The 144179-nt window shown below is 34.4% G+C and overlaps 5 protein-coding genes across 5 annotated transcripts; 1 reads left to right on the top strand and 4 right to left on the bottom strand.

Moving 5' to 3' along the window:
• Positions 1-3368: 3368 nt before the first annotated feature.
• On the bottom strand, positions 3369-33973 carry LOC123541332 (uncharacterized). Its single transcript, XM_053526838.1, has 19 exons — positions 33831-33973; positions 31441-31584; positions 29748-29859; positions 29096-29181; positions 28302-28393; positions 27571-27682; positions 26643-26749; positions 25530-25659; positions 24800-24920; positions 23889-23974; positions 20562-20740; positions 19438-19497; positions 18873-19034; positions 16938-17066; positions 14910-15024; positions 14028-14171; positions 13135-13307; positions 5075-5166; positions 3369-3666 (listed from the first exon to the last, which is right to left on the bottom strand). Exons 2-19 carry the CDS (start codon positions 31556-31558, stop codon positions 3471-3473), a joined length of 2214 nt encoding a protein of 737 aa, XP_053382813.1. The 5' UTR covers positions 31559-31584; positions 33831-33973; the 3' UTR covers positions 3369-3470.
• Positions 33974-36120: 2147 nt separating this feature from the next.
• Positions 36121-44813, bottom strand: LOC123541523 (monocarboxylate transporter 12-like). Its single transcript, XM_045327077.2, has 6 exons — positions 44118-44813; positions 41274-41390; positions 39387-39530; positions 38544-38802; positions 37129-37829; positions 36121-36822 (listed from the first exon to the last, which is right to left on the bottom strand). The coding sequence occupies exons 1-6, from the start codon at positions 44623-44625 to the stop codon at positions 36683-36685; spliced, it is 1869 nt and encodes a 622-aa protein (XP_045183012.2). The 5' UTR covers positions 44626-44813; the 3' UTR covers positions 36121-36682.
• A 3262-nt stretch (positions 44814-48075) lies between these two features.
• LOC123540316 (uncharacterized) lies at positions 48076-57427 on the bottom strand. Its single transcript, XM_045325234.2, has 4 exons — positions 56823-57427; positions 55946-56073; positions 51371-51526; positions 48076-50263 (listed from the first exon to the last, which is right to left on the bottom strand). Exons 1-4 carry the CDS (start codon positions 56957-56959, stop codon positions 50007-50009), a joined length of 678 nt encoding a protein of 225 aa, XP_045181169.2. The 5' UTR covers positions 56960-57427; the 3' UTR covers positions 48076-50006.
• Positions 57428-61900: 4473 nt separating this feature from the next.
• On the top strand, positions 61901-67517 carry LOC128549659 (troponin C-like). The gene is made up of 6 exons (XM_053526839.1): positions 61901-62000; positions 63063-63102; positions 63879-64004; positions 64688-64812; positions 66186-66300; positions 66986-67517. Exons 1-6 carry the CDS (start codon positions 61998-62000, stop codon positions 67111-67113), a joined length of 537 nt encoding a protein of 178 aa, XP_053382814.1. The 5' UTR covers positions 61901-61997; the 3' UTR covers positions 67114-67517.
• A 4468-nt stretch (positions 67518-71985) lies between these two features.
• On the bottom strand, positions 71986-91427 carry LOC123556693 (golgin subfamily A member 6-like protein 26). The gene is made up of 7 exons (XM_053526841.1): positions 91352-91427; positions 79381-81678; positions 78841-79039; positions 78375-78455; positions 76086-76175; positions 75556-75660; positions 71986-74679 (listed from the first exon to the last, which is right to left on the bottom strand). Exons 2-7 carry the CDS (start codon positions 81615-81617, stop codon positions 74488-74490), a joined length of 2904 nt encoding a protein of 967 aa, XP_053382816.1. The 5' UTR covers positions 81618-81678; positions 91352-91427; the 3' UTR covers positions 71986-74487.
• Between the last annotated feature and the right edge of the window lie 52752 nt (positions 91428-144179).

Here is a 144179-nt window from a genome sequence, read left to right on the forward strand (position 1 = left end):
GAAATGCTACATAAATATTGTATAATACAAAGTAAACACTCGCAAACAGCTGATCGTTCGTAAAAATTAAAACTGACAATGCGAGTGTAGCTTCAGCGAAAATGTTCTTTAATTAGTGGGGTGTACTGAGATAAATGGTCACCGCAAGGTTTTGGTCTAAATCAGCATCTGTATCTCATTACATTAAAACCCAATTTCATAAAAACCAAATTTTTACATAATAACAGCAGGGCTTGAAAAATTACCCAAACAGTGTATTTGAAATATAAGGAAGTTTGTATAATCACTACTGTAAGATTTCAGACTACCACTAAAACAATACGTAAGCTTGTAAAATGACTATAGTAGGAAATCAATCGACCATTTAAATGTGAAGTACGCTTTACACTGTATGATTTCTGTCGACCAATAAAACATTACTAAAGTTAGCTTGTAAAATTACTATAGTACGATATCAACAGATCACTAAAACATGAAGCAATCTTCTATAGAAGAATTTCAACAGAGCACTAAAACATGAGGTAAATCTTCAGCAGAGCACTAAAACATGAAGTAGTCTTCTGTAGATGGATTTCAACAGAGCACTTAAACATGAAGTAAATCTTCTATAGAAGGATTTCAACAGAGTACTTAAACATGAAGTAAATCTTCTATAGAAGGATTTCAACAAAGCACTAAAACATGAAGTAATCTTCTGTAGAAGGATTTCAACAGAGCACTAAAACATGACGTAAGTCTTCTACAGAAAGATTTCAACAGAGCACTAAAACACGAAGTAATTTTAAACAGAGCACTTAAACAAGCGGTAATGTATAGAAGGATTTCAAAAAAGCACTAAACATGACGTAAGTCTTCTATAGAAGGATTTCAACAGAACACTTAAACATGAAGTAATCTTCTATAGAAGGATAATCTTCTATAGAAGGATTTCAACAGAACACTAAAACATGAAGTAATTTTCTATAGAAGGATTTCAACAATCCACTGAAACATGAAGTAATCTTCTATAGAAGGATTTTAACAGACCACTTAAACATGAATTAATCTTCTATAGAAAGATTTCAACAGACCATTAAAACATGAAGTAATCTATAAAAGAATTTCAACAGACCACTAAAACATGAAGTAATCTTCTACAGAAGGATTCCAAAAGGATTCCAACAGACCGCTAAAACATGAAGTAATCTTCTACAGAAGGATTCCAACAGACCATTAAAACATGAAGTAATCTTCTACAGAAGGATTCCAACAGACCACTAAAACATGAAGTAATCTTCTACAGAAGGATTCCAACAGACCACTAAAACATGAAGTAATCTTCTACAGAAGGATTTCAACAGAGCACTAAAACACGAAGTAATTTTAAACAGAGCACTTATACAAGAAGTAATGTATAGAAGGATTTCAACAAAGCACTAAAACATGACGTAAGTCTTCTATAGAAGGATTTCAACATAACACTTAAACATGAAGTAATCTTCAACAGAAGGATCTTAAACATGAAGTAATCTTCTACAGAAGGATTTCAACAGACCACTAAAACATGAAGTAATCTTCTACAGAAGGATTTCAAAAGAGCACTAAAACATGAAGTAATTTTCTATAGAAGGATTTCAACAGAGCACTAATACATAGGTAAATCTTGTACAATTAAAGTAGGATTTCAGCCGACCACAAAAACACGAAGTTATAAATTGTAGAATTACTCCATTAGGATATCAAAGGACCACTAAAACATGAAGTAATCTTGTATATTTACTACAGTAGGATTTCTGTTCATCAATGAAACATGAAATAAGGCTGCATTATTAATACAGTAGGATTTCAATATACATTTACCATTGCTCTTAACTGGAAGTCTTACAAGTGCTATAATTAACAAACTAACCAGGAAAGTGCCGATTAAAGCAATATTTGACGTATAATTGTTCTCTTACAGCCTACTGAATTTGAAGACATTGTGGGAGAGAGTTCATAATCAAAAAGAGCCATGTTGGACCAAAATTATGAAGGAAGATAATGCTGCAAGGACAGATGCACACAGCACTTCCTCTGAATGTTATCTACCACTGCCTTTATACTTGAACAGTTTCTTTCTATTCAGATATGTCCTGGACAAGAATAAAAAAAAATATAAATGAACAAAATTAAAAACTGAGGCAACATATTGTTACGATTCTTTGACAATGCGCTCTATCCCTGAGTGAAATATGAACCATTCTTCAGTATCCTTCATGTACAATTAAAAGATACATGTTTAGTTTGGTAACAGAAATCATAAACAAAGAAGATGTTTTGTTTTTAAAAGAATTTTCTCTATCCTTTTACAGTTTTAATAAATTTCATTTACATGTATGCTCAAGACTTTACAATTAAATTCAACATTTAATAAAGCGAGAAAATTCAAAAACCTAGAGTTGCTGTTCTTGTACACATCACTTTCTAACTTTCTAACAACGTCTCCTGTGTCAAATAATCGAAGACTTGCTTGATGCATGCTGCTACATGTGTTCGAGTAATCAAAGACTTATTTGATGCATGCTGCTACATGTGTTCGATAATCGAAGATATATTTAATACATACCGCTATATGTGTTCAATAATCGAAGACATATTAAATACATATAGCCACATGTGTCCGATAATCGAAGACATATTTAATACATACCGATATACGTGTTCGATAATCGAAGACATATTTGAAAGACACTAATAAAATATGCATTCGATAATCTAAGATAAGTCTTCGATTATTGGACACACATTTAGAAGTTTGTACCAAACATGTCAGCGATTATTGAACGCATATATACAGTAATTTATCAAATATATCTTCTTCGATTATTGGGCATATAGATATATTTAAAAACGAAGTCTGTGCGATAATCAAATACATTTTGTTTTTATCATCGAACTAACGTAACATGAAAAATAAGTATTTGTATGCGATAATCGAACAGAAATATAAAACAACTAAACGCATATGTGCCCGATTATCAAACATAATATAAAAATCGAACATAGACAAAAGTCTACTGCCATAACAGAATGCCTTTGATAGTTTTGGCTTTATACTTTGGAAGTAAATTCGACAAATGGACATAATTCACAATGTAATCTAGGTAGTTTTATGGGTTTTCTTCAAAGCACTTTTACTTATTGCCTTTAAAAAAAAAAGGGAGATTATTAAAACATTAAGACAAACTGCACTTCCTCTCTGTCTTCTGTATTTTCATGACGATTTAACAAAGTCCGTTGAATAATTTCGGAGTTATGGCCAGACAAGAAAGTGTCCGGAAACAAGCAAACGGACAGAGTGATTACAATAAGGGATTCCTCTAAAGGAATTTAAAGATACAGAAGCGTAAGAAATTTAAACTTTTATTTCAGCTGAATGTATATAATTAATAGTTATATAATCAAAGTCGATCAATGGACTGTGCTTTAGGAATTAAACTTTGATTCCATAACTAACTGAAAGTTATCTCCCGCGGTGTAACATCCATTTGTTGCTGAACGGCTTGTCCTGACACGGCGTGTGGCGTAAGGTTAGAAGGCACGGCCTGGCTGGACTGTAGAGATATCTGACCCGCAAGGAGACCCGCCTTAACACACTGAGATGTTTCCTGTCCCTGCAGTAACTGAGCAATAAATGCTGCAATCATGCTGAAAACAAAACAGTTCAATTGATCCATTTCTACAGGCAAAAATCTCCAAACCCGTATTATTATACTATTTATTTAGTCTTGGTAAAACAATCAATATCTTGTCAAAGACCCAATTCTAAGAACGCAGCTTTCCTAAAAAGAACCAATAGAGGACTGTTTTGTTAATGACTGCCATTTAAACTAAGATATGTATATAGAGATTCAGTAGGCGGACAACTATGAAAAAGCAAAGAAATAAAGGAACACAGTTGGGGACGACCAGCGACAATAAACAACTGGAGAGTATTAACCAACGGCTAATGATGGGCACCAAACCCACTCTTAACCATAGTCATGTTCCAAAGGTCAGTGCAGTTAAAAGATACCAGATAAAACACCGCTCTGTCTTGGCGATTTGTTTCTAAACTTACCAGTCTCTGGCACAATTCACACTGACATTTATTTTTACACTAACTTACCATTCCTTCCACCAGGTACACTAACAATCTGACTTGGATATTAGTTTCTAACCTCTTACAACTTACCACTTCCCGACACCAGATACATTAACAATCTGATTTGACGGTTTGTTTCTAAACTCTTATACCCCAGTCACACATACGGCGCGGATAGCTACGTCTAGCCACGGATAGAAAAGTAGTAATCCGTATCGATCCGTACCTTAAAGTTGTAATCCGTAGCGATCCGTACGGCTCAGGTACGGATCGATACGGATTACTACGTTTCTATCCGTGGCTAGACGTAGCTATCCGCGCCGTATGTGTGACTGGGGTATTAAACAGTCGCTTACACCAGGTACACTGACCTGAAGAATGGTCCGTTTGTTTCTAAACTCAGCTTACCAGTCCCCGGCACCAGATACACTGGAAATCTGACTTGGCGGTGTGTTTCTTATCTCTTAACTTACCAATCCCCGGCACCAGATACACTGACAATCTGACTTGCCAGTTTGTTTCTAAACTCTCTACTTACCAGTCCCCGGCACCAGATACTCTGATAACTGGAAACAAACTCTAAGCTTACCAGTCCCCGGCACCAGATACACTGATAATCTGACTTGGCGGTTTGTTTCTAAACTCTCAACTTACCAGCCCCGGCACCAGATACACTGACAATCTGACTTGGCGGTTTGTTTCTAAACTCTCAACTTACCAGTCCACGAAACCACTGACAATCTGACTTGGCGGTTTGTTTCTAAACTCCCAACTTACCAGTCCCCGGCACCAGATACACTGACAATCTGACTTGGCGGTTTGTTTCTAAACTCTCAACTTACCAGTCCCCGGCACCAGATACACTGACAATCTGACTTGGCGGTTTGTTTCTTAACTCTCAACTTACCAGTCCCTGGCACCAGATACACTGACAATCTGACTTGGCGGTTTGTTTCTAAACTCTCAACTTACCAGTCCCCGGCACCAGATACACTGACAATCTGACTTGGCGGTTTGTTTCCTGCTGTAGCTGGATAATGATCCATTACAACACCTCCTTTCATCTAAATATAGAATATTACGTCATTCAAAGTCCAGACAAAACTTCACTTCTGCATGTGTCATGAGCATAGCGACAACAATCCTGTAGTCTCTACATAATACAAACATCTCAATGAAACATCTCTGTGAATTGTGATGTACTTTTAAATTAATTTTTCAGTTGTATAAAAGTTAAAAAACAACAATTATTAAATATGTTCGTAATGTAGAAGGACGTTGACTAATACTTTAGGCCAATATTTAATCTTTGTAATATTTTAAAAGCGAGGGGCGTTTTCTTTAATAAACTAAGAATTGGATCTTTCAGAATTGAAAGTGTGAGCAGACTGTTAGTAACACCACAAAACAAATTATCAAAATACTTTGATATACAATATAATGAATGTACGTTGAAAATGTACGTTAGTAACAGGATGCTAAGAGTACGTGTTGTTATCACGTTACCACGAGATACTAACTTGGATCGTGACTGTAATGAGTTAAGGTGGAATGCGCCCCAAATTTTTTTGCCGAATTTCGTCCTGAAATTTATACTGTATAAAATTCAAGATATATGCGATTGAGCTCCGGTTTTACTTTGTCGCCATATTGTTCGTGTTTTTTGCTATTGTGTCACAAACATGGCCCCTGACGTCACTTTTCGTGCAACGCCCAGTTCCGGGTGCTTTCGGTATTTTTCCTTTCCCGCGCTCTGAATGTCATATCAATGAAAAATACAAAATATTTGTCATTTTGCATTCAGAAAATGCTACTTAATGGTATAAAATTCAGCGAATTAAGATTTACGCCTAGGACGTCAGAGACGATATTGTGACGTCAGAACGGAAAAACTCACATCAAGTTTTGTTACAAATTTCGCCTTAAAATCCAGTTTATAAGAAATCGACTCGATAAAAAAACGTAAAATTTTGGTATGTTGTTTCGCAGTGTATGTACGTTTAGTAGACACATAAATACTTAGGGGTCACCGACTTTAATTTTTCAATATTTGACGATATTTTACCCCTACCCCATTAAGACATGACTCGTTTAATCGTCATTTTTTTTAACAAAATAATCTAAAGAATATGCGAAGCTGCATGTATTAACGGTAAATTCGGAATGAATTGATGAAATGAATTGACATGAAAGTATTGAGAGACATATGGTGAGATTTGCTAAGAAACATGTAATAACATTCAAGTCGGACCTGAAATATCTTAACGAGATATTTGATAAAGGGTGTAAATTATGTAAATGACATTTCGCATCTAAGGATATTATCGAAAAAGACTTTTGATCGTTGGTTAATCAACAAGTATTATGTGTGTTGATTAATTGAAATGACTTATAATTATTTAGATTTAAGTGTTCAGATTGTGAACACGAAACTACAGTTTCTACATCTATATCCCGGGCATCCGGAGAAACAGAAACGGCTTTTACCTTTTCCGTACTTCTTAAATCTGAAAGCTGCAACTGGTGAGGGTTTTATGAAATATTTTCGAGCATTCATTATTAAGAGCTTGTAACTGCACTTGATCAGAAGGTTCCCGCCAAGAAATAAATTATTTGCATCGGACCAGCATTTGTGCTTGATTGTCATAAAAAGACACCGTCTCAAGAATAAATTCTCTGCGTCTGACCAGCTGCAATACTTTATAGTCATTTGAAGATCTTTTTTTTAAGAATAAAGTATGTTTGCTGGACTAGCTACTCTGCCTTACTATGACCTCATTGTCTTTGTCTCTTTGTCTCTCTCGTGCGGAAGGTCGGGTCGTTTACCAAGGATATAAAAAATGATACCAGTTGCTCAGCATTATGCGTATAGAACAGACTCTTCTCTCAACTCGTAATCTCGTGGAGATTGGTGTCTAAATTGGTAGAATTTGTTTCATGATTTACAATAAATTAATCCGTTAATCCGTGTAAAAAATAGTAATTTCATATCAGATATAGGATCTGGTATACTGTTTTCGTGCTGATAATACATGTGAAATGGAGCAACAGTCCGACATGCGTCGACGAATATTTCTGGTAAATTCAGGCAAACCCTCATATCATAAAATTACGTAAGAACGAAAATTCTAAATGTTTAAAACATGTTTAAGTACCTATTTTCACGAAATTAAATCATCAACTGACCGCATACTAGCTTTTTTACAAAGCAAAGTTAGCATTTTGCCTTAGACTGAGAAGATTAGTAACATCTATTCTTTAAGCTTTGAATATGCAATTTGAAAACATCAATAGGAATAACAAATGGATGATAAAAGTGGATATATTGTCCATAAGTATTGACCTGGCCCTCAATAGAGAAATAACTACTGCGTAAGTATTCTTTATAGGATTTAAAAAATATCGCATTTGCAAGTAGCTGCGGGGACAAAACGATTAGCCATCAATCTCGGAGTTGTGGGTTGAAGTCCTCAGTCTAACATCTTTTTTTTTTCAAATTTTATCTCCAAATTTTACAGGACGGAAATTTAATGCACTTATCTATTTCTTTTTTATCGTTCATTTATTAAAAGGAATATACTACTAGTATTCAAGATATTTTGTAGTAAGTGTCGAGTAAAATCTTTAAAGGTATCTAAGATAAAAAGACAAATTACTCCCGAAAATAGAAACTACAAGAGAAATCAATTAGAATTCGTGAAAATCGTCGCAAAAATATTGTAAGAATAAAAGCAAATACGGTGACACTTCATTATATTGAATTTAAAAAATGGTCTGCAGTAATTTCGTACCCGTGGTAACCTGCGTGGAAGTCAGACGGTTAACTATAAAGGTTATTTGTGTAATTTTAGATCTTTTCAGGATACAATATTGCGTAAAGGAACGAAAACGTCCGAAAATATTAGCGAAGATTGATGAGTGTCGGGTCAAATATTTCCGGACAATTGTACAAGATATACACTTTGTCAAAGGTGTTTTCTTTCACTAGTACATGGGATCTGAAGTTGAGATCGAATATATCGTGAAAATTTCTTATAATAAATACATCTCGTTTTTAACACGAACGTCAGTTGTGTAAGTTGAAACACATTCTTTTTTACTCTAACGTCATATAGCCACAAACCATGTGGGGGTGAGGGTAAAGTTATGCTATATTGCAAAAAATTAAAGTCGGTGACCCCTAAGTATTTAAGTGTCTACTAGACGTATACACATTGCGAAACAACATACCAAAATTATACGTTTTTTTATCGAGCCGATGTTTTATAAACTGAATTTTAAGGCAAAATTTATAGCAAAACTTGATGTAATTTTTTCCGTTCTGACGTCACAAAATCGTCACTGACGTCCTAAGCGTCAATTTCATTTCACTGAATTTTATACCATTGAGCAGTATTTTCTGTTTGCAAAATGAGCATTATTTTGTATTTTTCAATTATACGACATTCAGAGCGCGGGAAAGGAAGAATGCCGAAAACACTCGGAACTCGGCGTCGCACGAAAAGTGACGTCAGGGGCCATGTTTGTGACACAATAGCAAAAAACACGAACCATATGGCGAAAAAGTAAAACCGGAACTCAATCGCATATATCCTGAATTTTGTACAGTATAAATTTCATGACAATATTCGGCAAAAAAATTTGGGGCGCATTCCACCTTAAGTTCCAACGAGTTAACAGTAATCTCGTGGCCAATATATAAAATCTGCACATGGCATCACGGAACTTCAGTAAAATAGATAGGATAGGTTAGTCCGAAAACGCAATATTATTAAAGCATGATAAAATAAGATTATAATGAAAAATTTCATCTAGTCAATATATACATAACTACTCTAATACAGTAAACGAAACCTCTAACACTTACTCAATATTTTTGGCATCGATTCATGATTTTACGGCAAAGCTATCATATTTCTTACACATCTAGACAATTATCTTTTCAACAACAACAATTTCAGAAACCTTGAATAGTAAAAAAGGATAATTTCATTCATATTTTTCGACCTATAGATCTACAGATTTATAAAAAGTGACGAAAATAAAATTGAATGTTTAAGTATTTAAGGTTAAAACGTTAATTTGTTAAGAGTACTCCAGACGTGATACTAATGCCTATATACAAGCATAAAGCAAAACATTCAGCTCATTCTACTCGTACCATAAAATATGAATGTGCACATGCCCAACCGGAAGCAGATGTTGAGAATACATAAGAATTTAAGAAAATATTTACGACGAACTAAATGTTTGTATATTCATTCGTCTACACAATAACATGAACATGTCTAAGATTTGACGCTAAATTGTCATATAATGCCAAAATAATGAATAAATTACCACAGAAACGATATACTCATTATTGCATTAGATGATTTCATAGGAATTAATTTTAATCTACCCTGTAACACACACTTAATGTATTAAGAAGCATTCTGCTATAAGAAGCATATGCACACATACAATATGTATGTACATAATTCAACGAAAAACAAACAAAGACCATAATGGTATAAAAGTGACAATGTTTATGTCAGTGTCCTTGTCAAATAAATGCTTTACACAAATATGTGATACATGTATTTTCATTGTACAAAAAGGGCAAACACTAATATTTGTAACATGTATTTAAATATTTACTACCATAAGATAAATATGTTCTTAATCATATGCCACATATTCAAATCAAAATATTATGTTCCCCAGCAACGAAACAATATACTGAAATTTGTAACTGCATTTCACAACTTTTGTATGAATGTTTCTTAAAACATTCATTACAACTATACGATCACGTGTGTTGTGTGCAAGACATAAACCCATAGCTCAACGGTTTAATGTCAGGGACTTTTGTATGCAAAGAAGGATGTTAAAAAACCCATATCAAAACGATGTGTCACATACAAGACTCAGAGCATATTAAATGATGAAATGTTTAATGCAGGTTTCTTCTCGGTCCTTACTTGCAACAAAAAGATGACATGTCTATTGTAAAAATTAAACCCCAACCTCAAAGGTCAATGTCTGATTAATAGTTAAGAATTAATGTTCTATTATCAAAAGTGCCATCATTCAAGGACTCCTAACCTCACATAGCGGGAGCGTCCATAGATGTGTGTCCTATGGACATATTTCTAATTTTAAGATAGTGGACCCGTGATGGCAATTCGTTATATATTCTCCGTATGCGATATCGGTATACTCCGTATGCAATATCAGTATCAATTTTCTCTGTAGGCGATATTAGTATTCTCCGTATGATATATCGGTATTCTCTGTATGCGATATCGGTATTCTCCGTATGTGATATTGGTATTCTCCGTGTGCGATATCAGTATTCTTCATATGATATACTGGTATTATCCGTATGCAATATCGGTATTCTCCGTATGCAATATCAGTATCAATATTCTCCGTAGGCGATATTAGTATTCTACGTCTGATATATCGGTATTCTCTGTATGTGATATCAGTATTCTCCGTATGCGATATCAGTATTTTCCGTATGATATATCGGTATTCTCCGTATGCAATATCAGTATCAATTTTCTCTGTAGGCGATATTAGTATTCTCCGTATGATATATCGGTATTCTCTGTATGCGATATCGGTAATCTCCATATGTGATATTGGTATTCTCCGTGTGCGATATCAGTATTCTTCATATGATATATTGGTATTCTCCGTATGCAATATCGGTATTCTCCGTATGCAATATCAGTATCAATATTCTCCGTAGGCGATATCGGTATTCTCCGTATGCAATATCAGTATTCTCCTTAGGCGATATTAGTATTCTCCGTATGATATATCGGTATTCTCCGTATGCGATATCAGTATTTTCCGTATGATATATCGGTATTCTCCGTATGCAATATATGTATTCTCCGTATGTGATATCTGTATTCTCCGTATGATATATCAGTATTCTCCGTATGCGATATCGGTATTCTCCGTATGCAATATCAGTATTCTCCTTAGGCGATATTAGTATTCTCCATATGATATATCGGTATTCTCTGTATGCGATATCGGTATGCTCCGTATGTGATATCAGATTTCTCCGTATGTGATATCGGCATTCTCCGTATGCGATATCTGTATTGTCCATATGCGATATCTGTATTCTCCGTATGATATATCAGTATTCTCCGTATGCACTATCAGTATTCTCCGTATGATATATCGGTATTCTCCATATGCGATATCGGTATTATCCGGTTGTTATATCGGTATTCTCCGTATGCGATATCAGTACTCTCCATAAGATATATCGGTATTCTCTGTATGCGATATTGGTATTCTCCGTATGATATATCGGTATTCTCCATATGCGATATCGGTATTATCCGGTTGTTATATCGGTATTCTCCGTATGCGATTTCAGTACTCTCCATAAGATATATCGGTATTCTCTGTATGCGATATCGGTATTCTCCGTATGATATATCGGTATTCTCCATTTGCGATATCGGTATTATCCGTTTTTTATATCAGTATTCTCCGTATGATAGATCAGTATTCTCCTTATGCGATATCTGTATTCTCCATATGCGATATCGGTATTCTCCGGTTGTTATGAACAATCTTTTTCTGTTACAGGCGAAATCGCATATGGAGGCTACGTAATCGCATCGTCATTACCAGTCCATTATCTTAAATAAAAGTCCAACCTTTGGAAGGCTTATATTACATGGCGTTAAAGAATAATTAATATTTAACAGTGTATTTGTGTTGTTTTTTTTAAAAAGAAGAAAACACACACAAGTGCATGTAAATCCCATGCAAAGAAAATGTTAGCAGATTTCAACTTGGTTGTGTGTTTACAGAAATAAAAACAACAACAAAAAGAAACAGCCGCCGAGTTGCTCTGAATATCGTATGTAAAATTCGCAGACGATCTGACCAAATGAACGCACCGAAAGACGAAAACAGCTCGAGTGTCAAGCTATCACAATACACGCCCCTCAAAGCGAGTTACTTTTGACGTTTGAAAATACCCTACTTACAGAATTTTGACTAAATCATGGGCCATAACTCCATAACGGTTAAGACTATCCGGTTAGTAGCTTGGTCAAGATACGAACTGCTGAAGTTATTAAGCGACCACTGTCCATTTTCACAATTTCAAGTAATCAAAGGATCATAAATTAAGAATGACTGGAGAATCCAGTTGGCTGTCAAACTTGGCCGACATATTAAGCCCATAAACCCCGTGATTGAGTTTGGTGAACATTGGAATTAACTACTTGTATTTGGAAGCGGACAAGAATTCAGTGGTCTTGGCCGAGATACATGTATTATGCTTATGAATAATTCAATCAAGTTTGATGACTATTTTACAAAAAGAACAAAAATATTTGGGGCATCGCACACTGCCCGCCCCCGGCGGATGATCCCAAGCGTATTAAAAGTGTATTCACCAATATACTCTGAAACATTTATGAGTGCAATAACATCGATACTGAGTAAAGATACATGTATATACATTTAATGCAGACCGAAAGCAAGCTCAATTGGTTACACAGTAATTCAAGTGCTGACTTTGTACCATGTTAAAACTACATTTATGTATTCTAAATAAGTATATGCTATACCATGTCAAAGTTATAATTACAAGGCAACGTGCAGCCAACTCACCTTACATCTGATGCATATGAACAAAAACATATATTAATTACATTCCAAATAAAAATATTTGTTAACAGCATTTTGTAAAAAAAAACTGCAATATTCATAATTCCATAGAATTATTGTGAAGCAGGGGCCTTCACAGCCCAGTTGAGAAGTCGGCTGACATCAAATTACTTGCTTTACACCACTGTGGGTTTGAAACCTCCCTTTGAGTTTAGATAAATTCAGTGCCTGTATTGATTGTTTCCAGTTGAATCAGGTAGAAATGTTTCCTATTGACTATTCAAGAGTAATATTCCCCTTGATCTTGTATCTAACTCGCAGCCCCTCGATAAATAGGCTTCTGAACAGTCTGAGGTTAAATGCAGGTAGAACTAAGCAATTTAAATGTACCTCACCTGAACAGGATCTCCTTTCAGAGGAAGTTTGTCATTCCTGTCTCCACGTCGACATAAAACCACTCCATGCTTTCCAAGTGTAACTAATATGACAGAAACGTGTGTGGAGACAGTTTGCAGAAGTGTGGTACATTCGTGTATAGCTGTGTCAAGGTCAAGATCGTCTACAACACCTTTGAAAAAATGGTGATGGGAGCTTAAACCAGTTGGTTTTGATGAATAAGGTTGATGTAGTAAAGATGTGGAAAAATATAGAGGATATTTGTTTGTTTTGAGTGAATATGGAATATATCTCACTGAGAAGTGAGAAAATGTGAAAATTTTCTCACTTCAAGGTGAGATATATTCCATATTCACGAAAAATAAACAAATTTTCTTTTTATTTTATGCTCAGTTACGTTGAGAAATGCATTTTGCAACTGTTTTAATCTCAGCGCGGGAAACAGACGCGCGTAAACAGACGTGACGTCAGACGTGATGTGACGTTATAAAGACGCATGCAACAAAGTTCCATTTTGTTTTATATTTTGCTGCATAACGGTATGAAATTCTCTTTAAGTAAAATAATTTGAATCGAGAAATATGCTATAAAGAACAAAACGCGACTATAATTTTCATCCTGTTTTAAGCAAATAATTTAAAATTCATACACAATGTATGAGGGGCGGAGCTCATATCTCTCACAGTGTGAAAATATAGATTTCATATTTTCACAGTGTGAGCGTTGAGATATGAAAATATTTAACTGATAGAATACAGTATTTCATTAGTTAGCATAAAATAAAACATCTTCTTTGTTAAATCATCGATTACAAATATGTGCAAAAAATGTCATGCATAAGGATGCTATGAATAATCGTTTATAACCTTTAAACAATAATGTTCATTCTAACCTGTTATATGCATTTCCTGTGAGGATAGATATGATGCCATCATTTTCAGTTCATTAAAGTTTGGAGATGCGTAAGTAACAGGCTGTTCTTGAGAAATCAGGAATGGCTTTGTAGCTTTATGAACGTCAGCCGGATCGAATAATACTGCAAAAAACAAATACACCCGTGAATAAAAACAATTCAAAGCATCAATAAAGTTTGAGCAGCTTTGGGGAACAGTTGAAACACAAAAATATAACTTAAAATACAAAATTCTAACGTGTAAAGTCATTCCATGTTCAATAGTGTGTGGACGCAATGGTCGAGGGGGTTAAGACGCCTTTCCTCTGGAGATGATGACCCTGGGTTCGATTCCTGGCTTCTTTCTTTAGAGTGTATTATTTGACAAGGTACTTTATCGAGATTGCCTCAGTCGATCCTGCTGTAAATGGATGGTTTTAACTGTTCCTAAAATCGGGTCGCTCAAAAGCACTACATAGCTTATATGTTTTTCCCCCACAAAATGGCGGTAGATGAAAAATACCTGCACCTTTACTTTTTACCTGTTAAGTATTTACACATAGGTTATCACATTAGGAATTCTGAAACAGCTGTTCCTCTCGTAACGACTATCTTCTACTTAGGCCTGTACCCATATTCATAAACATTTTAATTCTGAAACATAGTCTTAAGAAAGGTATCAAATCAGTTTGCTATATTTTTTTCTATAGCTTATTTATGCTTCTGAACTTTTGCTGCGTCATTACAAGCTACAGAATAAAGACTCATAAAAAGTTTCCTTGCAATCTATGCATATCTACCAGAATATTTACTATTTAAAATTCTAAGTTTCAGGCTTCTTTAAACTTTGAAGAATACGGGCCCAGTACCCCTAAATCCTACCTGGTATTCCACTGCGAGCACACAACAAGCACACATATTCAATGGCCTCTACTGATAGATTTCCATCTATACACACTAAAGATGATGTACTTAAGTTCTCCTCGAAGTTGGAGATCTGTAAAATTGTAAAGTATGTTACACCTTCTGTCTGAATAGTTATAGATTTACTCAATACACTATAATACATTACACTACATAGAACTGTGAAATAATTTCAGAAGATGTATATGCACGCGTGGCCAATTCAGGTCCAACAGCTTTACTAATGCAAAATCATATGGTGGGCACGTGCATTCCGGGTTTATCTGACCAAGGCAATTATGTCATTTTTAACAACACAGCGATATTGCAGTGGCAATACAGAAGTCCCCTACCGGTAAAAAACTATTTAACTTGATCTTCAATAATAACCTTGACTTTTGACCGACAACCATGAATCATGTGCGCATCACATAGTCTAATCATGGTGGACATTCCTGTGTAGTAATGAAAAATCCTTCAATGCAATTAAAAGTCATGGAGCAGAACAAAATTTTACTTGACCTTAAACAGTGACCTTGACTTTTAACTGACAAGCATTGATCATGCGTTGACACATTGTCTCATCATGGGGAACGTTTGTGTGTACCACAAGGACAATCCATGCATGCATGTAAAAGGTATGGAGTAGAAACAATTTTACTTGACCTTCAATAGTGACCTTGACCTTTAACCTTCAAGCATAAGTCATGTACGTGCATAGTCTACATATTGTTCTCTATTCACATGCATGTACCAAGCTTTTTAACCTAGCTTGAATACTTTTTGAGTAATTGCAGGATCCAGCGGACGGACAGACGGACGTTCTTACGAACGAACCTTTATTGGGTATTTCCTTTGTTATGAACTTCCCAACAAGTGATAAAAATTACCCAATAAGCAGTATGTAATGAATAGAATTTACCGTTACCTATTTAGTATTATCCTCAGTAGCCAACAAATGTTCACTCGTTTGCTCGGGCAGACGGACGGGCGGATGGCATTCCCATAGTCCCCTCTGGTTTTCAGCCAGTAGGAGACTAAAAATATTGGTAAAATATTGGTTTCATCTTGTTAGTTATCGTGGAGAAATGACAATACTGGTCAGAAGTCATTCGTGTTGCGTTTAACATCACATAAACACAATTATAGGTCATATGACGACATTTCAGCTTTTGTGGTTGAGGAAGCACCTGTATGTGTCAGTAAGTTCGCTACATATCACAGGCAAACATTTAAAATCTCTATGGATCATTTTATCTATATAGGAACAAAGGTGCCATAGTCACAAAATACGCCCGTCGAGAGCTTGTTAAGTTGTTATTCTTGTATATGACTTCTGACCTGTAAGTGTGATCTTAACCTTAAACCTAGGGATCTGGTTCTTGATCAATACACTCCTTCTCATGACGTTGAACAAGTTACATTCCACCATGCATGAAAATGAAATGCTCCAGACAAAATTGCTATTCTTGTACCTGACCTTTGACTTTTAAGTGTGACCTTGACCTTAGACAAAGGGACCTGGTTTTTGCCCATAACACTCCGTCTCATGATGGTTAACAATTGTACCAAGTTACATCAAAATCCCTACATGCATGAAGAAGAAATGCTCCGGAAAAAGTCATTCTTGAATTTAACCTCTGACCTCTTAGTCTGACCTTGACCTTAGACCTAGGGACCTGGTTCTTGTGCAAGACACTCCGTCTCATAGTGGCGACATTTGTGCCACGTTACATCAAAACCCCTCCTTGCATGAAGAAGAAATGTTCCGGAGAAAGTCATTCTTGTATCTGACCTTGGCCTATACGTGTGACCTTGACTTTAGACCTAGGGACCTGGTTCCTGCGCTTAACACTCCGTCTCATGATGGTGATTATTTGTGCTAAGTTACATGAAAATCCCTTCATGCATGAAGAAGAAATGCTCCGCAAAAAAGGGCGTTCCCATAATACGTCCCGTCTTTCAGACGGGCGTATAAAATTTACTAACATGCCAAAGCAAACTTACATATTGTGGAGTAATTTGTTGATGTATGTCCATATCGCCTATTCCAAACATCAGTTCACCATTTTGTTTCAACATGGCACAATAAGTTGCTGTGCTCTGGTCATCTAATCTCGCCACAGCGTCTAGATTCTGTAATACAAAATAAGGCACAGGACATGAAGGCAAAACACGCATAGTAACAAAAGGAAAATATCATTAATACAATTAATTATAAGAGCTGTCCGTAAGACAGCGCGCTCCGCTATTCGGCGATTTGACAGTAAAAAGAATTTATGTCTCAATAAGAGACCTCTACTTTGTTTGTATGCTGGACAATGTTTACGTGAAGTTAAAGTAAGATATAAGCAATAGTAACAAAAATATGACAGAAAAACAAAGGTTGCCGAAAAACTTCAACCAAGAATGGACATGCTGACGCCGAGGGGAGTAGTATAGCACCCCTATTCTAGTGGAGCTTAAAACGAGAAACGAAATGCTCCACTTATATACATACCTTTATTTACAACCTTAAGCAACGGACGGACATTTTAGTAGAACCATCGATCTTCCATACGCCAGCTAGATAGCTTCCTCACATGAGAGAAATTTACACCCTAAGAGACGTTTCGAACCTACAGTGGTGAGGGGCAAGTGACTGAATGTCAGCGGCTTTCCAATTAGGCCACAGAGGTCCTGCATTTAATTTTAGAACTACATGTATCACTATCACTATTCCCAAATAGCCCTTTATGAGGTAAAAATTGAGCTAAAAGAAACAACAGGAAAAATATGTAAATGTGAAAATCTTCTAAAAGCTTTAGAAGATAAGGAGCGGGCACGAAGTTAAGCTATTTCACCTTTGAACTCCAAGCCTGATCTTGATCTTAGATCTAGTGACATGGGTTGTGAATTCTGCATGCCGTCTTGATAAGATTGATAACTGATGCAAGTTCTATAATATTCCCGGTGGTTACGAAGACATGGAGAGAACACAACTGACAAAGTAAAGTAAAGAAATGACGGACCATCGGACAGACATATGCAACTCCAATATAGCCCCACATACTATGTTTCTGCGGGTATAATTATATGTTATAATAAATATCTATGTCCCTAGAATATCAAATGATATTGTGACGAAAATCTAACCAATGCAAATCAAATGTGGAAAGCTTGTCCGCTTAGCTTAAGTCGAAAATTCGATACCTGGGCGAGGCGTATGTTCTCCTTAATAATTTGATAAAATACAATGTACTTGAAATTATTCGCCCTCTAAATCTGATCCATATGGAAAAATGGGCAGATACGTAGTTATGATACTGGATCCAGAAACATTGGATAGATAAACTGCTGTCGTTAAATAACTTAAAAACTGTAAGAAAACGGCGCTAAATCCGTAACAAACAATACAGACATGAGGAACGTGGTGTAGGACTTTATAACAGCTTCCATCTTAATCCTCTAACAAGATCTTTTGACTCACATGTTGAATTTATGTATAATATCAGAAGGCTATGACCCGGTGAAGAAGATTTATCAGTAGACACCGAAACCCGCCGCCGAAATGGTAAAGTTCAACGGCGTTCATTTTGAAGTGAGGGTGGGGTATTTTAAACATGTAATGCTTGGAGGTGGTGGATGGGCAAGTAAGAAACCAAACTGTGAAAGACAAAAATGTGGTTGGTAGGCTGAGCTGAGGAGAGTGTTTGGAGGCAGATGGACAGACACATAGATGTACGATTTCTATATTCCATCTTCGACCTGACAGCAGGAAATAACAAAGCGAAGTATATCTAAGACAGACAAAAGAAAAAGATCGTATTCTTACTTCATAATAAAAATGTACAAAAACGGAAGATAACTTTATCAAAATGACATGGGGAGTTATGAACCTTATTGTTTCATACTGGCAAAGACAAGTATGAAGTATCATTGACTCTATTATCTTTGTCCTACCATATGTTTACAATGCGCTTCAAATGCTGTTCTATGGGAATCATTCCCTATAGCTGAGATGAACAGTGTATCAACATCAAGTCTCGACAGTCCGTCGGCAATATTCCTCCCTACACCGCCAAAGGATTGCTTCACCGTGCCCGGGTATGTTCCTCCATTCATCTTTAATGTATGTAAAGAAGAAACATCAAACATCAAACATTTTAAAACAGACAAGTAAGAAACATTTATAACTGATTGAAAATTGTAAATGAATATACAGAATTTTAACTTTTATACAAGATAATATTCACACAGCTTCTGTTCTTTTTTACTTCACAAGACCGATCGAAATATCTTTCATCGGGTGAACATAACATAAATTAATGAGATCACATGATACGATTTCTCGAGCGGCACAGCTACGAGCGAAAATATAATATCTCAAAATTACTACTACTCTGTAAACGAAGTTATGATCATTTCTATTCATTTTAATTTTTTAACTATTTAAAAAGTATTACAATTATATACAATGTAACAGTGAAAAGCAAAATAGATAAAAGTGCTAAACGTTCTTTTGTACCTTGAAATCCGCCGTTGACATTCTGGCAGTGAAATCAACAATTGATCCCCCAACAACACACTGAAATGCAATTCAACAACATACAATATACGTAATAACATTTAAGTTTCAGGATGTGACACAACCTTTAAGATATTGCAGTTCAATAATTAATTTATATCAACATCTGAAAACTCCAATGTCAAATCTTTGAAAAGGAATATAGTAATATTAAATTAACTTGACATGGACAACCAAGATGGCGTCACGAAATTAGGGCTGGTCACATTATTTACTCCTATAGACAATATGCTGCTACAGAGGTCTAAAGATGCATTTTAATCATTTAAAACACATATATACAATTGTAAAAATGCATTTAATTTATAAAAATATAAAATCAAATATTCTGAAACTCACCATGAAAACAAGTCAATTTTTGTGCACATTTGCGGTAAAGTTATGTATCTAAACTGAAAATAATTTATTTCCTCATATCTTTGAATATGTCTTTCATGTGCTCCACCTATGAACAAAAGAACTTATCCGCTGAGTTTTATGCTTTTATGATTTTATAAATTAAATGCATTTTTACAACTGTTTATGTGTGTATTAAATGATTAAAAGGCATCTTTAAACCTCTGTAGCAGCATATCGTCTATACGAGTAAATAATGTGACCAACCTCAATTTCATGACGCCATCTTGGTTGTTCATGTCAAGTTACCTTAAACAAACACTGAAGTTATGTTGTCGTGTGAAAACATGCTGCCAATGGAAAGCGTGCGTTACAGACCATTTGATGTCGCAACAGCCGCCGTTACTTGACGCAGAGAAGATGCCCATTTACTGATCTGATATTTAGATGGTAGCTACAGAACTACAATTTATTCCTTAAATAGTGAGAAAAGACTACTTAAGTACCTCTGAATGATATTTCAAGCACGGGCGGGCATCTGCGTAGAATTACCTACTTCCTAGGAAAAGTCAGCTGATTAATATGTCACATACATTGAAATATATTTTACTACAGTTACATTTGACTAGTTCTTAATTTCCTCCAATAAAATGTTATAGAGTATTATAAAGTTAGGAATAAAGTTTGAAAATATCAATATATTCGATCAAAATCACAAAAAAACTTACCACATTTTTGATCCCTGGTGATGAAGAACTTTGTTTCGTTCGTCCAACCGTTGTACTTTGAGATCCAGATCTGCTTTTATTTGCTGAGTTGTTGGTATTTTTGTCTAGATTCTGGACGTTCTTCAGTTCGACTGCTATCTTAGCACCTACAGTTGTGTTGTTCTTGATCAACTCAATATCTGTTACACTTAAGGACAATATTTTCTTGTTTTGTTTGTTTGATACATGTTGTACATCACTTTTAGCAGTTTTGTTTTTGCATGCAAGCACGTTTAATTAGCCTACCCAGTGTACTTGGATTATGTACCGGAATAAAACATGTATATTCTGTGCAAGTAAGTTACAATATCTTTACATAAATCAGAGGTGAACGAAGAATGATTTCAGACTTCAGTCTGTCCAGTAGTTTAGCGCACAACCTCTGCAAACAATTGGTTAACCGAAGTCACCCTTTCATCAACAAATATACCAGACCATTACTGCAAGGGTAGATGTACTAAAAAGGGGTAAGTAATAGCATTTTCAAAGATAAAAATAAGATGTCCAGCTAAAAAGAATCGTGAAACTATGCTATAGAGGAGAGTGAAAATATCTTTATAACGGGAAGAAAGAAATCACCCTCCTGTCTTTTCCAGGTACAAGAGGTACCAGTAGAGTTACTGATGCACCAAGAAAAGTAAGTGGCCACGATAACAAATACCATTATCATATACCTCGCTATGAAAATAACTAACGTGTACAAGACAGATGCTAATAACCGGAATCGTGTATTAGACTACCGCGGATATGTGTAGTCACTTGTGAGTCAGTTTACTAATTGCCGACTTCGTTCAAATTAAGAATTAAATGCTATTTTGTGCGTTTAGACAGGTATCAACCTCTATTTGGACCGCTTGCAACGCGCAAGCAATTTCAGGGTAATTTGCAGTAAGTCCCATTGTCGTTTATACACGCCTAAACGCACAAAAGTAGCATTCATTCCTAAATTTTTGCCTTGGTTTGCTACAAAAATAAAAGGTTTTCTTTTCAACGTCTAAAAAGAATAGCCAAAAGAGGCCCACCTACGTTAGATTGCAATTTTTTTCCCGACAAAATACAGTTCCCGAGTTTTATTTAAAACATTCTTAAGTCTAGGAAAATCAGATAGTCTCTCCTATATGCCTTGCTTTTTGCGGTCCGTCTTGATACAAATAAACATTTAAACGGAGCGTAACATTTTCCGAGACTGGTCTTGGATGCAGAAAGGAAAATCAGGTCCGAGGGTAAATGTTTTTGGTGATAATGAGGCTCTGCAAATTTACCGTCAAATCTGTTAGCCGAGAGTCGAATACCGGTATTACAATATGCATCTACAACCGTCGGGTTTTTTTTTGCATACAGTATTTCACAAATATCAAAAATTACAGAATGCAAAACGAAATAATTTCTTCGTAACATCTTTTATAGTAGTGTTTTAAAACAAAAAGCGGGTTATTAAAGTCCAAAACGCAGAAACAGAAATGACGTTACGACCTTTCAAAGACACACAGCAACTTAACATGAGACCCAGCTTACATAGTTATGGAACGCCTAGACTGTCTTATGTTTAGAATGACTGATATGCCTGGTAAGATGTCGTTCTGTTGAGTCCGAGATACAATATGTTGGGTGGAAATCCTAGTATGTCCAGGTATTAAAGTGTTATGTTGTGTGCTGATTATATTTTCTTCAGTCAAGTCAATATATTGTTGGGTGCTACAGTAGTTATGTTCAGTTCTTGAAAGAAACAGGCATGTGATAACAGATTATTTTCAGTTAAATAATGCATTGTGGGGTGTTACAGTTATTATGTTCAGTTATGATAATACTCTGTTTTTGCTAAACTCATGTTCAACAATGAGAATAAACAGTTTAGTGGTACTATCATTATGTTTAGCTGAGGCAGTGTATTATTGAGTAGTACTTTCATTTTTTTCAGTTGCAATGAAACGCTCTTGGGTGTTATACTAATTATGGTCAGTCGTGAAAAAGAACTGTTGAATGGTACTATCATTATGTTGTGTGCTGATTATATTTTAGTCAATCAAATCAATGTGTTGCTCGGTGTTCAGTTCTTAAAATATACAGGCATGTGGTAACAAAATTATGTTCAGTCAAATGATCTGTTGTGGAGTGTTACAGTTATTATGTTCAATTATAATAATAAGCTGTTTGGTGCTCTACTCATTAACTTAACATAAGGACCTTCGCACTAATCAGTACATCACCTGAACTGAAAATAATGACGGTTTCAGACAACATTTAGCGTTCTCGGTTGAACATAATGGCTACAGTACACAACAGCATATTAAGATATCTTAAAATAACGATAGTACTAATTAACAGTTCTTTTTTACGACTGAACATAATTGATATAACACCCAACAGCATATCATTGCAGCTGAAGATAATGGAAGTGTCACTCAATAATACACTGCCTCAGCTAAACATAATGATAGTACCATTCAACTGTTTATTCTCATAGTTGAACATAATGAGTAGAGCACAAAACAGCTTATTATTATAACTGTACATAATAATTGTAACATCCCACAACACATCATTTTAACAGAACATAATTTTGTTTCCACATGCCTGTTTCTTTTAAGAACTGAATATAATGGCCTTTACACAAAACAACACATTGACTTGACTGAAGGAAATATATTCAGCACACAACATAATGATAGTACCATTCAACAGTACGTTCTTTTTCAAAACTGAACATAATTGATATAACACCCAAGAACATGTCAATGCAGCTGAAAGTAATGTGAGTACTACTCAATAATACACTGTCTCAGCTAAACATAATGATAGTACCACTCAACTGTTTATTCTCATTGTTGAACATAATGAGTTTAGCACCAAACAGCATATAATTATAACTGTACATAATAATTGTAACACCCCACAGTGCATCTTATTAACTGAAAATGATTTTGTTACCACATGCCTGTTTCTTTCAAGAACTGAACAGAATGACTATAGCACCCAACAATACATTAACTTGACTGAAGAAAATATATTCAATACACAACATTACACTTCAATATTAACTGGACACATTGTGATTTCCACCCTCAATATTGTACCTCGGAGTTTAACCAGGCATATCAGTCAATCTCAACATAAGACAGTCTAGGCGTTCCATACATAGTGGCTTCCAGATAAGTGTCGCCAGTATGGGTAAAGTCACCAGAAAAATAAGGTCTGGTGGCCAAATTAAATCTGTGTATTCTAAAATAATAGAAGCTATTAATATTCCTATTTGTACATGTACAATAATTCACGACAGCGGAAGGATACTAGCTTTCAACGACTTCCCTTGAGTTAAATCATTTACTCTTTGTAGGATATACGGAGTTATCTCTTTTCCCTGAATATTTTTCTTTCTGAAATAAAACAACATTAGCAAAAGTATGTGACAGTACCGCAGACGTTACGATAATATCTACGAGACTTATATTAAGCATAAAATTTCAAACTTAACTTTCACGAAAACATATAATAAGATAACTGATCACTTATGACAAGTTTTCAGTACTTCATACTTTGGAGCTTACGAAGCAAGTTGTTTCAATTCGCCGCCCGCCCGCCAAGGGCGTTCCCATAATACGTCCCGTCTTTCAGACGGGCGTATAAAATAGTTATGTATCCATACGCACATTACAAAAGCAAAACTTTAACAGAAGGCAGTCTATAAAGCATATGAAATCCAATATTGATATTTCATATAAGATCGGTAGGTTATTAACTTTTTATATAGCAATATGCCCGAGTTCTGCAGCGGAAATATTGCGCGACTTCAAGAGCGCATTATTATTCCGCGAAAGAACGAGCGCATATTTCTTGGCTAAAATATAATGATCTTTTTAGTACATACGCATCTAAACTTCTCTTCTTAATATTAATTTGTTTTTTAGCCTGATTAAAATTGAGAATATGGTCGTCACTGAACAATGATTCAATTTTCAAACTGAAATATTTCAAAAAAGGATTAAAGTTCGATCAATTTCTTCTATTTTATATATAATTTTAAATGCACTGTCTACGCGGTGGTTCTACAAACATGAGTCATTCAGATTAAAAATTTATTGCCTAATTAAATCACTGTGTTCTTACATCATATTTACAATTCTAACACAGCTCGATTTATTTCCCTATGAACAAAGAAGACTAAAACTGTGTACGTATTATTATGCAATTAAAAGACTTACGAAGCTTCTTTGACAACAGACTGTATTACAGTTTCTATTTCTTGTCCAATGTTGTCGAACTCTTCAGGTATAGGAACAGCAACCAAAGAGCCAGTCTGCAAACCCATGCGTTCTCGTGCGTCTTAAAATAAAAGTAACCGTTTACCGTTACAATCTGAACTGTGAAATAAATTAAGCTTTTCTTCCAGTATTTTATAAAAATGACCTTAACACAAACTTTAATGGCTTTTTAGAATGGGATCATACATCTAACAACTTTTCTTAAACCTGCACGTATCTAAAGTTGTCTTTGTCAAATATTTACATATTCGAACGAACATGTGACTGCGCATTCAGTTTTATCAAAGCGTAACAATGACAACAATCGCAAGTAAATTTATTAGCTCCATATCGTACGCGATAGTCGTAAGACTGTTTCATCGCAGGGAGTTCACTATTTGTCAAATAGCGCCTATTTGCTAGCGCCCAAATGCACTGGCACCAAACCAGGAAGAAAATAACTCCGTACATGTTATGCCCTGGGGTCCCCTAGGAATACTATAAGAACCATGGTCATGAATGGGAAAATGCGCTAAACCATTAAGGTGAAAATGCGCGAATGAAACGGGTTAGCGCATTTTCCCGTTCGTGACCGTGGTTCTTATAGTATGATTATCATTAGATATACAAAGGGGTAAAGACAGATCGTTTTTGGTCGAGGTACACCACAACTAATGTCTAATTAACTTACAGATCATTTCAGCGGCTTGGCGAGCTGTTTCACAAGTATATGGAGCCTTATAGCCACTTTTCCGTGTAAAGAAAGCCGGAAATTCCTTTGTAGTTCTACCAAAGGCTGACACGTTCACCCCCTCTGTTTCCTTCAAAGATAATTTACTTCCATTAGAGTTTAGAAAAAGACTGAGGATATTTTATTACTCTCGGATCCACTTCCCGTTGGAAAAAAATGCTGGTGTATCGTAGTGTTTAAAGAAATCTCTTTTGATCAAACACTGTAACAGTTAACACTGGCTTATCTTCAAATCCCGGTTATCTCGAAAGCTGTTTAAGTAACGTCTCTGAAACACGCGCACAAAATATCATTTTACGTCGAATATCAGATATACAAAGTTTCAATTGTATTCAATATCTATTTAGAAATAATAAGTTCCCAAACGTGGTTTATTGTAGAATAACCCGAGTTTTGAGTTATTATGCGTAAGAAAATATAACGAAGGCCGTAGGCCTGAGTGATATATTGGTTCGCATAAGAAAGAAAAACTCGGGTTATTCTACGATTAATCACACTTGGGAACTTATTTCGATTCTAACACGACATACTGGTATCAACTGTGTTAGAAAAAATGGTAACTACTTTTTACGACCGTGCTACGCACCTGGATCGGATGACGTCATTGCACGCGAGTGGTTTATAGCAGAATAACCCGAGACAGCTTTTGCTTTACATGTATGTAGGTTACTTGCTGGTCGTGTTAGAATATATATTTTACTAGCCACCTTATATACCATGGCATACAACAACCAATGCTCAGTGTTTATTTTTCCGCTTATGGCCACCTAGGATGAGAGTTGTAATTACAGAAGATTAAAATTCACTTTACCTAGAAAAAACCATAGACAAGACTCATTTTTAACCTGGATCAAATTCACTTTACCTAGAAGAAACTACAGACAAAATATACAGTTCACTTTTTACCTAGAAGTAACACTGTTTTAATCAATGTGGCAAAGAAATCAGTTATTCGCATGGTCATTTATTTTGTCCAAAATATTGTATATAACCTTTCCATCGGGTTTACTTTTAAAAAAAAACGCACTAAAACGCCTTTGTGATGCTACTTACCAAGTATTCAAGCGTCCGTCCAATATCTAAAATAGATTTGATTCCTGCTGAAATAACAGTTACTGGAGTCCTAGCCAGTTCTGTCAAGTCTGCACTGATATCCATACCTTGCCGAAAAAATAAAGATAAACCAACACAGTTCAAAATGTTTTGTTAGTGCGTGATATCTTACATCGCGAGTATACTATGACACTGTAGATTAAGCATTTTATGAGTCAAATTTATTTCGCAGATTGGTAGACAACAGCCTTATTCGCGATGTTAAGAATTCGCGGCCCCTAGTTGTTTATACTTAAAAAAGATAAAGATGCTTGTTAATATTTACAAACTTTTAATTCGTGTTTCTCTCCGATCGCAAATATTAGCAAATTTTACCCAGTCTACAGTAGATTGAGCAAAAGACGGTAGTGATGAAATCACAAATTTAATTTCTACTGATTCAGACACATAAACTTTGAATAAATCCATTTACTCACAGCACTAGATATTTCTGCTATATCGCATAGCCTTCATGCGCCGAGTACCAGATCTAAGTGCAGTCAGCTGATGAAAGCTATGCGATATAGCCGAAATGTCCAGGTTAGAAAAAAAAAACAATTGCTCTCAGTAAATAGATTTATTAAAAATATTGACAATCCAGAGCAAGAGAAAAACCTTCATAATTACACCGGATTAATTCACAGGAAACAGATTTTAACATTTAACATTGAATACGATTTCTTTTTCTCCAAATAACAGTTATCTCAAACAACCATTCAGAACTGTCTAATATCTGTTACAATTTCAAAGCACACAAGCGTTATTTGCAGTAATGAAATTCCCAATTTTATTTCTAAAATCTGTTTATACATCTTAATAGACTACTTTTATAGTTACATACAAATCGAAACTATTGTAACAACTTATAAACGAAGAATGAGACCCTTACTTGACTCTGCCCCACGGTGTACCCCACCAATCCCTCCTGTGACAAATATCTGGATCCCTGCCATGTGAGCAGCCACCATGGTCCCTGATACTGTTGTCCCTCCATGTAAACCCTTAAGCAGAACTTAATGGTAAGCATGCTAGCTACAGTAAAACAGTCATACAATCTACCGCATTTCTACCGTTTCCTCTATTGATCTAACATTTTAGCTGATAGTATACTACTGAATCACCGACAAAATATAACACTTTTATATATTTTCATCTGATCAGAAAAACTGAATAAGAACTTTCTTACGTCAATGTATCTATCTACTATTTGCATTCAGGTAACGCTGAGTTAGTAGAAAGAGGTAATACAAGGTTTATGGTACATATGCACATACATTTAATTATTTGACGAGAAGACGATTTGTTTACATACAAATGCTTTCTGAGCTGGCTGGCTTGAACAGTCGTACTCGTTATGTTGTGCGTATATGCATGTATTTTCGGGGTATCTCAATGCCACATTATAATAAATTTCAGTATATATGACGCAGGTAAGTGACGACATATGCTTTAGACAATGTCATTGCTATGCCATCAAGTTCTTTCAGGTTAGCTACCCCGGTAAGCACTGTACCTGTGGGTACAATACAATCAAACAAGCTGGTGCGAGTTCGATTTCTGGAATTAGGAAATATTTAAACATTCACATATGAACTTGCTGTATACATATATATCCTTTACCTGCGAAATAACAAAGGGCAAATCTCGTCTGGAGGTTTTTACTGCTGTAGTGTTCGGGTCAGCGAGAAATTCTAGCTGTTGCTTGCTCAAACCTAGATAAAAACATGCTTTCTATGCGAACAAAACTGCCAAAGTCTGGAAATATCTCGTAATTTAAGCCCAAAGCGAAACAAAGACGTGTAATATCATACATCATATAGTGTCTAAATACCGTTGTAATATTACCAACAACCCAAACTGCTTATAGAATCGAGTATGAACAAAAGTAAGTTACATTGGAATAATATCAGTACAAGAAAAATGTAGGATTACTTCAGAGCGTACCACTAAATGCCGAATGCCGTCATTCGTTATCGCTATTGTATAATTAGATATTGCGACTAGAACATATACTGTAAATACGGATAAAACACATACAATACAATTACAAATTCCTTCCAGAACATATAAATATGGATTCTGCTATCTTAGATCTACTATTTTTACAGATAAAGAGTGTGGCCTGAACATATCTGAACGTATAAAAGAAGGATTCCGCCTAGAATTATAATACTGAATCTGTCAGTTATAGATAAACATTGTGACTTAAACATAATAATATACATATGATTTCTTTCCAGGATATATCAATACAGATTCTTCTGTTTATTAATACTATTTTATACAAAACCATAGTTACAAAAACGTAGTATGGAGGGTTCAGCCGTTGTTTTGTTCTATAATAATAATATCGTACGAGAAACAATATAGTACATGCTTTGTGTTAAATGTAAAACTCAATGACGAGTACTTACCAATATGGATTCTGCCGTTGAGTATTCCTATGGTTGCCGGAACTGCCCCACCGTCCCTGACTATATTCTCTACTTCAGTAGCAGTACTTCAGATAGGGCAAATAAACCATTTAATTTACAACTAACACTGTCACTGACTATATTATAAGACATTTTAGTTCTTTATTTAATCTGTTTTACAGGTTGTCGGTACCAACATTGTAAACAGATTCAAAACCAGCAAATTTTGTCAACGGAACTTGCGATGCCATAAGAAAAGTTCGAACTGACAACTGGACGAGAGTGACTACATGCATTTCTTTTACACTCAACAAAACTTGAAACGCTTCCTTCCACAACTTGTCAATATCTTTCATATTACTAACAGTTCATTTATGAAAATTTTCACACTTCCAGAGCCTGAAACATGTTTTCAACAAAACCTCAAAATTTCAATTTCAATAATTTTAACTGCAGGCTGGCAAGCTATTCAGTAAGTGTACAAAATAACTTACATACTAATAGCTTATTTTTGTTTATTCACGATTTGTTTATATTTCAAATTATTACACAGCAAAATACTGGTCAGTTTCAAAAAAGGAAAAATGTGTGGAGAAGCGGTAAATACAGAAGTGTTACAAAATTGTGAGAAAATCGAAGACAATATACTTACCTTATATTGTCTGGATATGGCATCCCGTGAGTGATTATTGTCGTCTCCAGGGCAACCAATGGTCTTCCAGCATGCAGTGCGGATTCTACTTCCTCTGAGAGTTTGAGAACACCTAAAATCAACAACGGTAACATAACGTATGAAATCTGAGAGTACTTGTTTTTGTTGGGTTTAACGTCGCACCGACACAATTATAGGTCATATGGCGACTTTCCAGCTTTGATAGTGGAGGAAGACCCCAGGTGCCCCTCCGTGCATTATTTCATCACAAGCGGGCACCTGCGTAGAACCACCGACCTTCCGTAAGCCAGCTGGATGGCTTCCTCACATGAAGAACAGTATCTTTTTAAGGTAATGTAGGTGTTAATATCAAGTTTCTATATTTCAAAGATGATTTTTATCCCCCGACAAAGGCGAAGGGATATAATTTTGGCGTTGTCTGTCTGTCTTTCCGTCCGTCCGTCCGGAGCCATATCTAGGAAGTGACAAGTAACACCAGAGTTATGGCCCTTAGTAGTTTCTAGTGTTAACTATATAGGGTATTATAAATATGGCAAGTTTTGCTTCATAACTTATGACATATTTCACCTAGAACTATGAAACTTAAACTGAATTTAGATCACCATAAGGTGGTAGTGCACTCACACAATTTTGTCAGGATCTCTTTAGTAAATTCAGAATTATTGCCCTTTAATTGTTTAAAAATCCACACATTTATACATAACAATTAAACTTCATTCATTTTTTTTCCGTGAAAATTTATTACCAACACGTGAAGTTGTGTACCCACACTGGTCACACACCCTCCCCCTCCCTACCCACGCCACAGCCCCAAACAATTTTTCTTATTATTTTTATTTTTATATCTTAAACCTTCCATGAATATTTATCAACATGCAAAGTTGTACCTTTCCCCCACCTCGCTCCTCCACCCAGTCACCCCCATCACCCCGATCATGCACTCCCCAAACAATTTTTTATCATTTTATATTTATTTTCCATCACTATTTATTACCAACATGTGAAGTTTTGTACCGTTACCCGGTCACCCCCACCCCCAAACCACCCCTAATAAAATCATTCCTTTTTTTTATTTTTCAAACCTTCCATGAATATTTATCAACATGTGAAGTTGTCACCCCCACGGCACCACCCACGTTCCAGATTTCTTACTTGATTGTGCCCTCTTAAGGACAGTTCAAATGTAATGAAATTATTTGCTTCTAAGTAACATCCTCAACTTTTTGTCGGATATATTTCTTTGCCATTCCTCACCACAAACCCATTCGGCGGGGGATACCAATTCATCGAATGTACATAGATTCTCTAAAAGACTGAAATGACAGCATGTCATCATTTATGTTATTTAGTTATAACAATTATACAACACCTAAATGTGTACTGTAGAAGTGTGTTAAGGAACAAATGGCAGAAACCTGTAGTTTATTCTAGTAGTTGGAGGTTCGAATCCTGCAGAAACTTCAACTGGACCTCAGTGAAATCAAAACTTACTGCGATGCGAGAGTAGGTCAGCTAAATTCAGGAGGCAGGAATCAACTTTTGGCTAGGTAAGATGTGCCAACTTCCTCCAAAATTGATGTAAATCAAATAAATAAACTAAGTACTTTAAAATGCTGATACATGTATAACAGCATTGATTCCGAATACTTTCTTCGATTTTGGAGAGGCTTACCATTCGGTTCAGTGTTGAACAGCCTGGTAAGCTGTTTTGAGTAGTGACTACTTAATGACCTGCGCTTTCGGTGAAATGGATCAACTTTGAAACATCTTTTTAAAATATGTATCCTCATCTTCAGTGGCAGCGTCTCGTATGCAGCTGAAATATTAAGAAAAATTCTAAACAGGCATACCTCAAGATGTCATTTTTTTCTAAACAGGAAGGAACATGTATACAATTTTAAAACGAACAATTCAAGATCGGAGTCAGTATTGTTGGAGTAAGCGTTACCAACGCTAAAGGTCAGATCTTGCTACCGAATAATTGCTTCGGATTGGTTGAAAAATGTGTAGGGAGACCCATAGGATTCAATGAGGCACTAGCTGATTGGATGAAAAATTAATTTTTACAGGCATTATCAAACAATACAACGATTTCTGTGATATTTGGAATCATTTGCAAGAGCCTTGGGGAAATGGATAATATTGAAATTGTCACCTGAGAATAGTAGGTGTCCGATGGCATTCATCCTCTACAGGTTATTAAAGAAAAGAAAAAATGTAAAAGAAATTGTTGATTTAACATTATCTACCTAACTGCCATACCATTTATACGAATGTAATTGTAACATACGTGATTTAAATGCGATATATTTAAAGTTATTTCAGTCAGGTGACATATAGGTCCATTGGGACGGGTACTTTAATTTTGTTTTGTCATGTTATGAAATAATATTTGCTGTTTTACGTACAAGTCACTATAATAAAATACTTACTTACTTACTTACTTACGTATTCGATTTGTTTTGTCAGAATTGGATACTAGAACAGCTGAATTTGTACCTGGATGGAACGACTATTATTCACGTAATGCCGTATCTCCATTTTTAAATAACACATTGTCGTAATTTCTAAATTAACAAAGGCAGTGCTGATTTCAGTCACGTGACAGATGAAACGTTGCCATGTTTGGCAAAATTAAGCTATTTTTTCTGTTGAATTTGTATTGAATGACGATTCAATTTTCCTACAAAAGCTACAAAAATGTTGTAATTCAAAATAATAAAAGCAAGAATGAAGATTTCATAATGTTTTTAATTATCCATTGCAGCGGATAAAATATCAAACAATACTCAAAGCGCCGTTGTCATACCCTAATTTTTAATTTTCAAAACAAATTATAGCAAATTGAAACTCTCACTTCACCTTTCCCGAAAGTAAAATTTGGTTGTTACCCACCAAATGTCCAATGGTGTGACTCACTCTTTCGAAAAATATATAAGCGTTTGGCAATAACTTTTGTTTTTACTGAAGCGAACGTGCTAAAATCGTTATTTCCTTTAAATACATTATGACTGATGAAAGAGTATATGATTTCTTCGTAGACAGGCCAACCATATTTATATAAAATTAAACTTATATTGATCCAAGTGCTATGAAGTTTACAAGGGAAACAATTATAATTTAGGAATTTGCAAAAAGTCAACATGCTGGTTTAATCAACGAGCTGACATCCTTTTCCCACGACAATGCGCTTCTGTATTTATGGTCTAATAATCTTGATTAGGGCCTCCGTGGCTGAGTGTTTAAAGTCGCTGGTTCCGAATCACTTGTCCCTCACCTTTAAATTTGAACCCTGCTTGGGTTGTCATATGAGGAAGACTTTCAGATGGCTTGCGGACGGTCGGCGAGTTCAATTAGGTGCCCGACCGTACCGTAAATAATGCCTTAAGGATGCACCTTGGGTCTTCGCAGAAAAGTCGCCACAAGACCTTGAAATGTGCCGTTGTAACTTTAAATGTATTGACAAATGAAAGTGAATAACTATACACACACTGATAAGATTAAATACAGCCAACATTGGTTCAACATTTTGATATGATAAAGGTGACCTAAATTTTCTTTATCTCTTAAGTGTGTAATAAATTCATGTTGAGATTTGAAACTGTCAAGTTTGAATACGAGATGTGTAATGAACACTACATATGCCATTATATGATTTGTCGAAATATGTAGCATCATTTTATATGTGAGGAGAACTCAAATCATAAATTTTATCTGAATGAAAGATATGAGTAAGGGAAACCCTGCCGCGTCACTGACACTCACTGGCTATCACAGCTAAAACAATAAGTGACGGTTCATACCTTAATCTGAATACAGCAGTACTGAAGATTCTATACAATATATCATCATTTATACCAGGCCGAACAAAGAAAATTATTTCGAATTGTGAATGGAATAGAAAGCAAACTGATAAGTCAGCCTAGACCTATCATAGGCTATGGTCTAATGCGATTTTAGATAAACATACGGCGATGATTCAATATTTATCATAAAAATATCTTCCCCATATATGTATTTACAGACGATCTATCAATTGCAATATCGTTACAAAATACTTACGGTTGCTCTAAAATTAAATCCACAAAATTTTACCGTAAACATGCGTGTTTACGTCTGTACAAATGGCGTTCAGCAAAATAAGGACAGTAACTCAGTCCTGATATAAGCGTCTGCGTGTAGATAAAAGCGTGTTTTGAACGACAGTTTCAGTAGTTTCGTAAGGATCTTGTGTATCATTTGCTAAAACAAATTGTATTGCCATTCGGATATACAGGTTATGATTATCTTTCGCGGCAGTAAAGAATCGTTGTGATATTTTCTGGTTCTTTGAAACCATGCAGAACATTCTAATTTATTGTAAAAGAATTCCGCTTGCTTAAAGTGCTAGGGTATGTGAGGGGTGATGCATATTTCGTAACTTCTCACAGACAGACTCAATCAAACCGAGCATACTAATATGTTGCTTGGTTGTGTTCGATGCTTTCGAAGAATCTTTTCACAGATTTTATTGATACAGCACTCTAGTTACTCACGATAACATTTCCACATATTCTGCCGACTCTGCAAGGATTTACAGTCTCATGAGTGTTGTATTTTTGAAGCAACCCGTCTGTAATATTTTCCATTACAGCTTCTTTTTGTTGTGGACCTACTTTGCTAATGCGTGGCTCTGAGGCTGTGTTTTTTTTTGTTTTTTTTTTTTGGTGCAATGTGCTTCCGAGAAATCTACCCTTACCTTTTTATCTTTTGTAGGCCTACTCACACAAGGACACCATCGGACATGAACAAAATGAGCGAAGATCTCACACAAGTTTCTTTTCGGCAATTTGCGATATGCACCGTAATCAAGACTAGGATTTGTCCACCACGGACTGTCTGTTGCAGCTTGATAGAAGAAGGACCTACAAGTTACTAGATTACTGCTTCTTATCATACCAACGAGAACCTGACGCGACATAAAAAGCACGCCACCAATATTCCATTTTAGTTAGCTTTGACGGAGTTTATAGTCGAGTAGACCAAGCAAGATGTTGCCTATATAGATCTACGACCATTTGCTTCGCAATTATTTCTTCAAACGCATATATGTGTGCATTGTCAAAGAACAAAATGATATTAGGATAAAAGAACAATGATTTCGAGCATGCACTTTTCATGGAGCTGTGGTCCGTATGTACCAAATTGTAGGCATTGGCGACTGTTTAATGGATCTGACACCAACAACCGTCAGTGTGGTGAGAAGTTGGATGATATGTTTATAGACGGTTAAAACATACAGTCATACAGTTAATGTTTGACTTTTCTCAACTTACATTGAGAAGTTAATAACTATCTCTTCTACTTTGATACAAATAAATTGCAGATGACATGTGTCTTGATTTTTTATTGAATATGACAGAATGAATTTTGCTCGCTTCTTAGACAGAGTCAAACATAACGTCCAGTCCTGCTTTGAGGATGAAATCACGGCAGAAATTACCTTCGTTACTAATACTGTTCAAACAAACTTCGCTAGTCTACCTGTGCCATGACGACATAACTCAAGAAATTTTAGGACTTTTAAGGGATAGTATTTTCTAGCACATAAACGGTAGGTATCAGCAATCTTGTGACGTGCACTGTTTGAGAGATCAACGAATAATTACGTTTCATCTTTGGGGTCAGCTGTTAGTCCCTTTAATGATACATACAGTCGAACCACAGTTTACAATATCAATGTGTAGTAAATATATACCTCTAAAGACAGATGTGTATTTCTCTATTTTAGTAAATCAAGTTAGAAAATCAGCCTGTATAAAGCAATAACCGTCGTATTGAAAACACCTTTCAGATTTCCAAGTGGTGTCAGCTAACTGCATAATGAAGGAGAACTATAGTTCAACATCAAACATACAGATGTTTTGTAGCGACTAACAAGAAAATGTTTTTGGTTGCAGACGTTTTAAGGGTGTGTACCCTTAATGACATAATTACGTCCGCATTGATCTACTTTACGTCCAAAGAATGCCAAATTGCCTCACGAGAATCCGTAACCACATGGAAATTGCCGAGTGTCATTACGTGCCAGTAACTTAAACACGATTGCAACAATAAGCTTTTCACGTAATCAATTACCTGTTAAAACGAATAAGAACAACTGACTAGAATACGTACATTTGTATCATGCGCAACAATTGTCCAGTGCTATATTGATTGTATGATGTCCGCGATTATGCTTCACTTTTGCCGGCATTGCAAAAGTTCGAACACACCTTGACAGTTTCTAGCTGCTACGGTAAAACAAAGCTGTATTCAGATTCACCTTTACCTGTACTAAATCGTATGGCTTTAGCAGATCAGACAAAATATATTGGCATCATAGTTAGTAATAGTAAAATAATTGTTAACATAGTCAGTGGTACCATAACAGTTTGACAAACTTTGGAGAAAACAAGCATATTTGTGTATTATGTCTTATTAGGGCAAATCACGTGACATCGTCACAAATTAAGTTATAAAGCCACTTTCAAGCAGGTAGACACAATCTACCCACTCGGGCATATTTAAATGGCACTAGAACGTAAAGAACGTATTCGGAAGAAAATAATCAATATTACATGTATATAATTGTACCAAAGGTCGATTGTTTGTCTAAGTTTCCACTGACAAACCTCAGTGTATGCCGTCCTTTTCGTGCTATACTTACAAAAGTACGAAATTGTTGCACACATTAATTGATAAATATGTGTCACCCTAATTTGTTCCACGTGGAACTCTCAAATGATTATGTTTCTTTGTCACAACTCATTAGTAAGTATTTTATTTTTTCGAAAACATATGGTAATTCTTGAAAACACTTGTATATACTCCGCATAGAAAAAAAACTGTATCCAGTACTGGTTGTTGTATCTGCTGTTTCCTATTTGCACTTGTCAATCTTTTGGCGAAGGTTTCCTCTTGTCAATATAATTCCTAATATTTCCACTGGCCAGAATAATAGCACCAAGAAGTACACAGCTGCCCCCGAAATAAAATGGGTAGTCGTACTTTCCATAGGTGTCTTTCAAAAAACCTACAAGCCAAAATTATCGTAGGTTTACAAGGTTCATGTACATAAGTAACATCGTAACTTCTACTATTGGTGTTTCATTTTATATCTGAATCGGTTTTGATACATTTATCCTGACATCGAGTTTAGAGCACCAGTTTATTTTCATACCAACTTCGCTGATAAAACAATAAACAAAAATAACTCGCCTCATTATCTAATGACGTTTCAACGCCTCTGAGAACATTGAAAGTTATTTTTAATGAAAAACTAAAAATTTCTTAACATCTGTAAATATTTGCTATAGGTTTGAAAGTGTTTATATCTTACCAGAAACCGGCGGACCAGCCAATGTTCCAGTTCCCTGGACAGCAAGTAGAATTGCAAAAGAACTTGACAGCTTGTCAACACCTAAAATATCGACTAAAATGACGTTCCTCTGTGCAGCCTTGGTTCCCATGACGACGCCATGTAACACACAGACTGCTGTAAAATGTTTAAAACTCTGTAGAGATGGAAACGAAAAAAGTGCTACACATTGAATGAACGACATAACATTATAAATGTAAGGTCTTAAGTCACGAACAGCTTTAAGGTCAAGGACGAAACCTGCAATTACCCTAGAAACGGTGTCACTTCCGGCAATAATTGACAGCAGATAAGCCGCCTGTATATCTGAAATTCCGCGTGATTTTGCGAGAGCTGGAAGAAACAGTCCAGTGCTTGGAAGAGTGTTGATGAACGTAGCAATACATAGTGTTACAAAACGTATGTCTTTTAATACAGAAAAAGATATCAATTTCTTTTTAGTCTTTGATTTTTTATTTTTATCATCTTCCTTTTCCACTTTATCATTCGATGAGCCGTTTGGAATTCTTTGTTGGTCAATCATTGTAATTTCTTCGTCGTCTTCTTTATACAAATGAACACTTCCGGTGGAAGATACATAGAAATCATCCTTGTTCGCTGATTCATCATTTATGTTTATTGTTTCAGAATCCTTCCTTTTCTTGACTTCACTCTGTCGAGTTCTGAAATATAACAAAACCACATTATTCTTGTCATGAAAACCATGCTATGTTTGCATCATTTTACCTGGTAAATGAAAAGAGAAACAGACAAAAATATTAAATTTCTACATCACTTTTCAGCTCTAGAAGTTAAGTAATAGCTTAAGGGATTTTCAAGACTACTTTATTTATATTCATTGGACAGACAGAAGAAGCAAAGATTTTATTAATTTTCCCTTTCGTGTGGCGGTCTAAATATTCTTCCGTACATCGATTTAGTGCGGTCCTTTGGGAACAGTGAGTTCATTTTATATATGTGTATTTGATTTCCGCAGCCGGTGCTTGTGGTAATGATAGGTGTCGCACTTTCCATCACCTCCAGTGACCAGACTCCATCAAACCGAATCTCCTACCATTATGGTTGGTTGCTTTCAGTGCTTTCAAAGGATTTTCTTGTAGATTTTACCATCCAACGGAATATTCATTTTGATTAATAAATGAGCCGCGTCATGAGAAAACCAACACAGGGGCTTTGCGACCAGCATAGATCCAGATCAGCCTGCGCTCCCGCGCAGTCTGGTCAGGTTCCATGCTGTGTTTGCTTTCAAAGCCTATTACAATTAGAGAAACCGTTAGCGGACAGCAGGCTGCGCGGTTGCGCAGGCTGGTCTGGATCCATGCTGGTCGCAAAGCCACTATGTTGGTTTTCTCATGGCACGGATCAAATCTACTTACTTTTCTGTGCGATTATCAATCTTTGGTAATGGCCTGAAAAGCGAGGCACAGACAAAGAGATGACAAGCTATTCCACTGAGTAAGATGTACGTCCCCCTGAAGCCATACTCTTGGAACATAAGCTCTATGGTCGGCGTGATGGCGAAACCTCCTATTCCAAACCCAGCGGATGCTAAACCAAAGGCAAGACTCCGGCGTTTGTCGAAATATTCACCAAGAAGCATTGTGAGTGGGGTAAGGATGAAGGATCTCCCCAATCCTGGATAAAAATGACATTATAGTTCATTAGATAATTTTTAATTTATTTTCAATCTCACAATTTGAGATAAAATAGATTTTAGTTGTCGATATAAAGCACACGGAAACTCTAAGGAGAAAACAATTCGAAAACATTTTGATCTTTACTTAGATAGTTTAAAACCAGTACCATTGGGCGCACTGACAAACTAACGTTTTTGTATATGAAAATACAAATTATTTGAATAAAGCTAAGACTTTCACATATGTTGATTTGAACATTAAGATGAATCAAAATAAACTTAAAAATACGCCACAGTATCAAAACTAAACACACACTGAGAAAGCACCATTGAATCGCTTTGTTTTTAATGTTATCAGCAAAGTTCGTTTTTATAATTAAAAGGTCTTGACCAGAAATGAAAACTAACTAGAGTATTGCCCAATTTTAAGATTTTTTCTTTCCATTTTAGTCATTACCTCTCATAAAAATAGTCTCAGTCAAAACAAGTCTGTGAATATTTTGCTTGGTCTATTCTACTTTTTTGAGCATTCTTGGCAATTGTTAATCAAATTAACAGATATTGTAATTGATAACATCAGTACCTCCTAGAACCCCGTAACTAAAGTAAAGATACTCGAGGCTGTTGGCATATGCAGATATATGGACAGCTACGACAAAGATCCCGGAACCGAAGTAGGTCAGCTTCCGACAGGAAAACCTGTTGCACAGAATGCTCACACACGGACCTGAAACACAAATTTTGTTCGTTTTTTTTTTTGTTTTTTGTTTTTTTTGTATGGTTTTGTTTTATTTTGTTTGTGGCGGGGAATTAATTCATTGTCATATTACAATGTGACGTCAGTGCTGTTTTAGGAGTTAAAGAAATTTCATCATGGCTAGATAGTTACCGACTTTAAACACTCAGACACAGAGACCTTGATTCGGCGAAAAAAATGTTAGTTTGTTTGTTTTTGTTGGGTTTAAAGTCACACATGTAATTACAGTCATATAGTGACTTTTCCACATTTTGATAAAGGTACTCCTTGTAGCATTTTTCAGGACAGGCACCTGAGTAGAACAACCGACCATCCGGACCTCAGCTGTACGGCTTCATCACAGGAAGAATTCTACACCGTAAATGAGATTTTGGGCCCACACCGAAGAGTGCAAGTGATTCGAAGTTAGCGACCTCAACCACTCGGCCACATGCAGTGGTATGTTAAGATATGCAAACAACTGTTCAATCACTCAGGGACCATTGAATTTCTATATGTTTATTTACAATATTTTATTTATGTTCAGGCTGTCTCATTCAGTTTGATATCTCACTGTTTCTTTTTCAGTGTCTGCAGTCACGTCGGAAAGTCACCAATTGGTTATTTAAGCAGAGTACCCTACATTTCCCATTCGTGTCTTGACAACACATTGAAAATCAAACAAATAATGTTTGAAAGCTGTTACCAGACTGCGGTTGTTATTGTAAATGTCATTTCAACGGCACACATTTGGCATTTATTTAGAGACATGAACGGCTCCAACTGTTGCATACTTGGAGTACACACACACACACACACACAATAACGACATTCAACGAAATAGGCTAAATATTCAAATTCTGAATGGAAAACTAAATTTCCAACACTTCCGATTTGTGTTAATTCAAAACTGAAAATGTAAAATTATTACCTATTCCTTTACGTCAGATTTTAGCCCGTTTAGAAACTAGTTTCTTATATTTATTAAAGTTCCTTCTAACCGAAAAGAGCCGCGCCATGAGGCTGGCCTGGATCCATGCTAGTCGAAAAGCCACTATTTTGGGTTTCTCATGGCACGGCTCAAAATATACTGTATCATAGTCTAAGTTACGATCAGTTTTTGAAATGGGTGGCACTTTTTTGTAAATATGCAACGGAAATTCCATCTTAAATCACATGGGTACTCATGTGTCTAAACAATCAATGGTAACTGAAAGGATGGCGATAGTCCTTCCGATCAGCCCGAAAGTTAATGATGTTTCCAAATATGTGAATGTTCAGTAAGTTCAACAATGCTCACAATAAAGGAAGAGAACCCTTTATGACAATGTGCAAAATTACGTATTCTTCATAATGCGATTTTGGTATCCTCCAGTTTTTTACAAAAAAAGTCATGTACACATTAGGCTATTTGAGCCACGCCATGAGAAAACCAACATAATGGCTTTGCGACCAGTATGGATCCAGAACAGCCTGCGCATCCGCGCAGTCTGGTAAGGATCCATGCTGTTCACTAACAGTTTCTCTAATAGCAATAGGCTTTGAAAGAGAACAGCATGGATCCTGACCAGACTGCGTGCATGCGAAGGCTGGTCTGGATCCATGCTGGTCACAAAGCCACTATGTTGGTTTTCTTATGGCACGGCTCATTTATACAACCAAACAATGTCAAATGCATGACGAGAATACATACTCGTGGACACAGTCGAGTATCATTTCGGGCTAATCTCTTACCTATGAGTAATCTCACAGTGACTGAGAGAGACGTAACCCATGCTGTTTTGGCTGCGCTCTCCCCAAACTTTTCTGAAAACTTCACGTAGAAAAGACCAGACGATCTAGTAAATCCGCCTTCAAATAAAAAAGAAGAAAAATAGTGGAAATATTAGAGGTTTTGATACATTTCAATCGCCATGAATTTAGATCGTCACGCCCTCTTAGATCAATAGGGAAAGTGTATATCTGCGGATCTTGTTCCGCTGGTGAGGCTAATGTTCTCCATGGCGATTTGACAGAAGACAGTATGTTAGAAATGATTTCGATCGCCACATCTGATTCGTGTAGAGTAGCCTGGGAATTCAGTCTGACAATTTCTAACCTTTTATTTACCTGCAAATTGAAATATCAGAATCTCAACGAATGCCAATTAACACTAATTAGCGCAAATTAAGTGGCATCTTTAATACATAAATATTAGGTATGATTTCTTCTGACAAAGCACAAATATTATCAACGGCGTCCCAGGCTACGTGTACAGAAGTATGTAGTTACTTGCAGAGAACAGGCTAGAACTGGTACAGAATCCAGGAACATTGGTAAGGTTAACTGTCCGCCGTTACATAACTTGCATACTGTTGGAAGAAAGGACGCTACCTCCAAAACAAACAAAAACAAAATATTCAAATACATTCACCAATCGTTTTGATTTAAAGTGGATTTATACGCATTTTTCAAGTAATCCCAGCTGAAATAGACGTCTGTGTAAAACGGGTGGAGGAAATTATAGCTTTTAACCCAATACACAAAACTCTTCCTGCTACCAATACGACATTATAACTTTCCAAATATGACTTTTCTTATTTTGACAGGGGCAGGCCTTTTAAGAAAAGTCAAACTGCACGCAGGAGTGGCTTCCCTTCAATTTCAGAAATCTCTACCTATAGCTAAGGGAGATAAGGGAGATAATTGTGCAGGAGATTGAGAAAAGAACTATTATTATATTAGACCGATTCCTTTATTTCTAAAGAATTAACTTCAAATACTTATGCGGCATTGTCATCAATTAAACCCTTTTAAATGCGAAGCAACCGGAAATTGCTTTTATAAAACATTCACGTCCAGTAAGATACGCATAATGTCACTTTTAATGAAAACTAGTTGTCACAGGAATGAAAAATTATACCCCCACAATATAGCCTTGTCACAGAACTAAGTCAATGTCAATGCTGAACTTTCTTGACCTTTGACCTAATGACCTCAAAATCCATTAAGGTCATCTGCTGGTCATGATCAACCTCCTTATGAAGTTTCATGATCCTCTGCCCAAGCCATCTCAATTATTGTCCGGAAAAGGTTTAAATGACCTTTAACCTTTGGAACCCAAAATAATTATGGGTCATCTGCTGGTCATGACCAACCTCCCTATTATATTTCGTGATCCTAGTCCCATGCCTTGTAAAGTAATTGTCCAAAAACCATTTAAGTGTTCCGGGTCACTGTGACCTTGACCTGTGATCTGCTGACCTAAAAATTATTACGGGTCATCTGCTGGTCATAACCAACCTCCCTATCAATTTTAATGATCCTAGGCCCTAGCTTTCTGAAGTTATCATCTGGAAACCGTTTAGCTGTTGCAAGTCACTGTGACCTTGACCTTTAATCTACTGACCCCACAGTCAAAACTGACCTGTATTTTATGATGTTACACCTGTGTACCAAAAATTATGTAAATCGGTCAAGCCTTTCAAGAGTTATCATCAAGAAACCATTTAGCTGTTGCGAGGTACTTTGACCTTGACCTTTGACCTACTGTCCCCACAGTCTAACTTGACCTGTATTTTCTGATGTTACACCTGTGTACCAAAATTATTTAAATCGGTCAAGCCATTCAAGAGTTATCATCTGGAAAATGTTTAGCTGTTGCGAGTCACTGTGACCTTGACCTTTGACCTACTGACCCCAAAGTCGAACTTGACCTGTAATTTATGATGTAACACCTGTGTACCAAAAATTATTTAAATCGGTCAAACCTTTCAAGATTTATCATCTGGAAACTGTTTAGCTGTTGCGAGTCACTGTGACCTTTACCTTTGACATACTAACCCCAAATCAAACATGACCTGTATTTTATAACGTTACACCTGTGTACCAAATATTATTTAAATCGGTCAACCTTTTCAAGTGATATCATCCGGAAACCATTTAGCTGTTGCGAGTCACTGTGACCTTGACCTTTGACCTACTGACCCTTAAGTCAAACTTGACCTGTATTTTATGATGTTACACCTGTATACCAGAAATTGTGTAAATCGGCCAAGCCTTTCAAGCGTTATCATCTGGAAACCGTGTAGCTGTTGCGAGTCACTGTCACCTTGACCTTTAACCTACTAACCCCAAAGTTAAACTTAACCTGTATTTTATAATGTTTCACCTGTGTACCAAAACTTATTTAAATCGGTCAAGCCTTTCAAGAGTTATCATCCGGAAACCGTTTAGCTGTTGCGAGTCACTGTGACCTTGACCTTTGATCTACTGACCTCAAAGTCGAACTTGACCTGTATTTGCTGATGTTACACCTGTGTACCAAAAATTATTTAAATCGAACAGGCCTTTCAAGAGTTATTATCCGGAAACCATAAAACCGACGGACCGACAGACAGACCGACCGACCGACCGACAGACAGACAAGCTCACTCATATATTCCCCCCAAACTTCATTTTGTGGGGGTATAATAAGATTTTTAAATGGAACAAATAATCGCAATACAAAAAGTGAGAATAAATAAAAAAGTATTTCGTGGAATATTGAGCTAAAGAAATCTCACTATTTCGATTTTACCTTTAATTTATACGTCTTACCAGTAACTGTGCGCATCAGTAGACATCCGAAAACGATCATCCAACCCCAACCACCATCTGGGGCCTTTCTTTTAGAGTCATCTGTTTCAATAAAAACTTCATTCTCATCGGCGACCTCAGTAGTTATGTTATCGTCGTGTTCTTCAGGGTCTTTTCTCGTGTCGTTAGCTGTTTCAGTAAGAACATCATCTTCATCGGTGACCTCAGTACCGGTATTATCGTCAGCTTCATGGTCTTTACTTGTGTCGTAATCTGTTTCAACGACAACTTCAATATCTTTGTCGACCACAATTCTTATATTATTGTCACCTTTACCAGGATCTGTTCTTGTGTCCTCTTCTGCTGTAATAAATCTCTCATTTTCCGAGCACTTCACAACTTCTTTTGCGATGTTAATATTTATGCTATCGCCGACGTCTTTTTTTGTAGTTAATTTTGCATCTTCGCCGTCTGTTGCCATGTCATATGAATGATATGTCGCTTCTCTTACATTACTTTCATAACTCATGTCAAATCCGATACTGTCTCCGTTTTCGCAAGCTGTTAAAGTTTCATCTCCATCGCCATGTGTTTTCTGTTATTATTTATTTTAACAAACGTTGATTTTCACGCATCATTTAATGAAGTCAAATAATCCAGTAAAAAGAGCGTTGTGACCCCAGTTCACTGACAGCATATGTGTTATCACATCGCATACTCTATGCAATCAATAATGAACTTGAAATTAAATGTTATCATCAAACATGTGAGTAAACTGATACATATAACTACACGTGATTGAGAAGATAATCATATAATCTTAACTGATGCATTATCGTGGTTTTGAACTATTTCACCAAGCGTTAGTGAAATAGTTAAAAACTTTTTAAACTTAAAGTAATATTTTATTGGAGCTCTAATCTATGTATTCAGTAAATGTTAAACAATCATTTTAGAAAAAAAATACTGTAGAACCAATGTGTACCAGGCGTATAAGTACTGATTACTAATAAATTTAATGCATCAAATCTTGGACTTTGGGAAAAAATAGCATGAAATTCACATTTTACAACATAATGCGAAATTCAATGTTTTCAATGTTTTCTATAAAGTGCTGAAACATACTTGTATCAGGAGGTATATTAATGTCTGCCTGTTTCATTTCTAATTTCAATTTTGTAATTACATACAAGTATAGACATGTAGTTTGTGTACCCGGTCTATCGAAGAAAGACAACTCTTTTAGGGATTGCATATTAAACAAAGTGAGTTTTCTTCCTTTAGCATTCACATTTTCAGTAAATGTTGAACAAACACTGCTATTATCTTATTTTTTTTCAGGATTATCAGTTTTTAACAATTCATAAAAGTCGTTTACAGTAGTACTCAATGTGTACCAGTTGTATAGATATTGATTACGAATTGCATCGAATCTTAAGACATTGGTAAAATACATGAAATTAACATATTGACATATGTATCATGTATATGTGGAACAATACCGTATCAATCGAACACTTTGCGAAACACTATAGGGAGCAAATATATGGACGATATGGCCCTCTTATTTAAGTATCAGTGTTATCTGGTCAAAACGATATAAAGGCTGTTCTGTGATAACAAATCTGCCTAACACATCTAAATCTGTATGAAAGTGATTTAACAGTTTTCTTTGACCGATACAAATTAACGTCTACCAGTTCACATCCTTTTCAATGTAGTTTGGCGATATCATATTCTAGCTCGCGGTTGTTTTGACATTTTCAGCAGTCAGTTAGTAAAAGAATGGTAAATGGATTCATGAATTTATAGCAAAATGATTCACGTATAAGACTTTCCTTGCTTTCTAACACATAATAATATGTAAATCTGAATAGTAAGCAACCGTTGCTTGTTAAAAGAGAATTCGTGCATAAGGTGCCAGCATCCTGACATTGATCTGTCTTGTTTGTGACTACGACAAGTATAATCACATTGTACTCGCCATCAGGTGCAATGTCACATGTTACTCATGTTTTTTTCCCCTTCTGTCTCGTTTACAGTGATAGGAATTGGTGAAATGATATCGGATGGAGATATGTTTTCCATGGCCAATGGCGGCGCATTGCCACGGCCTCTCTGCCTTAGAGAACAAATGTTACATTGCCATCACATATAAAGCTGTACTACAATAACTATTATTATACCTCACTTTTGTCTACAATGGTAAAATCCCATTACCCGAAAAGGAGATATTTTGACTATCAGAAACATTTTCAGTCTTTTTGACACGTGACCAAGCGAAAGTGACTGTCAGGTCATGTGACCGCGCTGATATTTTGAATGTCATATAAGGGCAAATAACTGCTTCAGGTTTTTAGCCATATGATTGCGTCCCTTGTACACAGTGTCATATTGTAATGACGTCGCTATTCAGTGTGTACACAACTGATTACCGCGCTAAAGATGAAACTGTTGAATTAAATGAACCAGAAACATTTTTAAAACTTTTTTATGTGTTTAGTTTTGTTCGGTATAATAAAATAAATACCATATGGCAGCGTGTGTGACATTGATATTGTCAACCCTCGGAACAGAATGTCACCACTCGGCTATCGCCTCGGGTGACATTCTGCCCTCGGGTTGACAATATCAATGTCACACACGTTGCCATATGGTATTTATATACTGTTCGGCAAATTCCACTAGACATGCATGTTTGAATAAGGTTATAACAAGTGAACTAAATACGCCTCTATGACTTATTGCATGAGCTCTTCCAATGCCAACCAGTTGTAACACCAATTTAAATAATCTTATGCATAGCCATCAACCGAAAGCCGAGCTCATGTAAGAACAATACGAGTTCTGCCATAATTATTCCTTTATAGTAAAAGACTTAGATTAATAGACTTGTTTTGTTCATCTATTCTAAGAAACTGAATTTGGGTACTTTCAAACAGCCTGGTCTTGATAACAGAACATAGTCTCTCTGTTAATGCTTTATTTCAGAAATGAACTACGCTGTTGTATATTGACAGTTTATTTGATAGTGTTGATAATTTTGTAAAAAATATTAAATCTTTAAAGCAACCTATTCGTCCGCTAAAGTTGTTGAATTACAAATGTCCCGTCACAGCTTATATTTTTTTTTAGTGTCGTTTTGTCAGGTTTGTGGAACAATATAACGAAAACTCGACATGTTTCAAACTAATTGACAAAAAGTGCAGGGCGACTGAATGATTGATCCTGATTTTTTTTGGCATTCTCTCGTGCCTAATCTCGTTATCCTTGTGCCATCATGTTAGAAGTTGATGCGGCAGAAATCAGAACAGGTGCATTACAGAATACGTTGTGGCAACACTTAGAGAATTATTTCCTAGACAGAACTTTGACCTGGGCCCATATTCAGCAAAGTTTAAAATATTATATTATGACTTTATAATGTTTATTTTTAATTTTCATCAGCATTCATTTAAAAGTCTGAAAAATCGACTTTCAAATTTACAGACTGAATAGCGAACAGTGCAGACCATTTTCCGTGGAGGCTGATCTTGGTCTGCACTGGTCGCAAAGGCAGAATCACTTGCCTCCAGCAGGCTAAAGTTTAAGTATGTTTTTTTGCTGTCTTTGATATTGTTTCAGTACTAGCTTTGGCATGTTGCGACTTTGATTCTCAAACAGAATTGTGCTTTCTATTTGGACTAACTGAAGCAAAGTGTCTCCCACATTTAATTCGTATGGCGAATGTGTCAGAATAGAAAAAATAATAGCAACTTAGAGCCAGTCCAGTTCAAAATCCAGGATCAAATTGCCAGTAATCACACCAACATTATGAAATCAATATCACGTCATTTGCTTCTTGATAATTTGGTGATTTTAAACCATCCGCACAGTATGTATTATATAAAAATTATCACAAAATCAATGCTTTTCCCTAAAAGGAGGCATACATGCAGAGTTAAGCGGATAAAATATTTAATAAATAATATATCCATCCTCTTCTTGTTAAGTTTTAATCCGAAATGTCATGGCAGAGTTACTGTGTATCACAATATACAAATTGCAGGCATCTTATAATAACATAAAAGTTAGTATCAATACATAAAACAAATACAAATAAAACGAAAACAGCACTACTCTCCAGGGCCCTGTTTCACAAAGCATTTATTAATATCATATTTTACAAATCTGGCATCAAATGGATACCGTGAAACATGTTGCATATGATACAGAAAAACACATTTCAGTTACAATCGACCAAGATAGAAATAAACTTTTTTACATTTCACAATTAATCAGAAATCTTTGAAACATATTCATATTTAGATAACCCTTAAATTATCAAAAATGTCAGTAACAGGTCTTTTATTTACCTTGCTTAATATTAATATCATTTTGTCTTATATACCCAAAATATAATGTATGAAATTAACTCTCAACATGTGAAAACATATAAAAAAAGACGGCTGGATATGGGAAAATAATACGTATGTGAATATCGAAATATTGTATATATATATCACAAGGTATTAAACTGCCCTATGCCGCTGCAGTTTTCGCATGAACTATGTCATGGCTTGTCATTTGCCAAATAATTATATTAGATAATCATGTATTAAATGATATAGTCTTATAAGTGAGTCATTAGCCAAAGAGACATGTATGTCAAATATCTGTTAAAGAGTAAAAAGCCCGTGTGAATATTTAAGAAATAAACATATGTTCGACCTAAATTATGAAAAATGAATGTAAAATTTTGCCAGTTAGTATTGCACCGAGAGGCGATTGTGAATCTGCTAACAGCCGCATGCCTATATTTTGTCTTGTACATATTTCTCTCTTCTATTCAGCGATTCGCATCTAAACTAGTGATTGTCCATATATATGTCCGTTTAGGACTCAATATATTCTGTATTGGACGACGCAACAACCTTTTTTGAATCTACATGTTATCTAAAAACCAATACGACTAAATTTGATCGGTAAAATTAATGTATCCGCGTGAATATCAACATCAGTAAACCCTTGAGGAGATGTTTGTATATGAATTGTGTTTCTTATTGACTGAGAAAAATAAGAATAAAATATAAAAAAACACACATTTGACATTGTCCTGTACAATACGGAATATAGTTGGCCTCGTATCCATCCAAAAGCATATATTGAACTCTCCCGTGTCGGATTGCATATTGTGTTTTTTCTTTCAAATGTGTACTCGTTCATATCGTTGTATTGTGCAGAATAATGTTAAATCATCTAATACTACTAAATAAATGATATATAATATCACCTTCCTGCATGTTATACACGTCTACTGTTCTCGATCATAAAGATAATTCTCAACTCTACAGCTGAACTGAAACTGGAGAAACGTCTCGTGGTTTCAAAATTCAGTTATATAACTTAGGTCCTGACAGGTTGTTTACTGAATCTATCTTTCTAAACTTAGTTTTAAAAATTGATTTATTGTAAAACTGTGTTCTGATATTGGTCTCCAACTCAAATATCATGTAGGAGGACGATCAGTGGTACAATTATGTCAAAAATCAAGACATTTATTTGCAACATTCCATCCAACCCAAACAACTGCTAACATTATTTAATGAATTATAAAACAAAACCCCACTTACTGGTTAAGAAACTCAAGAGCATGCAGTTTTTGATCCAAAATTTCGCCTTTATGTTACAGTGAAACATTTTGCTCAATTAATCTTTACTCTGTACGTGCCCCCTTGATAAATAAATTTAAAGCAAACACTAGCAGGCGTAACAATTCAGCCTATTATAATGGAAATGTATGATGTAACTTGTAATACGGATAATGTATGACTTACACCAAATCTACATGACAAAAGTGAGATCTAGTTTAAAATATGAAACCGTATACATTAATGTAATAAAAACACTTTTGAGCTCAACAATATTTTATCACTCATATTGCGGGGGAACCGGTTTCATTTTATACTGTTTGTATGGCTCTGCCGCCATGCTTTTCTTTTCATTGTCCCACTTGATCCTTAAGCTGTCGAAGAGGAGACACATCGCTGCGAAAATAGCAAAGAATCCGGACACAACGACCAGGCCGAACGACCAGGATAGGTAATTCTGGTCAGGTCGAGGGAACCACTGTCTGTCCACATCAGATTTTATCCCAAATAATGTAACACAGAAAGCCGTCATCAAACCTGTAAAATAAATAATTTGTTAGTATATAAGCATCCGTTACAGATTGAAAAAAACAAAATATTTTGTATGACAAATTCGCAACTATTCTTACTCAGTACTCATTTATAACATAGGTGCCGTTATACCTATGATGTCATTAGCTTTCAATAAAACCGTTTGACGTTTCCTAAAATTTACACTACTTTCTACTCTTGTACACAAATGCCAGTCTTTAATCACTCCCTGCACCACTACGCCTGTTAGGTGTACTCCCACTACTGGTACTTCGTTAACATTGGCCTCATATGGCTTTAGGACGACTTTAGTATGAAAAGAATCGGAACCAATGCTGTACCTCTGTTTTCTTCCAGCAGGTCTAAAAGGTTTGATTCTATACATAATTTTCGGTGTAAATGAGATGCGAAACCTCAACATTTAGTCCCGTTTGGCCAACAGATAACATGTACTGGGTTGGTGCAGGTGTTAGTTACACCGAAATCAATAAATCAATAATTAAACGACCACAATTTCTAATACAATGTCATTATTACTTCAATCAGAATTATTCTCGGCCTACTGTTAAGCAAATTTTCTCTTCCAACGGATGAAATGCCTTCTAATACGCCTACACCTTATGTAACCACCATGTTCACTCCTAAAACTCAGTACCTGCTTTCGTTCGGCACTGTGATATACTAGTACTAATGTTTGTTACGACGCCAATACCAGCATCATCCCAAACTTGATCTTGTTTCTGTATTTTTGCAATACCAAATTTAAACCTGATTCCCCAACACATTCTCTCTCCTTGCCTACTCTGCAACTTCAAACTGCCACACACACATCACTACCTCTCTTTATTTCGCAATAGACTCCTTGCTTTCAGACGGATAATTCCATAACTGAACAAATTAATAAATAAGTATTGGTAAGCAGAACCCTTTTCAAATGTACATACCGCGCTTTTTGACCAACTTCAAGTGAGAGTTCGTTTATTACAAATATTTTTTTTTAAAAAACTCGATCATTGTTATCAAGTCCGGTTCCTAAAGGTCATAAACTTGCAAAGTTAATTTGTCTTGATAATTAGTAATATTGAAATTGGCCAACATGTTAATTTTACTCACCAGAAGTGAACATTCCCATTGACGTTATAAACTGGGAGGAAAACTCCGTGTACACTAGACCTTTTTCCATAAATCTGCCAAGAATCAGAATAAATGACGTCACACAATTGATGATGAGAACCAGCGTCATGATAACCTGTACTGCCAGGAACCATTCTGTTAAAAAAAGAACAAATCACATACTAAAGAATGTTTACGAATCATTTAGGTAGGAAACTGCCCAGTTTAGGACATTGCTTTCATTTAGAATTTTTAAGTAATTCTCAAAGTTTTTAAACGGTAAATCACATTAACATATGCGTTTTAGAGGTAGTCCCTTATCATTCTGGTATCTTGATTTTATGATATATATGAGCCGCACCGTGAGAAAACCAACACAGTTCGTTTGCGACCAGCAATCTGGTCTGGATCCATGCTGTTCGCTTTCAAAGCCTATTGCAATTAGAGAAACCGTTAGCGAACAGCATGGATCCTGACCAGACTGAGCGGATGCAAAGGCTGGTCTGGATCCATGCTGGTCGCAAACACACTATGATGGTTTTCTCATGGTGCGGATCATATGTTGTTCTGACAAAAAGTTATGTTCCAAAACAAATTATGTTCTCTTCTTAGGCTACTGGTACTATAGCTGCTACAAAATTAAAACAAATTTTTGGTTTTCACATCTCATGTGCCGCAAGGACATTTTAAAGGCCAATCAGGTTCATTAATTTTAACTATTGTACCTCGCTTGATGAAAAATATCACTGGTGATTATTACATGACTCCTTATATAAATCACCGGTCCATAGTCTGTGCTATTGACCGCACTATATTTCGTTGGACTAAAGTCTATATTTCTTATGTCATGTAATAAAACACTTGTTGAGCGACTTGCTAGTCATTTTTTCGGACTTTGTTCAATAGTTTTGTCTATAGACCAACAAGCCATTCAGTAAGAATATAATAGTACTATCAAATATGTTTGCCGTTATAATCGTGGGTTGGATTCTTTTTTGATTTTGTCAAGTCAGAAGTCATAGCTATTTGAGACAAAGGTGAACTCATATATATACATCTCTGGGTGACAATAAAATGTACATCTAAAACCATACTAAATACGTGTACTGATGCAAATTCTATTCCAAAATAGCTTCACAACAAATAAGTTGATACGTTTTCCTTGTAGGACGATTCAAAATATTCATTAACTTAATAGAACTTCACTTGAGAAGAATTTTCGCAATACATTATTATCATCTATATAGATGTAACGAATTAATGTTATGGAAAAAAAGCCTGAAATATTGTTTCTTTTTAACGAATGGAGACTTAGGGATTTGTTTTATATTAGAATAAGAACTCGTTATAACGAACTGATAATAAGTACGGTGTTCCGTTTGGACAATCGTGTCTTTTTCTTTAATACTAAACCGCGATGCACGATGGTACGATGACGAAAACGCGATGGCGCGATGGCACGATGATGAAACAACGATGGTACGATGATGAAAACGCGATGGCACGATGATGAAATCGCGGTGGTGCGATGGTACGATGGTGAAATGTCGATGTAATATCGCGTTTTCATCATCGAACCATCGTGTTTTCACCATCGTATCATCGTGCCAATGCGTTTTCATCATCGTACCATCGTACCACCGCGTTTTCCCCATCGTACCATCGCGTTATCACCATCGTGCCATCGCGCTATCCTTATCGTACCGTCGTGGTTTCACCATCGTACCATTGCGTTTTCATCATCGTACCATCGCGTTTTCACCATCGTGCCATCGCGTTATCATCATCGTACCATCGTGGTTTCACCATCGTACCATCGCGTTTTCACCATCGTACCATCGCGTTTTCACCATCGTACCATCGCGTTATCATCATCGTACCATCGTGGTTTCACCATCGTACCATCGCGTTTTCACCATCACACCATCGCGTTTTCACCATCGTACCATCGCCTTCCGGTTAGAAATGCGTAGCCCCGTATAAACTTGTATTTTTGTCAACAACAGATGAATGTATCTATATTTTGTGAGAAGAAATTTACCATTTAGATCATCTGCTGTTTGGCAAAATGTTTTACAAAATGTTTAGTGCTCAGTTCATGAAAACTTTAAAATCTTCAAGGCCACGTCCTTTGTATTTTATGTATGCATGAAAGTAAATAAAAAGCTGGGTCTAATAGTCACATGGTATAATTCAAACTCAGCTTATTCTTGTTAGGATGTAGAAGGTACGTAGTGCAATGTGAAAATGAGATTGTATCAAGTCTGTGTTTTACTGACATATATACTGTACCACTGCGCATGACCACCGGAAGGCGATGGTACGATGGTGAAAATGCGATGGTACGATGGTGATAACGCGATGGTACGATGGTGATAACGCGATGGTACGCTGATGAAAACACGATGGCACGATGATGAAAAAGCGATGGTACGATGATACAATGGTGAAAACGCGATGGTACGATGATGAAAACACGATATTACATCGACATTTTACCATCGTACCATCGCACCACCGCGATTGCTTCATCGTGCCATTGCGTTTTCACCATCGTACCATCGTTGTTTCATCATCGTGCCATCGCGCCATTGCGTTTTCGTCATCGTACCATCGTGCATTGCGGTTTAGTATTAGATATAAAGTCACGATTGTCCAAACGGAACACCGTACAAATTTAATTGTTTGTTCGTCTTTTTTAGTATGAACAAGTGATTAAAATGTATGCGTATTTGTAGTAGAACGTTTGAAGTCATATCTAGACATGCCGTTGAATATTCGTTTATAGCGCTGATTTATACCACGTTTTATGAAATTCTATTCTCTTAAAAACCTCCAAGATTTGAATTTTTAAAGATATTCAGAAATAATAAAACAGAGCTTTTAAAACTCTAAACAGATCATACAGTTTCTAACTACAAAAGATATAGGTCACTAATGGGAATATTTTTTAAAACTCATCGTCCATTTTTTAATAAGATTTACAGCAAGTAGACCACGAGATACCTAAACGATTGACAATATGTTTACTCTTTTAACAAAATGACGGAACCGTGTCAAAGATATAAAGGTTGATATGCTTTCGAAATATATAACGTGATTTATTTTGTTAATTTTAGCGAATAAGACTTCCTGGAGCGTTAAGGAGATAAGGCCACCATATTAGTAGCCTGAACACCTTGAGCAGTCCTTTCTTAAAGAAATCTAAACGTGATATACAATCATCAAATGTAAAATATGTTGCCAACAGTGAGGAGAAAATATTGTTTTGACAGTCACATCATTGTATCTGTCATGCATGTATTATGTTATTTAAATATGCAAACGACGCCTGAAGGCATCCCGTTTAAAGCAGGAGTATATTGTTTAACGTTTTATCCATTTATTCCGTAACAAGGTTTCTTTAAAAACGTGACAATGCTTCTTGAATAATACATTATCTTAAGTAATACCGGTGCCGGTAACAGAGGACTTTTATATTTTCAATATATCTAGATTAGTTTTAAATTTATCGTAAAAAAAACGATTCTGATGATAAATTTTGGCCATTTTTGAGATCATAATTTTAAAGGATGCCATACTTAGCATAAAAGCAACATTTCCATGAATTTCGTTTCTGTAAAATGTTTATAATTTCTAGAAAATGTAATTTTGCCTGTTTTTACAATAGGAAAACACATTTTGGGTCATAATATTTACATTATTAGTGATATTTTATAAATTAAAAAAAATATCGAACCAAACAGTAACTGCGCTACATGCTGCAGCATATAATATATATATATAGTAACACGCTTGCTGTATAACATAACCTCCAATCCACTTTTATCTATTAAGTCGTAAATGTAATTGATAGCTACCATATACAAGCTACCAAGGTTTTATTTTAGTTGTATAGGTCATATATCGAGGGCTTGGTGCAAAACTATTTTAAGTGTATATAAATAAAGAACAAGATACAATAGTTTTGCGTCAAGCCCTCGATATGGCTTTGTATTTTATGTAAATATGCTTTAAGACTTCAAATACGACCTTGTATATAAACAGACATAACATACTACGACAGGGATTTCAAAATAATATGGTAGAGGCCTAAAAAGGGAATTTTAAAATTATTACATATGGCTTAATATACAAAATGTTATTAATTGTTAATGTTTTTTGTTTTTTATCTTTTGAACAGGCTGTCAACCTGACGGAAGATGTAACATATGGAACATTATGTAAATGCCTTCGGGACGAACCTATTGATGGTGAAACTGTCAGTAATATATCATACTTGGACAATTCATTATAATATTTCAAAGTGCATTGTGTGAAATTATAATATATGCTGTCATCATATAGAATTAATAAGCATGACCATGTAATAAACTTAAGTAGTAAAGGACATTTATAAATATCTAAATATACATGACAGAAATAAATAGACATTTTTTCAAAATGAAATGCCATTTACTCTATATACCAAAGAAGTTGTACTCGCGTTGATTCAGCAAGTCAACAAATGAACAAATTTATATTGATACAAATAGAAATTCCATTTACTCTAAATACTAAATAATTGCTACTCACGTGGGTTTAGCCAGTCAAATATTGGCTTGTACTCGTAGGAATAGATCCAGTGGCAACCGTCATACAACTTGCCAAGCTGGTCCCTGTCGTAGCCAAAGTTGTGGAAGCAAGCGGTCCATAGTCCGATCCTGAGTGCAGTAATGTATAGAAATAAGATATAATTACGTGTAAAGGGGAAAAAGAAAGAAAATATCAGAATGGTGTACGTTGATAGCTATATATATGATTATAACCATAGCTTTTATTAAGCTATAATAATACAGAAGATTTTGATTTAAAATACACGTACATATACATGCAAGTATATGTTTATCATAGCTACCTAGAATATCATAGTTTTTAGCATTCCATCTGTTAATAGATGCTTCTTTATTTATGCGTCAGTATACATATAGGCAATAAAATGGAAATAAAATGGAAAAGAATTATGTTTGAATTTAAGCCGCTTAAAACGATAATATAGAATTTGTATGATCATGAAAATAAATCTGTACATTTTGAAATGAATGATTTACTTATGATAACAATTATTACTTGACCCTGTAGTATATAAATCGCCGGTCCATAGTGTGGGCTAAGCGAAAAGTCAGTATTCAACACATGTTTACTGGGCTAATGTGTAAAAAAATATAGAAGCGAATCTTTGAAAATTAATTTCTGAAGTCATGTAATAAATCACGTATTGAAAACTATTTGCTTTCAGTACTTCGGACATAGGGTAATAGCTTTGGCTGTTGACCGACAAGTCATTTAATAAGCGTGTAATATATACCTTTATGTATGATATTTTCAACAACAAAATATTTATTTGTGTAAACAGACGACTAAAAGAAATATTTGCAGTTTCTTAACCAAGCCAAAGACCTTTATTTATTACCTGTCGAATCGTGACTTTGCCTGCTCAAAGCTCTCCAACCAGTGCGGGGTTGAAAACCCGAGTATATGAAAAAACGTCGACACCAGTGCAAGGACAGTCCCACTGAGTGCTAGTGCTTTAGCCTTAGTCTCATGCATTCTGACTGATTACGTCACACAAAGATATCACACGGAAATAAATATATAAATAAATATATCACGTATTATATGTCGAAACACCGCTCCCTTGTTTCCCGTGTCACATCTTGTAATCTTCACTTCAACGTTATTTAAATATTAACTTTATTTCCAAATTAAAGAGATTCGTTAAACCGTCTTTTAGTATTCCGACTTGAATTTTCCAGTTTCACATATTTGCTACAATGTATAAACAAGCATGTCACTATATTAGCATAAAATTCAACGCCGCTACCTGAGGTATAATTAGCAAATATTGATTAACAATAATACACAAAGAACTACTTTAGCGCTTCACAAAGAAATAATCCCAGGTTGAATGACTTGACTGTCAGTAAGTAGGTCGTAAAAATTCAAATTTTAATGTAATAAGAGAAACGAATTCCGTTTATGGTAGTTTGCATAATCTGACAAGCGTGGCGTGAATCACCTGAACTAACCTATGGCCTTATATTTACAGTTAGCTTCTTAATATCTGGTTGACTTGTATATGTATTCTAGAGATAGTACCTAAGTTTTTCAAATCATAAGTATGAAGTTAAAAAGCTTTGAAATGAAGACAAATGTACATATATTTCTCAAAAATAGATATATTAACAATATTTTAACCAGAAGCGTAGAGTTATGAGCATTTAATATTTTCATGTAAAAGAAAATTTTGTGATCAAGGAAATGTAACTCTTCTTGGACCTGGAGAGCAGAAACATCAAAGGGACATAATATAGTGAATATTTTCTACTTGGGTGCATTTGATTTAACATTCAACTGTGATCTGGATTTCTAAATAACGATCCATGATACTGTCTGCTAAAAATATAGAACAACTAGAACAGTCCTTTAACAGCAAAAAGATGCTGTAGCAGAATGAAAATTGTTTTAAAAGCTCTAACTGGGACTCGAACCCAGGACCTCTCACACCTAAGGCAAACACTCTACCACTTCCCTATAACAGCAGTAGCTATAGCTAGGCAGTTTAAGTGCACCGATTACATTACGTGAACTGGAACAGTTTTGTGACAATAACACATAATCTCATTATTACTCATATAATCACATGTTATGTTATATATGTTATGATGCTTTTTGGTTATATCATATTTACTGTATCGCCATATTTGTATATATGCTTTGTTATTCCTCATGGGTCTCTGACCTTCTGGAAGAAATGAAATAAAACTTGTCAAAACTTGTCAAAAACTTGTCATAATCGGCTTACTCCGGATTATCGGCGTATCCGCTTTGTTTCCTAACGGCAATTTTCGTGTAAAGAAATAATATAATCTAATGCTCCAAACGTTTTTATCGGTCAAAACTGCCAAAATTTCTCTGACGTGTTTTTTAGAGTATGAACTTACTAACTGGTAGTACCAGTGACGCATAACTTACACTGAATCTTATATATTTGCCTTTTTAGCAGCTGGCGAACGGCAAAGACATTTGGGCTTTGTCCAAATATAAGCAGTTACTTTACCAGTTTTGACAGGATATCAATTGATAGGAAATTACAGTTACAAACTAAATACCTTTCTGCAACACATGGAGTCATTAGCATTCACTGTCAATCAGTATAATGACTAAGATCGACGATCATTCATTCATTCAAATAATTTATAGACAGAATCCGTTGTTTACATATTTAATTGTAACCGGTGCTCTTGTAAAAACCACTTTTTTTTGAAAAATCGAGGAATGCGAAGAGCTATGGTACGGTCTCTATGTATTCCTCCGTATGCTTATTTCTCCGTTTTTCATAAATTTCAGCTATATTTACGACTGAAATTTGCCGTAATGCACAAAGATAGCACGAAATCACAGGGATATTGCCGAACGTCATTAACTTACATTAAATAAATTTAATCACACAAAAAAGGGAATCAACAAAGATTTGCACATAATTCAACAAGAAAAAAATAAACGTCTTAATATTAGAATAGAGATGACGAAGTTATTAATAATGCGGACGACATACGATATCCTTGTATCTGTATTGTTAAATTATGTATGTTAGAAAACGCATTTCGTACGTTTGTGGGGACTTATATGGGCTGCAGTTATGTATCTATACATTTACATATATATATATGTAAGCTGTCTACAGATATGTGTAGTGCGAGTTGTTCTTTTTATCAATTCAATTCATAGTTTTTATCTGTTAAAATAAACAAATGCTATCAATAATTTGACCTACTATAAATAGATTAAGTAGAACAATTAAGTGCATGCGATGATAATGGTAAATCCCAAAATGAAACAAAACAATTACGGGATATTCAGAACACATGTGACGTGGAAGAAAATGCCCCGATTCAGTGCGAGACTCGGAGAAGTCAAGTACTTAAAGATCTATTACAAACTTCACTTCTTTTATATTAACAATACAGTGTACAATATGATATTCGCCTTTTAAGTAATTTTGTAGTATTACTTAAAAGTGATTTTAATAAAATACAGATCTTAATACAGATTAATTCAGTTCGGTTGTCGAATTTTTGCCGATTATCTAAATATTTCTTTACATGATTAAATAAACTTGAATTTCATCTCTCTAAACGACAAGGTTTGACAAAAAACTAGAACAGAAAAACAAAGGCAATTAACCAATAAGAATAAAAAGAGGCCAGTTTGATCACAATTATCAAAAAAAAGTATCGATAACATAGGATCCGGGCGAATATAAATGTGACGCGTCTCTACTCTAACGAAATAAAGATACAGATAATGTAATTTTATCTTCTGACTTATGTGAAAATGTACAAAAAACGTTTTGTAATACGATATCACTTGTAAATTATTTATACAAAAAGAAAGAACTTTTTTCATAGTATCAGATAACTAGAAAGTGAGGTCATAATGTGCTCATCAGGATATCATGTGTAGCGTTATCTATCAGACATCTCGGATGGTCATAAAGTTATATGAGACAAAATATGATTAATCATACAAATTTTGACACACTGAACTAACAACACAAATTAAAATAAACATGTAACACAACATAGATTATATGTGTCACCGCAAAAGGGATAGCTTTATGCAGTTTTCCAACTTTTCCGCTGTAATGTTATTTGTTATGAAATAAGACTTTAGCTGAAAAAAGGAATCTTTACCCTTAAATGTTATCGGCTATAACATTATTTATGTCATTTAATGCCAATAAAGTTATGTTATGTTATAACATTATGTTACCTAGTCGAACGCGCTCGATTATATTAAAATACTAATTGTTTTTATTTTAGAGGGAGAGAATGTATCCATTCAGAATTCTATTACATGCTTCTTTACCTCCCCTCACATGCGTTAACCATTGCTAGGGTAGCAGATGCCAGTTTGTTTTGACTTTTCGCAAGCTTTCCATTCAACAGAAATAAACTAATCAAAGATATTTGAAAGAAACAAAGCATACAGTTATCATGTATTTGTATGCTTTCTTAAAATCCATTAGAAATATTTGCCATTTAGAGGACTCTGTAGTCCATACGTAGCTAATAGTGAAACCTAGGTTCGCGAAAATATTGACCAATTTTCAAAATATTACCATATTTGGCCTGGTGGCAAAAAGTTAGGGGAAAAGCAGGAGTCCAACAATGCACACTTTCTTGCGCACAAACCTCTCCCGTACCTATTCTGAATAACAAAACTATCTGTCAACTGTATAGGCCTCCGTTGTTTTGACATTTGTGCATACAGCCAGCAGTCAGCATCTGACCGACTTCAGGACACTAATTCCGTTAAGGACAGTTCAATGCTCGTCAGAAGTTTTTTTTAAATGCCCATTCTACAGCACCAAAGCACAAAATCCGCATTGAATATCATTTTGAAGGAAAACAGGGCCTTCAGTTTTGACACTTACATTTATTCCCGGCCAATTCGCATCTAAGGCTGGAAATTACCAAATTGCTACTTAGACATGTTAGTGGAAGAAACTTTTATACGAACCATTCACCACCACAATATACGAGACAAAGTACGGTAAAGCGCCCAGTAGTACAAAGAAGAGTGCATATTCCACAACAAGTCCATTGACGCTATAAGATTAGTTTCGATGTTACTTTATACAGGGTCACTCAAAATAGAATAGTCATTTTTGAAAGACCCTGCCATATATGAACACCCGAACTGTATTACACATATATGCTTGCTCAACATATGCATGATTATATTATCACGTCTCGCAAACCAACAGTGACACTTTTGTCTTTGAAATGACTGGGACCATAGCAGTTATATATTCACTCTATGAAAGTTAACTGCAACACGAGGATACAATGAATTGTTATATCAGAACAGCTGACTTTCCCATGCGTGAGATCCATGAGGATACAAGTTCACATTATAAATTACTACAGGTACAGAGAATGTATACGAACAAGTCACAAACGTATTATGTATACATAACAACTTGCTTAGAACGGGTAGACCAGGCAGGCATTATAATTATGTTTGCAATAAAATATTTTGCCTTTTGTACTGTATACTGTCCATACTCTATTTTTGTACAATGGTAACTACATAAAGTAACTTTGTTAGAATAGTGTAACGAACGTTCTTCGGGTAATGAAAAATAATACATCGTTCTTAACCGAAATATAGCAGCATGATGTAACTATGACAGTTCTACTTTCACTTTCAATTTCCATCTTTAAATGTACATGTTTTGTAACACTGAAAAATATGTTAGATACACATTTATAATAAAGTACAAAATCAACGAAAACTACTTTTTTTTAAAAAAAAAAAGAAGGTTGTTTCCTAATAACCTGGGCACAAGAAGTATTGTTAAGTACATATCAAGCTTTATACTGTCGTATTAACTCTGTGCCATTAAGCAGTGGAATGTAATCTGATCTATGAATCTAAAAATCTAAAACAAAAGAATAATAACAAAGCAGTGAAATCATATACTTTAGTTGACAATACGGGTATTCAGTAGTTCATTTCTTACTTTTTTGTCGTTCAATGGCAGCTTGGTTTATATTTACCACAGGGCATTTGGATAAAAATGGTATGTACGCCTTAATTAAGCATTATTTTGCTATCTTTTCTAAAACATGGTTTTATGTAATAATATGCCGTTATACATGTATTATCTAATATTATAATGTTCATTGAAAATCTTTTGTTAGGCTACACTAATCTTGTCAGTTGCAGTATTTACGTGTTTTGTGACAGACGAAAGAACTCCCCGTTCTTGGATTTAGTGTTGTACTTTTTTAGAATGATTCCATTCAATATCATTGTATACAAGAGTTCTGCTAATGCCACTGCGGCGGTGCAAGGAGACGTTAGGGGTGAAATAGCATCAAACCGAATTTGCTTTTGTTTTCTTGGCTTCCAAAGGATCTTCATAACAATCTAGAGGGAAATGTTGGCTAATTTTCTTTTAGTATTTGCTATTTTATGCGTATTATAATAAAGTAATGTACTTCTTACGTAGAAGTCTGGCCCGGAACCAGGGCCGTACAGAGGGGGCTCGCTTCTTTCCCCCCCCCCCCCCCCCCCCCCCCCCCCCCCCCACCAGTTGACAGAGAAGTGACCTAAACTCATGAAAGATGCACCCTACTATTTTGGAAAAAGGAATAATATTTTCTCAAAATTTAAACCCATAAACGCACCAGAGACAACCATTTCATACACGTAATTCAAAAATTTCCAGGGGGAGAACCCCCTGACCCCCATCAAGAAGGAAGTAACGCCTCCATTACCTCAAAATTTAGACCTAATCATGCACCAGAGGCCGCCATTTCATGCCTGTATTTAAAAAATTTCAAAGAAGGTAAATGCACCAGAGCCCACCATTTCATACCTGTATTTCAAATTTTTCCAGGGGGAGAGCCCCCACCAGTAAATGCTCCTGAGGCCATTTCATACCTGTATTTCAAAAATGTCAATTGGTGAGACCCCTGACCCCCCTAACATGGATAGAGCCCCCCCCCCCCCCCCCCACCCCCCATATCTCGGCCGTGACATCTTCGTTCTAGACTGGTGCCCCCACCCCTGTCAAATATTTCTAGGTCTGGGTCTGGAAGTATGAAAACACATTTGTACGTGTTTTCTTTATTTTCAGACGGAGCTTACACAAGAACAGTTGCAAGAATTGCGTAGAGGTATGAAATAAATTTATCATGTCGATAAATATAAGGTTACAAATAAATTAAGTTACATTTCATTTTGTACAATTTGACTTAATCATTACACATGAATATCATATTTTTGATCTCTAATTCATTAAATGAAATTTGCAACATACAGTTTCAATATATACACAATAAATTATTTTGTACATTCTTAAATCTGGCTTGTACTATTGCATTTTTATGAAGAATAATGAATATTTATCCGCTGCCTTTCCATAAAGTGTGCAAATAGAACCTTTCCACGTTTAAGATATATGAAGTCTCAAATGCCTTGGCTAGTTTATAATAGGAAAGAAACATTAGTGTTATCATCTATTCTATTATCCAAAATGTGTTTGTTATTCTTTAGAGTACAAGTGTTATAAACTCGTTATAAAATGAACCTGCTACAACTCTGGGAAAAGCATTTAAGAAATGAAATTAAGTTCATACGAAAAAAATGACAGAAAAAGTTCGGCAAATTCATTAGTTTCGCTAGCTATTTATGTTTAATCTTCTGAAAAAAATCTATCGTTCAATTTGCAGGAACTCCAGAAAAAAATCATCTCTTATATTTACATTGTATTTCATTTCTATTTGCTAACTCTTTTGATACATTGTAAATGTTAATTATTGATCTGATATTGTTAAAGTGTTTGTTGAATGTTTAGTATGTTATGATGATAGACATATTTGTTTTCAATTTTGAAACGTTTATACGCTACCGTGTTTTGAGACATAACATTTCTATATAAATATGTTTGCAGCTTTTGACCTCACCCAAGACTCTGGCGTTGTAGACCAGTACGGTGCCAAAAAGATGTTGCAGATATTCAACATGAACCCGACCACAGAAGATGTTACAAAGCGATACCTTGAACATCAGAAAGACAGTATGTGTTTACCTTTCTTCAAATAGTACATGTGACTTTGGGTGAAAATGACGCCATTAAATACAAAACAATGAAATTCGAAACGAAGGCATAACACTTTGCGGGATATTAGACTATACTCTTAACTGTCCTAAATAAAAATTAGGCATATGTGACCTTAACCCTTTTATACCTTTGTGGCTACTTAGGCTAAAACAGTCCAGCAGCTTCTTAAAATCTTAGAATTTTGAAAATGTTTGATCCTTCCGTCGAAAAATCATTTTCAGGAAATAATTTATATTTCGTGATCACTAGTGTTGAAGAAAATGAATCGTATGTGGGGGCTGGGTGTACATTACGTATAAAATGCATAAAATGCCACACCACTCGTAAGTCTTTGCTACCTTTAAAAAGATTTAGGGGTGGGCAAAGAGGATATTGGCTACTATTTTTGGCCTAGTTTTCGAATTTTCCCCTGATATTTGAGAAAAAAGCAAAAGTGCCCTATTGTATGTTAATGTACCAGCACAATGGCTAGTATATAAATTTACATCGATCTAGCACTGAAAGTGAAAGTACGACTGTGTGCTTTGTTTCATCTAAACTTTAATAGACTTGAGAGGTTTTTACATTGAACTGGTGTATGTCTCTAAATAATTATATGATACAAAACTGCATGTGTATAATATTAAATATGGTTTCAGCAAGTTCGGGATTAACATTTGAAGAGTTTGAAAGCATATTCCATGACTATCTGGTAGACCACGCTAAAGTCCCTGGTGCCCTAGAGAAGACATTGACAGACCTGTTCGATGGACAAATCAACAAGGTACATGCATATACAATCGTAAAGATACTTAAGTTGACTTCAAACCAAAAACTTTATTTATAATGCTATCAAAGGTATGAAGCAACTTCATTTGCTATGTCATCGCTGTGAGTTATTCTAATTTGGGATATAATACCAATAGAAGACTGCAGCTGCAACTGTAATTCATTGTGTAAATAACTGTGTCCTTATGGAAAGACAATCGTATGAAAAGTGCCATGATGCATCCAATATCAAAACAATAGCATGAAAGTATACAATGGCATTATTATAACTTGAAATATACGGCTGTTGAAACATCAATTACAATATTATCTAAAACAGAAAGACCTATGCTAATGATAATAAACAAGTATTAACTTGCAATAAATGTCAAATACTTGACGAAGCCCTACAGTCTTGAGCCGTTCGACACGTCATAGTAAATATAGTCTGTACAAAGTAACGATTTGGATTTAGAGCCATTTGACAGACTCAGCAGCTGAAATAATTTTAACATTAGTGTTTACCTGGATTTCCCCAGGAGGCCAGTCCGTCTGTCGGTATAGCTAATAACTTAATAATAACTTTACCTAGAACATTCAAACATGGTAGTATGATTGGACGTAGAAAGCAGATTATCCCTATTGTCTTTGAGGCGAGCAAGTCAAAGGTCAAACCCAGATAACCGTTTCCGCACAATAACTTGAAAACTACTTGTCCCAGAACTTTCTTTGATAGCAGGATTTGGTTTATGAAGATAAAGGCCTCAGGGACAGGAACCTTATAAACCATTTCTCCATATTAACTTGAGAACCCAGAACCTTCAAATTCGAAAGCAAGATTGAGCTTAATGAAGCAGATGACACCTATTGTTTTGGGGTAAGTATGTCAAAAGTCAAGGTCACAGGAGGCCTGAAAATTGAAAAATGTTTCAGAACCACATGACCCAGTATCTTCAAACTTGATAGCCTGATTTGGCTTACTAAGTAGATGGCCTCTTTTGTTTTGGAGGTTAGTAGCTCAAAGGCCAAGGACTTAGTGATCAACGGACTGACAGTTGGACACCAACCATGTTACAAGAAGCTCATGTTTCAAACTGTATTTTGTCAGTAGGTAGAGTACCATAGTATCAACCAGAGGACCGCAAATTTATAATCTCCCTTGAAGAAAATGTTGATATAAAGGAAATAACATGCGATCAACGTGGGGAAGTTTTTTTTTTTCTTACAGAAAATGTTAGGGGCTGCATTCGGTATCTCCTTTATATGAAATGCAATTTTGGTGGAAGAAGATATAGTAGTCTCGTCGTAGCGAAGTGGTCGTTATTTACTAAACTATTTTAATTTCAGACATATACAACTGTAATTCATTCGTTTGTATAACATTTACAGTCAGAACTGAGAAAGATACTGACGGAAATGGGATCTGAACCGTTTGAACCAGAAGAGGCGGATGAAGTTATCAATGAGATAAATTTTGACGAAAATGGAACAGTATCACAAGACAGTTAGTATGGCTTTGTTCAGTGATGTTCATCAAATTAAACACATGAGGACTGAAAAGTACACGTTCGGAGAAACGGTTACATTCTCGCAAAAACACATTCATTACAAACGTTTATCTGGGGTTGAATCTATCAGCTAGGTCACATAAGGGCACTCTGGTATTTTTCCAGAAATACATCCATGATATATTTATTTTATTTACAGGACTAATTAAAGGGAAAAGGAAGAGGTTGTTTTGTTGAGTTAATAAAAATAATAAATAAAATCTGAAAAGTAGATCCCTCGGAAGCACCGAGAACAAGGCATACAGTGAAAACTGCAGACTCGGTTTGACTGAGTCTGTTCATGAGCAGTAATGGAAAATGCAACACTGCCCACGCCCCCTAGCACCGGCTTAAGCAGTTTTCAATCTTCAAGTCTAAATGTGTTGAAATCAATGATCCCGAAGGACCAGAAAATATAACAACACTGAGATGAAGTCGGGGCGTAGTCAGTTTCAGATTATATATAAAGTCACGAAATCACATTACAAATGGAAAAGTCAAGATTCAGAATATCAGTTTTCCTTTATAAAAACTAGTGACATAAGAAAAGAAAAATGGAATTTTGCTTAAATTTATATCAATTTTCAGGTGTTACCCTAACTTACTTAATTTTTAAACCATCACACATTTTTTATGTTACAGCATTAAAAGAATTTCTGCTTAACCGTGTTAAAATGAGATTGCCGCCAGCTAAAACGGAAGAAGAGAACGGCGGACAAGAATCGACGAATGTTGCTCCGACATCAGTTGAGGATGATGGGAATTTGTAAAGATTTACAGTTTCAAAGGAAAATATTGTAGTATTCAGCTGTAGCATTTGTATCGTATAACTATTGCTGGTATAGACAGCTGACTCAAAGAATAATTGTGATATGTCTGTATGTCACTAATGACTTACTGCAAGATATGCACCTCTTTACTAATAATTTGTTTTTCAGTTTGAAAAGATATCATTACATTTACATTATTTATTGATATTTCTTGTTTACATTTTGTATTGTATAAATTGATGTAGTATTTACATGGAATAGAAAATAAACGGGTTATCACTAGATAACTAAAAAAGATATACATATACTGCTGTAGTGTTAAAAGACTTTTTACCTTTTATAATATCAGTAAGCAGTTATGGTGAAATCTGCATCAGTAGAAATAAATCTTAATTGCAGTGTCATTCTCACATGTTTTTGTTATTTCAAATTTTAATCACGCATGAACCTGTTGAACTTTATTTATCTTTGACCAAAAAAAAAAAAAGTGCAAATATGCACACGTTTTATTTTGTATGTGCAATTGGTCAATTTTTCAAGCCCTGGCTAAGAATATCTATATTGGTGATTAACAAAGCCTTGCCTAAAAGATGTGATGTAGATATGTTGTTCGTCCACCACATTTATATCCTGCACTACCACATAGTTTTACAAGTGCTAGTAACTCCACTTCTATGGTTGCATAGTTATCGGGCAAAACATTTATTACAATAGAGAAGAGTAAACAATAACGCATGGTAGAAATAAGGTTTGCTTGCTTTTTACTTCGATGAATTAGCATCTGACATCAACACAGTTATTACACGAAGACAAGTTGAGGCGGAAAATGAGAGGAGTACATATAGCCAGACGGGCTGATTTGGATGAATTGTTAACCCCTTTTCCGCTAATGTTCGTTGCTCTTGAAAATTTCAGTTTTCATTAAAGAAGACCTTCCAGCGTTCAGAACTCATGTTAAATCAAATACTTAATTATTTAAAGATTATTTAGAGATAACAGCACTGACCAAACAAGTTTCTGTATTCATAAACAAAAACAACAACAAAAAACAAAACATTTCTAGTGCGCACAAAATTCTATAAACTGTTGATAGATAAAAGCACACAAAAAGTTATTTACTTTATGTACATCAGGCAAGAAAAAAGCGCAGTTATCTATACTGTACGTTACAATCATACGAACTTTAAATCTTTTAATAAACATTGAGTATCAAACTAAAGGGTTTATCATACTAGTACTTCACAGGTAAGATATCAGTTATGATTATATGATATGACATATACGTAAAAAAAACAAGGACAAAAGTCCAACAGGAGGAAAAACATTAAAGGGCACCGCCTCGGCCCGGTCACAGACACAATTTTAGGTCATTTGGCAACATTCCGAATACTATTTCAAGCACGAGTCGAGAAAAGTACCAGTATCAAAATTTTAAAGCTTATTATATACCAAGTCAAGCCATTCATTTCGAAATATGCATATTCATGTATTTCTAATTGTACTGTCCAAGATTGCTGTAATGTGTTGAAAGCCGCTTTCAAAATTATAACCATTATTTAACAGGATTATGATATCAACACACTTTTCATGGTTTCTGTACCAGTTTTAACTGATTCTCAAAGAGAAAATTGAGCAGTACATCTTATTTTCACATAGTAATCAGATAGCATGACTTCTAGGAATAAGTATTATAAGAGGAAGCTTGATGAACATTTCAAGACTAAAAAGTAAACAAACGACCTGAATTTATTTTTCATCTTTAGTGTGACACCCCTTATTATTTCTCTGTCTTCTCCTAATACAATAAACTCATCAAGTATTTCATTTCTCCACATTTTTGTGTTTTCCCTATCTTTTTTTTTCGTGTGCTTTACGTATGTTTTTGATTTCCATGGAAGGATGAAGGAGAGTAGGACGGACTTCTATTCCATCAAATTTTATCAAAGTTTATTACATGTATTAAAGTTTCGTTGACTGCTATCACTGACAAAAGATATTCAGCAATTTTGTCAACGATAGTGATGACGTGCCTTCACTTCGTTCAGTCCAAACGTGAAATAAACAGTATATTATTTTCGGAAAATGCAATGTAAAAAAATAGCAGTGCGTATGTCATTGTCTTCGAAATCATCAGGATACACGGGTCATTAAAGCTTTATACTCAATTGGAAAATGTTTGTTCAAACGTATGTAGATCAGAAGTGTATTATCTATTTTATATACAAAAGAAAAAAAAGCTACAGTCTACGTTTTAGATTTGTTTTGATATTTTATATGCATGTTTATTACATTGAGAGTCATGACTTAACATCATTAATCCATGCAACCTAGAATAAAACTAGCATACGGAACACTGAATAAATGGCAACTGTTGTTTAAACTGACGAAACTGGTAAAGTAAGATTTTACTACGTCTTTTTTAAAGATTACATGTAATGACTTAAATGATTCAAAGTAATATAATAATTAAAGCAGTTTAATTAGTGGTAAAACGTCCCCTTTGAGTGCGGGAGATCATATGTTCGATCCCCGGCCGCGTCATACCAAAGACGTGAAAATGGTACCAGTAGCTCCCTTGCTTGGCGCTTAGCATTCAAAGGGAAACTGGCCTCTTCTCTCATACCCTCGTGGCGATGGATTCCATCATGAATGAGGTGTCGAGAGTGATAAATATAAGTTGTAGAACTTCATTCACAATCGACCTAAAATAAATTATGTATAAACTAATTAAAGCAGGTTCATTTTTTCCAAGTCAGGCCCGGAGGATATGTGTAGAATTAGGACCCTGCATCATTTTCCACAAATTTTGCATATATTTATACGTTTTACAGACGAGCAGATACATGTATGGGGAATTTTATACATTCTTTATTTTCTTTGTTTTATAAAACAAATCATTGAACATCTGTAAAAAATAAATTAATCTGTGTCTGATACTTTTTTTCTGACAAAAACTTCTACGACGGCATGAAAAAGTTTTATATATGTTTTTATATGTTTCTTTTTGTTTTATTATAATTTGAGCCGTGCCATGAGAAAACCAACATAGTGGGTTTGCGACCAGCATGGATCCAGACGAGCCTGCGCATCCGCGCAGTCTGGTCAGGATCCATGCTGTTCGCTAACGGTTTCTCCAATTCCAGTAGGCTTTAAAAGCGAACAGCATAGATCCTGACCAGACTGCGTGGATGCGCAGGCTCGTCTGGATCCATGCTGGTCGCAAACCCATTATGTTGGTTTTCTCATGGCACGGCTCATTTTCTTTTTATGCCAGTGCATATGTATTACAAACACGAATAAAGATTAAACAGGAATATCGGGGTTCTGAGAGCGCAGCGTCACCCCCCCCCCCCCCCAAAAAAAAAAAGCCCTAAATCAGTGTACCAGCGCATTTACATAAAATATATAGAAAAAATAAAACATGCAGCAGGGGAAAAATACAAATATAGAAGGACTGTGACTAAAACAGATCTGGAGCGCTTGTGATATATATAACAGACTCCGGTATATACCGTATTCAAGCGATTTGGATGACTAATATCCTAAATGTATATATTTTGTAACCATGATAATGCTAACCCTAACCTTTAGTCAGTATGTTATACATATTATACACTAAATGCGTGCGGACATGCAAAGAATTGCGTATTTTTGCCGTGCGCATTAATGATAATGATTTTGCGACATGCGCAGAACGACTGCACCAGATCTGTAATGAGTAACATCGATATAGGAATAGAGAGGAACTAAATAGAAAATATATAACATTGGACAGTGTTACGAAAAAGAGTATCAAACATAACCGCTCTTACCATTAGCCGTGAAACCGAGATGGAAACGATTTGGCTATTTTTATTAGCATCTAAATCTTTAAATCGCTGTTGTGTTTCATTAAAAGTGTCAGAATCTTATTAATTATGCACGATATTATTCACAGTGTCAGTCTTCTGATATATCGGCTCTTTGCTGACTTTTTGAACTTAGCACCATGTAACTCTGTTTGGATCAACATATAATTGATATGACCTAACTGAACATTTCTTTGCAATAACAAAGAAACTTTCATATTGCGACTGATATGTTATAAAGATAAAAAAAGAGAGACTATATATGACCTGGACTAGTTCCTAGACTATAACATATTATCTTTTATAAATTTTTATTTGTAAAATTATGAATATAGCCAGTCTATATTCTAACCCGATATCATATGATAAAATTAGAATCAGACCTCTGAGAATATTTCCAAAATAGACTGACTTATGTCACTTTGACATAAAATAACAGAAAAATTACTAAAGTAGCAATTTTGTGATAAATTCTTTATCAGCAGTCTAGTGGCTCGTCTACATATATACATACAGTGCATGATTTCTGGCTTTCAACAAGTTGAATGTTATATTTGGCAGCAGGACATGACGCGACCTAATAATCAAACGGGTCTGTCAAACATAGAGATAGCGTTAACCGTTACGTGATAGACGCTATAATATTATAACAATTCCAAGGCGTTTGAGATCTCGATCTCCAAAAGACCGCTTTCTCCAATCCAAAGGTATAAAATGTCTGTAAATATTAAAAACTCACCACTATATGAGTCAAGCTACGATTGGCAGATGTGACTACAATGCCAGAAAATGAGGGGAAAAAGGCATTTGGTAACATGTCATATGCGTTGTCTGGACCTTCACAAATAGCAAAATATTACGTTCCGATGTTACAACTACTGTCCTTTTTCAAAAATGACCATAAACCGTGTTAACTAACATTCTGATATTGTTAGTAAACAAGCGAAATGTGTCATATAATGTTTAAGGTATCTTATTCAAATCTTACATAAACTAGGGTTCAAAGAACAACAATACAGAAAAGTTTTATACACATCAAACTATAATTTCAGAAGTATATAGCTTTATAGAAAGTAAAACCTGGAAAATTCCACGAAATAAACATGTAGTACGCACTCTAACTAAATATACAAGCATTAATCAATGTGTGGTTTGCATCGCATTTCCCAATCAGACAAAAATATACATAATCATGAATCTGAAAAAGAGTTATTTCAGTCAAAAAATTATCATACTGAATCTTTATAAAATTTTGAAATGAACAGAAATTTGCAAGGTGAAATATGTTGATAAAGTAATACATGTAGATGGAAAAGAATATCCGGTGTCTATAGATATATTTGTGTTTCAAAGTAAGAAATATGTGAAAATCAAACAAAGCAATCTAAATACTGTGAGCAATATGACTATTACAGGTAACATAAAATTACAAATACAGGTTTTAAAAAATCAAAGTGCGAAAACAACAAATTACAGGAAAGGAAAACTATATGAAAAATATAAAAATGATTGTTTCCATTGAATAAATAAGTCAAAGAAAAGTCTCTAAATAAGGAATATATTTTACTCAGAAAGCATTAATATCCTTGGATGACTAACTTTCGTGGATTCTGTGGTTGCATCAAAACAAGAAACTAGTTTCATACGAATAAGAACAGCTCCCATTCCTTAACCCTTATCCTGCTAAATAATTATTTCTATAATGAACTTGTCCATCTTTCAATTTGGACAGTACCTTTAACTGTTAAAAGGGATGCTTACCAAAAATATACTGAGTGAATGGCGAACAGTGCAGGTCATGATCGGGCTGCACGGATGTGCAGGCTGATCCGTGCTGCTTGATCATGATCTGCACTTGTCGCAAAGGCAGAAACAAACGCGTTAAGCATGATAAGTTATATATTGGTTAAGTGAATAATCACAAATTCGTATCCAAAGTAAATACACGTTATGAGCAGAGCCATGAAATATTGTACACATGAAATTACATGATTTCACAGTATATTAAGCAATACAACAAAGGCATACAATTGCATATACGATTTAAAATTTAGTTTTACATATGGCACATTCATGTGTAGAAGACAGCAGCCATATCAAATAGTATTACAAGACATTTTAATAGCAAGACGTCATTACATTCGTCTAACAATTACCCACACCATATGAAGGAAAAAGCAATAATAGTATAAATTCCGCACGGTAACTCAAACGATAATATGTTGGATAATTATGATTTTTCTTCATTAAATCGTTTCCATACAGAAAATACTTTTGTATAACATTACAGTATGCACTTAACATTGACAACATTAACTTTCATTGACAACCTTTTTGAGTTCAACGATGCATGGCAACCATAACTAAACGATAATATAAACATGTTTGTCGTTTCAATTATCATGCGGGAGTAGTACTGATAATACAGATAATGACAACATTGATTACTTTATTGACAATGTCGTATTTACAATGACGACGAAGCGACATTAATAATAATAGTAATAACAAGTATTCACTCATCTTTTCTACTGGTTTATGAAATACATTTAACAACTCCGAAAAGAAAAATAAGATTTGTTTTTGTTTTTTAATTCAAAACCTCCCCTTTTCGTCTTTAAATAAATAGAGAAAATATGTCTGCTAACATCGGAGGACATCTTATATTTATGTCTAGTCATTGGTGTGCCATTTATTACTGGCGACAAGCCCAATATGCATTCATGTACAACAAAATGTTCAATAGACACACATTCAAAAGTAATACTAGAATCCCTTGATGGAGGGAAGAGTTGTGGGGAGGCCACAAACAGACACTGTTAACCTTTGATCTCAAAGATTGATGACATGAAGTAAGGGGTCTGAATGTTGCACATGACACACAAAGACATTGCGGGAAACATCTGTGCTGAGTAATAATAAAATGTCTTGATGTATAACAGAATTATTATAAGAAACATACATCTTGCTATTTGAAATCTAAGTATACAAAAAATAAAATGACGCGTGCATATACTATCAAGATAAACTAATTACTATTAACTAATTATCTGATTATTAGAGAAAAGAACAAGAATACATAGAAAAAAATATATCTGCGTAAGTACATATCATAAGAATGCGAGTTATACTGAAAAACCTAGTAAGATGCAAGGAAATTATGTAGAATTTACATGCATATTGACCAATATGGCCGATTATGTACCAATTTAAAGTCCGTTCAATAAATCTAGCATAATTACTAGAGATGAAAGCTCTTTATAGAATATGTAAACTCGTATAACATTATTCGTGTAATGTCCAGATGTTTGATTAATTGTTACAGATCTGTGTATTGTTTTGACGGGCAAATGCACTTTTTTCTTTTCGTTCTAGCAATAATTGTATCTATGATTAATATAGGAGTAGCAGTCTTCAATTTTGATAGTGACAAGTTTGTTTTAGTGCAAAACACTATGCATGCACTATAATATTCTGTAATTTGGTATCGGTATTTTGTACTGATTGTTTGTACTTATAACGTTTTCTACGTTGATTTCTTGCCTTTACCCTGAGCCACACCTTTTGCCAGTACTGGGCCACCTTCGTGTAAAAGCAGAGCAGGCCAGACTACATAGTCGACGTGTGTTCCACTACTGGTGTAGGGTTTGAACAAGTCCGTGTTGAATTTTGAACCTTGTCTTAGCTCGGGAGCAAATACAACAGGTGGGTCTTGGATCTGTAAGTATTGAATTCAAATGCAGACATTTGTAAGAATCAAGAGAAACTTTCTTTGAGATAGGTAGTCAATGGTTTTGATGATGTTATTATAAAGACTGTTGAAACAATTTCTGATGGCAAATCATACACAATTATGTATGTCAGTAAAGACCCCACTTGGGAAATAAAATTGTGGTCTCAGTTGACAAGTTATCTCATGTCACAGGTATTTATCCATCGTCAAACAGAAAAGAAAAACAGTGACCTTTATAAGCAGGTTTTTACAGTTTGTACCTGAATTAGAAGTTGGATTGTAGAACAGGTTAGATTCTAGAGAAAAATTCAATTTAACTGAACAATGAAAATTATTTTCTAAAGGCTTATACGTTTGAATTTTGTAAATCATGTTAAATACTTAGCCAAATGAATGGTTGTATTTATTTCGCTTAATATCATTTCTAAACTGAAATACCATAAAGGCATGTTTTACATTATCAACAAATCAACAATCTAAACAAAGATACTTTTTTGACTACTGATCGGTAAGTTATTCAAGACGTTTTTAAATAATTACATCGGAAAAAGACTTTCAATATTTGATTATATCCTGATAAACATGTGCTGAATCTAGACCGGCGACAATTATGTGGCTTAAACTATAGACTTGTGATTTATGTAACAAATCATGTCATAATAGAAGATTTAGACACAAAAACAGCATAGTCGGGAACACGTGAGAATTTCATGTATCTTTCGAGTTAAAGTCATTTTATCCATTTTGAGGACACTTTAAATTCTGAGTAGAAGAAAAGTCTCTGTCGGAGCAGGTTTGTAAACTATTTGTATCTGATCGCCTATATACTACGTAAAAATATAGAAATATATCAATACACACCGCCATGAACCAGCAAACTTCAAGACATTCTTTTGTAAATGAGCTGACTTGTTGTGCTGTTTTTATTGTTTCATCTGTTGACTGTCTAGCATGTGACATATACATCTGAAAACAAATATGTTTAGACAAGAAGCAAGGGGCACGCTGAGATAGTATTGTCGTATTCTGTAATATGATGCTAATTAAAATTAAAATTCACTTTTTAGCGTACATGTAATTGATATTCTACGTAAAAGTGTTCACAACTACATATTTATGTTTAATTTTTCAGCTTGAATAATTTAGTATGAATCTAAGTTCATAAATAAAATCTATAAGGAGACCCTTTGGAAGCATATAATCCTACCTAGCAAAATAAAAGCAGACACTATTTGACTGTATCTGTTCATGAGAGGTAAAGGAATGTGCAACACCCTTCACAGTCTCTAGGATGGACTAAAGCGAAATCCGATTATGATAAAACTAAATGTACTCCATGATCCCAAAAGACCAGTAATGCAAATTTCTGAAATCTAAGTCGAAATCATTACCTTATGCAAATTTCCTACGGCCATAGATGCCGTTGCTTTCCGGCAATCTTTTACGAGCTTGCCTAGATCAGCCGATATGCCTCCATCTTCCTATTATTAAACTTATATATTAATTTCATAGCTAGGATACGTAGATTTGCAAAATTCTCTGACAGTAACGAGTAATTACAGTTATGTTATATAATAAGATAGTTGACCCCTAACTGGCAATGAACGTATTCTCCGCAAGCGATTCTTCTGTTTTTAAGAAAGTCATGTGAAAGTTGCGCTATATATATGTTCAAAGAATTCCAAATTGCCTGGTGGAAAATAGGTCATTTCATCATAATTAACTTAAATGCATTTGTATATGTGTGTTGAATGAAAAACATGAGAATGTATGTGTTTAATAAAAAGCAAATTCTAGTAATGATATCTTAATTTCTCAAGTCTATAGATAAATTGCAATATTGTCACAAAAGTTCAAGGTTCTAAACTTATTTTATATTAACAAAGCAGAGGTCAATAATCTATTTTGTATGAAGTACGATACAAAAGAGGTGAAGAACAATTCGTATGGATAGTAGAACTTCAGTCAGGAAATAAATTTATTCGGATAACTTTTGTGCTGCTCCCGATGTTGGACTACTTTCTTCACTTTTTATTTATACTACCAGTACTTAAAATGATTGAATTGAAACAAAATGACTATAAAAAGAAACAAAAGTAATAAATTTCATATTTTTTTTTGTTTTACACACCTGTAATACCCGAAACCTCGTACACATATCTACGATAACGGCCGGTGTAATGAAGTATTTCGAATGAAGTATTTCGACCCCCATAGAATAACGACCCCCCGGTCATTATTCTATAGAAAATGTGACTCCTTTCCTGTAAAATATTGACTCCCCTTATAAAAAACTGACTCCCTTTGAAAACTCTATAGAATAACGACCCCCGGTCATTATTCTATAGAAAAACTGATCCCTCCAAGTAAAATACTGACTCCCTAAAGATGACTCCCTTCGAATCTCATAGAATAACGACCCCGGTTATTATTCTATAGAAAAAGTGACTCCTTCCATGTAAAATACTCACTGCCGAAATTACTACATTCGAACTCTCATACAATATCGATTCCCGGACATTATTCTATTTAAAAAAGTTACTCTTTCCGTGTAAAACACCCGCTCCTAAAAAGACTTTCGACGATAATATCTATTAAAAAGTGATCCCCAGCAAACCTAACGGACAATTTTACTAGATCTACAACTCTAATACCCTCCATTGCCAATAGTTAACATTTTGATTGTACTACTACTACTGGTGCCGCTACTTCTATTGCTATTACTACATGTACTTCTTCTTCTTCTACTACTACTACTACTACTACTACTACTTCTACTACTACTACTACAACTGCTACTACTGATACTACTATACCTGCTTCCACTAATACGTCTTGTACATCTACCTCTTCTTCTCCTGCTGCTGTTGTTGCTGTCACTTATTCCTCTGCTGCTGCTGCTGCTGCTGCTGCAACTGCCACTACCACTGCTACTACTACTACTACTACTACTACTACTACTACTTTCTATTGTTGCCGCTACCGTACTTTACTGCCACTGCTAAGTTCTATGCTAGCAGTTTCTTGTGCAGTTTTCTTCTGAAGAATTACTTCATACCGAAGTTTGCAGGGATTATTGACACTGGTGTGTTTTGTGAACGCATTGTGAATTGTTATTTTCCTGAAAAAAAATGTATACACCAAGATACAGCGTCTAGAAATAGAATCCCTTTTCCCGTTGCGGAATGCTCTGATTTCTGTGTCAAGTGATGGTATCTGGGGCTAATGGTCAAACGGAAGGACGGACGGACGGACGGACGGACGGACAAGAGCAAATCTATATGCCCCCCTCCCCCGAGTGGGGGCATAAAATGCAGCAATTAGGCCTTAGATACATGAGTTATCACTAAATTTGACCAAATGGCCGGGGGTCGTTTTTTTATGGGAGTCAATATTCTTCGTGAGGGTCAGTTTACTTCACGTAGGGGAGTCATAGTACTATGATCTGGAGGTCATAATACTATGACCGGGGGGTCACTTTTTCTATAGAATAATGACCGGGGGGTCATTATTCTATGGGGGTCGAAATACTTCATTACATCGGCCGTTATCGGATATGTGTACTTCGGTTTCGGGTTTTACAAGTGTGTAAAACAAAGAAATATGACATTCATTCCTTGACTCCCATGGAATTCGTCTTTCTTAGATATGACAAATGATAACATTTTTAGCATCCATACCTTATCGTTTGATAATGCTAGTACACGTCGTAATTCCTCCATTTGTTCATGGGCTTTGTTTCTGCAGAAAGTCATGGCATCCTATAGAAATAAATAATGCATCACTTTAGAAATGTTGATGCGTTAAAGATTTGTCATACTTTTTCATTTTCTGTAAATGTAAGCAATGCAAATGAGACTTTAGGTGTAAGTAATATTTTACAATCTTTCAGTTATTTTTCTTAATGAACCTAACTTTGTAAAATATTTCAATACATTTGAAAGTACTAAATTATTTTTTTTTGTCTCAGAAATCCATCCAAACAAAATTTCTTTGAATTAAAAGAAAGAAGACAGAAATTACATTAAAATGCTTAAAATGTTAAGTTTTCATATGTTAAAGCGGAAGCATCTCAAAGAAACGAGTCTATTTACAAAATTCTTATACATATAAGCTGCTTCATTTTAACTTGTTTTATATAAAAACCTTCAACATATGTAGAAGTGCTGCAATTGCATTTTCCTCTGTATGGAATCGCTTTTCAAGAATGTCAAATGCATCAGTCCATTGATTGTCATATAGTTCAGCATATCTTTCAGAGAGTTTTGTTGGACGATTCTTGTCGCTAAGGTCAGCAATATTCGGGTTGTTATCTGTCAGCATGTTTCCCATAGCTTTACTGAGCCTTTGAGATATATGGAATTCAAATAAATTAACTTGACGTATCGTTCAAAAATATGCAGTTAATGAAATAAATAAATTTTACACATGAGTTTCAGTGATCAGCTGTTACTATGAGGATAACTTATCGCCTATTGAAGTTACTGACGTCCGGTAAAGGAATAATAACGTCTTAAACATTAACAATGACGTAATACTTATACTTTATATTAGTACTGTTCAATTGTTTTAGAGTTTTTTAACACAATCGTCAAAGTTTATTTATAAGTATCCTTTTTGCAGAAGAAAGTTTGTCATAACTGCAGTACAAAGATGCAGAAAAAGCATTAATCTATGTATGTTTACCTTGTTTTTGTTTCATCAAGCTCAATTTTTGTTTCTTGCAGTTTGGTCAAAGACTGATCCAGTTGATCTGTCAGTTCGATAACCTTGCTTTCCATTTCCATAACATCTCTGTTTGGTTCTTTTGTCACAGGAACGCCAATCGTTTTACTGTTTAATCCTTCCTCTAGATGTTTAATTTTCAAATTACGATGTTCAATATCCTCCTCCAACAGCTTACCCTTCGTCTTTAGCGACGCGATGATTCCTTCCATTTCAGATTCCTTTTCTTGCATCTTTTCAAAAGCACGTTGCCGTTGATCTCTCTCTTTGTATAACTGACAATCTTTTTCTTTAACTTTCTTTTCCAAAAGTTCATTTTTATCACACGTTTCTTTCTTTTTGTAGCCTAGGTCTTTTATCGTCATATCACGATGTTCGACTTCATTTTTAAGATCCTGCGTCTTTTTCTTTAGTGAAGCTATGATTTCATTCATTTCGGACTCTTTCCTATCTAGTGTCTGTTTCAGCTGATGTCTCAGGTCAGAAATTTGGTCATCTTTTTGCCTCATCACAGTGTTTGATTGCCGTTTATCTCCGTCATTTGTTGCGGTTCTTTTACTATCTAACATTTCCTCCAGATTTTTGACTTTCTCATTACAGCGCTCAACTTCTGCTTGAAGATGTTGATTCGTCATATCACGATGCTTAATATCATTTTCAAGATCTTGCGTCTGTTTCTTTAGCGAAGCAATGATTTTATTCATTTCAGACTCTTTCCTTTCCAATGTCATCAATGTCTTTTTCAGCTGATCTCTCAGGTCTAGAATTTCTTCATCTTTTTGTTTCTTCACACGGTGAGCTTGCCGTTCATTTCCGTCATTTGTAGCGGTTCTTTTACCAACTAACATTTCCTCTAGATGTTTGATATTTAAATCACGATGTTCTATATCCTTCTCAAGAAGCTTAACTTTTCCCTTAAGCGACGCGATGATTTCTTCCATTTCAGCTTCTTTTTCTTGCATGTTTTTAAAAGCATGCTGTCGCTGATCTCTCTCTTTATATAACTGGCAATCCTTTTCCTTAACTTTATTTTCCAAAAGCTCATTTCTATCACACGATTCTTTCTTTTTATAGCCTAGGTCTTTAATTGTCATATCACGGTGTTCAACCTCATTTTCAAGATCCTGCGTCTTTTTCTTTAACAAAGCAATGGTTGCATTAATTTCAGACTCTTTCCTTTCAAGTGTCATCAATGTCTGTTTCAGCTGATGTCTCAGGTCTAGAATTTCTTCATCTTTTTGTTTCATCACACGGTGAGCTTGCCGTTCATTTCCGTCATTTGTAGCGGTTCTTTTACTAACTAACATTTCCTCTAGATGTTTGATTTTCTCATAACAGCGCTCAACCTCTGCTTGATGAAGATGATTCTTCTCTTTAAGAGATCTCACGGCTTTATCCATTTTTTCCTCTGCTTCTTGTTTTTTATTGATTTCGATCTCTTTACTCTCAGATATCTTTTCTAGCTCTTTTATTTTTTTATCAAGACATTCTATCTCTGCCTTAAGTAAAGCGATTCCTTTATTAAAGGCAGTCCCTTTATCACTCCATTGCGTCATACAGTGTTGCATTCGTTCTTTCTCGGAAGAAAATCCGTTATATTTGTAGCGCAACCATGTGTCTTCGTAGTCTTCATTTCTTTTATTTATTTCAGTACTTCTCATTATTTCCAGCAGAGTTTTAAACTCCCATTCTTGATAATGAATTTGTTTATCTTGTAACGTCATACATACATTCTTTTCAGCTTCTGATTGGCGCCATTTATGCTCAGTTTGATGTAGCTGGCGTTCCATATGATATAACCTATCATTCTGTCCATGCAGTTCACGAACTAATCGTTCATTTTTCTCAATCAATGCATCATTTCTATAGCCAAACACTTCTTCAAGGCATTTCATTCTTCCCTCAAGGCTCATAATTGTTCTCTTAAGATTCTGATTTTCTTTTTTTTCTTGTGACCGGATAGTATTAGTATATTTTAGGTAGTCATTAGCATTTGCCTCTTGCTGTTCAAGGAATTTTCTCAGCTGAAAAGGCTGTGGTGGAACTTGTGTAAATTTGAGTTCGATTGATGCATTAGCGCCATTATGGTAGAGGTTTTTGTATGATCTAAAAAGATATCCTTCTTTACAATGATCTTCTCTTCCAACAGGACCGATTCTCCACAAGTCCATACTTTGAAATCTGCTTGTTCTTGCCATGATCAATGACAAATGCTACACCATTTTGCATTGCAACTCCATGAACATGCATGCTGAATTACTAGAAGGAAAGCGATGTACAAATGTATATATAAAATATCCGAATGCTTGTATATGTACAAAACGGATAATAAAGCCAGAAATTTTTTTTATTTATTTTGTTGGGTTTAACGTCGTATCGACACAGTTATAGGTCATATGGCGACTTTCCAGCTTTGGCGGTGGAGGAAGACACCAGGTGCCCCTCCATGCACTATCTAATCATGAGCGGGCACCTGGGCAGAACCACTGATCTGCCGTAAGCCCTCACATGAATAATTCAACGCCCCAAGTGAGGCTCGAACCCTCATCGATAAGGGGTAAATGATTTGTAGTCAGCGACCTTAACAACCCGGCCACGGAGACCCCAAAGCCGGAAAAAGATTGAAAGGAGGCACTGTTTAATAGTGAAAATTTATATTTCCAACTAGTTTCTTCCCCTTTATTAGAAATATGTTAAGAAAGTATCGAGATAGACTGAAAAGACAAAAATTTTAACGGCGTTAAATTAAAAAAGATCGAATATAAACAATACGTATTTGAGATCTTATCACCATCACCACTGAAACCCAAGTAGCGAGTCTAAAATCATGCCATTTTAGCAACATTACATCTTCTTGATACGAGGTTCGTTCATTAAATACGTAGACTTTGTTTAAACAATATTTATGTCCCTAATATGTATCATACAAACATATATTAATGTGACAGGATTGAGGTGTAAGCGAGAAGCTTGTTAAAATACGTAGACTTTGTTTAAACAATATTTATGTCCCTAATATGTATCATACAAACATATATTAATGTGACAGGATTGAGGAGTAAGCGAGAAGCTTGTTAAAATACGTAGACTTAACTGCAATAACTTCAAAACTAGCCAATACATACGTCTTAAGTTTGTATTATTTTAAAACATAGTACATGTATATCTATTACGTATGTACTAAAACTTACATTGTTACTGTTCAGAATGTTTGTGCTATGATCATGTGTTTAAGTAAGGGGTTTATTGTGCCGCTCACCTCAGCGATGTGTTCATAACGTCCACTTCGTTTACAACATTTAAAACTCAGTGCATAAGAATATTCATTTTCAACAAGATATCAACCTTAACGAGAAATTGTTAGTCCTCTATACAGAATGAATGAGTGTATCTCCACCACGTTCACAACCATCACTCCCTAATGGTTTGTGCAACTTATAGATATAATTTATAACATTCAGAAGAAATGATAAATGCATATTTATTATGTCCCTTTATGTATTTTCATTCATTCCGTACAGTCTGGTGGTTTCAGTCCGTGAAAAAAGTTTATGACGGCCGGAATGTTAATGCTTGAAGACTTTATTAAAGTTTAAACATCCCTGGTTCATCTGGGTGCTGTCTCCAAAACATATATATGACCACTATATGCAAATTATAGAGGTCAAAAGGTCATGCATTAAAACTGATATTTTCACATAATTTTCGGCACTGATGCAATGATTCATGAATTATTTCACATTGTACAGGATTTGATTTACAATTATAGGTTTAAATAAACCGTACACTTGTATTATGACTCGCACTCGAAAACGCATTGTATGCTCATATATAAAGGTTAAAGGTCATAGGGTATATATACAGAACAAAATAGCTAACCGCAATTGCTAATTTTCCAATATCTTTGCAAATTCTGTATTCAATTTACTAACGCGCCCCATTTGTAAAAATTCACAAAAACACATAAAAGCTGTGTTTGAGTAAACAAGTGAATATCATTTGTAAGAATAAGAACTGTTCATACTAATTTTTTTTGTTAAATATGACACGAATGAAGAATGCTGTTTCTAGAAAAAGCGAGTTAACGAAGTTATTTCATTATCTTCCCAAAATACGTTTTCGTTTTTAGTATGTACATGCACATTGTAAACATTTTTGTTTACTTTTTGTGACCTGTCAAAAATTGGTTGAAATCGTAAAATGAATGAATATTATATCTGAAGACTTGTTTTGGTTTTGTAGAAAGTTCGGCATTTTATCAATGACATATTGTTCTGAATGTACACTACATTTCAAGAAGTATTTTATGTTATATTTTTAAGATACTGTCAAGCAAATATGGGGGTACTTCGCTATTTTGTTCAGTATAAATTAGTTATATACAATTTCAGAAAAGCGTTTATTTTACAGATTAAAAACGTCCCAGTAAATCTTTATGTAATATTTGCATACACATTATCATGAAATACTGTTGAAGTTCACCTTCTGGCAGGACATGTTGTAAAGTTTTAAATGTTTCTTTTCGTTGCTTTATTAGCTCGACTTTTCGAAGAAAAAGTAGAGCTATTGCACTCGCCCCAGCGCCGGAGTCGGCGTCGCCGTTGGTTAAAGCTTTTGATAAAGTCAAATATCTCGGTATCTATCGAAGCTATTGACTTGAAACTTAAAATAGTTATTTACTATCAAAGTCTACACCAGGAGAAACAATCCCCATAACTCTGGTTTGAATTATATGGAGTTATGCCCCTTTTTGACTAAGAATTTTGGTTAACGTTTTTGAAAAAGTCAAATATTTCTGTTGCTATCAAAGCTATTGACTTGAAACTTTAAGTAGTTACTTACTACCAAATTCTACACCAGGCGAAACAAACTCCCTTATTCTGATTTGAATTTTTACAGAGTTATGCCCCTTGTTCACTTAGATTTTTTTTGGTTAAAGTTTTATAAAGTTTTTACTGGCAAAGCTCTAATTCAGAGTCAAGCAATGAGAAAAGTCTTACGGACAGCTCTGACTTGTTTTAATTCGGGGTAAGACTTCTTAACCAAATATTCCTGATTTCTTGTTAAGAAATCCTTTATCTAACTAATGCAATCAGTTGGATCGTACAGGTGCTTCTCAGATTAAATGTCACAAATATATGTCGAAGGTCGCAGTAAGTGCTATGAAATATAAATAAACATGATCATATTGCCTACTGAAAAGTTACATAACCTTGTATATAAAAGATATATTTATCAACTACAACAATGCTTACTTTTATTGATAAACCATTCAATCACGTTAATATTTGACAGAACAGAAAACAATTGCCAATAAATTATTCTTTTCTCTTTTCAGAAGGGTAAGGTATATGATTTCATTCTATGATTAAAAATCGTGTTGTATCCGAAATAAGGCTTTAACACAAATAAACGCATACTCTTTTGAAAGATTCAGGATATAGGCTTGTTTAGTTATGTAAGCTATATAAACTTGAATACCTTAACCCTGCAGAATAGAAACGATTATAATAAACAATTTGTTATCTGACTTTCTATTGCATTTAACGGAAGATATTTCTAAAAGTGGCACATACAAAACCGTTCACTGTCAAGAGCTTTGCTGGCTTAATATAACAAAAAGGGTATAAACTGGTATAGACAGTTTCCTGCACATTGTATCTCCTCTCATTGTGTGAAATCAAATGTCAACTTGATACCTTGAATAATTTTCACTTATGTTCAGGACAAGCAAAATTTGATATGATAAAAGAATGTGGTTTGTTGGTGTACAATTCCTTAAATTGTTCTCTTAAGAAACAATCCCTTAAACCATTTCTTGGAAAATCTTTTAAAATGTATTAAAAGGGGGTAATTTAAGTGACAGACTGTGAAACTATAAGAGTTATTTTTCTTTTCAAGTAAATTTAAATGTATCTATCCCTGTATGCAGTTTATACAAACTTCTTTACCCATTTGTAATGTTCAGGACAAATACATTTGATAAAGGGAGATAATTGGACAAAGTAAGCACGATGGCATCATTTCCTCTCAATGTACCTTGTCAAAATGTGAAAAAGTTCCAGAAAATCCCTTAGATAATTTTGGAGTTGTCCTAACACAAATATTAATTATGAAGAAAGCAATGTTAAGTTATGGTTCTTGTACACAAGAACGCCTCTTAATGTCCTCTAATTTTGTATGCACATTGAATAAAGTCTCTTCAGCACTTTTAGAGTTATATAGCCTGGACAACTCAATTAGATAAAATAAGAGAAGTCGAAAAGGTTCTTGAACACAGCAATTTCCCTTAATGTCACCCATTTTTGTCTTTGTATGCAGTTTCCTTCGCACGTTTACACCAAATGCTACTAAGGATGATCAAAGTAGATGATTGGTAAAGTCAAACAATATACTGTTACCAATGTCATCCGTCTAGGGGCATTTTTCACAAACCGCGTGCTAATACAGCATTTTCTTTTCAAAGTAGCTGTGGGGGGCATATGTATATAATTTTAACTATATACATGATATAATTCATGAAGAGGTATGTACTATTAAATTGTCTGGAAATCTATAATTGCTGAATGCTTCAAATGTTAATATCTGCATTTTAAAGAACGAATGTGATTGTATTTTTATATTGGTAGAAATAAAAAATAAAAATGTAATTAAATAATATTATAAAAATATCATATTTAAGGATAGTAATTAATAAACAAATGAAATACAAGATATTTATATGGTACTAATGAATAAAACAACAGTGAAAGTTAATACCAGTGTTGGTCAATACAGATCTGCACTGCATATTAACGTATTGTTTTGCAATCATAACAATGCTGTATTACCTATATATACAATAAAGTTGTGACTTGCGTCTGTGTTCATATACTGGAAATGTAATATTATTAATAGCCTTTTTTTATATATCTATCAGAACCAATCGTAATTTCATTTTTGAATTAGTTCTAAAACTGATGGAAAACACACTTATTATACTATATGATATAAAAAGGAAGTAATTTCATCTACTAACAAACAGGAAACTTAATTTGGGTGCATGTGACCTTGACCTTGGCACATGTCATATTGTTTATAATGGTGAATATTTAAGTGGCGTCGGTGGAATATATCAAATTGCAAGTCAATATATGTATTATGTAAGGATGATGTCGGCTGTATGTGGGAGTCGCTAAAACATGTACCTGTACTTGTAAACTCATAATTACAGAACAATATTCAATATTGTCAAATAATTCGTTTATGTGAAGTTAGCAGAAAAGCATCGTGACGATGACATGTTTGTCATAGTATGGGGTCGGTTAAACCCCCTCTGAGAAAACTGGTTGGATCCGCGCATGGTTCATATAAACTTTCGGAACTATTTAACTGCGTTCCTATAGGAAAATTCATCTAGGTTATCGGTATATAACACAAGATTTACTTGTTTTGATATAAAAGTTTGCAAAAAGGTAAAGTTTCTTGTTTAAAGTTGGAAGTGGGCGAAAGTCTCCACCTGTAAAGGATGGAAAAACTTATTTCCAGTGGAGCCGACGACAGGTGTGATATTTACCTTCCCAGCGTCCAGTCTCGGGCGACAGTGCTGGAAACAGTACCAGTACTGATATGAACACTAAACGGGATATCAGCCACGACCTTGAATCGAACCTAGACCGCTGGAGTTGTAGCCCAGCATTGTAGCCCGAACCTGATAACGTCCGGAGCCGAGCCAGGTAAACTTTCTCCATCTTAGGCACTGACCTATTATTCTATTTATCTTGTCATTACTTCATTTTCCGATATTTGGCAATTTATTTACAAAAATAAGTGTGCGAAAACCGCTTTAATGACGTCATATTCGTAATGACGTCACTTATATAATGACGTGATTACCGGCAAAATCGCAATAACGTCTTCGTTTTTGAATAAAAACTCATTATTTGACCACTCATTTTCTTAGTTCGGACATTTCCAACACAACGATGATGGTTTCGTTGCAAAATTTCTTATGACAACAATATCGATCATAAGGTCACATGATCAACTGACCGTATATCACTGGTCACATGATCAACTGACCGTATATCAAGAAAGATATACGGCACCTGATATCGGGTCGAAAATACTGCAAGTGACAGGATAAAAGTAAGTAGTATGTTTTCTCTCGATTATGATTTTCCTTTACATTGCTAACATGGGTGCTTCGTGGGCTTGTTTATTGACTTATAAAATTTTAAGACAAAACGGGATATCAGCCACGACCTTGAATCGAACCTAGACCGCTGGAGTTGTAGCCCAGCATGCTAACCACTGCGCCACTTACTCTCTATCAATAGAGAGTTTTAATGAACAAAGGACATAATCTAATTAAGTTACGTATGTACTATATAAATACGTATGTACTATATATGTATATATTACGTATGTACTATATATGTATGTAATAAGCTGCATCTGGCGAAAGCATGCACATAAAAGTAATTTACATAAAGAATTATTTAAAAGTCATTTAGAGATGCTTGTTAACTAAGCACTGAATCTTAATGCTCATTGTGTAACTTTGAAAAGTTTGTCAGTCTTAAGTGTTATAATGTAACGTAGATTTTGGTGAAATAAATGGTACGCTAAAAAAGCATGATATACTAGAACTCAGTGGTAGACAGTCATTGCTCAAAGTGTGGTAAATTGTGGGAGGGGGCATTTTATTCATTAAAATTATGTAAAAGCGACTTGTAATAAGAACTCACAAATATAAAAAGAAATCGAAGTAATCCTGTGTTATACAGTACATTTTTCAAAAGCAAATATAGGTATCGGTGCATACGTTACCATGAAAGCATGCGGAAATTAAACAAGAGCACTGCCTTGCGGATGCAGATGCTCATCTGAATTTTTGTCTCTATATAATAGAAATATTGTCATACCCATGATATTGTATGTCCAAAAGGGGTCGTAATTCTTGCAAAAAAACAAAAACAATGTAGACTTACTGTACTTGCTGTGCAGAGTCAGATTTAAATGGCGAATAACTGCTCTAAGTTTTAAAGCAATAGCTTTAACCGTTAATGAGAAAAGTTGAACAAAACGCAAAATTTAACAAAGAAATCTGATATTTTCTAAGTCCAAAAGGTGTCATAATTCTTGCAAAAAGCAGGATGGAGTTATGTTTCTTGCTTTACAGAGTCAGCTTTGATGGTTAATAAGTGTTGCAATTTTTAAAGCAATAGCTTTGATAGTTTAGGAGAAAAGCTGACCTAAACACAAAACTTAACCAAGAAATCTGATATTTTCTATGTCCAAGAGGGGTCATAATTCTTGCAAAAAGCAGGATGGAGTTATGTTTCTTGTTATACAGAGTCAGCTTTTGATGGTTAGCAAGTGTTGCAAGTTTTAAAGCAATAGCTTTGATAGTTTTGGAGAAAATTGACCTAAACGTAAATTTTAAGTAGGAAATCTGATATTTTTTAGTCCAAAAGGGGCCATAATTCTTGCAAAAAGCAGAATGGAGTTATGTTCCTTGCTGTACAGAGTCAGCTATTGATGGTGAACAAGTGTTGCAAGTGTTAAAGTAATAGCTTCGATAGTTTAGGAGAAAAGTTGACCTAAACATATAACTTAACCAGGCATCGCCGACGCAGTGTAATTTTCAAATAATCAGATGAGCTAAAAAGGAACCCCATATTCTATAACAATGCTTAAGATATCTTTGTTAAATTATATGCAGACAAAGGGAATATACAACTATCAAAGATCATATGTTGTGCTGTACATGATATATATTGATGATAACGTAAGTGTCAAGGCTCTGAGGTCTGATTTAACAAGTACATAATACGGTAAATATTAATCTTTATGTCTATAGTATTGATTGTGCCCATCTGCTGATATGTTTTCTCAAGTTACAATTGAACAATCCCTTAAGCAAGTAGAGTACCACAGACCTTTTGACAAAAGCTTTATAACGATCAACTGATGCCCGTAACGTAAGTACTATTTAGACCACAGAATAGAAAGTAATGTTATTTAGTGTTTAACGATATTGTTCAGACAACTAAATTCTATAAAGGGAGATAATTTAAAAATGAGCGAGATAGACTCATGATTTTATACACTTCAGTTTCTTTTAATGGTCATTATCGTTGTGAGAAATTTCAACAAAAGTGATTAGTTAAATTTGGAGTTATTCTTTGGAAAAGAAATGTTATACGTAAGTTTAATAAAGGGAGATAATTCAAAAAGTAAGCTAGATAAATTTATTAAACTTGTACAAAGCACTTTTCCTTAATGTCCTTAATCTTTTTATGAAGTTTGAATAAATTCCATTCATCACTTTTCGATAACATATTAATGGTATCTATAGATGACATTGTCTCAACGTAAATAGATAAAGTGCATGATCTTTGACTCAATTTTAGACATTGTTTCTATTTGTCATGTTGTGTTTTAGCTTTGCATCATTTCTAAATGACTAAAAAATAGTTTCATAATACATTTAGGGCACAATTTTCCAGAAAATTTGCCAGTACATAATCATTGAAATAAAAGCTTCACAAAAAACCCCGCAAAATCAGAATTTCTTAGCATGATCTTTTGACCTCTCTAATTTACATAAAATATCGTTATATTTTTGGAGACAGCTATTAAAGTAATCGGTAAGGTCCAAGCTTCAACAAATATGTTGTCTTCGGGCATTAACATACCGGCCCTCATAAAATGATTTCTAGAGCACTTTTTGAAAAAATTTTGAAAAAGACGTTAAACCCGAACACACACACACTTTTGTCACTAAAACCACCTGACTAGTAATGATAGGGGAAAATTACGGGAAATTGCTAATCATAACTGACTATGTGACAAAAATCAAAATACCTAGTTAACGCAAGTGAATATGCGAATTGCAGTAATTGGCACCAACAAGCAGTTTTGTCCTGTTAAGATACTTAACAGGATAACACACAGTTTTGTCACTTGCCAGATAATAATTAAATAAATGACATTTTTACAAAAAAAAAATCGAGATAGATAAGTGAATATGTGGTTGGCAGAAATATGCGACCACAGATATCACTAGTTTTTCCTGACAAACATTTTGTACACAATAAGTCATGTATAAATCCCGCACGATAACTCAAACGACAGCATGTTTGATAATTATGATTTTTCTTCATTAAAACGTTTCAATACAGAAAATATTTTTGTATAACATTACAGTATGCACTTAACTTCTTTCATTGACAGCCTTTGAGATCAACGATGCACGGAAAATATGCACGGAAAATGCAACATTTCAAATCGAAAGTAGCAGATTTTAACAGTAAATGTCACATACCCGATGATACCCCGGATGCCCCTCCGTGCATTATTTAGGGTACCTGGGTAATACCACCGTAAACTATCTGGCTGGCTACCTCGCATGAAAGAACTCTTCATCCTAAGGGATGTTTCGAACCCACGGCGGTAAGGGGCAAGTGATAAGAGGCCAGCGAACTTAATCACTCGCCGCAAGAATTTGATTGATAAGTAATATAATTAGATACAACTATTACTTTTATCATTGTAATTTATGCAAACAGTGCAATATGCCAGGTTTTATATAAAATGCAACATAAAGTATAATGTGATCCCCTGGGCCACTATAAGAAAATAAGACACATTTCATTCTACTTATTGTATTTTTTTAAGTAAAAGGGAAGTGTGCATAGTTACCATAATGATTTAAGATATGTTACAAACGATTAGGCTGTTTCGTGTATCGTTTAGACTTCATTATATTTAGAATTGCACCTTTAAGTTTATAGTATACATGTATATATATTTCAGTGCATACTTGTATCTATGACAAACGTATATATAATGTAAATGTTCTCATAAGAAAATGCTTGCCGAAAAACAAGACATACATAAAATGTTAACGAATTGGCTATATCAATATTATTCTAATGGTACTTACAATACAATTTTTATCCATTTTTAGGCTAAGTTTGTTCTATTCCGCAGGCGAATATGAGATAACGATTAAGTGTACCTTGATTTTTGGTAAATGCAATTTACTTCCTTTTCCGAATAACAACTGATCTTACAATCGATTCATTTGTTGATTTATGGTTGGATATTTTGAATGCCATTTTAAATTCGATATTGATCATATGGTATAAAATTACCTTTTCGCAAAGTGCTGAAATGTTTGGGCATAGTGATAGTATATTAATATGTTTCAATGTTGGCAAAAAAATATATATCATACCAGATTTATACAGCGCCCATTTCATGCAAAACATGTTTTGATGCGTATTACAAAGACAGCCACTGGTGGAGCCAAAATCAACCTCTACTTTTACATGCCCGAAGTGTAGGACCGATACACGCCGATCCGTCTTTCTTGGAAAGAATCAGTACTAGCCTCAAAGTCAAGTGTGAGACATTCAAAAGCATCCAAAACATTTCCAGTGCCTGAACCAAAATACATGATAGACAGCTGAAAAACCTTTTTAATTACCAAATAAGAATTTCATAAACGTTTATATTTATTACGTTTGTTTATATTAATTAATGTCTTTTTAAATGATTATTTTATCTGTGATCGCATATAACGACTACTCTCGCCTTAAATTGGTACTTTTAGGTACTTGTCAGGTATCAAGTATGTATGAACGTTAAGGTTACTATTAACGGGAGACAATAATTGTGAAAATAAATGAAAACGATTTTTCCATAATATTAAACGATTGTCTTAGATAAGTATTTTGTTTGTTTGGATTGGGTTTTTCAACAGTATTTTAGTCATGTAACGGCGGGCAATTAACCTAACCAGTGTCCCTGGATTCTGTCCTAGTACAAACCTGTCCTACGCAAGTAATTGCCAACTTCCCCACATGAATCAGAGGTGGGGGACTAATGATTTCAGACACAATGTCATTTATCAAATCGTCACGGAGAACATACGCCCCGCCCGAAGATCGAACTCACGACCCCGCGATCCGTAGACCAACGCTCTTCCTTAGATATAGAGAATAATAGGTTAGTGCCGTAGATGAGAAAGTTAATCTGGCGAGGTGGAGGAGGTTATCGGGTGAGCCGAAGGCGAACCTGATAACGTCCGGAGCCGAGCCAGATAAACTTTCTCCATCTTAGGCACTGACCTATTATTCTATTTATCTTGTCATTACTTCATTTTCCGATATTTGGCAATTTATTTACAAAAATAAGTGTGCGAAAACCGCTTTAATGACGTCATATTCGTAATGACGTCACTTATATAATGACGTGATTACCGGCAAAATCGCAATAACGTCTTCGTTTTTGAATAAAAAACTCATTATTTGACCACTCATTTTCTTAGTTCGGACATTTCCAACACAACGATGATGGTTTCGTTGCAAAATTTCTTATGACAACAATATCGATCATAAGGTCACATGATCAACTGACCGTATATCACTGGTCACATGATCAACTGACCGTATATCAAGAAAGATATACGGCACCTGATATCGGGTCGAAAATACTGCAAGTGACAGGATAAAAGTAAGTAGTATGTTTTCTCTCGATTATGATTTTCCTTTACATTGCTAACATGGGTGCTTCGTGGGCTTGTTTATTGACTTATAAAATTTTAAGACATTTGGCAATGAGAAAACATACCATTTTATTGAATAGGGAAATATTAGTTTGATCAAAGCGGTATATTTATAAACAAGAGTTTCAATACATCACAGGAAGCGGTCTATACTCTACATGCCATTTCTATGCTTCATTGTGTCTGAAAGGACGGATGAACCGTTATTAAACTTAAACACTGACTACATCACAGAATGTGTAAGTAAAGCTGTTCTATGTTTTTCCTGCAGTAGTGTACCTACATATTTGTTCAATTTATACATTATCACAATTAGATCTAGTTATCTTTTGATTGGGATAAATGTAATGGTTTTGGAGTTGACTGTAGAGCAGTAAAAGCAATATTACTGCTAATATTGTTGGCAGTTACATTGATATAAATACCATTTTAAAAAGTCTGCTAACGCTGTTGTAGGGATAATACACGTTTTTTTGTGTATTAACGTCTGCAGAAGCCCGCGGGATTGTTTGTGACCGAGACCGAAGGTCGAGGTCACAAACATATCCCAAGGGCTTCTGCAGGCGTTAAGACACAAAACAAACGTGTATTGTCGCTATTCTTGCATAAAAAAAACATTACACGACGACTAAATGCATTGTTTTCATATGTGATGACTTGACGATTCCGGTACATTTTTTATTTACCATTCTTGTTGTTCTTGGAAACGGTAAACATGTTTTAAATATCCATAACCGGGGCACACATAACAACAACACTACTAAAAGCGTGATTTGAAGGTTTTTGAGCATCTTATTTTTATTTTTAGTTATTACAAACGTTACATTACACATAATTTTGCATATAACTAAAAAATTTGATAAACAGGAACACAATTATTTTAAGAATAACAACTTTACATTCGAATTATTTTGAGTACGAACAAACAGAGTACGGATGAGTACGAAGCTAGTGACTAGCTTTCGAGGTTTATTATATGAATTCTGCGAACAATCAGGTAAAAACAAACTGACTGATACAATAACTGAACAGACGCTTTGTAAAGGGAGTAAACTCTAAGAGAAGCTAGTGCGTACATTGATGGGGGCAGTACGTTTGGGGTTGGAAACTGATACAGCTAAACATACTATGGATTACATTGTATCTATAACGCTACAAGAAGAGGTTATTATGGAAGAAACAAGATGCAGATGCCAAATATCAATCTGCGCAGAAGTACATACATACGTCCCTGGCAAAGCATTTCAAAAATAAAAATCATGTATTAACAGCACATGAATTGCCTTGTTTGCACACGATTTTTCTCCCGTTTATACATGGGCGGATCCAGTGAAAAAAAGTAGTTTTTATGCAAGAATATATATTGACGTCTACTGCTGTCAGTAGCAATATAACTGTTGCATAAGCTGCTCTTTTATATTATATATATATATTACTGCTGGCTATGATAGCGATATATATGTATCCAGTCTTGATCCACTCGCAACCACATTGTACTCTTTTTAAAACATGCTTCCAATAAACGTCCAGAATACTCATAAATACTATAAATAAAGCTACTGTGTTATTGCTGTTATTGGAGACTGCGGAGCTCAGTTTGATGGGATTGTTTTCGCTGTTTTTCGCAGTCGTTAGTACTGGCAGTTGTTGCAACCAGAGTCGAGACTAATGTTTCCAATTCAGTAAAACTTTGTCATGTTACCCCTGATGGATTTCACAAAGAAAAACCATAAAGCTTTGAGTCCGGATTTTTCTGCCTAAACATTTCGGCTGGATGCTGACTCAAAGAGTTTATGCATTCAGACTTACTGACATCTTCACCTTTGTATCGGCGACAAGACTTTGAACTCTGTCTGTATCACTGGTTTGATCAAATTTTGACCCTGTATAACTGTTGTATTAACAACCTAATTTTTCATTTATATTATTGGATTGTTTAACTGTATTTCACATGTCAGATTCTAAAAATTCTGAAGATTTGCAATGGTAGGAAGACGCAATTCCACCTTACAACTATTTCAGTTTTCATCGTTCCGTTGACAATATATAAATGATACATTTAAAATAGGATACAAAGCTAAATTTAATTTCAATTAATATCAGCACAATGGTGATAAGATTGTTTAGTTTCGCTATGCATTTGACAATATCAGTATGTAGTTTTGTACAATTTATGTTACATGTTTTACCGAGATGTGATTGCTTCATAATGAATAAAAACGCGTTTTAAGGCTGCACATGTTTTATTCGTTTATTTTTCAGTAGAATCAAATAGTTAAAGCTTTAAACGCACGACAGTCAGAAAGTCAACTAAAGTCTGTAGCATCGCCTCTCCAGAGTCTGTGAGTACCCCAGTTTGTTTGTTTGCTTTCACCAATTCATCAACAGAAGATATAAGCGGTGTCGCTAACGCCTCTGCCCTGTTAAAATAACCCGCCTTGGAATGGAATGCCACCAGGCCTAAAAACTTTTAACGACACATTTAAAATCATGAAAAATATATACCTTCAATTCTTTCACCATTTATCGTTTTGTTTCCTTACACTGTTTCTATCTAAACTTAAACAACCATTGATATTGCTTTATTATATTTTATCTTTATCCAAAATTCACACCTTTTAGCTTTGATGATACTGTCGTATATAATTTCATTATTTTTCTAACTGGCAACATGTATTTTAACTATTCTTAAAGCAAATTAGAGCACACAGTTTAATTACTTTACAATATTCTTCTTATTAAGTACAAATTTATTTTCATACAGAAAAAGCTCCGTCTGACGGCGTATGTATTATTTACGCACGATTGCTTGTGAACTATAAACTTAAGAAAATAAACTGGTTACAAACATAACTCAATTTATGAACAATAATTCTTGCATAAAAACTACTTTTTTCACTGGATCCGCCCATGTATAAACGGGAGAAAAATCGTGTGCAAACAAGGCAATTCACGTGCTGTTAATACATGATTTTTATTTTTGAAATGCTTTGCCAGGGACGTATGTATGTATTTCTGCGCAGACTGATATTTGGCATCTGCATCTTGTTTCTTCCATAATAACCTCTTCTTGTAGCATTATAGACACAATGTAATCCATAGTATGTTTAGCTGTATCAGTTTCCAACCCCAAACGTACTGCCCCCATCAATGTACGCACTAGCTTCTCTTAGAGTTTACTCCCTTTACAAAGCGTCTGTTCAGTTATTGTAAATAATTGTGAATAAATAAGTATCGCGTGTAACTTGTGCTAGTGCCCGTTTTTAGGTATTATATTAATGACTTTTGTTAGTATCAGTCGGTTTGTTTTTACCTGATTGTTCGCAGAATTCATATAATAAACCTCGAAAGCTAGTCACTAGCTTCGTACTCATCCGTACTCTGTTTGTTCGTACTCAAAATAATTCGAATGTAAAGTTGTTATTCTTAAAATAATTGTGTTCCTGTTTATCAAATTTTTAAGTTATATGTAAAATTATGTGTAATGTAACGCTTGTAATAACTAAAAATAAAAATAAGATGCTCAAAAACCTTCAAGTCACGCTTTTAGTAGTGTTGTTGTTATGTGTGCCCCGGTTATGGATATTTAAAACATGTTTACCGTTTTCAAGAACAACAAGAATGGTAAATAAAAAATGTACCGGAATCGTCATGTCATCACACATGAAAACAATGCATTTAGTCGTCGTGTAATGTTTTTTATGCAAGAATAGCGACAATACACGTTTGTTTTGTGTATTAACGCCTGCAGACGCCCTTGGGATATGTTTGTGACCTCGACCTTCGGTCTCGGTCACAAACAATCCCGCGGGCTTCTGCAGACGTTAATACACAAAACAAACGTGTATTTTCCCTGCAATGCAGAACCTGTGAGAATGAAAATATCTGATGCATTTTTATTTTTAGGTTTTAGGATACAGAATAAGATATTTTGAAGTTAGAGAATGAAACTCTTTAACCTTGTATTATAGGTGCACTTCTCACTCAAGGTAAAATGCGCCAGTGACGCTAGTTGTCATGTTTGAAGGTTAACAGCAGGAAAATTGAGGAAACAGAAAACTTGTCTGATCTTTATTTTGTGCAAATTTCATAACAGTCAGTAAAAAAGCCGTAGGTGGCATATTACCTTAACTTCGATAAGTAAAGTTAGCTTATTGTCTGATATATTTGCCTTTTTTAGGATTCAGTCACTTCAAAATAGATAAGATGTTATATAACAGTTTACATGACAATGAGATGTGCCCGAAAGTAAATGAAATATACACTAAAATCGTCCAAATTTGAAACCCTCCCAACCGACAGCTCTTTTAAACTGACACCCACCCAAACAATAAGAAATCCTAAATGTTCGTTCTTATTCATTGATAAATACCTCTTATATACCGTAAACTCTCTATGCCTTTTATCTAACAAGCCATATATCTTACATTACTAAATGACTATCGAAAATAAAATAATAACCTTATGATATGATATGTTTAAGAAAAAAAGCCAAATTTTGTTTCTAACATGCCTGTATAAATTTCGTATCTATTTTGACTGACTGAAATTAGAAGCAGACAAAATCTACCTAACTTTAGACGAATTTATGGTTATCTTGAAAATATGCAAGTAAAAGATAAAGGTACTTACTAAAAAAGGACACAATTAATACGTGTTGAAACATGTTGATGAATGTATTGGGAAAAAATCATCTTAGAGTTCCTTATATACCATTAGCCTTATCATGTTTTTCTCTATAACCCGGATTTTTGATTTTGTAAGTAAACAACGTTATCATGCTCTCACGTTTTGAACCGGAAAAGTGACTATACTAGAAAGTTCCACACTTGTAGGAATCTTCAGCTAACGTCATTTTTTATTCCACACCCCTACCCCTACCCTCACCCCCACCCCCAAGATTTGTCAATTTCAAATATATATTTACGGACGTAAAACAAGAATGCTTTACAAGCTATGATGTAACTGCATTTTTTTTTCGAATACTAGTATATTTACTGAGATTAGTTTTTTTTCCATTATAATGTTGTATGTCACTCTCTTTCCCGATGCTATTTAGAACCACTTTCTTTTACAGTCAAACTTGTATATAAAGGCCACCCTTGGGACTGCCAAAATGTGGTCTTTATTTGGGTTTGGTCTTTACTCATAGGTTAAAATACACTGTAAATGTTTAAATGTGAAACAAAATATGTGGTCTTTAGAGCCAGGTGGTCTCTGTTCAGAGGTGGTCTTTAACACAGGTTTGACTGTATTTTCCAATTGATCATCGTCATAACATAGCTAACATGTCATTAAAGTAACGCAGAATAGCTTTCCTTAAAGATTTATTTTGCTGAAATAATATAAAGTAAGTCGTAACATTAAAAAAAAGTAAATTAGGTAATAATAAGTAATTTTGAGTAATCTAAAAGAGTTGTGGACAAAGTTTGGTCAATGTGTATTACTATAAATGCATGGATATATAAGTAGAAAGGTAAACAAAAGTACTGATTGATTGCTGTATCATTTGTTTTTATCAGGGGCTGCAGTCTACTTTATAAGCAATCGAATTGTTTGTCCTTCTTAACTAGGTCATAAGAGTACATAACTGTTATCATGTTTTACGACTTTAGATAAAGCTAAAAGGTCTTATGAAATACTTAAGATATAAGGTGTATTTGTTGCATATATTTCGATTGTTTGCACATTTCAAGAACATGTGACTAAATTTGTACGATTTTTAACAAGGCTTGCCGAGCGATTTTAGCAGTAAACAATTTCGTGCTCTTTCCGGTATACTGTCGTTGTGTATTAAATGGTAATATTGTAGTTACGGTAGATTGGGAAATATGCTGAACACAGCCATGTAAACGTTTTTTTCCCCATTTATTGGACAGCGTACTAGTACATACAAAGAAAACCTTAAAAAATAAAACAGTAAAATCAGGAACATTAAACGATACGAATTACAATACAACAATAGCAAACGTGAATATACAAATTTCGCAAAATGCATCTTTGCGGTTAATACGAAATGTTTAAAGAATAAATGCTTAAATAGAATATCTTACCAGATACGTCTATTAATGGTACACCTAAATAAGTAAAGGTAAGTAGTCTAAAGGTAAGGACAGTATACCAAAAAGTACAAATGTAGTTCTAAAGGAACTTGTGTCCAGTTGCAAATGTTAGTTCGCGCCGAAAATTGTTATTTGTGCGAAAGCAAAACTGACCAATCAAAACGTCTTTTATCTTACAAAACAAGTTCATATGCACAGGTTGACTTATGCTTCTCCAACTCGCCAGTGAGTGCACGTCTCGAGAAGGCACAGTGCATTGACAGAACTAGATCATTGGCATTTTTCTGTTAATGTCCCGACTGAAGCTGGCGGGAGTGGCCCTACAGGGGACTGTTTGTGACAAAGAGCTCTGTACTTGGCTGAGGGCTTGCTGTTTAGACGGCCTGCAGAATACAGACGGCATGCAGAGAAGCCCCCGAGCTGCTCAAACTCCACGCTCAACGTGGGGGCGAGCGGGGAGGGGCACAACACCCACAGCGGAGGAGCGGCGGCGGATTCCAGCGACAACAACAGCGGCTTGCAGCACTTACCGCCCTTTTAAGGGCGCCTTGGAGCAAACTCGTCTCTTTACGGGTCTCTGTCGTTTAGGTCTCATTGGCCGTGACAGTGATTCACTTTTGGCATCAAAAATATTTTTCTTTGTCATATACTCTACGGAAATTGCGTAGTGGTAAATTTTCACCACTTTGGCTTCAAAAAGCATCTTTAACGGGGCTGTGACTAAAACAGAGCTGGTGCGTCCGCGATATGTTACAGACTCCGGTATTTACCGGATTAACTAAATTTGAACGAAAAATATCTTAAATGTATATATTTTGTAACCATGGTGATACTAACCCTAACCTTTAGTCAATATATTATGCATATTACACACTGAATGCGCAATTTCTTTGTGCGCTCATATTGATAATCATTACGGGCATGCGCAGAACGGCTACACCAGCGCTGTAATGAGAAACATCGCTTTAACGGCACGCCTGGTGACATGCCGGGGTCTATACTCTTACATAGCTAAAAGCTATACTGTGCCTGAAAGGGCGGTTAGACCCTTAGATAAACTTAAATATACATACATACATACATACATACATACATACATACAGGATGACTATGACTGCACATGATAATACAAACACGGAGTACAACACAATACAACGGAACACAGAGTACAGACATGATACAACGGACCACGGAGCTCTGATACGACTGCTTTAAGAACACTTAAATAAAAATATGATCACGGAAATATATTTTAATAAACAAGTGAAACTTGACTTGCTACAAAATCCATCACTTTGTTAGAATGTCTCCGACATTCTGGAAGCTGAGAATAATAAGCATCAGTAATAGAAATTTAAATTCTGACTTTCTGAATAAAGGAATAAAAATTGTAGTGGGAATCAATGTTCGATCAATTCTGATATCAAAATAAGTCAAGATAAATATTGGAAAACGGTATTTAAACCATCTAGTGCTCTAAGTAACATTCCAAAAGGAGTTGCCTCTCTTGAGTTTGGTAAATCCATCTAAATGATTTTTAAAAAATAGCAAAATCGACATTGGATGGTGAAATAATCTGATGACGAAAAAACCCAGTTTCTCATTGTACAAGATGAAATTTAAAGTAAAACAATAAAATTATATACCACCACTTATAAGATACAATATTATAATGCTACTGTAGAGAAAACATTGTATCAATTTGAATGATCAAATTCAAATTTTGCAAACTTCTGCGAATACATCTAACACAGCAAAACTTAATTCGCAATGACAGGCAAGATAAAAAATTCTTTCGCAATGATTTATGTCTGAAAATGAAGTTTCATAAATGTAAATAAAGCAATTTGAAAATGTGTAACTTGTTAGTATACGCTGAAACATGAAAACTGCAAATTCGTGAATGTTACAGCTCATTTCCACACATAATCTACATTTAACAATTACTTGTAACTAAGAATTGTTAAAAACGGCTACAATGACAAATTTGACTGATTCTAGTTTGCAAAACACATTATTCATAGATTATAAAATGTTTATTTATAAACAACCCTGTAAACTGCAAATAAATATTAGACACTGTACTCCGTTTTGTCAATGGAATATTGATAAACCATTCTTCATAGCGTTCTGGTTCACGCCAGTCGCGTGTAGTCTTGCTGGAGGAGAAAATGTTTTAGGGGTTACAACTGGTGTTGCTACTGGAACTGGCGTTAGTAATGACTGGTTGGGCAAAACAGAAAGATACTGGTCCTGTGTACGACTTGTACAGTTGTAAAAACTTGGTGAATCTGGGACAAAAAAATCACAGTTGAAGTTTGAAATTAAGAAATTGAAGGCTGATAGACTCTAGTTGGTGGACTAGGTGAATGACCAATGGGTAGATGTCTACACATAGGAATGACGTAAATATCTGTGCTTGAACTGGAACTAGACCTTGGTACTCAATATCATTTGGCAGAGTAATCTAGATTTTACCTTATGGACTGGTTTAGGTGCATGTGAATCCTGGACGTCAGGAATAGAAATGAAAGGGAATAACATATTCCGTTGTAAAAGTCTAATAGGTACCTTGCGGGAGTCTAACTGACCCTTATAGATGTGTTGGTCTTCGTTAGGGATATCAACTATGTCAATTACAGAACAGTATGTATAAATCGTGACCTGACAATCTTCTGATTGTTAGCCCTGGTCGGCCCGGTTACGAAATGTTGCGTGGCTTTAAGAAGACGGTATTAGAGTAAATAGTTTTCGATGCATCGCTAATATTTCTTTTCTTACTAATTTACACTTATAACAGACACACATGTGTTCTTTGAGTAAATCATCACCATTTATACATTCGACGACACCCATTGATATGACGTCGCGAATGACATGCCTGATATGAAATTTAAACGGCAATATAGGAAACTATTGAAGCTTCAAGTTGATAGGTAGCCTAATGGTACAACATTACTGTAACACTTTATAATACTTATACTTAAAGATGTAATTAACTTTACACTATGACATTTTGACAGAACTTCGTTTTCATCCGAAAATGTTTGCACGAATAACTATTTTATGGATTTTCAGGTTTTCTTTTTAAATGTACAGGCGTAAAATGTATCTGTAATAACGGTGACATTTTTATCTAAAAAGGGCTATATAAATAATATTCGTTTTTAAAGAAAACTTTTTTTAATTTTTGCATTCCATTCACAACCAAGATGAAACCTGTGTTTTTGTTTGTTTTGTTTGTTTTGGGTTTAACGCCTTTTCAACAGTATTTCAGTCATGTAACGGCGGTCAGTTAACCTAACCAGTATTCCTGGAGTCTATACCAGTACAAACCTGTTCTCCGCAAGTAATTGTCAACTTCCCCACATGTACTACCAGAGGTGGAGGACGAATGATTTCAACACGGTGACTTTTATCGAATCGTCACGGAGAACATACGCCCAGCGCGGGGATCGAACTCGTGACCCAGCGATCCGTAGACAAACGCTCTCCCTACTGAGCTAAGCGAAATCTGTGTATCTTCGAAGTATGAGCAATATTGATAATACAATGTTTACATGAGCTAAATGTTGTTACACATCTGGTATTATGTGATCTTGCTAACAGAGTAAATCAATCAAACCGAGTCTGGTAGGTGGCGTTGTATTCTTCCATGGAATCTTTGAATAGATACAATTGTCAACCAGAGCCGACAAATTTGAGACCAGAGAGGTGTTTCAAAACCCCCTCATGCTCAACACCAAAATAAAACCATCTTGAAAAATATTATAGATGGCTTGTGTGGAGATGAACTAGTAAGAAGTTCTACGTAGAAAAACTGAAGAACTAATCTTTGCCTGTTTTATATAACTGATCATTTATTCATCTATGTTCTTGAAATAGAAAAAAAAGCTTTAGATTTTAAAACTATTGTGTAAGGTGAAGTGAAAGTCCAAGGGTTAGACCGTTTAAGTCTTTACCACAGTTCATGTCGCATACCAGGTAAACATTAAATTTTTAAAATCATTAATGAACCTTATTACCGGAATCGAATACTAGAAATATAACTTTTAATAATTAAAGCTATCGTTGATACATGTAACAAATAAAATGATTGAAGACGGTTTCCCAATCTTACAATGTTTTCCCCATTTGTATCCGTATTTCATGGGCGGACATTTTTTATGTGTTTATACTTTTTACTAAAATGTTTTTTTGGCAAATGTTGACTATTTGTATACTGTACAAATGTACATTATTAAAATTTGCATTTTTGTTTACAGATCAGTATAATAATAATATCTGTTTCTGTGCCACCAATGATAATATAGTTTTACCAACTTGCAAGTCTTCCGATTGGTATTATGCATAGATTATTAATTGCAAATATTTGATACATACAATACATTTTTTTTTCGAATTCATCATCATGGAGTCTATTCAATGTCTTTTTTAACAGTCAAACAGAATTTGCTATTACTTTAGTTGGTTCTTCTTTCATATTTTATTCGTTAGTGAACTAACTTCTACAGAAATGTAAAATGTTGAACTAGTTCAAGTCAACGCTTATTCTAGCATAAAACTACTGTTATTGTCACTTTTCGGGTATGTTTTAACATGAGAGAAAACGTATGTTAACAGAGAGATTCTCGTGCTCACGTGCTGTTATAACACCTTTTTATATATGCGCGTTCCGTGCCAAGCGTAAACGTATTACGCCCCCAAACGGATAATTTAAAAGAAAATGACGTCAACGTGAATAAACAACGTATACTTTATCGCACATTTTATGGAAATTTAATGATATTGAGGGACAATATAGTCATTTATTTGGTTTTTACGCGCTTTATGCTAGAAAAGCGTTGGCGCATGTTCTTTTTTTCCCTAACGGGCTCGGGTACCAATCAATCCCTCGGGATTCTGCAGATGTTAAAGCACGAAAAAAACATGCGTTATCCCTACATTCAAATTTGAAAATCTAAGTCACATTTCCCTTTTTACGTCACGTCGACATTTTATTTGGCGCCATACGTGAGTGCTACCACATTTGATCTACGACATTATATAAAAGACGCTTCAGAATCGAAATGTTTTAACTGACGGGTGTAACAATCAATTCACATACATTGATAGGCCGGCGAACTCGTTCGCCATACTATTATTACCACAAATCGAAAGTCACAAAGATCAATCGTGTGCTGAAAATGACAACATAAATCATTTCAATTCAATTCAAATAAATCCGTCCTGTGTATATTAGATTTACCACGGATTTGTTTAAAGATTGTTGAACTCATCTGTTTCAATAAAAACTATGTTCAACCATTTTATTATCGTGTTTTTCTTTCAAAGAAAAATATTTGAAAAAAAAAAACAACAGATGTTTATAAAGGCGTCGCTAATTACATATTCAAACTTAGTACGCGTTTCTTAACTAGGCTGGTGTGACGTCACTCTGCTTGTTCATTCACTTTTGTATAGACCCCTTCATTATAGTTGGAAACGAATATATTTTTATATCGAGAGGTAGTGAGTTAAGGTCTTACACAAACTAACGCACTTAAAATCTTGCAGTTAGAGTTTTGGTAACGTTTTTATGTCGATTTATGAACCTAAATTATATTACATTTTTGGGGCAATTAGCCCCAGAGTGAACAATACGGTTCAGATTCTCTTAACACCAAAATGCCTGCAAGCAACAATACACATTTCCACAGAACAGCAATAACATGTATGGCATATAAATTTGTATAGCTGTCCAAAATGCATAGAATACTATAATTTCTACATGATTATGTGAATGATTATGTCATGCATCTCTCTGTTATCCTTTTAGAAAACATTAGAAAATAATACATAATGAAGGAAGGTTAATTCGTCCCTTATTAATGAAATGTTTGTATGAATTGAACATTTTTGTCTTTGGTAATGTAAAACTCAATGACATATTCTAACACGACCAGCGAATAACCTACATACATGTAGAGCAAAATCTATCTCGGGTTATTCTGCAATAAACCACTCGCGTGCAAGGACGTCATCCGATCCAGGTGCGTAGAACGGTTGTAAAATGTTACCATATTTTCTCACACTGTCGATACTAGTATGCCGTGTTAGAATCGAAATAACAAGTATCAAGTGTGATTTACCGTAGAATAACCCTAGTTTTTCGTTCTTATGCGAAACAATATATCACTCAGGCATACGGCCTTCGTGATATATTCTTACGCATAAGAACACAAAACACGGGTTATTCTACGATAAACCACGTTTGGGAACTTATTATTTCTTAAATACACCCACTTCGTAATATGCAGATACAAAGCTGATAAATCATACGAAATTTAAAACGTATTTAACAAAAATATACAACACATCGAATTAAAATTTTATCGAAACCCTTAGATAATGTTTACGTTATTTAAATGTAAACGAAATTCCAGCGGCCACTTCGTTATAGATCTGGGTCTATAGATAGCTCATTAAACAAACGCTGTTTCCGAGTACAGTTTCATTCATAACCATGAAATGTCGATATGAATTATACTTCGCATTATTAATTAAATGTTAAATAGAAGTATAGCTTTTACTTGGTATTATTTTGCATATAATACAATACATTATGAGCACAAAATATGTATAATGTAAAAGGGAAGCATAAGTTTTAATGACGTGTAAAAGTTGTCATTTGACGTTTAACATTTAATATTCCGACATTTTACATTTTTACTATCAAAGCCTTTTTCGACGACCTGACATAATATGGAAAAAAATCAATTAAAATAAAGTTATAAAGTGACACGAGTCATGTCAGGTCTTATATTTAGAACTAAAGTTTTAAAAATCAATTCTTCTAGATCAGTTGTTATAGGTTTGGTCCGAGAGCTCACGGACGTTTATTGCAACAATTGAGGCCAAAAGAAGTTTATTCTTTTTTTGGAAACAATATTTCATATTCTCCATGAAAACTCATTTCTTAAGTGTCAGAGCCGTGCCTATTTATATTTTGTATAATTATGTTGGTGATAGGGGAGGTAAAACTCATTTGTTAAAATTTAGGGGGTAGGGTAAAGTTTACGTCTACCAGTTTTTTCACTGTTTAATTACAATAACTATCTGATTGTCAGTAAATGTATAAATGTCAATCCATGTCAGCAAAAAGAAATTCATCAAAATGAAATGAAGGGCAAACTTGATATTTAAGGCCAAAGGTCAAATTTATGTACAAATCACAAAAATTGGCATATTTGAAATTTATTTTTATTCTTAAAAATTAGTTTGTTATCATCAGTCACTCAGGTTTACTTAATATGTAATGTATATATATCAGCCAAAGTCAGAAATGCAAATCTTATGGCAAAACGCCAAAGTCAGTCCTGATAATTGAAGGTCAAACTTCATTTTCATGCAAAATTGTGACAAATGTTACCTTTACTTTTTTAAATCTGTTTAATATGTATTCACATTATTAATGACTGAAGTTAATTCGTTTTAATGGCTGAATGTCAGGCAAAAGTCAGCATTGCAGATGTAACCCCAGAACTGCCAAGGGTAAAGCTTATATCAAAGGTCAAAGGTCAAATTTGTGTGAAAAAAATGCATGGATAGGTTCCTGTTTGAAATATAGATGCTATTTCTAATCATTATTAGTAATTGCTCGTGATTTATTTTAATGTATATATGTCCCACAATGTCAGTAATAAAGATATCGTCTGAAATCAGACAAGTTCAAATGTGATATTAAGGGTCAAAGGTCATTTTCAAGTGAAAGAATGGTCTGGTTGTTAATATCTTGTCGATAGCAGTCAACGATATCAGTTCATTTGAATGTATAAATGTTAGGCGATGTCTTGTATGCAAATATAATTTCAAAACATTCAAGGTCAACCATAATATTAAAGGTCAAAGGTCAAAAAAGTGAGTAAAATGTTGCAATAATATCACCTATTTTTTATATTTTTTATTGTTTAAAAGTAATTGTTTTGTCATTTTAGTAACTGATCGTTGTTCATTTTAATGTTTATATGTCAGACGATGTCATGGAAGAGAAAATAAGTCAAGGTCAAACCTGGTACTGGAGGCCAGGGTTCACTTTTGTATAAAAAATCATAAAGTGTAGCATACTTTGTTCAAAAATAGCGTGTAGTTATAATTCACTGATAGCAATTTGCATTAATGTATACATGTCAAGCAAGGTCAGCAGAGTAGGTCTTATCTCTATAAGTCAAAGGCAAACCTAATATTAAAGGTCAAAGGTCAAATTTGTGTAAGAATACGCAAAAAAAAAAACCAGCACTTTTGCAATGATTTATCTTTATTCTGTAGGTTATTCTTGTCACTACTAGAAAAACTGACCATTATTTTTTTTAAAGTATATATAACAAACAATATCACTGTAGAAATAATAATGAAAAATTAGTCAAGGTAAAACCTGGCATTAAAGTTCAAAGGTCATTTTCATGTAAACAATTCAAAATACAGCATTTTTAATTTCTTCTTCGTTAAAAATTATCTTGTCATTTTGTTCACTGAAAATAAGTCTGTCTTACGTTTATTTGTAAGTCAATGTCAGCAATGCAGATCTAATTTCAAAAACAGCGATTCTTATACGTAAAGCTTGCATCAAAGGTAAAAGGTGAAATGTGCGTGAAGATCTCAAAAATAGCATTTTTGCAATACTTTCCATTGTTTAAAAGGTATTTTGTCATTTTTAGTATCTTATGGTTATTCCTTGAAGTTTCATACATGTATATATAAGGGTCAATGCCAACAATGAAGATATCATAAGACATGAGTCTAGATCATCCCTGACGTTAAAGTTTAAAATTCATTTTCGGGTTATAAATTCAAAAGATAGCACTTTTTATTTTCATTTTATTTCTTTGTTCAAATACATCTTGTTAAAACTTTATGTCAATTCATTTTAATGTAAACCTTTACTTACTTACTTTCTTACTGCGTTCCATCTTCTTATGGCCGTTTTATATCTTATGATTAAATGCGGCCATGAACTGCACCATATTCTGCATGTCGCTGGCATATCTCCACAGCTTGGTATTAAATGGGATGCCTACTAGCTTGTGTAGACTGTCCTGATTTGCCAGGTAGCCTCTATTTATGTTCTTCCAGTCTGACGCAAAGTGTTCTTCCAGATTCTTAGCTTCTCTGTATGAAGCTGGAGGTTGGGGCTATATTTGCCTGGTTGCTTCCCTCGCAAGTTGTGCGCAGCTTCATTTCCAGCTATGCCCACTTTGCGCAGGAATCTATCGAAATGCTACATCGTTGTTCTCAGACAGGAGATTGATATTTTTCAACATGTCTGATTAAGTTGTCTGATGGACCTGCTGAGAGAGCCTGAAGAGCTGACTAGGAATCTATTATGAATATACTGTCCCTTTTCTCCTCTCTCATACAGTTCGAGTGTCGCCGATGTGAGGGCTTGCATCTGGATCTCTAGTTGGAGCACCTCTTGCCGACTAGATGAGAGAGTATGAGAGAGGAGCTGTCTGAAAATTTGGTGTAGGCACCACTCCCAGAATTCTGAACTGCCTTTTCCAATAATCCATCGGTATATGCTTAGATCCAAGAGTGTGCTGGATAGCGGTTATTGATCATTTCTAGCGTAAGAGATTGTTGGTAAGTCTGAAGTTTCGTTCCCTTTTCTTCTACTCCTGGCACCTCCAATCAGATTTTGGGAACACATTGTCTGAGAACCTATTAATTGGTCTCGAGCGGCTCTGTCTCTGTGTCCAGTGCTGTTGCTTTCCCCTATGGCAGTTCTTTGAGACTTTGCCTTTTCAGTCAAGTCTGTTCTTGGTTTTGCTCTCGAGTTTTGAGTGGAGTGGGTGGGATGGTGGTCTCTGCCTTTTCTGCATGCACAAAAGCTTTGTACTCTCGCCTTGTCTCTAATGGCTAAAGGTTGACTGTCTTTTCCATTTTATTTTATTGGAGTTGTTTTCATTGCTCCAGAATTATCCCCAGGCCTGAAATTTAACCTTGTCTAGTTTATCTTTACTTGTTTTGGAAGCAGATACCAATGAGGTTGATCGTTCTTTGCTATGGGCCGTACGTTGCCTGGGTAGACTTGCAGAGGATCTTTGCATTCGCTCCCCAACTTGTTCCAGCCAGGTTTCTTTTATAATGGCGAGTTGTTTGAAGGCCTTTTTCTTTGACCTTTAATGTCAGAATTGACCATGACTACTTTTTCATTATTATTTCAAGAATGATATCATCTGTTATATATACTTTAAAATGAATAATATTTTGTTAATAGTTTTAAAATACTATAAAACGTAAAGAAAAATCATTGCAAAAATACTGGACTTATTTGCTAATTTTCACGCAAGTTTGACCTTTGACCTTAGATAATAGGATTGACTTTCCCTTATTTGTATTTGACCTACATTCTTGACCTTGCTTGACATGTATACATTCAAATAAATTGCTAACAGAAAATTATAACAAAAGCTATTATTTTTGAACAAAATAATGAGCAAGTATGCTACAACTTGATCTTTTACACAAAAATGATCCCTGACCTTTAATACCAGGTTCGAGCTTGACTAACTTTCTCTTCCATGACATCGTCTGACATATATACAGTAAAATGAACAACGATCAGTTATTAAAATGACAGAACAATTATTTTTTAACAAAATAAAAAAATTCAAACAGGTAATATTTTTGTAACATTTTACTTACTTTTTTGATCTTTGACCTTTGATATTATGGTTGACATCGAATGTTTTGAAATTATATGTGCATACCAGACATCGCCTAATTTTTGTACATTAAAATGAACTGATATCGTTGATAAATATCGACAAAAGATTATTAACAACAAGAAAATTTAAAGAGCTATTTTTTCATTTTTTTTTTACATGAAAATGACCTTTGACCCTTAATATCACATTTGAACTTGTCTGATTTCACACGATATCTTTATTACTGACATTGTGGGACATATATACTTTAAATTAAATCACGAACAGTTACAAATAATGGTCAGAAATAGGATTTATACTTCAAACAGGAAGCTATTCATGCAATATTTTACACAAATTTGACCTTTGATCTTTGATATAAGCTTTACCCTTGGCAGTTTTAGGGTTACATCTGCACTGCTGACTTTTCCTGACATACAGACATTAAAACGAATTAACTTCAGTGACTAACAATGTGATATATATTAAAAACGTTAGAAAAAGTAAAGGTAACATTTTTCACATTTTTGCATGAAAATGCAGTTTGACCTTCAATTATCATGGTTGACTTTGACGTTTAATTTTGCAATAAGATTTGCATTTCTGACTTTGGCTGATATATTCACAATTCATATATAAAGCTGAGTGACTTATGATTACAAACTAATTTTTAAGAATAAAATATGATTGTAACATAAATTCGACCTAAATATCAAGTTTGCTCTTCATTACTTTTTGATGAATTTCTTTCTGCTGACATTGTTTGATATATATACATTTACTGACAATCAGATGGCTACTGTAATTAAACAGTGAAAAAACTGGTATATGTACACTTTACCCTACCCCCAAAGTTTGTACAGGTGAGTTTTACCTCCCCTACCACAAACATAAGTGAACAAGTGGTAATTTATCTTCCACAAACATAAGTGAACAAAGTTTAGATAGGCACGGCCTTGACACATTAAAAAAATGGGATTTCATGGAGGATATGAAATATTTTTTCCAAAAAGGTATAAACTCCTTTTGGCCTCAGTTGTTGCAATAAAAGTCCTTGAGCTCTCGGACCAATTCTACGGCACGTAATCGCTGCGTGAAATTGCCTCAGTAACGTGAGAAATATCTAATATCTACGATTTGTATACCTACACAGCGGACATGTCATATTTTGCTACAGAAATAATGTTTACATTTAGAATAGAAACTACAGTATTATTTGATTTAACCGCAGTTTTTTTTTTTTGTTTTTTTTTTTGTGGGGATGTGGGGGGGGGGGTGGGGGGGGGGGGGGGGGGGGGCTTTTTTATACAAAACATGTTCGTTTAAGAAACATTCTGACGAATGCTGAAAGATATATTGTAAGAAGTGTTTCGTCTCCTATTTGCTTAAGGGATCGGGTGCGTAGATGTAAGCGCTTTTGTTTAGACACGTGTTTTCAACTGTATTTCAGGTTATATTAAGATAGTGGACCCGTAACGGTAATGTTTATTAATTGCATTAACTTGATACAGTCATGAAGTTAACATTGCTTTGCACTGTGTTCTGTGTTGCAGTTTTAAAAAACTTTTACCGTGTCGGATTTTTTTTTTTTTAATTTTCCTTTCATTGTTCATTTTGCCCTCGTTTGTCTAATTTTTTTTATTTCATTTATTTATTTTTGAAGATCTGTTCATGTGTACAAATCAATACATACACTGTCACGGGGTTGTGGTTTGATTGGAATACGTTCTCGGAACCTAACTTTTTGTTAGATATTAATCTTTGCGTTTTTCAGATTCCCAAGGGAGAATTATGTGCCGTTTGTCTCACTAACGTTATACCCAATAGAGCAAACACAATGTATTTTCACCAACTATAAGTCTGTAATATCCTTACACTACCTACTCAAGTTAACCAAAATGATTTATCACAACAGTACCCTATGTTTGCCTTAGTTTGATATGGAAATCCATAATATCTAAAATCTTGCAAACACCTTTCCCGCACAGTTTACATCAAGTGTTTTGTAGAAGCCAGCCTTTCTGTACTTTCAGTACTTTGATATATATAAGTTGGCTCTAGACCGGATGTTCATTAGGGAAGTTCACGCAAGTTTTTTCTGTAACGTTGACGAAAGTATAAAATATGTGGAGTATCTCTGCAATATGAAATATTGAACCAAATGCGACTGGTGCACGGTGGAAGATAAATTACAGCTTGTTCAATATGCCGGGTACCCATTCACCGAACTGCGCGTTTTAGGTGAGAAATGTACGATTGAAATGGGTTAGTGCACTTTCCCGTTCGTGACCATGGTTCTTATACAATACCTATGGATAGGGTATATCATGTACAGAGGAATTTTCTTTCTGGTCTGGTGCCAGTAATTTACGCACTCTAAACCTGTTACCTCATGTATTTAACCTTGTTAGAACACTTTTATCCGTTGAAATCACGTCGACCTATAATATTTGTTGTCGATATTAAAGTTATTGATGTAAACTTATCGTTTTACTGATACAAAGGTATCTTTGATTTATAAGGGGTGTCTTATCAGGCAATATTTGTGACGTAGCAGAAGAAAGTGATAAAATAGAAATTTACCTGTTCTAAAGGTCTGGAGCGAGCTTATAGCGTAAAGGAATTTAGGGAGATATTGTTACAGGTAAGAAGCTTCAATTTAAGTAAACGTACATATTTGTAAATATATTTCATTATAACAGCAATACAAAAGACATAAATGTATGAATATAAGACTGTTTTGAAATTTCGATGGTTTTATTACGCTCGATATAAGATATATAGCATTGTACATTTTAGTCGTTTCACCGAATGGATCATTATCACATTAAATAATCATATTTTAGTCGTTAAGTATAGGTTAGTGTTTATTTGTAAACATTTATCAAATTTAGATTGGCTTGATTGATGCGGCACAGCCGCGCGACCAATACGATTTAATAAATGCTTACTAATAAACTATTACCTGTTTATTGTTTGAAATTATTTTTTGTTTAGTATGTGACTTACCGGGTTAATAACGACTGGCAGTAAATGCTGATTTACAAAAACAAAATTTCCGATAATTTGAAAATTACTGCAATGCCATTGGACAAAATAATTTCAAACACTAAGCTATAATATTCATGGTTTAAATCATTAAGCGATAAACAGCATTTAGCGTCAGTTTAAGTAAAATAAACAGGAAAGAGGAATAGAACTTTCGACAGTTCTATTCATGCTAATTTTGGCTTTTCCGTTAGATCTAGACAAGTAGGACCATTACGTTAATAAAATAATTTGAAGATACTTATTGGGATTACTTGTTCCAAATAAAGTAACCTCCGGGCATTTACCGTTCCAAATATATCGTTTTCGTAAATGACCTTGAATGGAATCCCAACTTATTGGGATTACTTGTTCTAAATAAAGTAACCTCTGGGTATTTCCCGTTCCAAATATATCGTTTTCGTAGAATGGAATCCCAAAATAAGATAAAATCTGTACGAGTATATAAGTATGTGTCGTAATTCAATATGTCCTCCATATATAAGAGTGGAAAGGAGGATGCCACTTGACGAACGTATTCAGTCTGATTGACTTAACAGTTTATTGATATGTATTCCATTAGACTAAGAAGTCCACAATGCATATTTTAACAGCACATGATGGTCAATGATATAAACAAAACAGTCCGTATAAGGTCGTCAATAACTTGGTATACCGTATTAATCTTTTTATCTTTATTGTTACAGACGCTAAGACAAGCACATAATAAAGTTCGTTACATTAACATTGATTACGGATTTTGTCTTTGGATCTCTAGCTAATAAAGATGTTCATTTGAACTAGTATTTAGCTTATAATGCATAGTCATGGGCGGCAAATAAAGGATCATTTGACATTACGCCTTACATTGTATGCAATTTTTAGATATTTTGCTTTCTAAACTAAACGTCTTACAACAACAGAATATTTTTATATTAATGATTTTTTTTTCAAAATCAAATGTCTAGGAGAAATGTCGTATGCACTTATGACTCAAATAACTTAAAAAGATTTTTTATTTTCTATTTGACTGCCGTTTTCTGAGCTTAAACTACGTTAACTTAAGGAGTTTACTTGAGGTTACTTTTGTGTTCTTTAGTGACTATCAATATCTCAGCTGAACTTTAGTTAAAATCGAGACTGACGTGTTACCGACTCTGTGATACTCTGGCGGGGCTTGGAGTGACGGGGGTGGCGGGACTTTATTTCTTTAAAAAAAAAATCCTGACTTCTTTTTTGCTTGAAAAAAAAATTCTGCCTTCAACATTTTGAAAAAAATACTGACTCCTTATCACTAAAATTAAAAATATGGCTCAAAGTCAGATTTTTCCCCATCACTCTGAAAGTCATATTCCTTGCTAGATTTGATATTTTATAAGTACGTAATAAGGTTAGTATGTAATTATATCACAACACGTCTTTCAGTATTAAGGAAGAACAGCATTTCCATAAACGTTTAAATATTGGACACTGCTGAAGAAGAGTGTGCAATCGGATTGATTTGACGTATTAAAGCTGTGTGTGTGTGTGCGTGTGTGTGTGACTGCAATACATTATACATATAATTTCATTATATGAACAGTAATCTTTATTTAATAGACGTAAGAGCAGGGAGGTGAGGGAGGGAAGCACTATCTTTCCATATTCTAAAGTCCATACTGATACTAGGCTTGTAGCTAGACATACGCGCTGACGCACACGCATACATTTTTTTTCAGAAGTTTTTTTTCTGATAAACCTAGAGTATCTGAGAGTATATGAAAACTATAATTTTTCATAAGACCAAAAATGTATATAACAAGATTTATAATTTTTAACTCTGTATCATAATACTTTAATCTAGAATACAAACTGTTTTTGTAAAAAGTAAAACACGTGTGAAATTTTAGTTAAAGACAGAATTGACGACGGTAGCTTGCACTTCAGCTTTCGTCCATGAACAGGCTCAATCAAGCCGAGCCTGCAACATTTTCGTTTATGTCGTGTTAGGTGACCTGTGGTTTTCCACTTTTCATTTTGTTTCCTTTTAAAACTCAACAAAATGCAGAATTTATTGTTTATAATACCAAAATAGTGCAGGTTGAACTCCCGCTCGAATAGTTTACCCAATTTTCCCACTCCAAGGTATGTGGTCACTCTTGTACACTATCTGATGTAGGGGTGCATACAACGTATCATTGTTCCAACAAAAATGCAAGCATGCGTTTTTAAAGCTTAGAACTCAGATCTCAGAGCATTTTGTAACAGGCCCGGTACAAACCTTTATCTTTTAGACTTCAACTGTGATAATGACCTGCACGGATGACATACATATTTTATATTACACCGGCTAATGTTCTATTAATTGACTTCTAGTAAATGTCGTCTGATGATACGAGGCATTTGATTGGAACGCGCACCGCTAATAACCAATTATTATCACTTGCATGTCATCTTGTGCATGGTTGGTCAATTGCACTTACGGAAAGTTATGACGTTTTTGTTTTGTAATGCGTTGCTTAAATACTATCGCTGTGGGAGAGGGAAAACGACAACAGGCCGCGCATAAAATGTGCATAAAATGTGCATAAAATGTGTAAACGATGACTGTTTGAGAGGATTCTTTTTCTCGCTGCACAAGCGTCGAGTTCCCTCACTTGCTAACATGTATGATTTATACATTGTTAATATGTACATTTTGAATTAGTTGGGATAAGACACAGGTTGAATATTAAATGTGATATCTACTTTTGAATTGTAGATTCACTTCAAGGTCTGAACTTTATTCCCGAGTCGGATTCGAACCCCGTACTCGTATTTCTTTCACCTGCCGAACTTGTCCCCTAAACCCTGGCTTAGAAAGGCGGTGTCCGTTACAATTTTATAAAAAATGTTCAACTCGTTCTGCTCGCGAATCTGATTTCAGTAGTATTATATGAAGCTGAAGTTCAGGAGAGAGTCGAGAACAGACCTGCTGTCCTCTAGTTACTTTTCAACCTAAGTCTACCAATCAGGCTTCTTTTACCATGTATAAGGTTTAAACAATTATTATTAAACAATCACCTTTGATTTATCTAAAAACAATTATTATGAAAAATATGAGTTAAGCTTATGGAGATTATACTTTCCCCAGCATTGGAGTTTTTTATGTAATAAATTATGCATGTGAACAGCTTGAGCATGCTTTGGCTTGTGGATCATTTTAGCTTATATAATATAAATGCAAGTAAAAATATACATCAAAATACACAAATGCTATTCTGCGACTCAATTTTTTCTATGTGATCATATACCTAAACAACCCGCTTATTTGTTCCAATCAACAATCAGCAATGCAGTTTTGTCTGTTGGGGCTCATTTATCCTTTAGGTATCAATTTATATATTTGTTTTATATATTTGAACATTAACGGTATACTAGACCCAAATTGTATATTGGAAAATATGGTCAAATGCTGTATGGTGTTCATCTGTATTGTCACGTGGCTTGGCAATAGACTTTACGACATAATTAATAAAGCAATACAACGAAGCATTTCTGGTATTTATCACGATATCTCATGTTATATGCATCAAAACTTGTGTGAAAATGAGTCAGATATCATCCAAGAAATAATCATTTGTACTTCAAACAACAATAGTCAGCCATTGTCATCATATGACGTCACATTACTAATTTCGCGGCAAAGGTCAACAACTGTGGCAATCAAACTATCATAGGCTAAAGATCACTAAATATTATTCAAACAGTAAAAAAGATGTGTAATTCTAACTAACAGGAACACTCAAAAGTCATTTAAACATACCATGAATTCCCAGTCCAATACTACCTCTTAGTATTTCCCGCAGTAGCGTACTATGACAAGTCTATATCTGCTTGTAGTTATTGTGTGACTATCACACGCCTGGTAAACTACAGAGCTACCTCTTTAAGAGGTATACGGTAAACTGCTCTGTCGCACCTTCCGATATAGTGCACGTCGCGATAAAAGAACATCAGCAAGTGAGTGTCATCATATATTTTGCATTTTAACAGGCAGTGTATCGAATATAAAAAAAAACGGGGAATGGTAGGCGATGTAGATATGATTTAACTTTACAGAGAACTTTAAGTTTGCTTAATTTGTGGTCGTGGTGATGTTTACCAACAAGCTAATTTAGCAGTAAATTTGCCCATTTCGTCATGAAAGCACTTTCATTTTCAAATATTTACATTTTAACTAATATTTAGGAGCAAACCGAGTAGGCGTGAGATAGTTGTAAAAATACAATGCATTTGGAAATAAAATATGTACCGAAAATGGTTCGGGAGTAAAATTATTCACTTTTTATTGTAAGAGACAGCTCTATCGTGAAGGAGATAGTCATGCCGCTAAGAAGATAGCTCTGTGTTGCATGAACAGAGCTCTGTGTACACAATTTAAACGTTTTAATATTTACTTTGGGTTGTCCTCATTTGAAAAAATATGAAGTTACTGTTCCTTTTAATATATATATGTATGAATTTTCCAAGTATAATTTTACTAAAAGGTTTTTCATGAGGTTATAATTGTAAATTTTGAATAGTTGTACATTCTGTTAACCTTTTTGCTCAGGTGAGTTATTGTGATCGCTCGATGTCCGTCGTCAGTCGTCTGTCTGTCTCTCTTAACCGTTAATAAATAGGCTATAGTATTTATTTTTAACCATCGGTGTTCAAGAAATTACTAGAAGTGTTAAAGACCCACCACCTTGTGACCTACTTTTTCCTCCCACGTGAACTTGGTACAAATAGTTCTAGTAATACTGGTATAATACAGCTATTCTTCAAGATGACAGGTGGACAAAATAGGCTCTGTTTTCACAACTACATCTGCAAACATTTTCAGTCATTCTCTTCTCAGCATAGTTTTATAAACATAGAATAATAACTATCTTAAACTGTAGAAACAAAGTGTGGTCTAAACTCACCTTAATACATGAAGTACCGTACATACTACTACCTTAATTTAATAATATATTTAGACATGAAATACATTGTCTTAGCCTTATATATGTCACTGTCAAATTGTAACTAGACACTTGTTATTTTTCATTTTCTCCATGCAAAAAATGTATTGATAACTATCATCTGGAAATACAAAATATTACATTTATTTTGTGGTGCATCTTTAAGGTAACTTGACAAACAGCCACTACTGGCCTTGACATTTTATAGGGAAAACTACAAGTATATATAACTCTCAAAATATATTAAGTATTTAAAATTGTAAAGCTCCCACTATAAGTAACAAACGTCCCCGAAGTGTGCCCAAGAATGCTACAGTTGTCTGCGCAAAATATGCAAGAAAAGTTTAGGTATGAATCATTTTGAGACCACATAAAAAAGTTCTCCGAAGGTAACCTTGACATTGGAGCTAGGGGTCTGGGTCTTGGGCATAACGCACCAACTCATTATAGGGAAGAATTGTGACAAGTAATTTTAACATCCTTTGATGAATGACAGAGTTATTGACCGGACAAGAAACATACAATGTTAACCATTGACTTCTAAAGGTGACCTTGAAGCTAGGGGTCTTGGTCTTGCTCTGACAGGTCATCTCAATATAGGGAAAATTTATGCCAAGAGATTCTGAAATCTCTTCATCGAAGGAAGAGTTGTGGAACGGACAAGTTATTTCGAAATCCCTTGATGAATGGCAGAGTTACGAACATGACATAAAACAGACCTTTTAACCTTTGACTTGACTTCTAAGTGTGACCTTGATCTTGGAGCTAGGGGTCTGGGGCTTGCGCGTGACACATTGTTTCATTATGGTAAACATTTATGCCAAGTTGTTCCAAAATCTCTTCATGGATAACAAAGTTATATACCGGACACGAAAAAGATCCTACTAACCTTTGACTTCTAAGTGTGACCTTGACCTTGAGCTGGGGATCTAGGTCTTGCGCATGACACATTGTCTGATTATAGTTAACATTTGTGTAAAGAAATTTAAAAATCCCTTCATGGATGGTGTGACATTGACCTTGGAGCTAGGGGTCTGGGTCTTGCGCATGACACGCCGTCTCATTATGATAAACATTTATGCTAAATAATTTCAAAATCCCTTGATGAATGGCAAAGTTACGAACCGGACACGAAACAGACCCTATTAACTTTTGGTTTCTAAGTTTGCCATTGACCCTGCAAGCTAGGGGCCTGGATCTTACGCATGAAACGCCGTCTCATTAAGGTTAATATTTATGCCGAGCTATTTCAAAATCCCTTCATTGATGGCAGAGTTACAGCCCGGACAAGAATTTGCAAAGTTACGGTCGGACGGGCGGACTGAGAGTGCGATTTTGATATGCCCACCTTCGGGGGGCATAAAAATCAAAGAACTTACTGTCGTGTAAACAAAAAGTTATTGGCTGAAACATCGTTTAAAGATGTAAGGGAGTTATTACATAAAAGTATCAAATGATTTTGTTAAAATTCGCGAAAAAGATATATGCTAATTAACTTAATAATAACATAATAAATTAAGCCGCACTAGTTAGTAGTATACATGTATTTACAACTACGCTTAGCACGGAATGTCACGGGTCAGAGGGGTAGGTAGACTGGCTGTACTCATCACTATAACCCGGCGCCGAGTTAACAACTGTAGGGAATCTAAAGTGGTAGTATATTCATGGCATGCATCAATTTAAACGTTTTATATGAAATGCTAACATTGGCATTATCGCAAATATACTCGCCTTTGCAAGTAAATCGCATGGTCGCGGGCGGCGTGGTCATCATTTATCGGAACCTAACTCTGCTACAATAACCGGTTATGTTCTACCTGATACTTATCTAACATGTTCCAATTCACTGTTCAGTATTTTGGACATATTTAGAGGAAATGGTCCCAGAGCCCTCTCCTTCTCCTCCTGCATAAAATAGGTCATGAACTTTGACATGTAAATAACGCGTAGGTGGCGCAACTCAGATACTGCAAAATTAGTGATGACGCGAGATTAGTGATGGCGAGAATATATACATATATATATTAAGTAACTAAATAATTAACAAGCTTATGTATTATAACAGTACTATATATGCGACTAAGCATAGTTTACGCTGTAAACGTGGTGTAGCGAAACACAGTTCAAATGCTTATCACCACAAAATAGCCCGGCTTATAAATCCTAAAATATGGCCGAACCTTGCACATTTTAGCAGAGACTTAAGATAATACATTTCTTAAAGAACAATACCAGAAGATAAATTCTGGATATGGAGCACTCGAATCAGTCAATCATGAAAGCCTGGGCAAATTGTTTTATGACGCCATCTTTAGGACTATTGAATTCGAAAAAATAATTTGATCATGTTCAGCAACTTTTAAAATTTTATCGCCCTTTTCGAAATTTCTAAAACTCAAACAAAACAATTGGGCTATGTAGAGCTTCTCAAAGTTACATTATTTTAAGATATATCAAAGAAAGGTTACTTTTAGAATAATTTGTATGAACAGGGATAAATTATCTAAAATAAAGTATCACATTTCTTAAACTTTACATCCTGTTTTAAAATAATGACAAAAAAGAAAAGAAAAAGAAAATAGTGTTATAAAAAAGAGGAAACATGTGTTCATAATTAGATAATATCACTTTAGAATTCTTCCGACTATAAATGCCTTTTCGGGTCATTTTAAACTTGTCCACACATACGGGAGAGATGCCTCATATTTTGCTCATTCTAAATGTTGTATATTTCTTTCTTGTGGATACGAACTAAACCTCGTATTTATGTAATAATCAATTCATACGTAGATCTTAATTTCAATTAAATACTTTTCTATACTTTTGCAGCGATATATAACTTGATATAACATAATGAAGAACAATGTAAAGTGGTTAATTTCATGACTATTTCGCAACAAAGCTAGGCTGAGGGATGGCATATAAAATACTAAAGAAAAGCAGACCCTTACTAATTGTTAAAAAGCAAGAAACGTATATAAAACTGAAAGAATAAATATTCCCTTAAAGAATATTTGTAGGGATAGGTCAGAGAGATTTTATTAGTACCGCGATGTACAGCTGTAAACTCGATGACAACATGCACATTCCAAATCTTCTAGCGTTATACTTAGACTTTTTTAAATACCTTCAAATTACTACATGTACATATTTTTACTCATTTAAAATTGTATATTGTTAGTAAAATGTCAAAATTACAGCTAATTGAAAGATGCAATATCAAATACTTTTATTCACATCAATGCCTCAACCCATTTACAAGCGGCTCAATAGAAAAACTTAATATATTTAAGTATCTAGATAATATTTTATTGTTTATTCTAGTCATTTAAAACATTTGTTTAGAACTCCATTTTTAAAAGTGGCATCTGAGATAATGTTTTGACACGAACTAATGCAAGTTGATCCTGATAAGGTAAAATATCCGGATTGAAGGTGTGTGTTGTGTGTATGTGTGTGAGTGTGCGGGGGTGGGCGGGGGGGGATGGGGTGGGGAGGAGAGACGGGGGTACTCATCCGAATATACTCTTTAACTGATGAATAAAACTGAACATTTGCGCATGTTTGAAACGATTTTCTTACTAAATTTCATTTTTGGGGTATTTTAACCTATCAGATATACATTATTCTGTTATATAACTTAATGAGAAAACATGTATGATTGCTTAATGTTTTTTCTTATAGTGTGGCGACTTTGATCTCACATATTTATATCAAACTGCATTTCACCAGTGAGATGATATACTGTGCCAGTCTGTCGTATGACTGTAGACAAAATATTTATAAATGTACTTTTACATATGTTTCTAAGTTAACAAATTACATTACAGTTTGGACAGGCTACCTCATTATTAGTATATGTTAAAATTGTTTCTGCATTATAAACGATAAACCTATGTACCATTACTACGACTTTACGTAAAGGTGGAACAATTGCGGTATGGTAAATGTGTATGTTACCGGATGTGACCACCACGTCATGCCACCATTTGACGTCATAATGGACTTCATAATGCTGTCATACCGGTCCGCGCGTCAACCGGTGTTTATCGCAGATTCTAACACAACCGAATTCATTTTCTTAGCTGATTATTGTGTATTTTTATATATCAATACATTTTCCTGACGTCACAATTAATACGTCAGTCGCACAGGAAAAGAAATCAACACAAATTAAAAAATAGGCAAATACTAGCATTTGATGGATGTCGTCAAGGATGTACTTTAAAGTCCTTCGTAACGTGTTAGAATCGAAATAATATATCAAATTTAGTGATTTGCTCTTCATTGTTTGTCATCTGATGCGTGTTATTATATCACTCGAGCTACGCCCACGTGATACTGATTCTTATTTCTTAAATTATACAGAGATTGACTACTTTCTTCTTTGTTTAACTTGCAACCAATTCCAGCTATGTCAGAATGTGCAATTTATTTAATGGTAAATCGCCATAAATGATTCCACTCAATTATTCTTTTTTAGACCACAAATCTTTTAATCTAAATGCATAAGTGCCTGGATACTTGTAACTAACCAATATTATAACACATTAATCACGGTAATGCGACAAATATTTCCATTTCCCGATTACTTCCCTTTTAACTGCGTTAACTGATTTGTGTTTCAGGAAAATGATATATTCGATCGCGGATAATGTCATAAAAGTGTAATAAGTGTTGTTTTAAGGGTTTTGTATTGAAGAATGAGTATTATATTACAAACATTTTACAGTAATTTTGATAAAAAAGAAGGACCGGTAGCTGTTTATAAACCACAATGAATATTTTTTTTTTCTGAAATATATTATTTATTATTTTATTTCAATTTTGCATTCTTATAAACACAAATTATATAACAATTTTGTCTGGATTCATTAAAAAATATAACTACTAAGAGCATTGTTCGTCCATGCTACAGATAGAGGAGCAATTTAAACATGTCGGCGCAGTTAAACTCTTTATATGTTTTGGTAGTATCACTATTTTGCTTTCAAAATGAAGGAGGCACGTTTTATACTGTCTAAAGTTGCACTCAAATGTCCACTAGAGATAACTATTTTTCGTTTTTAACTTTGTTTAACTTTGTATCCGAATTAAAGTATTTAACTGTTAGTCCAGATTTCATATTTTTTCACTTGAGAAGACATATTAAAAACAGAAACATTACAAACAACAGATACGTTATACGACTGTGCTATAAAAATGTAAAAATGTTTGAATTGCTTGAATAATCATCACCTTAACTTAAAGCTTTAGAAAAAAGTTGATGGCGGTTTTATTATTAATATCTGAAGTAATTAAGACTTCATAAATACTAAATAAAACAGATACGTTACAATTTCAATTTTTTTATGTTAGATGTTCAAATTAAAGATTTTCTATACAAAACATTAACATTTTGTGTTATATTTCTTTATTTTCAAATAGAATCATTCCAAAATGTATGAAATATAAAGCAAATGTAACGCCAATTAATCAATTTAAAAAATGCGACAGATACGTTTATACGAAATGGGTAGACAATTTTCACTTAAAAGATTGTATTTTCGGATATATCTAAGAACCAACAGTTATATTGTTCATATAGTATGTTTCTCTCATCTATTCAAGTACGTTAATCTACATGATGATATAGATCTTATTTCATAATCCAATATAAAATGCGTTTTAAGACAATTGATATTTGTGTAAATTACGTTAATTTTTTTCATACCATTTGATTTACTTTATCAATCATAATATATAAATAACTTTATTTCTTATTAAACTATAAAGAGTATTTAGTCTGAACAGGAAAATAACGGACACAAATATTGTTATTTGTTATATTAAAATATTTTTGAATGAAAATTCGCAGTGTAACGTATCTGTCGCTGATTTACAGCTATCTTTGAAAAATCAATAAAATAACGAAAAATTGTCGATAGTTTACTAAAAGATTTGATTTGTGTACTCCAAAGGCATGAAACAAGTAAATAAAAACAAACCTGATTATATTTGGGAACATCAGATGTGGGCACACTTTACTGTCCAAGTTGCTCCTCTATCTGTAAAATTTGCGTTTTATCAAAATAACGGAAGTCATTGCGCATAAATAAACTTGAGAGTAAACCTGCTTTAAATACTATGAATAGAAAGATATTAACACAAAACACTTAAGGTGGTTCGCGGGGTTCCTACGAAAATTTCGAAGAATGAGATATAAGACTGATATTAGGTCCGTATGTACTAACATCTCCTGTCTTTCATTTGGAGAAAAAGGAAAATTGTTCCGAGTCCACATTTCCTTTGAAGAGCGCCACCTGGCGGCATATGTATTTTTCAAGAGAAATCGCCGTTTTACTGTAATAATCTCATTAAAATTAATGTTGTTACATTTTTTTAAACTCAGGAATATAGCTAAATTCAATGTTATTGTTTACATTTTGCGTTTTGTAAATTATTTCATTTGGAAAATGCTTAGATAAAGAGATGTCCGTAGTAGGGGTGGGGAAAAATGGCGAAAATATTCAATGTATTTCTTGGCCGTTTAGCCGAAATAAAATAAAACGGAACGGTCAAAGTTCTTGATTTTTAAATATTTTCATTTCTGAACAAGAAAATAAAATAAAAATAGGGGGTCTTCACGGCATTGATTACAGTGAAGTGCTCATGCATTAAGTTAGCTCTAAAACTGTTTCAAAAATGGATAAAACAATTTAGCAGATGCGTATTGGTTGCACGCAATGCTAATTACGACGCCAGTATTCAGAAATCCATGTGAATATAGACTCTGTTCTTGCAGACAGCTAGTCTAATAGAATTTGAGACAGGCTGAAATTTTAATACCCTGACAGAAACGGCAAGGGTGTCCGTGGTCATCATTTTTAAATGACCTTTTACATAATAATATAAACAAAATAATTAGCGTCTTTAAGGAAATTGTTGAACTTACATAGAAGTATATTTCTAGATGATATACTTAGATTGTAAATTACTTAAAACTGTAAATAATGTGAATCTTTTTAGTAAAAATATTTCATTTTTGTGTACTTTCATCATCCTGTATATACAAAAGTGTATCTTTAAAGGACATAATGAACAAAACGTTTGTGTGACGTTAACACCATAAATGATGTATCAACGTCACAATATTTACATTACCAAAACAAATAAAAAGTAAATTTACAAAATATCTGCCGTGAACAACCCCTATTTTTATTTTATTTACTTGTTCAGAAATGATTAAAGAAGAATATATTTGAAAACCAAGAATTTTGACCGTTCCGTTTTATTTTATTTCGGCTAAACGGCCAAGAAACACATTGAATATTTTCGCCATTTTTCCCCACCCCTACTACGGATATCTCTTTATTTAAGCATTTTCTAAATGAAATAATTTACAAAATAAGACATGTAAACAATAACATTGAATTTAGCTATATCTCTGCGTTTGAAAAAATGTAATAACATTAATTTTAAAAAGATTATTACAGAAAAACGGCGTTTTCCCTTGAAAAATACATGTGCCGCTAGGTGGCGCTCTTCAAAGGAAATGTGGACTCGGAACGATTTTCTTTTTTCTCCAAATGAAAGACAGGATATGTTAGTACATACAGACTTAATATCAGTCTTATATCTCATACTTAGAAATTTTCGTAGGAACCCCGCGAACCACCTTAAATTCCCAAAATCTTAAAGTTTTATTAAAAATTGAGCGAAATATGACGATTTAAAAAAAATGCTGAAAATATCCTTTATATGAGTTGTCTGCCCATGACAAAAGAAGGTGCGAAAATTCAGTGTTCCATATCCAGATTTCTATTTGACATAACCTTCGATCATTTTATGTTCAGGGCTTGTCTCTACTAAAAAGTGCAAGATCGAATGACTTATAAGCCAGGCTAAAAAAAAACGACTATTATTGCATGGTATCTATATATACATTCGATTTAGATATTTAGTAAAGTTAGATATATTTGATAAGGATATCTAGATATAAACTGTTTTATTGAAAGATCGCCATTGGATATCTTTAAAAGTAATTTTTACCATTTCTCCTAAGGTATATTTCTGTGCTAAAAATAAGAAACTGAAATTCGGGTCAAATTTCTTTTTATTCAAACATTTAATCAAAGAGATTTGTAATTAGCTATTTCATGTGTACTCAGACAAAATATATGTCTATATCGCGCTTGTTACTTTTGAATAACATATAGAATAACAAAAATATATTTTGAGAAAAAATATTATCTTTTATCTACTCAGAAAAAAAAATTCTGACTTTCGTAGAAGGCAAAGAAGATAAAAAAGATTTTTTTACTTCAAGTAAAATCCCAGCACGCCCTTCCTGGAATTTATATGTTCGGCTCCTCACTTACATTTAAATCTTTAAATAGATTTTGATATTTCATCTTACAGTTTATTTTATTTGGTTTATAAACGATGATTGAGTCCAACTGAGTTTAAGAATTTTGATATTATTATAATGATTGTCACTTGTAATTATACTTGATTCTAAGTAACAAAATTCACGTTATAGCGAAATAGATAAACCGAAATGGTGAGATCTGAGTCTGCGATGTCCGACAAAGACGGCAACTGGCTGAAGGCCGTTTCTGCATTACGACTTCTTGGCGAAGGGCTTGAACAATTTGTAACAGACGGGTCCGTTGACTGTGTAGAAGAAATAATAAATAAGGCGAGACGCGATGCTGGACTGCATGGAAAGGAAATATGTGGACATTGTACTACAAATAACGTCGTGCCTTGTATGTCAAGGAACGGACTTTGTCATTATGATGACTTCGGAAATTGCAAATATCATGACAAGGACGATGCATTAAAAGCCTGTAGACCATGTCCACTTGGAATTTGTGACAGAATATATCAGAACATTAAGCACCTTCACAGATTTCGTTCACCCAATATGAAGAATACAGATGCAACAAGATGGTTTGAAAATCCATGGGAAATAGCGAAATGTTTTATTCCAACGGATGGCTATGAAGAGATAACAGACGCAGAAGCGACTGATGCTGTCGGGTTGTTGGCTGTTATAATAAATTGCAAATATTTTGAGTCGAGAGTAGCGGCTAACCTTGCTTCGCCGGAAAATCCATTTGCGAAGGTATAGGTTTTATAATTTTTGCTTTTTTCATTTGCACCTTTTTTGCATATTGGTACGTCTATTTAATAAAATCTGGAAAGTAGATCCCTCGGAAGCACCGAAAACAAGGCAAACAGTGAAAACTGCAGACTCGATTTGATTGAGTCTGTTCATGAGCAGTAATAGAAAATGCAACACTGCCCATGCCCCTAGCACCGGCTTAAGCAGTATTCAATCTTCAAATCTAAATGAGTTGAAATCAATTATCCCGAAGGACCAGAAAATATAACAACACTGAGATGAAGTCGGTGCGACTTTTTACGGCCGCCACACAGCACTTAACACCCGCTGTTGTGAAGTAAATAAAATCTGGAAAGTAGATCCCTCGGAAGCACCGAAAACAAGGCAAACAGTGAAAACTGCAGACTCGGTTTGATTGAGTCTGTTCATGAGCAGTAATGGAAAATGCAACACTGCCCACGCCCCCTAGCACCGGCTTAAGTAGTATTCAATCTTCAAATCTAAATGAAGCCTAAATTAAAGCTTTAAGATTTTACAATAACTTGTCACTTTATATCTAAATCGAAACGTTGATATACATGTAAAATTTCCTACGTAATAAAAATGTTTGAAATCAAGTTGATTTACATTGATTCATACGTTGAAAAAGCTGTGATAAACGATGGACACAAAATATTGCTTATTCGTAATATACTTCGGTTTTTGGCGATTGATTTTGATACTAAAGTTTCATTTTCAGTTTATCAATATTTCACCTCATTTCAAAACACTATGATTTCTAGGACCATTTGTTTCAGATTAGAGAGGCTAGAAACACAATATTTCACTCCCCTGGCTTAAACATATCCGATAAAGACATCCAAGCACACATGCAGTTGATGCTACATGTTCTCGAAGATGACAAAGTGCTAGCTCAAGATAGTGAGGCACAGGACGCTGCCGCAAAAATACGTGAAGTAAGAAATTAATGGTTTATGAATGTTATACGATTTTAAATGTTGTTGTTATATCGATTGTGATGTTTTCGGATTCCTCTGTTCACATATACCGAGAAAAGAATAAGCCGTTACTTATTCAGTCCTGTATCGTACATCGGGGAAGGACAGGCGTTCCTCGAACATGTTCTATATGACCATTGTATACACAAGGTTAATAGGAAAAAATCTTATCTATTGAAATCAGGCGCCCGTACAGCACTCCACATGGAAATAGTTGTGCATGTTAATGTTTACACGTGCACACCCGATAAGCACAAGTTTACAGGAACACAAATAAATGGAAAAAAATAGTCCACCCGCTTAGCTCAGTAGGGAGAGCGTTGGTTTACGGATCGCGGGGTCGCGAGTTCGATCCTAGGCGGGGCGTATGTTCTCCGTGACGATTTGATAAAAGACATTGTGTCTGAAATCATTCGTCCTTCACCTCTGATAATTCACGTGGGGAAGTTGGCAGTTACTTGGTTAACTGCCCGCCGTTACATGACTGAAATACTGTTGAAAAACTGTGTTAAACCCAAAACAATCAAACAAAATGCAAACAAAATAAATAAAATAGAAGTAACAAACAGAAACAAACGTATGCGAATAAGACACACATCAGGATACCGCCCTAGAATAGTCGGAGAAAAACGCCACTTGTGGGTTTAAACTTGATTTCTGGCGAAAACCAAATTAAATGCAAACAAAATACAAACATTTGCAAATAATACTGTAATTCTTCTTTTATGTTGTCTTATTTCGGAGGAAACTGCAAAGAAATCCGTTTCCTATCCAAAAGATGAAAACAAGCGTAAAATATTTCAGCTGATCGGATTCAGGGTGAGCCAGACTAAGTGTAGTTTGATGTTCCGTCATTCGTCGTAAACATTTTTAACGGTTCCTTCTCATGAACTAATTGATGGATCTTCAGCAAATTAGCAGTTAGTTAGTCATTATGGAAAAAGTAAACAAACTTTTTCAGTCAAATGGGTCAGTGATTTTACATACAACTACATTTGTTCTATAAAATGAGAAGAAAAGGTACATACAGTATTAGAAGTTGTTCCCAGCCAAGGTCCCTCGGAGTAGCTTTGAGGTCTTGACAGTGTTTGTATATACATATATAAATATATATATATATATATATATATATATATATATATATATATATATATATATATATATATATATATATATATATATATATATATAATTACAAATTGAAAGCTTGAAACAAATCTCCTTCTGCTAAGTGACAAGAGTCGCTAAAGCCTTATATTGCTTAAACACTTTGGACAATTATCAAATTGGTGTTAACTGAGACAAATACATTGTTTGCTACTAGAATATTTATCTTCTAAGGTGAATTTAGCTTTTCTGAAACATATTTCTGAATGTGTGCAAAACCTGTCACTAAATATAACTAAAATCACAAACTATTGACAAATTGGGTATTTTTGCCATATTTAGGTCACATAGGAATGTTTAAGTAGTCAGCACAGACAAGGACCCAAACTTATTTTTACCATGTTTTTTTTTGTTGTTGTCGGCAGCTGTGCCCATATTGAAAATTTCTTACTTGTTTAAAAATTTTGATTAGAACGGAAAGTTTCGTATACCCATAATGTTAAAAGTATTTTCATTTACGTCAGATATTTTCTTCGATAGTCTATAAAAAGTAAGAATGCAGTTTGATAAAACTTTGATGAAAGAAAACTTGGACTTTTACTTTATTTAGAGACTTCCAGTTTTTAGATCAACATTGAGGCGAAAGTGAACCTTCTCCTTTAGCGCTTACATGCTAGATATTGTACTTGATTTTATGGCTTATGGTAACAGTCCTTTGGATCACATAGTGATACATAGGAAGAATTGTTTTCTTCTCCAAAAGAGTAAGATTTGAATTAATATATGTCTCAATGGTTAAAAAGCCCTTGGTGCAACACTATGTATTCAGCTATTTCAAAGTTCCTAAATAAAGTATTTATATTGTAGGTGTCGAAGCTATTAGTTACCTTACATGAAATAGTGCATCATGCCTTTGTTTACTACCTTTCTTCTTAGATTGCTGACAGTGTTGTACATGTATTTTGTGGTGAAGAAATACAAGAACAAACGGCTGATTCAGACGAAAGCAAGAATCACGATAGTGATGAAGATAACAGGGTTACTTATTTTCACTTTCCTACAATAGGTATTCTTATCGACATGTTTAAAACGTCTATATATATATTAATTCATGAAAAACACCACGATACGGGTGGAAATATTAAAAAAGGGTTTTAAGGAAATAGCCAAATCCTCCTGATGATAATTTTTGAAACCGGTTGAGGAATAAATCAAATATACAAGCTCAAAAGGATTTAACTATTTCCTTAAAACCCTTTATATATTTATAATAGAAAATATTAAAAGTCACTCCTGGACAAGTATGTAATAAATAAAAAAGAAAAACATCCAATGGGTTTCCTCTATCTGTATTTCTGTCTACCTACTAGTTTCATATCAAAATCATCACGGGAGACAAACAAAAAAATTGTAGTTGCTACGCAACGTCACATGTATACACATGTGTACGGAACGTTTTTTATGACGTCATCATTATTTGTTTAGTTTTGGCTTAAATATATCAAAAAAGTAACGTTCCTTAGACAACCTAGCTGAAACATTATTATTATGAAATTTATAAAAAGGAAAAATTAAATATTGTGGGTCCATTTTTGAGCATAGATCTAAATGTTCACTAACTGGCAATTGTCGTGTTGATGGGTCTCTTATTTGCTGATCATGAACTGTCCTTCTGTTTCTTAATTTATCACCTGTTTGACCAATATAAAACTCATTGCATCCATTGCAAATCAAAACATACAGAACATTTTGAACAGTACAATCCATGTTTTCTTTAATATGAAAAATTTTATTATTTAATTTTAAAGAAGAACCTTCTACAATGTGTTTACATAACCCACAACGTGGCTCATTACATTTTTTAACTGAAGGTGGGGTGACATTTTCATTAAATTCTGATTTAACTAGAATACGTTTAAGGTTGGGTAATTGTCTTTTGCACTTAACTAATTTGGTTTTATCTATTATTGTTTTCATGGTGGAATCAGAATTTAAAATTTCCATGTTATTTTTTTATAATTCCAAATAATTCTCTATTTTTAGGATTAAATGTAGAAATATATGGCGTGATTTTTTCTTCTTTATTTCCCTTTACTGATAATAAAGTACCTTTAGGTATTTGCATAGCTTTTATAATTCCTGTTTTTATAACTTGTACTGGGTATTTAATTTTAATCAAATTAGAAGCTAATTCTATTAATCTTTTGTTAAGTATATTTTTGTCCGAAATAATAGTACACAGTCTATGAGCTAAAGAAAAAGGAATATTAGTTTTAGTGTGCTTAGGGTGACAAAACTTAAAATTTAAGAGTTGTTTAGAATCAGTAAATGTAAAGTAAATATCTGTGGAAATTACTGTCCCTTCCTTTATAACTAAAATATCCAGAAATGGCAGAATACCGGCACTTTGTTGCTTTTTAAAACTTATATCTTTATGAAGTGAATTCAGCATATAATGTAACATAAACATATGATATTATAAATCAAAATACTGTTCCAGTCCTGTACAGAAGTATTTATCAACTTGGAATGAAAGTGTTCACATCTATGTTAACGTACTCAAGACCTTTTGAATATAATATAATTTTTACATTTTGAGCCCAGTTTTGTTTCTCATCATTTAACATTATTGCATATATTGTCTTTATTACACAATGTTTCGTTTAAGGAACATTAGCCAGTATTGTATGATTCTAACAAAGTAATTTATGTAAAATGGGAAACGGGTACGTTCACCATATAACAATAAGAAAAAGTTTACAAATTTCTAAGTGTATTCTCTCAATTTCTTTACAATCTGTATAACCCCATACTTTTCTAGTGTTGAAAAATTCTCTGTCTAGCTTTACCAAAACGATTGTGTCAAAATGATTACGAACAACAGGTATTTAATAAGAGATAGGATCTCTGCAATAAGGAACGAAACCGCCATCAATGTTGAAATTTGCGGTAAATGATTTATAAACTGAAAATTCTATCGAACTGTGAATATTAGTCCACGATCGCTTCAAGAAGAAAACATATCAAATTTTGAAATTAAGCTACAGAAGTCCTCGAAACCATTTTCTGTCTAAACAGACCGTTACAATCCAAAAATAAAAACAAGGAAGAATATCCAACAGGGAAAGCCACGTTCAAAAAACGCAGCCTCCCCAAAGACACACACGAACATCTCTTGCACACCATACACAAATATGAACACAAAAGGACAAAACAAACAAATACAGGAACACAGTGGGGCACTGCCTTGGAACGGTCAGTAGCAAAACCACCACTGGGGAGTTTAAACCGGTTTATGGTGCACCTAACCTCACTCTTACCCCCACCATGTTCCAAAGTCACAAGACAGTGTAAATAAAAGTAATCCCCGCCAGATGAAACCCTAACATACGTAAAGGCAACAGAAGGTATGTAATGTAAAACACAAAGATGCCCTTGTAGATACTGCAACCGACACTGCAACCGACATATGACTTTCGGGTATATACGCGACTGTACTGTATGCATGCCGTGCAAATGTTGCCGTCCACTATGAGCTTATTGTATGTTATAAGCTTCCTTGTGGTCCGCTCTTGCCTTTTTATGATTGGAAGGACCATCTTTCTCTGAGCTATAATGTCTGGTGGGAATGGATCGTGCATAGATAATCCAGTTGCTTTTAAATCTACGTTTACCTTGTTACAGAATGGTTTGTTTTTACAACCTTAAATGTGACGACAATGTTTTTCGGCTTGAACCAAACCGATGTGCCCTTCCTATTTCTATATGTTCTTGACAACTTCTGCTGGAATTTTCAAGTTATCAGTGAAAAACGTGTGTTGACGTTCAACAGTGTGTATATTAGTTTCGTCCGTTGCTTCTGAGATATCACCAATGATAAGATTATTCGCCATCGATTTGCTTGCTTGCAGATCTAATGCTGATTCCTTCATCTGTTGATTTGCACCCATTAGCTTTGACACTAGTTCCTGGCTGTTTGCAATTGGGTATTTGTGCATGTCAGTATTCCCTTTTATTGTATTCAGTTGATTGCATTTTTCACGACCCTAAAGTCCAAATCACCCCACAACTTCTTTACCTTAGTATCCATTCCTGATACCTTCATTTCAACAGCCTCTATTTTTGCAGTTAAGTACTCATTTCATTAAACTTTAAATGGATAAAATTCATACGTTCTTCATTTGTAGTCTGTTGTCCGGAGATTGACTGGCTTCATTTAACCAGATGCGAGATGTTTCATCAAAGTGTCAGGTTCTTGAAAATGACCCATATTTTGCATTTGAACATACTGCGAATGACTCTTCAAACATTTTCGATTTTTCAACTTCATTTGTGCAATTGTCGCACCGTTACACTGTTGGCTAAATACTGGGCTATTATAAGAGTTCAATAATTATAGGTTATTAGCTTTGTATCGGGAAATATGCACAAGTTCTTCAGCGGAAATATTGCGCGACTTAAGGAGCGCAATATTCTTCCGCTGAGGAAAGAGTGCGTATTTCCCAATGCAAAAATAATTACCTATAGGTTAGAGACCACCAATTGTTTTCCCATAGACTTATATTGTAACATTATGGCGTGTACGGCCTTCCATACATCGAAACATGTATATCTAATTACAAGTTTTTCAAGAACTACCTTAGTTCTACCAAAATATCGGAAGAAAAACATATGAATAGTGATACTTTATCTAAGTAATTTTCGTGTGAATGAGATGACCCCCTGTTTACATCATTGACATGGCGGGAGAAATTCGTTTGATAAAACTTTTTTTCAATACACATAAAATGTAGCAAATTTTGTCAAAATGTATAATAAAATACTGTAAATGCAGTAAAAAAATATCAATTTTGAAAAAATAATCACTTCCTGGGTTTGTTTACATGACTGACCAATCAGAACGCACAGACGTTACCTTATTCCCAGGTATACACTAACCTCATTCCCAGTAAGTTCCCTGTACTTTTTTGAATTGGTGGTCTCTAACCTATAGATGAATGTTTCGTACCACGTTTTCCAATTTTACAGTGATATTGTCAAACATGATCCAATACCAAATGTTTTTACAAAGTTTCATCAAGAAATGTTCAGTTTTAAGAAAGATATGGACAGTTTACTGAGGTCACCCCCTGTCGATTTGTATGCCCATACTCAGTCCCTGTCGTCGTCAGATTGCATTTTTTCGTGAAAATTTCAGGTATCTGCATTTGATTTGACTTTGAAGCTGAAATGCGATTTATTCCGTAAAAAATAGAAATAAGGTCTAATAATTTTGATCATTCTCTAACATTACAGAGATGAAAATGATCCTTTCTGGCCCAAAAGCTCAGATAAAAATGGGCACACCTGTTAAAAAAAGAGGCCACAATTTAAAAAAAAAATCAAATTTCACGCTTATTTTTGCACGAAAACGTCTTTCTACGTCATTTACGACAGATTTGTGGCCATTTACATTACCTGTGATAGCTTCCGACGAAAGTCATGTTTTAGCTCTATTATAGGTTAGAGACCACCAATTGTTTTCCCATAGACTTACATTGTAACATTATGGCGTGTACGGCCTTCCATACATCGAAACATGTATATCTAATTACAAGTTTTTCAAGAACTACCTTAGTTCTACCAAAATATCGGAAGAAAAACATATGAATAGTGATACTTTATCTAAGTAATTTTCGTGTGAATGAGATGACCTCCTGTTTACATCATTGACATGGCGGGAGAAATTCGTTTGATAAAACTTTTTTTCAATACACATAAAATGTAGCAAATTTTATCAAAATGTATAATAAAATACTGTAAATGCAGTAAAAAAAATATCAATTTTGAAAAAATAATCACTTCCTGGGTTTGTTTACATGACTGACCAATCAGAACGCACAGACGTTACCTTATTCCCAGGTTTACACTTACCTCATTCCCAGTAAGTTCCCTGTACTTTTTTGAATTGGTGGTCTCTAACCTTTATATTACATACGCATCTACACGTATAAATATTATGTAGATGTTATAAATATGTTCAATAGCCTGAATACGAATGACAATGCTGAACTAAATAGAAAAAATAGTGCAACAACACACACTGAATTACGTCACGTACCCGATATGAAATTTAGGCGTCAGTGTATGGAAAAATATTGACGTTTCCGGTACCAGTGTAACTTAACGGGGAATCGAAACTAGTATGTAATAATGAAAAGTACGCACCGTTACAGTCTTGTGAATTGTTGTCGTCTGATAACACAAAAGTCTTGTTAACTGTAGTTACCTTTCCTGCTGTTCTTAAGTCCTTTGTTCCCCTTACAGATTTCAGTGTATCACATTTGCTGCTGCTTTTGCGCTTTCTATTTCCCATAAAACAAGATAATAAATAAGTCCATCACTTCAGAAAACTTTTGGCATACAGTTTTCCTTTTGACATTTTAATAACATTCAAAAGTTTTCTCATTGATTGCATAAAAGTCTTTCTACTTTTAAATGGCCTTGCCTTTTTCCAGAACCTAAACGCTTGAACTGTTGGGTCATTATTCATAAGAGAAGTTTATTTAAAACGTTTTAGCAAGTCAAAATGAAGTTGGATTGAAGTTCCTCAAATAGAAAAGAGTGCAGGATATTTAGTACTTTCCAGATGACAGTTATTAAATGTGTGCAGTAATTGACACGTCATCTTCTCAGTTCCAAAATGTTTAACTGGTCAACAGTTCATTATGAGAAAGTCAGAGTATAAAATGTTGGATATTTTTGCGTTTCTCACGTCAATGACCTAAAAACAAAAGTTGGTCCGCCCATATTAACGGACTAATTATTGCATCAGTTCGGGTTCAGTGTTATAATAGAGTTTAAATGTTGTATGAATTCTGCTTAAGCCGTTGCTAGGGGGCGTGGCAGTGTTGCATTTTCCTTGCTCAGGAACAGACTCAGTGAAACCGAGTCTGCAATTTTCACTGTTCGCCTTGTTCTCGGTGCTTTTGAGGGATTTACTTTCCAGACTTTATCATTATCAGACAATTTTTCTAGAGAGCAATGACCATATATTTTGTCACATTTAGAACATTTCCATAACGGTCATTTAACTGATATATATTAAACAGAATTTTGTTAAACAGAGTATTGCAACTGTGGAAATCCACAGGTTGAATACACGTTTAAAAATAGTATAGCATGCAATAAATTGTGACGCCTACCTTTGTGATCTCTTATTTCAAAGATATGTCAGAGAATTTCAATTTAATAGCCTAGTTTGAAATATTTGTCATTCGACACTTGTAATGTACTTTGTTATGATTTATGTTATGACTCGAAATTTTGCTTATTCAGTTAGTCGATAACTGGTCAATTTGAGTTCCATAGAAAGTAATATTCACTGCAGAAAATAATATTCTCGTAAACAAACTAAATAATCGATAAACAATTAGCTATTTCTAAAACTTTACCATTTCGGTATTTTCATTCGAAGCTATTTCTTCTAAAGTGTGCATATTGATAATTGCCGGTTACAATAAAGAATTCATTCTAGCACTGAGACGTCTAGGATTTATTCAATTGCTCAAATTGAGTAAGGGGTTAGGACACCTAGAGTTATAACGCTCGGAATTCGTTTTTACACGTAGTCCCAAAAATTTACTTTCAGTTTGCTTCTTAAAACGAGATATTGGTATATGTGTGTTCTTCAATGTTTAGAATTTGAGTCACCATGGTAAAAAGATCATTTGTATTTCCCTTTTTTAAATTTTGTCAGTATAAAGTGTTCTTTTATATAAAATAATCAAAATGCGATTTATTGAAGTAACGGAGACGGAATGAAAACGTATAAAGATACAATTGACATACTATCCTTTGGCAAACTGACATATTAATATACAAATATTTTCTTCGTAACCGCATGCAGAAGATGTGTACTGTTACTACACGAAAAAAATATCAGAAAAGCAGTAAATACAGACATACTCTTTCAAAAACATCGTATATTCCTTTGATTTTACATTAGGGCTATCTATACAAAATAAAAAGTGTACTTAGTAACATAACAAGAGTGATGGTATCTCCTGTAAGTTGATTGCATAATACGTGATATCAACAGATTAACAATTCGTGACCCACCCCGAAAATATAAATTTGGCAAAGCTTTATTATTTTTAAGCAAACTTGATCGTACATTCGTGGCAATCCTTTGCAACATGTGCGTGCGTACTTTTCCTAAAAAATTGAATTAAAGTTGACATTTCACAACCATACTGATTCGAATTTTGGGTTACTCCCAAAGGAGCTATTACATCAAGTACACCTCTTAGTAGTTTTCAAAGTGCAAACGCATTACAAACGCATTGACTTTTTCAAAGTTATACCAGTTCAAATCGAATCTAATGATATTTTTGAAAAGGTATTTCAGCACAGATTGAAATGTAGTTAATTATTAATTTATACAAGCCGTTCTCACTGTGAACGAACCGTAATTTCAAATTATCATATACCGTTTTGTGTGTACCTGTTTGAAAGTCAGTCTTTCTTGTTTTCTTGTTTTATATAAAAGAAAGGTAATTTGAAATGATTACATTCCGGTAGAATGCTTCAGTATTGTTGTAATACAATGGCTATGTTTTTCCAAATAAATGACTTATTAGCTATCAATTCATTTCTGTGGAAACTGTTTTTTTATACAATAGGCATGCGATTTACGTTCTATTTTACTTTTTAATATAATATGCGATAACACTGTTACAAGCAAAATGATATTAGCCTGCAAGTTATCATTTTGCAGCATCCATCTAAATACAAGAAAAAAAATACAATTGATCTATACAAATGAAGCACGCATCCTCTGAAATAAATATTTTCGATTTTAAAATGGCCGTTTAATCCTTTTTAAGTGAAAGAAAAGACAAATTGACTGGGAGACCATTTTAAAATGATATTCATTTCTTTCAGTTTTAATAGAGAGTTTAGCATGAAAAAAATAGCAGTAACATAATATTCCGCTAGGAATCTAATTTTAAAAATGAAATCCTTAATAATAATAGTAATAATTAAAATAATGCTCGCACCAAACATGTAAATAGATCTTAATATTTTTTCTTTATTTTCATTTTTTTCTAGTAAAGTGAATTGTTTTCAATACTTATTATCAATTTAAAAGCAGATTTGTTTAATTTTGTAAGCCATTTCTTGCTGTTATAAGTGAATTTTTCTTTCGCTTATCTCACAATTTATTGCAGATATTAATCTACTCTCTGACATAATGATTATATAAAAGACATCTTTGGAAGTATATTGAACTAATTGTTATTACTTCATTCACAATAATGGTTTTGAAGTTATCTGGAAAAATATTTTAAAATGTGTTCGTATTTTTTAATTTCAAATCTCCTTCCTCTATTTTTGTTTATCCGGGGTTCAGGCAATTCATAAATAGAATTAAATTGACCATACTTTGATGCGTACATTTTCTATATATTTCAAATTTTGATTGTGATTTATTTAGGTTAAAATTTTGCAATTAGTCAAAATTGATTTCTCCCTCTGTCTTACTCACCTAGTCATATATAAAAGCAAAACACTGTTTATTGAGCTCTTGGGACATTCGGCCAAAGGTGAACACATTTATAATGGTGATTATTAGCAGGGATGAAAGCTGCCCGGTTCAGATCGCAACCTGGTTTCGCATATTCTACATTTTGATTTTTATACACAAATGCTACACTACTAATTTTCAGTAAACGTTTCTCTGCAAATGTAAACATTTATTATCTGAAATACCTGTCTTATCACCATATAATGCACTAGGGCCGGCATGTGTATGTACCTTAGGTACCACCCATACCCAAAAGATAATGTTGTATAGTCTTAACACGTATCAGTTTTAATGCGTAATGTACTGCGTTATGTATAGGTTAATAAATGGGAGAGCGGTGCCTTTGAGTGATAATGGCCCTGGCAAGGTGATAATAGCCCTCGGGCTTTAGCCCTCGGGCTATTATCACCTTGCCAGGGCCATTATCACTCAAAGGCACCGCTCTCCCATGTATTTACCTGTTTATTACATGTTTACCTATAATATAGTAAGAAATGTTTTTTTTGTGTCATTTTTATGGGTACTTGCATCTTCTGGCACAATAAATTTCAGCTTTTCGGTTTCTATATTATTTGTATAAGAGTCTATTTACTATGTAAAATTAAATTCCTGGATAGTTGTACTTTCTTGCTTATTGCATAATTTAGGGATAAAATACGTTATCTCACAAAGAATACACGATGTTACGCTCAAGATGATAAAATAAAACGGAAATATTCGCTGTTTTACCTCCATGAAACGCTATGACGTCATTTCTGTTTACGGACGTTAATTTCCCGCGCTAACGCCAGGGCCATTATCGATAATGGCCCCGGGACTTATTATGATAATGTGATAATGCATGACGCAATGCGATAGTGGGAGAAATTTCAGCACAAATTTGTTACTATTTATAGGTACTCATGTAATAAGTATTAATAATCTCATAGCATTTTCAAATTGTTTTAATAACGTCACGTACGTTAATAATTCATAGAAGTATAAAATTTTATGTGCTATAAAATAGTGTGTCTGAAACATCTCTCGATCATGTTTGTGTTCTTTTCTACTAACATGGCGTATTATTTCCGTTCCTTTTTCTAAAATAGCAAAATAAACTGCCATGAAGAAATAATTTTGTGAAAATTCTAACGATATGTATTGACCAAATGATAAATATATATTAATACATTGATACGATTAATACATGATTATCTTGTTGTTTTTTTTTCAGGCCGTACCAAATGTAAGTACACTATTCATAGTTATCCTATTATCATGATTATTGGAAGTACCTTCTTATCATGCTTACTATTGACAAATTATACATAAACGACGACTGAAAATACTCTCTCTCTCACACAAAGTTTTTGTTGAATAAGTACACACTTAATATTTATCCTATTACTTGATATACTATTATCTACTTATCAAGTTTGATTTTGAAGAAGTCAATAACGATATCTTCAGTACTAAAACATATTCTTTTCAGAACTTATTAGTCAACTCAAGCTATAAATTAACGTAAAACGTTATTAACACAATCAAATTGAGGTTGAGGCTAACCTACTTGTTATTTCAATGGCATGGAAATAGTACGAGGGCTATTCAGAAATAACGTAGACTTTGTCTCTAGCCTAAAGATACTTTTAGAAGATATACAAAAATGTATTGTCACTACTCGTAACGTTTCTACTAAATTCTCTAATTTCTATGTAAATTAATGTTGATTAATGAGCCCTTGCAAATAAACGATGTGGTCTATTGTAGTGAAACCCTTTTAAATCCAAATTGCGATTCTGTAATCATAGTGTTAGCCACACAGCAATCTGTAAGTCAAGTATTTAGTTCTGATGTAAAAAGCTTCGAAATACCGCTAACATGTGTAATTCCTCTCCAATTACCTATAGTACAGTATATGAGGAAATGTGTGTGCAAAAAGGACCCCTCCTAACTGTTTGACCTTAAGTACAACATTTATACTTATCCTGTTGTATGACACAGCTTTTTAACCTGATAACTTTCGTTTCGGCTGACATTACTCAAATATATATTTGTCATAATTATGAGGTCAGTTTGAGCTATTAATTATTTCAAAACGTTAAGGCGAGCATAATTAGGTGTTAGATACCGCATTTGTGTTTGGTGTAACAAATGATGTTATGGTCATATCATATGTATGTAAATGGAAATAAGAACTATTTGTATAAAGTTTTATTACCCCTTGCCCTAAGAAATCAATGTGTCTGGAAGTATATACTATATTCTACAAAATATGTGTTTGTAAGCAGTTTGGGCTTGGGTAAGTTAAATAAATGGTCTAATTTTATGACGCATTTTAACAGATTTTCTCTGATATGATAGGTAAAGTGTCATTTTTAGGATATCAGTATGATTTCGTACTTAAAGGTCCACTACTAACACCCGAACGAGTATTATATGAAAACCAGAGTTTGCAGCTGAGACTTAATATTTACTGAAAATATGACCACCTGCATCGAATCTGACCAAGTAGTCATGAATATGTTCAAGAATAACCAACAAATAAACAAAAAAGATTGCTAATTTCAAACCGAAAGTATGTTTTCCGACTGCTTACGAACACATCGCGCATCTTCGGATTTTTTTTCGGAAGAATCCTTCTAAACGAGACTAAAATTTATAAATAGATGCAACAATTTATTGCAGATATTAATCTACTCTCTGACATAATGATTATACAATAGACATCTTTGGAAGTATATTGAACTAATTGTTATTACTTCATTCACAATAATGGTTTTGAAGTTATCTGGAAAAATATTTTAAAATGTGTTCGTGTTTTTTTAATTTCAAATCTCCTTCCTCTATTTTTGCTAATCCGGGGTTCAGGCAATTCATAAATAGAATTAAATTGACCATACTTTGATGCGTACATTTTCTATATATTTCAAATTTTGATTGTGTTTTATTTAGGTTTAAATTTTGCAATTAGTCAAAATTGATTTCTCCTTCTGTGTTACTCACCTAGTCATATATAAAAGCAAAACACTGTTTATTGAGTCTTGGGACATTCGGCCAAAGGTGAACACATTTATAATGGTGATTATTAGCAGGGATGAAGCTGCCCGGTTCAGATCGCAACCTGGTTTCGCATATTCTACATTTTGATTTTTATACACAAATGCTACACTACTAATTTTCAGTAAACGTTTCTCTGCAAATGTAAACATTTATTATCTGAAATACCTGTCTTATCACCATATAATGCACTAGGGCCGGCATGTGTATGTACCTTAGGTACCACCCATACCCAAAAGATAATGTTGTATAGTCTTAACACGTATCAGTTTTAATGCGTAATGTACTGCGTTATGTATTAATAATCTCATAGCATTTTCAAATTGTTTTAATGACGTCACGTACGTTAATAATTCATACAAGTATAAAATTTTATGTGCTATAAAATAGTGTGTCTGAAACATCTCTCGATCATGTTTGTATTCTTTTCTACTAACATGTCGTATTATTTCCGTACCTTTTTCTAAAATAGCAAAATAAACAGCCATGAAGAAATAATTTTGTGAAAATTCTAACGATATGTATTGACCAAATGATAAATATATATTAATACATTGATACGATTAATACATGATTATCTTGTTGTTTTTTTTTCAGGCCGTACCAAATGTAAGTACACTATTCATAGTTATCCTATTATCATGATTATTGGAAGTACCTTCTTATCATGCTTACTATTGACAAATTATACATAAACGACGACTGAAAATACTCTCTCTCTCACACAAAGTTTTTGTTGAATAAGTACACACTTAATATTTATCCTATTACTTGATATACTATTATCTACTTATCAAGTTTGATTTTGAAGAAGTCAATAACGATATCTTCAGTACTAAAACATATCCTTTTCAGAACTTATTAGTCAACTCAAGCTATAAATTAACGTAAAACGTTATTAACACAATCAAATTGAGGTTGAGGCTAACCTACTTGTTATTTCAATGGCATGGAAATAGTACGAGGGCTATTCAGAAATAACGTAGACTTTGTCTCTAGCCTAAAGATACTTTTAGAAGATATACAAAAATGTATTGTCACTACTCGTAACGTTTCTACTAAATTTTCTAATTTCTATGTAAATTAATGTTGATTAATGAGCCCTTGCAAATAAACGATGTGGTCTATTGTAGTGAAACCCTTTTAAATCCAAATTGCGATTCTGTTATCATAGTGTTAGCCACACAGCAATCTGTAAGTCAAGTATTTAGTTCTGATGTAAAAAGCTTCGAAATACCGCTAACATGTGTAATTCCTCTCCAATTACCTATAGTACAGTATATGAGGAAATGTGTGTGCAAAAAGGACCGCTCCTAACTGTTTGACCTTAAGTACAACATTTATACTTATCCTGTTGTATGACACAGCTTTTTAACGTGATAACTTTCGTTTCGGCTGACAGTACTCAAATATATATTTGTCATAATTATGAGGTCAGTTTGAGCTATTAATTATTTCAAAACGTTTAGGCGAGCATAATTAGGTGTTAGATGCCGCAATTGTGTTTGGTGTAACAAATGATGTTATGGTCATATCATATGTATGTAAATGGAAATAAGAACTATTTGTATAAAGTTTTATTACCCCTTGCCCTAAGAAATCAATGTGTCTGGAAGTATATACTATATTCTACAAAATATGTGTTTGTAAGCAGTTTGGGCTTGGGTAAGTTAAATAAATGGTCTAATTTTATGACGCATTTTAACAGATTTTCTCTGATATGATAGGTAAAGTGTCATTTTTAGGATATCAGTATGATTTCGTACTTAAAGGTCCACTACTAACACCCGAACGAGTATTATATGAAAACCAGAGTTTGCAGCTGAGACTTAATATTTACTGAACATATGACCACCTGCATCGAATCTGACCAAGTAGTCATGAATATGTTCAAGAATAACCAACAAATAAACAAAAAAGTTTGCTAATTTCAAACCGAAAGTATGTTTTCCGACTGCTTACGAACACTTCGCGCATCTGCGGATTTTTTTTCGGAAGAATCCTCCTAAACGAGACTAAAATTTATACATAGATGCAACAATTTATTGCAGATATTAATCTACTCTCTGACATAATGATTATACAATAGACATCTTTGGAAGTATATTGAACTAATTGTTATTACTTCATTCACAATAATGGTTGGAAGTTATCTGGAAAAATATTTTAAAATGTGTTCGTGTTTTTTAATTTCAAATCTCATCTCCTTCCTCTATTTTTGCTAATCCGGGGTTCAGGCAATTCATAAATAGAATTAAATTGACCATACTTTGATGCGTACATTTTCTATATATTTCAAATTTTGATTGTGATTTATTTAGGTTTAAATTTTGCAATTAGTCAAAATTGATTTCTCCTTCTGTGTTACTCACCTAGTCATATATAAAAGCAAAACACTGTTTATTGAGTTCTTGGGACATTCGGACAAAGGTGAACACATTTATAATGGTGATGTTTAGCAGGGATGAAGCTGCCCGGTTCAGATCGCAACCTGGTTTCGCATATTCTACATTTTGATTTTTATACACAAATGCTACACTACTAATTTTCAGTAAACGTTTCTCTGCAAATGTAAACATTTATTATCTGAAATACCTGTCTTATCACCATATAATGCACTAGGGCCGGCATGTGTAT

This window comes from Mercenaria mercenaria, chromosome 16 (genome assembly GCF_021730395.1).
Source record: "Mercenaria mercenaria strain notata chromosome 16, MADL_Memer_1, whole genome shotgun sequence".
Taxonomy (NCBI): domain Eukaryota; kingdom Metazoa; phylum Mollusca; class Bivalvia; order Venerida; family Veneridae; genus Mercenaria; species Mercenaria mercenaria.

What these genes read in the sequence shown, in the direction of transcription:
- LOC123540316 (XM_045325234.2), bottom strand. Translation starts at nt 56,959, where the DNA reads ATGCATGAGACTAAGGCTAAAGCACTAGCACTCAGTGGGACTGTCCTT. An exon ending in GCAAAGTCACGATTCGACAG is followed by an intron (nt 56,074 to 56,822) that starts GTAATAAATAAA and finishes TACTGCACTCAG; the next exon opens with GATCGGACTATGGACCGCTT. An exon ending in ATTTGACTGGCTAAACCCAC is followed by an intron (nt 51,527 to 55,945) that starts GTGAGTAGCAAT and finishes TTTTTTTAACAG; the next exon opens with AATGGTTCCTGGCAGTACAG.
- LOC123556693 (XM_053526841.1), bottom strand. Translation starts at nt 81,617, where the DNA reads ATGGCAAGAACAAGCAGATTTCAAAGTATGGACTTGTGGAGAATCGGT. An exon ending in CTTGATGAAACAAAAACAAG is followed by an intron (nt 79,040 to 79,380) that starts GTAAACATACAT and finishes TATATCTCAAAG; the next exon opens with GCTCAGTAAAGCTATGGGAA. An exon ending in TAGCATTATCAAACGATAAG is followed by an intron (nt 76,176 to 78,374) that starts GTATGGATGCTA and finishes GTTTAATAATAG; the next exon opens with GAAGATGGAGGCATATCGGC.
- LOC123541523 (XM_045327077.2), bottom strand. Translation starts at nt 44,625, where the DNA reads ATGAGTTATGAAAGTAATGTAAGAGAAGCGACATATCATTCATATGAC. An exon ending in ACTGATGCGCACAGTTACTG is followed by an intron (nt 41,391 to 44,117) that starts GTAAGACGTATA and finishes TTTTATTTGAAG; the next exon opens with GCGGATTTACTAGATCGTCT. An exon ending in GGCTGGTCCGCCGGTTTCTG is followed by an intron (nt 36,823 to 37,128) that starts GTAAGATATAAA and finishes TTTGGCTTGTAG; the next exon opens with GTTTTTTGAAAGACACCTAT.
- LOC123541332 (XM_053526838.1), bottom strand. Translation starts at nt 31,558, where the DNA reads ATGAGGATACATATTTTAAAAAGATGTTTCAAAGTTGATCCATTTCAC. An exon ending in GTTCAACACTGAACCGAATG is followed by an intron (nt 29,860 to 31,440) that starts GTAAGCCTCTCC and finishes TGTTGATTTTAG; the next exon opens with GTGTTCTCAAACTCTCAGAG. An exon ending in TGTCAACGGCGGATTTCAAG is followed by an intron (nt 19,035 to 19,437) that starts GTACAAAAGAAC and finishes CATACATTAAAG; the next exon opens with ATGAATGGAGGAACATACCC.
- LOC128549659 (XM_053526839.1), top strand. An exon ending in CCTTGAACATCAGAAAGACA is followed by an intron (nt 64,005 to 64,687) that starts GTATGTGTTTAC and finishes ATATGGTTTCAG; the next exon opens with CAAGTTCGGGATTAACATTT. An exon ending in TCGATGGACAAATCAACAAG is followed by an intron (nt 64,813 to 66,185) that starts GTACATGCATAT and finishes TAACATTTACAG; the next exon opens with TCAGAACTGAGAAAGATACT.